The sequence below is a fragment of the Haemorhous mexicanus genome, chromosome Z, assembly GCF_027477595.1.
Source record: "Haemorhous mexicanus isolate bHaeMex1 chromosome Z, bHaeMex1.pri, whole genome shotgun sequence".
Lineage (NCBI taxonomy): Eukaryota > Metazoa > Chordata > Aves > Passeriformes > Fringillidae > Haemorhous > Haemorhous mexicanus.
In genome coordinates, this window is record NC_082381.1 from 78,010,002 (window position 1) to 78,152,104 (window position 142,103).

General features: G+C 37.6%; 1 protein-coding gene across 1 annotated transcript; it reads right to left on the reverse strand.

The window, feature by feature from the left end:
* Positions 1-658: 658 nt before the first annotated feature.
* On the reverse strand, positions 659-65,507 carry SLC1A3 (solute carrier family 1 member 3). The gene is made up of 10 exons (XM_059836457.1): positions 65,370-65,507; positions 63,359-63,633; positions 46,447-46,584; positions 20,600-20,804; positions 18,920-18,962; positions 10,217-10,512; positions 7,927-8,160; positions 5,947-6,141; positions 4,441-4,575; positions 659-3,229 (listed from the first exon to the last, which is right to left on the reverse strand). The coding sequence occupies exons 2-10, from the start codon at positions 63,537-63,539 to the stop codon at positions 3,025-3,027; spliced, it is 1,632 nt and encodes a 543-aa protein (XP_059692440.1). The 5' UTR covers positions 63,540-63,633; positions 65,370-65,507; the 3' UTR covers positions 659-3,024.
* Positions 65,508-142,103: the final 76,596 nt, after the last annotated feature.

The following is a 142,103-nucleotide window of genomic DNA, read 5'->3' on the forward strand; positions in this document are numbered from 1 at the left end:
CAAACATATTTGTAGAGGTCAGTTTGTTTTTCTGATGTATGTTCAGGAAGGCAGGACTTCTCCCTGCTGTCTCCATTTGCTCCAAACAACACAACTTCCCAGATACAAGTGATTTGGCTTGTAGCTTTTATACCTTTTCAGTGCCTCTGCTGAGACATTCATTTCCATTAGATGATAACTGCTAGCTGAAGGTTTTGCCAAATGAACCCAGCATTATAAGCTGCTTTCATGGGCATAGCAGTGGATTGTCTAAGAAGGTTGTAATGTTACAAAGCTAAATTTAGGGTTTGGATCATCTAATTACACTTTTTTTAGTTGTTGTTATTGTTTGCGCTTTTTTTTTTGTTTTGTTTTCTGGGTTTTTTTTTAGATTTTGCAGACGTTAATATGTATTTATAAACTTGAATTTGAATGAACTTTGGTGGGGTAGATGCTGGTTCCGTTAATTCTTAATGTTTCTGCCTCCCACCCTGTACTTCTTTATTTCTGATCATGAAACTAAGTAAGTATTTGTAGTGAAGAAGCCCTGTTCAAAGCCCTGCTGTACAGAACGGCCTGTAATTCCTGAAATCCCACACTACGAGTTCATCACCTCTGAGTTTGTGCAAAGCTTGTATTACAGAGCCTTTGAAAGAAATCTGAATAACAATAAGAGCAGTAATGTAAAACTATTTTTATTGAAAATACATCTACAAAGTAATGTTTGTCAATCCACTCTGGGTGCATACCAATGCAGAACCGGTGAGGGATGGGGAAGGGAATCTTTCTATAATACCTGATTTCCATAAGAAACAAAGTTAGTATAAAAAAGATCACATTCTTTGTGACACAATTCATTTTTCTCAGCTGATGTCATAGAAAGACAGCCTTTTACATTGTCTTTGCAATGTATTTCCAAACAAAATCTTAACAAAAATTTAAAATGTTATGCCATAAATTCTACAGTTAATGTTTATACACACATTCTGAATACAGTATCTATATAAAAATATCTCTAATTATATATCAGAAAATGCCTGTCTGTATCCTAGATTTGCATTCTGTTAGCAAAAAAAAAACCGAAAACAAAACTGAAAATGAAAAAAAAACAACCCATATTTTCTTTCGGTCATTCGTTTAGAGATTCATTTAGAGCTTTCTTGGTTTGATGCTCAGTAACCTATATTAAGCCCTGCTCACTTCGTTCACTTGAGAGTTCTTGCTCATATTTTCTCAATTACTCAACTGGAGAAGATTGATAGGAATTTTCAGTCCCAAAAAAACCAGTCTTGTCTGGGAAAAGGTTTGTCTTTGACCAGCATGCTAACATTTTCACTACAGTTACTTGTACACCTTACTGATGGACTTTAAATGACAAATGGAACATATTGAATGTTTTTTGAATGGCAGCTGGAATGATGCAAAGGGATCCTTCATTTTTGTCGTCAGGATTATTTTGGCAAGGGGACAAATAAAGAAGAAATCTGAGTATTTCCATAAAACAGATCATTGAAATTTTGTGCCTGTCCATTTATTGTTTTTCTTGCTCCCAACAGCATCTGCATTATAAAACTTTCTGGTTTAACCTCTCTAATAATGCAAGGCAAAATAGAAAAAGTACACAATTTGTATTTCTAGAAATGGACTTTTCAGGGAATAATCTTGAGCAAAAAAGCCACTGTATTACAAGTGCATTGTTTTCTTTTTTTCATTCTTTTCTTATCTATTCCCTGAAAATTACCTACAATATTTAATTTAAAAAATCCTTTCTAATTAAAATTTTAACATATATTATAATATTTATTATTTTTCAATTTGCATATCTTTTCCTAATAAAATACAAAAGCATCCATTAATTTTATTTTCTAGAGGCTTTAATCTTCTTTTTCAGGTGCTACTGGTAAACACTCTTGGAATTAAAAAATTCCCATTAAGACAGGGAGCCTTCTCCAAATGGTAAAATGTAAAACCAGTTCATACCTCTATAATTTATTAATGGATTAAGAATTTGGGAGGTTTCCAATCAGAGAACCTCTGCTGGTCTCAGGGATTCAGATTCAGAATGCAGCCCATTTAGGAGCTGAACATCTCACCCTCTGCACCTTCTGTAGAAGGCTGGCATTGCCTTCCTATAATTGCTTATTAAGTAGCTCATTAGTGCATCCAGAGCATGCAAATTTTTCCATCCAGAGATGAAGACACATTTTCTGTCCCAGACCAGGGCCTTGCTCCTACAAACACACACACAGATTGTTTAACTGGGTTGTGATGTTGAAATAAAGGGAGCAAATCCAGATTGGAAGTACATACATGAATATGTAAATGTTTGTGAGTCAGTGGGAGCCAACTAGGCTAAATTTTTATAAAGATCAGCTGAATCTAATTCAAAAAACTGTCTAGATAAAATAACTTTCTCAGAAATATTTCATCTCAGCTGGTAAAAGTGCTGATTTGGGGGTATCTTCTTTTCTTTATTTATATATCTTCCCCCTTTTTATCCCCTCAATTAATCTCCTGCTTTTTATTTTCCTGCTAGTATTTGAACAATAATATAACACTAGAGAAAAAAAAAAATCAGATAAAATAGCATAAGTCCTGTTAATTTACTTAGCTGGATGCTGTTATCAAGTTAGAAGTGTTGATTGTGTGTTTATAAATGTTAGGAATTTTGCAACAGGTATTTAAAAAAATAAAACCGTTTTCAGGCTCTGTTATCTGTTTTTACTTTCCAGTTCATAAAAAAAAAAAAAAAAAAAAAAAGATTCACAGGACTGAGTAACATATACACAATCTCTTTTTTTTATCCCCAGTTAGCATATGTCTAGCAGGACCAGTGTTGTTGCCTGTTAATTTTTTTTTTAAGTGGGAAGCCAACATATACCATGATCACTGCTAGTTTGGAATATATTTTCATTAATTCTTTCCAGTGCGAGCATAAAGGGAGAAATCAAGGAATGGATGAAGTTGGTGAATTCAAGATATAAATCGCCGGAAAAAGTGTGTGTTTTCCCACACTTGTAGTGTTGAACTCACGCTTTCTCTAGCTTACATCTTGGTTTCACTATCTATTGGTTTCTCATTCTCATTTTCTTGTGAGATCAGTTGGTAGGGTTTCTTCATCTCATTCTCCTCTATCACAGAATTACCCATCTCAGCATCCCTGTTCTTCAGCTCATGCCTTGATAAATGTTCAACAATTCCTGCTCCAATGGAGTCTCCCAAGACGTTGGTAGTGGTACGAAGACGATCCCTAGGGAAAAAGCAGTGAATGACTTCCGTTCCTTGCTCAGGGAAGCAAGCAGACTAGGTGCTAAAATGGGCCTCAAACAGCTGCCAGGTGAGTCACTCGTTTTGTATACATTCGCTTATCTGAACTCTTAATGCCATGGTTTCTTCCACAGACCTTAACAAATACAGCAAGATGTGGAGTCACAAAATGTGTTAATACTCTCAGCAGCTTCACAGCAATAAATGGCCATGCGATGAGGAGGGCAAAGGGAGCCTATGGCTCCTTGGAGGCATTTTGATATCAAGAGTTTGGGTTTATATCCTTTAAACCTGTAAGCCAGCAAGAATTTACCTAGTTGGGTTTGTTTGTCTCCTGACCGATGTGTAATTTAGGGTGGAATTGTGCAGGAATGACTCAAATTAAACTACAAAAATTCATCCCTCTCGGAGGGCTCTGCCCAGCAGTTGCAGAAGGCAGCTTGACAAGGGGTGACTGCCGGTGTCAGTAGGTAAGCACCCGCCTACATCAGGGGGTTGGATAATCATTTGAAGACATTTTGTTCTGATAACAACACAGGCAACTTTTTCAGGGATCACTTGAGAAGATTGAACGGTAAAAGCCCCCAGAAAGGTTAAATAATAGGTGTTAGATGAAATGGAGGTTGGGTTGGAAAAAGCCTTCCTTTCATTTATTTCCTGGACCTAGGTATATATATTTAAAGGTGCCTGTCATCTTCTACAGACAGATGAATGGAAAAACTGAGGGGCAATACTTTGTGCTGTCAGTTACACAATTATTTTTAATTTCTGCTTTCATCAGGTAGACAGATGAACCTTTCCTAGGTTAGATAGCCAGCAAGGCTGCAATAAATTGGCTGGATCTGATCCAGTTCTGAGTCTGATTGACTGAAAAGTTTTCATTCTTTTCCCACAAAAAATAAAATAATAGAACAATTATTTGCTTATTTAATTACAGTGTATCTGAAAGTTTTCTTAGTATCTGAGCAATAGAGGTTTCTACTTAAAATTTGCATGCAAAAGGAACCATAATTAAGCAACACCCCTCACCATCTGCTCTAAGAAAATACTTTACTAGCAAGATATTGTGATTCTTTTAAACACTTTTTTCCAACTGCCTTCTAGATTAAAACAGTGTAGTATAGCCACAATGTCCCTGGCTATTTCATTCCTAAATATGGTCTAAGCCTTTAACAACTCCATAAAAATACTTACAAGAACCAGTCCACTGCGATGATAAGAGTGATATCATCTGTAGGCAAACCTACTGATGTGAGAACAATGACCATGGTGACCAGTCCAGCTTGAGGAATGCCTGCAGCCCCAATACTGGCAGCTGTAGCAGTGATGCTGTGCAAAGAGATGGCAAGAACAATTAAATGATTTCTGCAATTAAACTGTAAAAAAATTCTCTCCTTATCATCTGTCAAACTTTAAAACCAGATATAAAGCAAGAAGGCATTTACTCAGTAGTAAATAAAAAGGTGAGCCTAGTCCCTTATCTGAACACCCTATAGCTGCAGTGGACTATGACCCTTGATCCAAAACCTAGCCCTCTATTCAGAAACCTTGAAGCAATTTTGTTAGTGATAAATTCCCAACTGGATGCCAAGGGACAGAAAAAACCACTATAGTTACATGTACCCACCCACTGAAAAAACTCTCTCCACAAGCTCAAACACGTTAAAAGAAAAGCTGAGGAGGTCGTTCTGTCCTGGCAGATCAAACACAAGAACTTTTGCTCTCTGTCCATCTCACTATAACTTCATACCAGGTCTCTGTCCTCCAGCAGTTGGTATTCTGGCATCAGTAAACAGAAAATTGCCAGAAACCCTGAGTCATAGAGTCCAGCAACTTCTTAGAAATATGCTTGTTCACACCTGGTATAAGGAGAATTTGGTTCCTCAGGTGGCTTGCCAGGGAGCAGCTCTACTATGAATGAACGTGAAACAATTTCCTTGGAGGGTGAAGGCAGAGTTTTGCCTTAGGTTAATGAATATTGAAACAAACTGGTGGGTTTTATGGAGCACTATATCTGAACTTCCAGTGTTCCTATGTGATAGATATGTGTCTTTGTCCCACAATGCCCACTTGACCCCTTGCTGACATTCTTTTCTTCTGCACAAATACCAATCGCCCTTTTTCCTTAAATTGTGATAAACGAAATGAAAGCAGATCAGTTATCATTGAATGCTATAAGAGTGGGTTGTTTGCTGTTATATTTCAAACAAGAAGGTTTGTGTTCTTGAAAACATACCTGTGTTCACCATTTCCATCAGCTGATGTAATAAAATTGTATTACTGTTCCTTATGCAGCTAGCCCTGATAGTCATCTGAAACCAGGAAAACACTTCCTCTTCTAGCAATAACACTGCTTTGTACATGCATTACAAACTGCCTAGTACTCGTTGTAAGTCTGCAGGTACCAACAGCTGCATGAATTCTTAGGAAAGAAAAATTTGAAACAAATTAAATTTTGTATTTGTCTTTATTAAAATAGCAACGGGTGCACCATGTTTCAGTTTTGTTAAAAGTTGATCTAAATGAGAATATGTCCTGGGGATCCTTCTGTGTGAAGAAGATGTAAATTACCGATAATACAATACTGTAGCTGTTCTTGGTTTTAGTTCTAGATGCTTTTGTTTAATCCTGCTTAAGCCAGGAAGAAGGGGTCATCACAAAGGTGCTTTTACTAAATGCAGGTAGTAATGGTTTCCATACCTGATTGTGATAATCTGTCCAAAGTTCAGATCAAAGTTGTTGACCTGTGCAATGAAAATCGCAGCCAAAGCCTCATATAAAGCAGTTCCATCCATATTAATTGTAGCACCAACTGGGAGTACAAATCTTGTAACTCGTTTGTCCACTCCATTTATTTCTTCTAGGCACTTAAATGTAACAGGTAGTGTTGCAGAACTGAAACAGAAAGAAAAAAGATAATATATGATATAAATTCTGCAAAGAGGGAAAGACAAGAATGGCACATTATAATCACAAGACAGTTCTGTCTTAGTTTTTATGTGCTCAACCAGAATAGGGGTTTTTTTAATGCAAATACTGAATTTAAGCATTTCTAATGGTGAAGTTCTTCTAATGCTCATGGAAATTTATTCCAAATGTTAATTACTGCCATTCTCCATGTAATCCCTAGTCTCAGAATGTTTAAGTTTAGTGTTTTGTCACAAAGTGCTTCTGTCGGGCACAGGAATCTATTTAAAATTCCTGCTTCTCAGTTTTAAGTCATGGAGCTGTGATTGAATCTTCCCTAAGCATTGTTTTCTTGAAGGTATACCAATTGGACTATTCAAACCTCCGGTAACAAGTTTTTTTTCTCTTCTTGTTTGTGGGCTTCCCTGCAAAGGGCATTTTGATTGATAGCTGCATTATTTTCCCATCTATGGGCTAACACCAGTAGGCAGCTAAGCACCACACAGCCACTCATTTGCCTCCACACCTTGATGGGACAGGCAAACAGAGAGGAACAGTAAGAACAAGAAAATGGAGGGGTTGAGAATAAAAATGTTTAATAAGTGTGGGAGAAGTTTGAAAGAAGAGCAGGAGAAAATAAAACAATACAAGTGATACTTAGGCACCATTCCCACAGATGGACCAGTGGCCAGCAAGTTCTGGAGTAATATGTGGCCAGCCTTCCTGAAATCCTTTTCCGCCTTTAATTGCTGAGCATGATGTATGTGCATGAAATATCTGTTTACTTACTTTGGTTCATCTGTCTGGCCATGTGCCCTCCCAACCCACTGTGACCCCCTCAACTCACTGTGGGAGCAGAATGAGAGTCAAAGATCTTGGTGCTGTGCAAATACTAAGCAACAGCTAAAATGTCAACATGTGATCATTGCTGTTTTGGCTAAAAATATAAAACATGGCACCATATGAGCAGCTATGAAGTAAGTTAACTCTGTCTGAGCCAGGCCTGCATGTCTTCATCTCATCATGCCAAAGTAAAAGAGGTGTTCCAAGACACAGCAATTCAGGTTACTTGATCCCAGTGAAACCTTCATTGCTAAACACTTAGCAGACTTTCTAGTCTTTGAAAACTCTAGCAATATGATAAAATACTTACCAAAAATAAGCAGGGGCTGTGGAAGACTATGTTAGAAAAAATACCTTTGCTGACAGTCATCTTACAGTTGAATTTAAAATGGTTTTTAAATCCACTTGCAGTATAGTATGCTGTCTTGCATCAGCCTAGGTGATTATTCAAAATTATCTCAAACACCAGGGACTTGAATTTAGCATCACAGAATATCTGAAACCCCCTGTCTTTAGGACACATTTTTAAAATCTACCAAAATTGCTATCTTTTATGAAAGGTCAAATGGTATCGAAATGTACATTTCACTGTAATGTTTCTTTCATCATAGATGCAAACAATTTTTAAAATACACATTTCATAACTCTGACCACTTGCAAGAGCAAAAGTGGCATTTCTTTTATAGGTTCTGTATCCTTAATTGGCTATCAGGGTTTTGGGCACAAAATGTCAGCTGCCAGTAGGAATCCCCTCAGGACTTTTCTGTTTGCTGCTCCATTTTGTCATGCATATTCTTTGCTAGCTCTATCCTTCATTATTAAGCCATTACAAGCTACTTAGTATATCAAACACAAAAAATGAAGCAAAATTGTTTCTTAAACCAGTAATACTAAAAAAAAAAGATATGGCTTTAAAGTATTTTGTTTTACCTGGAAGATGTTCCCAAAGCTGTGACTAGTGCCTGGATTAAGCCTCCAATAAATACCCACGGATTCTTACGAGTGATCACGAAGTAGAGAAGAGGTAGGACAATGACAGCGTGAATTAGCAAGCCAATGATAACTGTTACAGTGTACATGGCAAGCTGACCACCGATCACACCCATGTCTTCCATCTCAACAATTTTCCCAGCAATCAAGAAGAGAATTCCAAGTGGAGCATACCTGCAAGTAAGAAATCAAAACAGCATTACAAAACAAAGTAGAGATTAGGTCCCCTATTCAACTGTTTGTGTTTGAACGCATAAATGCAGAATTTCACTGTTAGGATGCTCCTATTCAGGAGCAGTAAAAAATTTTCAACTCTTAACAATTCAACCTGGATTGAACCACAGCAGTGAATGTTTTTCCTGGGATTCAGTGGGTTCAACATCTGGTGAGGATTTCAAGATGCCTTTTTGGACAGGTAGGGAGATGAATTCTCCTTGGATTTCAAAAGTAATATAAAACCTAGTTTAGCCAATGCCTGTGTGAATGAAGGCCAAACTGATATATATGTGTGCTATACCAAACACCCAGTTCTATTCCAGTGTTGTTTCCCACACAACACTGGAATAGAAGTTTCCTTGGGGAAAGGAAGTTTCCTTGGGGAAAGAACCCACACAAATTTCTGATAACTTCTGAAGATTTCAAGCTGCTTCTGATGCCTAAGATTTTTAGCTTTTTATATATTTTTTTTTTCACATGATTGCAGCTTTGTAGCTTTGGCTATAGCTTCTAATATTTTTCCTACCTTTCTTCCCTACATTTAGGAACAATAAGCTAACCTTATAAATGCATTCCTAAATATTGTTTAGTCTTATTCCAAGAAGACTACAAGGATCTTCTGTTTTCCAACCAGAATCTGGACCAGACATATCAAAGGTGGGGCAAAAGAAACCTCTAGACTGTTTCCAGTGGGGCAGGACCCCAGGAAAAATTACCTAACCAAATAATCTTTTAATTGGACTGTGTATGATAAGTATAATAATGGACTAACCATATAAAAATTGTAGAATTAATATACCACTCGTGACTTTGACATATTGTGTACCTGAAAGGTTTCAACTAAAGATTTGCATTTATATTCACTCTAATGTTTTTGGAAAGGTCTGCTCTATTTTCCAGGCATCAATTCTGGCTATGTTACATTTCATCCAGTGGGGCTCTGGATAATATGTTCATCACCATAAAGAAATCTGTATGTCAAAGGTTGGCTGCATAGGTGGGATGAACAGCTTTTGCCTATCAGGGAGCACAGCTAGAGGTGAAGAAAGAGCTGGTGCTGAGCATAAAACTCAAACATAATTCTGCTGCAGCAGTAATTTAGGTACAGCCATACTCCTATAAATGTCCACTTGTCTTCTCACAGTAAGATACCACAGAACTGATTCTATTCACTATGTCTCCACTGCCCTTTATGTCACCAAGTCCATGTGGAAATTTACCTGAAGCCACTGCTTTAACATTTTAAACATGCTTGTGAAGGAGAAAAGATTTTAGTTAATGGAGCACATATACTTATTTTCAGTTTCATATCTAGTATGGCAGTATATATGTGTGCTCTTGATAGACTCTTGGAGTTGATTTGGTTTTTACCTGCAGTAAAGAAGGCAGTAAGATATAATGTCTTTTCATAGTTAACCTTCTACCTGTAGAATAATGAATCTTAATTTTTGAGAAGATTTCATATCTTGAGTGAAAATGTATTTATTTTATTTACCTAATGAACACAATAAAGAAAGCAGGAAAATTATGTGCATGTGTGAGCAGTGCAGCTGTGATGCAAGGACGTACATGTAAATCCCTGAACTACAGGAACCAGCTGTGTTGGAAAATAATGATAACAAGGTCTTGCTGTGTAGAAATAAGATTATGGGAGAGGTTTGTCGGTTTCCTTTAATGGATTCAGATTAGGATGTAAGGAAACTTCAACAGCTTACTGCTGTGATTGCTATCTTTATGAAGACATAGAATAGGTCTGATAAGGGTAGCAACTTCTGCCACAGACCCTGATTTTTCTCATGTCAAAAGTGAAACCCACTGAAAGAGTTGGTATGTTTGGGCAGATTATGGTCACAGAGAGTTACAGCTCTTGGGTTCAGTCATGAAAAAAGTTCCTAGGTAGATACAATCTTATTGTCTGACTTTCTGCCAAATAGATTCTTGTTACTCAGTGCCTGACTGTGATGAAAAAATATTGTTAGCAGCTTAAAAAGGAATTTATCGAAGAGGCACTTACCACATGATTAGAGCTACCAATCTCATGATAGCCTCATTAAGGCTATCAAAGAAGTCTTTCAAGGCCTGACCTTGCTCCCTCATGCTCCCAATCACCAGGCCAAAGCTTATTGAGAACACCACCAAGCCAAGGGCATTCACTCCATTCACAGAACCTGGAACAGGAACTATTTCCTCTTTCATTCGGGTGAGAGCTTCCATTGCTTCTGACACGTTGCTTATTATGGAAGTCACTGTGGATGTGTCATTGGATGGAATAGCTACTTTAAACTTTCTCTTTTCATAGTTGGTTTTGAACTGTTAAAACAAAATTAAAAGAAAGATAGAAATTCAGTGAAAAATATCAAACAAATGTTAAAATCACAAATTAAATTATTACCTTTGGTTTTCCTGAAAAACCAAAAATCTTATTACCTTCAAAAACTAAATCTTCAGCTTTAGCTTCTGGAAATAATTTTTCTCATAAAGAGACTGAAGTCAAAGATGCAAATTTGTCATGCTCCTATATTCTGTAATAAAACTGTTGACCCTTAATTTGCATTTTATATAAATTGCTATTTTTCCTAACAACAAAATTCCAATGTTTATAGTCCTTTTTTGGCTAGTGAGAATATTTTCTTGTGCTCTGGAATTTCTTTATTTCTTCATCTTCTTGTATTTAAAAAAATAAGGCTGAAGCTAACTTAAATATAACATACCTCTTTTTTCTTTTGGTTTGGCAAAGCCATTAATTTATTTTGAAGTACAAGTCTCCACATTTCTTAATTAGAGAAAGGGTTAGACTTTAAACAGTTCCTTTATGGAACAGACAATTCAATTTCTAAATCTAAATATAGTCCTAAATGTCTGCTCTGAAAACCAGTCTTTCACCACATAATGTTTTTCCAAAGAGAAATTTACAGCCTGAATATTTCCATCTGGGCTCAAAAAGCCCTGCAGCTCTGTCCTGGTTAAATTCTGTTGAACACAAAGCATCCTAAATATCACTAGAATGTTCTTCATGTGTCTCAGGATGCTTAGTCCATTTAAGCAGCAGAATGCTGGTGTTGAGGTTATTCAACAACTTTGGATTTTTATTATTTTTTTCCTTTTTAAATTCTTTTTTTTTTTTTTTTTTTTTTTGAGCTACCAGGAAAGTTCCAATTAAATTATCCTTACTGATATCTGGAGACCTGTTGAACACTTCAGAAGTACTTGAGTGAAATGAAGCAATTATGACCAAGATGGGAAACCCGAGTATCATCATCTTTCAACTCTAGCCTGATTTAATGTTACTTTCTGCACCTGAATAGTTTTATGCACTCCTTCCACATATTTGAGCTATCCCTAAAGGCTCCAACTCTCTCAGAATGTCAAATAAAACCTGGTAACTGGGCATTTATGGAAGGTTTCTGAATGATGTAGCAGAACCAAGATTTGTGAAGGTCAGATGCTCTTGAGTTTTGAATAAAATTTGCTAAAATCTTTTAGGATTTGGGCTGTACAGATATCAGCTGAGAGCTGTAGGAGCAGTCAGTTGACATGGAAAAGCCCAGTTCCATGGCCTCACCCACTCATATCCAACCTGTGATAATTCTTGTTTGATCTCTTAGTGAGAAAATTCTACTTTTTAAAGTGGCAGAAATCTCACCAAGTAAAAAATGTCACAATTTTTGGGTAAAGCCTGGAGAAGTGAATCAGCTCAATGGCTGTTGAAATGCCAGAGAGGGAAGAATACAGAGACTGGAACTGCACAACCAGGGAAAAAGGGATGGGGTTGTCTCTTTAAGTAACATTGGGGTATAAAAGTGTAAATGGAAAAGTAATATAAGTGCTCATTAATATTCTGTCTGGTCAGGAATGTCAAAATACTGCCTAACATTTTACATCAAACACCATGGGTTTTATTGTTTTTGTTTTGGTTTTTTTGGGTGGGTTTTTGGGGTTTTTTTGGGTTTTTCTGTTTTCTTTTTCTTTTTTTCCCTTTCCATTTCCCTTTCCATTTCCTTTTCCCTGTCTTATTCTCTCTCCTTGTCTCCAGGTGTGCTAATTGTGTTACATTTCTATTTTTATTGCTCTTTTTCAGTAGGAAAAAACCTTAGGTGCAAATTCCTTAATGCAAATATCTGTAACTATGTTGCATTTGCAGGCACACAGATTAGAGGAAAGTAAAAAAGCAAGCTGTTTAATGAGTTCTGGACCAATAAGGTCTGGAATTAAAGCCTAATTTCTTATGAAATTTCCTATTCATTTCCCACTTTCCCTAGCACATCATAACTTGGTTCTGAATTTCCTCCATTACACCCAGGTTCTTATCTCATTCCTACCTGACTAGGTCAAAAGTGTGATACAGCTGTAGGACAGAGTTGGATGTGTGCTGCCTGCCTGTTGGAACAGGCCATGAGCTAAGTCATAGACCACTTTTCCATCAGAGGCACCATGACCTTTACCTGTCTGAGAACTGCCTGCCTCATGTCAGGTTAGTCAGAGCTGCCCATGTGGCTACAAAATTGTGGTGGGAAACTGAGAAGGTGTTGGGAGCTATTTGGGAAAAAGTATAATCACACAAAGATTTTACCTTCAAAACCTGTGCTAGAAAGAATTTTAGGAGGTAATAAGAATATGCCTTCATTTTATGCTCATTCTGCAATTCTGTCACAGCAGGAACATGCCTTTAATCCACTACTTAAGTCTCTTTCGGGGTGTAATATGGATTTCAGGTATTCACTCAGTCCTTTTCCATTTCAGCCACTAAAGTGGCCCACAGAGATGTAGGTCTTATCTATTTGCTCCCCTTATTCATCCCCTTATTCATTCCCCTTAAGTATTCAGGGATACTACTGCAGAGAATAATAGTCTTTCTGGCACCCCTTCCAGAGCAAGGGAGAAACATCTTATTTAGAGTGAGATTTAAAGTATTAATCTAAGCAACAGAAACCAGAGCAGCTTCATTTCCACTGGAATATTTACTTGAGCTGCTCTTTCTTCCATTATAGCTGTCTGAGCACCAGGAGATCCCTGTGGATATGCCTGCTGTGGATCTGTCTTGTGCACAAAGTTGTCTATCAAAAGCCACGAGAAATTTCATGGTGAAGCAAAAGAAATCAAAGCAAGCCAGATACTGGGAACACAAGGGATGTATCTACTGAGGAAAAAAGTGTGAGGTGTTGGTTGAGTTTTATCCTTACTACTGCTTTTTCAAATGACATGAAAGGTAAAACGTAAGATTGCTTAACCACCACAAAATATATTTTGTGTGTGTGAAATGGTGAAAAAGCCAACTGATTACAAGAAGTGACTGGATGAAGGCCTTCTTCAAGATGTTAGAAACTGCTTTGAAATAGATGAGTTAATAGCAGAGTTAACTATTACGGCTCTGCAGAGTGACTGGTGAAAAGAATTAATTTTCTGAACTTTTTTATGATATTCCTATTTTCAGCAGATCTCTATCTCAGTGGCAGTCAGTTATCAGCTTTTAATGTAGCTGAAACTGATAGTTTAATTTCACATTGTGATTCTGCTGATTCTTGTTCCTTTGCAACTTTCAGAAATAGAAGAAATTAGGCAAAATAAACCACTCATTGTAGGCTTAAGGGTCTCAGAAGAGAGAACAGAGGTCCACAAACTGATAATATGTGATGGGCTAGGCAATATTACTGAAGTCTTATAACTTTGGGAGGATATAATTTCGATAGTCCTCCAGGAAAAGGTATTTTTGCCTGGTAAGATTTTAGATGCAAAATACTCATAATTTTTCCTTAAATTAATGTACAGAGAAGAATTGAGGAGTGAGATAAATGCTATTTGAATGTATGAATTTGAACAGCCTTCTATGAACAATCATCTGCAAATAAAATGCAAAAGTAATGCATTTCTGGACTTTTTTACAAGACATGGTGATAATGAGAAACCAGAAAATTAATTTAATTAACTTGGCTTACTATGAAATAGACAATATAGATTATGTACTGATTAATGCAATGAATCGGTTGTTCACACTTTGATTATTATTTTGGTTTTATTGGTGATAAAAGATTCCCCATCATTTGACTTGGATATACTGAAGGACTTTTGAAGAAGCAATATTATGACCTGGCAGCAGTGTAACCCATTGGTTTAACTTGCAGAAAAGGTAATTGCAATGGTAGCTATTCTGAAAGTTCAAAATTCACTGCCATAATTTACTCTGTCGTTAGTACCATCTGTGCTAAGTCTGTAAGATGATGCAGCATTTGGCGAATAATGATTTTAAAAGTAACAAGTTTGCTTAAATGCAACCCTAAAAAATTAAAACAAGATTGAGATATTCCATCTTCTTTATTGTTTTTTTTTTTTTTGCTCTCCACATGGATATGTGTGAACGCATTCTAAATTTTCTGTGTAAGAGTTGATGATACAAGTCATAATATATCTTAATTACCCCAAATTATCATGAGAAATAGACACCATATATTAGTTAGTATTAATTTCTGGATGTATGATTAACACTTACAATTCCTTTGATAATGACAAGTTCAGGAAAGAATATGTAATTAAAAATATCTCAGAAGAAATGCAGTTATCAGATGCAATTTTTTAGGCTTCAGCTGGCATCAAATTCTACCTATTCACACCAGAATGGCCCTTGCCAAATTTTTGGATTGATTCTTTTTCTCTTGATTTTGCAAGCTTCCTTGTGTTTTTTCTGCCCTTTGGTAGACCTCCAGAGCACAGCACAAAGAAGAAGCAGCTAAGAAGCTGTATCTGCTTAACAAGCAGACTGCTCACTGCTGCTCAGCCCCAGGCTAGACACCATTTTTTAATTTAGCATAGAAAGGGAAATGAAGAGATAGATGGTGGCCAGGGCTGAAAAATAAACCCAAAGATTTCTTTAGCTCTCCCTAAACTGAGGTGAATGCAGGGGCATAGAGAAAAATTTGAACAAAATAATCTAATTTTAGGTATGGGTGGAATAGTCAACTCCAGTCAATCTATTCAGATTCTCTTGTTACTCATAAAAATCACAAAAGCCTCCTGAGAACTGTGCATGGTGAATGTTGTGACAGGTCATATGAAAACATCCATCATCAGAAGACATGTTATTTAGATTAATAATCTGCTCTTTAACAATCAGCCTGAGAAGGCTGAGGTACCCAATGAGTTATTTGTCTCAGTCTTCATTATCTGGCATATCTCCCTATATCTCTCAAGTCCCTGAATCTCCTGGTGGAATTTGGAGGAGCCAAGTCCCTCCCACTTTAAGCAAAAGTTTGGAATCACCTAATGAAACTGAATGGATGTATACAGGACATGAAAAAATGCATCCCAGGATCTTGAGGGAACAAAACAACTCTCCATCATGTTTGAAAATTCATGTCAGTCAAATGGAAAACAGAAATACCTGGGAAAGAAAAGGTGCAAAGAAGGAGGATGAGGAGAAGTAAAAGAAAGGGGAGGCAGCTTTGCCTCACAGTCTTGTTGGGAAGAAACAGGAAAGGGTATCCAACGGACCTAACAACTGAAAGAACAGTAGAAAATTTAGGAAGACATATCCTAGGCAAGTCCTAAGGTTCCAGTCTCCCTCCAGGACTTTGTCTCCCAGGAGCAACCATATGAAAGCATTGCCAACTCCACTTAAGATCTCTCCCACTTTGGTTATGCTCTCCATTTCATTTCGCACCTTCCAGTGGCCTCCCGTACAAACTAGGGAAGAAACCTGCCTAAGGATGCCGTAAGACATAATGTGCACATCAGATCTATCCAAAGATGGTATTTAAATGTGCAGTGCATATTCCAGTGATAATTTCCAGGTGTGTGAAGCTGTGGCATGGTATTACACCATTGAGTGTGGACAGCTATGAGAAGTACTGTGTTCTGACCATCAGACACGGTGTTGCACAAACAGATTTGTGCCAGGTGGCTCATTCCTCTTCATAAATCTTCTGAGAAACATATGAAATAATCGATGGAAACTTTTGGAAAAAAAATTATGGGGTCAGATGTACAAAATCATCTGGATACCTAAGAATATTACACATACTTGTGAGGGAAGATCTTTTTTTAACTAATCTGCTACAACAAAATAACTTCTATATAAAAATCTAGGGTTTGATACCAAGATCAAAAAGTAATGGTATGACAAATTTAAAATCCTGGTACTTCAGTAAATCCTGGTACTTTCAGTTGCTGCTGAAAGTCAGTAAAATCTTTCACTGAATACGTCCTGTTTTTCTAGTTTGTTTTTTAGAAACTCCCTTAAGCTTTAAAGCACATGAGAAATACAAGGTACTTAAATGTTAACATAATCTACAGGACCTCTTTAATTAAGAACATAGGTTTAGAACTGATAGTTACTGAACCAAGTTTTCTGCTATAGTAGAATACTATCAAAATAATTTTTTAAACTGTATTGGAAAATGCTGAAGTTTTCTAAATGAAAATGCTTTCAGGAATTCAACTTTAAGTTGTGTAGGGTTAAAAACATCACTAATTTCCAGTTTAAATTTGGTAATAGTGATTTCCCTTTCTTTTTGTATGTTTTATTCTTATTTAGCTCTTTTCCCACTTTTTTTTTGGTACTTGAATAGTTTCTCAATAATTTTTTTGCTCTATATGTTGTGTTCTTTTGATGGTTCTAACAACTCCCCTCTTCATTATGTTCATTTAGCATGAATCTATGAATGAAGAAAATGGAATATACTCACTATCCTAAATGGTCACATTCCTCTGGCCTTAGTTAATGTCTTGGTGTTCTGTCACTTGTTGTATATTCTAGAGCTGAATTAAACATTTTTTGGTGTTTTTGATGATAATTGTCAAATAAGAAATTACTGTTAACTTCTAAATGTTTACTTCACATATATTGAAGAGCTACTAGGAGGTAACCCAACATGCTGACATGTGCAAGAGCTGAGTTGTTTTGCTGCTGTGACTTTTTAGTATTGTGTTGTGCCAGGGTCTTATCACCTTCTTTGGCATTTTTTTTTGATATCTCAACACAAAATGCTTGGACTTTCTTGTCATCTATAAACTTTGTGCATCTTTTGGCAATGTCATTCATAAAAATATCACCTGAAGTACTCCCAGCCCTTCAGTAAGTTCCATTGCTATCTCCAGAAATTCAAAAATTCTTACAGTCCCCTGTGCAACTATTTCATTTTTGTCATCTTAAAAACACTACTGTTTCTCAGAAGTCAAAAAGCCCCCCAAAAAACCAAAATAAAAAATTTCAACCAAAACAATCAATAACAACAACAGCAATGAAATTTAAAAAAAAGAAAGAGGAAATGAGCAATATCATGGAAGAAAGATAGCAAAATTTATGTTTCAGAAACCTTTGTGGTTTTGGTAGTAGGTTTGTTTTATGGTTTTTTGTTTTGTTTTGTTTTGTTTATTACAAAGTCTCTACTTTTCCCTTTAAGGCATTTATATATCCTGCACTACAACCGGGATCAAAATAATGGCCTGTTATCTGCTTAAATAATTTCCCAAATCTTTTTGAAACTGCAATCTGGAAGACACTTTGATTGCTTTCAAGAGCTCTAGATAATAACTAACTTCCAAACTTGAGAGATTTATGAAAAATACTTGCTGCTACATCTGTAACTTTATGCCCTAATTATTCTATTGTTTTGAGATAAAGATAATATCATTCCTGTACTTTATTTCATAACATTCTTTGAATTTATTTCTAGTTTAGATATAGACTTTTGCATTTCTATATTGCTCTTCTGCTTCTCTGTACTGAGTTCATCAACATCCTTGCTGCAGACAGAGGCATGGCATTTGGACCTGGGTCTAGTTTGTTTTTTAATCTTTAATCTAGAAATCTTTAATGCAGAAAGTGACTCCTTTTTATTGTTTTCTGTTTATACAGCTAAAAATAATACTACAATTTCTTTCCAATTCTTCTCCAAGATGTAAGTCAGCTGGATTTTGGAAAGTTTATACTTTATGCTCTTCTTGACCTCCACATTTCAGCTTTTTTTATTGCTACAACAGCAACTGGTAAAAAATATCAGTTCAAGATTATCTGTGAGATCAATATGAAGCTATTAGATTATGAAAAGACACATTCTAGGTTTCACTGAATCACCAATGTCCTCATTAAAAAAAAAAAATGGGACCATTATTTTCTCCATAGTACAGCGAAGATTAAGACCAAGCTAATGATGGAAGATTTTGAAAAGCAATGTTAAAAAAGTGCTCCTAAAGACTTCTACTGTAGGTGACAGGAAGATTTTAATTTGGTGGGGTTTTTTTTTTTGGTTTTTTTTTTTTTTTTTTTTTTTTTTTTTTTTTTTATGTCCATACATTTTTTTTTTCTGTTTCCAACCTATGCATATTTGTCATGTGGAATCCTTGAAAACCTTCCAGTCTTCTCACAGATGGTGAATATCTCAGTATCTCCCAGTTTAACACAACACTATTTTAGAAAAGCAGATCCTGAATTCACTCTAATGAACCTTGATGTCAACTTATGAATCTGACATTTTGAAAAAAGTAATTTTTTGATTTGCCAAACTGTGTGGGTTTTCTTCACTTCTCATAGCAAACACTGTTGTCTCAATATGATTGAAAACAAAGCATAGATTCAGTTAGTTTAGTTCAGGGAATTTTTTCTTTTGACATCTGGCAGCAAATGTAAGTTATGTTTCTGCTGTAAGTAGATAGTCCTAAGGCAAGTGTGGTTACATTTAATTTCTTAGTTCTTCATGTTTAATTGGATTTTTTTTTTAAAAATTACCTGTTTAAAGCAAGCTTCCACCAGATTTGGAGGGAACATATTTCTGTGAAAGAGAAAGAAAATAACATGAGAATAATATGCTAATAATTCCTTTAGTAAGAACACAGCTAATAAAAGAATTGGAGAGCTAATTTTTGAGGAATCCTAAGAATAATATGTGATTACATATACAGCGAGTAGAGCTTTGCATGTAGCATTGGCCTGGTTAGCTTTACCAGGATGAAATGTAGGATTGGATAGCTCCTGGCAATTAGAATCTCTGTATTCAGTATTGTATAACAGGTCTGGTTATGGAGAAGCATATTAGCTAAATTACTAATTTACAAAGATCTATGGGCTCACTTGTAATTTTGTACTTATTAATGCATTATGAATCCAGATTAATAAATAATTTAATAATGTTTGACATATTTCAAGTTGCCAAACAATTTTTGCATTTATGTAGTCTAGTACTTAATGATGTTTATTACTTGATTTAGTCTTGTTGTGGTTATACCCCAAATCTTTCTGAAGTTTGAGTCTTCTATAATAATAATAATAATAATACATGAACGTGCGTGTACATTTGTTGCAGATAGGGGAATGTTTGTTTGTTTTCCTCTGTTTTGTGCATTTCTGAGGGATTTAGAAGAAGCCTAACTGAATAAATCTTGAGGAATCTGAGTGCAAACCTCTTCATGGAGGTTTCTGTAGTCCCCCTTTCTGGCAGTGTGATCCTTGGAGGCCTTTCTCCGAGTCTCCGCATTCTCCAAATGGGTTAGTGGAACACAAAATTTTGCTGTTTTTACCTGTGGAAAAGCTCCTGAGTTCAAAACCTCAGCTTCCCTACTCCCTGGAATATACCTGTGACATATTAACTCTGTAAAAGAAGTACTGCAGATTCTCTGAGCAAGGAAAAAAGAAGATTTTACGTCTGTGCCCTCTATCTCAAGCATTTTACTTGCCTGTTAATGAAAGTCATTTCCCATTCATATAAATTGAATAAATTGAGTAGATGCACCCAGATTGGTGCTACAACTCAAAATTAAAATAAACAAGTGAATCAGGGGTTCAAGTGAAGTGAGAAAACTGTTGCAAGTCGGAAGGAAAGGGGAGGAATTTAGTAATAAAGCCTGTGCTATGGAAGGAGGAAAAATACCCATGCAGATAGCCAAACAAAGGTCTTTCTTTTGGGAGAGAGAGATGAAAAGAAAGGAAGGAATTAAGGAAAGAAGGAAGGAAGGAAGGAAGGAAGGAAGGAAGGAAGGAAGGAAGGAAGGAAGGAAGGAAGGAAGGAAGAAAGAAAGAAAGAAAGAAAGAAAGAAAGAAAGAAAGAAAGAAAGAGAAAGAAAGAAAAAAAGAAAGAAAAAAGAAAGAAAGAAAGAAAGAAAGAAAGAAAGAAAGAAAGAAAGAAAGAAAGAAAGAAAGAAAGAAAGAAAAAGAAAGAAAGAAAGAAAAAGAAAAAGTGTCTTCCTCTTAGTATTAAAAGCAATTTCTTCCCCTGCAACAGCTAGATTTGGAAATAAATCCATGTATCCTTTTTTAGCATTGTATGGGTTAGAGAAATTGATATCACAGAGTTGAAAGGAATTTGGCAACTTTATGCAATCACTGTTTAAAATTCTCTGCTTTTGTTCTCTGTGAATCTAACATTACTGTCATAGCTATTGGTACAGAAAATGTGCAATGTCATAGCCATACCTGATTAAATCAAGAAAGGCATCTGCTGCTGTCACTTGCACAATTTTGCCTTCTCTGTGCATGTTTTCCTTTGTACCTTTCCCGGGGTGGATGATGACCACAATGATTATGCCAATCAGAACAGCAATGATTGTAGTGCTCATGTAGTAGACTACTGCTCGGACTCCCATCTTCCCTGAGGCTTTACTATCCAGGGCAGCAATTCCTAGTGAATTTAAGAACAACGACATTCACCTGATACAGTTGCGAGTAAAGAGTATGAGCTAAGCATGATGAAAATAGTTCTGTGGGAAGAGTTTTGATGATCACACTTAAAGCTACCCAAGGCAAGATGTCCCTCATTTGCAGCTTATACTGCCACTGTCATAATCTTAAAGTAATGATTATTGGTCTGAGGCCATGTGGCACTCCTTATGTTCCAGTGAGACAATTCATGGTTTCTGATTAATGTAGTTACCATAGTCTGAAAAATGTACTGCTCATAATTTATAAGTGTAAGATAGAAGAGTGGATACTCTTAAGTAATGTTGATAATGTTTGCAACAATAAACATGTATGAAGAGTTTTCTTTAACCCCCAATGGGCAACCTCAGATTACCTCTGTCCCAAGCCATGGGAGTTTAAAACAGATTAAATGCTGCTAGCCTGTTTCAGAAAATCCTTACCATTTCATGAATAAGCCTTCATAGTCGTTCATAAACTTTGCAGAACTTGCAACATTAATCCTAATTCTTGGCTCTGTTTGGATCTACTGTGAATATTAGGGTTCTCCTTAGGGCATCTTCTATAGTGTTTGTTCATCAGATTGCACTGATGAATGGCTGCAATGTGTTTTCTAATAGAAGGTGCAGCTCTGCCAGGGAAAGAGTTCTGAGTCTCTGAGAAGGAATGTTTCATGAGGGCTGTCATGAAATGCTCTTTCTCTTTCCAGCAGATGCAGCTAAGTCTGATAGTTCTTCTCCTTAAAATGTCCCACTCCTCTCCTTGATATTTGCCCTTACTCCGTGGGGAGGCCTGTGCCATCTGCCTCAAAGCAGTACTCATGCTTCTCATTGCAATCAAGCTTTCAAAGTGCAGAATGAAAAAAGGGGTTAAGAAAGGATCTTTTAGCTCTATTATCTCCTTCTATATGGAATTACCTAATCCATACTTCATAAGATTGCCTACACATTTACATGGATGCTACTTTTGAACATAAAATATAAAGAAGTTGACCAACTTTTGCTTTGGATGCCCGTCTCAGAGGAGAAAGCATTTAAAATAAGGCAAGAGGACCACAGGTCTATAAATAATATGGAAACTTGAATCATGGCCTGACAAAACTGAAAGTTTTAAAATTATTGTAGATATATAATACTTCTGTCTGTCTTCTCAAGGAGGAGAGACATTCTCTTGGAGCTACAGTGAAAGCACTTTAGTCCCCGATGTGGCTGAGATCAAGGATATGTCCCAGGCTCTGATCAAATCTTCAAAGTATAAAACCAATCACATGCTTTATAGTTACCCTTTCAGTTCAGCTTTTTTCATTTTCTGCCCTTTGGCAGAGACCATTGGAGTCAGTAAGATTTGTACCCACAAAAGGAGTTGCAAACAGACATAACTACACACTGAATTGTTTGGTTTATGTGTGTGCCATTGTAGTGGAAGAACAAAGTGTTCAGCAAGAAACTGAGAATGGAAATCCAACATTTGAGGCATTTGATCCTTCATTTCTCTACTCAGCTTTTCAATCTGCAAAACTGGATTATTTTGTTCATCGTATGTTTACATTTATGATTTGAAATGCTGTGAGGAAAGTGGTAAATACTAGCAAGTACAAATAGCTTTTTAAATTTTACAAACAGGAAGTCCTGTAACCCTCTTATTTGTGGATGGAAGATTGTTTTTCTTTAAAGTCCTCGAGTAATATAAATATGAAGTAATGCAAATACTGTAAGCCAATAAAAGAACTAAAGTTAATAATTTTTGGAGAATTTCAGATCTGCTATTGAACTGTGCAGGACATTTAACAGACAGCATTTGTTATAAATTTTATTTTTAAAATGTTAATATGACACTTAAAATAAAACATAACTGACAACGAGAACAATTAATGTTTAAGTACTAGTCCAGTCATTTTCATATTTTTATACTTTAATCAGTTTTTTTTTTCTGTACTTACTTTTTCTTTCTAAAGTAGCAACAGTGGTTTATCTATTTTTTCATTTTGGATAAGGCAATTTAAAACTTACTTTACAACCTGAGCACAAACAGTCAACCTGTAGAGTTTAGTAGGAATATTTGGAAATGCAGAGATTTTGAATCAGCCAGTTCCCAGTATTCTGCCCTTTACAGATAATAGACTCAGGACCAGAGGCTGAGCACGTCATTCCTAGAGGATTTGCAGGCACACCTGACTGTGCTTTAACCAAGCCTGATTTTTTTTTGTACTTTACCCCTTATGAAGTTTGAGCCTCCTACACTCCAAAAGTCACCAGGAGTCAGTGTAGGGCATACCTTACCAGAAAGGATTGCTGTTTTGAAGGATTAGATATTTTGATCCTATTTTTTTCTTGGGCTGATTCTGGGATTGAGCTGTGAACCCCGTGAAAGCAGTATGTCAGGGAGCAGGAGTCATGCTCTTATCTTTGTAAACTGCTTTCCAGCCTGGCTTCCCGGGGTGCCCTCTGTCTGGGACTACATTGCTCCTTATTTTAGGTCTCTTAGTCTCACTCCTGCTCTTGCTGTCATATAATTTATTTCTCAGCTTGGACATAGGGAATAGCAGTTCCTCTCTTCTTGAGCAGTAACTGCTTGTGGCATATATAGCAGAAGGCATTCAAAGCAGAGGGGTGACAGGCCTGAGTATGAACAAAAGCTGTATGAGGGGGAAACAAGCACTCACCTCTGAGAGCCCTTGCTGAGGACCTGCTGGGCAGTCTCCCCTCCCACTGCAATTAATGGGAACTCTGCAAACTGCAAAAGTTTCCAGCGTAACAACAACAGTTGTCTAAAATAATATTTAAAATCTGTTTTTAAAACACGGGAAAAAGAGAGGGGTTGTTTCCTTTGCATTTTAAGATGTTGACAAGCCTCCTCAGAACAGAATGGGGCTCTGGAAAGGTCCCCAAAGCTTTCATGTGTCACAAAGCATTGTATCCTCAGTGTGTCTTTTCACAGTCAGCCAGCAAAACCCCCATTGTCCCGCGGGAGATGTATGTGCCCCTTTCATCCTGCTCGCTGCTCTCTCCTCCACGCTACTGGCTCCAGCACCTCTGCCTCCTCTCTTCCTCTCCCCTCCCCTTCCCCAGGGGGCCTGGGAAACTTCGCCGTGCCACCAGTCCCCACGCACAGGGATGCCTTGGAGTTGTCAAGGCGATCTGGAGCAGAGCCCCTGTAATTTCTCCCAGCGTGTGCACTCACACAGCATGAATGGGAATGATTTTTTAAGTACTGATGGGGAGGGAGGGAGGCTGGGGAGAAGGAAGGGGAGTAAAGAAAGGAGGAGGTAGGCATAAGTCTGTAGAACTGCAAAACACCCCCAGCTTTTTACTCCTGTCTTCTTCCTTCACCTACCCCTTCCCTCTGTTGGGAAGTAACACTGTGTGTGAAATATGGATATGAGACGGAGTTCTCCAGAGCATCACAAAACAAAGCACTATTTTTTTGTTTAACAAAGATATTAGAGAAAAAATGAAAATATTTTAGAATATAGGAAAGGCAAGAAGAAATATATAATCAAAAGAGGAGAAAGAGAGAGGAAAGATGCAGGGAAAAGGAGAAAAAAAATCTAGTTAGGAGGACTAGCAATTCTGAATTGTTATTCTGGTAGTTCTGGTTGCTCACCTGACTTGATCACTGTTCTGTAAATTGCCATGAACTTTTGATTCTATGAATCATCATAAATAGCTACTATTTTATGAATAGTCACAATATTATGACTAGTTTTATGTCAATTATATTTGTTTATATTTTACTTATAATTTTCTATTATATAGAATTCTAGAATTTACCTAATCCAGAGTTACTGCTAGTATAAATTTTCTAGATATTAAAAGCGTGCTGCACATAATCTATGTGTAATCTTGGATTTTAGCAGGGCACACTAATACAGAAGGATGGTACTGTACTCCTGGAAATCAAGCATTATACTCTGAGCATGTTTTCTTTAGATAATGTTTAAGCCAAACAGCTTTGAATCTGCTTGTTCAAGAACAAATTCCAAGGAATTGTTTTAAAAGCTGAAATGTAGAACCTATGCTAAAAGTCCTACAGCTTCAGAATACTTTCTCCCTTTAATTAGCACCATAGAATCAAAGAAATAAACTGATTTGTGCAAAACAGTCCAATGTCATCAATGAGCTATTTCAGTCTGAGATTGGAGTTAATGCCTAATTTTCCCTGTTACACTACTTGAAAGTTTCTACCTGTAGTGTTTTTCTTTCTTTTTTTTTTTTTTTTTTTTTTAGGAAGAAATATACATATTACATAATTAGATGCAAAATGCTTTTTTCCCAGAAGAGTAACTGGTCAGCAGCTGGTATGCCTGAAGCCCTGTTTCTGTGTGTAAACTCCTAGTCAGCAAAGCATCCTTGGATTTATATTTGGCACTAAAATTAATCACTAACAAATGAGAGCCCATAAATAGTAGCTTTTAAATAGGATCACTTTTCTTACACTCCAAAGTAAATAGCAATCCTCTGAGGAAAAACAGTCATTACGTAGGATTGATTCTAGTACTTTGGGTGATTTTTTCTTTCCTCAGGCAAGCAAGACTGACACTGGGAATAGAGGGTGTGCATGTGAGCATATACATTTATGCATGCCTATAATTTCAGTTTGAAAATGGATAAAGTGCTCAGCCACTGCTTATCATATTAAAAGTCCATGTTTCTGAATGTCTTTGGTGACCTTTAAAAACTTCTGACAAAGCTAAGCAGTTTATGTGTTTGCTTTCCTACACTAAAATGATTGTGGTTTTAAGCATTTTCCCAGTGGTTTTAGAGTTTTGTTTCTTTAAAATCCTTTTTGATGCATAATGATAAGCATTTTAAATATAGAACATTTCAGCTGGGGCTGAAATGTCCATCTAGGCCAACTAGACTTCAGGACTGACCAAAAATTAAAGTTATTTGGCGTTGACTTCTTCAACACTGACAGGTAGGGGTTATTGGCCACCTCTCTGGGAAGTTTGCTCCAGTGTGCTGCCTCCCTCACTGAGAGGTCAGCCTCTCAGCCTCCTTTTCTCCAAACTGGACAAGCCCAAAGTCCTCAGTCACTCCTCACAAGATGTTGGTCACTCTTCTCAGTAGGGGAGCATTGGTGTGCTCAGAGCCCAGGTGAAGGCTCTTGGCTGAGCTGTCACTGCCATGAGGTTCCCACCTGTGGGCCCAGGACCCAACACCTCCAGGTCAGGATTCTGCCAAGAATAGCAACGTGTTGATGAAAATCCATAAAATAGTGGAGCAGTTCTAAATGAACATGTAGAAAAAGCTGTCCATCCTGGTCCTTATACATACTGACTACTTGAAACAGAAAAAAGAGGATTCCTATGACCGTGATGAATTCTTTCCCTATTCAGCACATTAGAATTGAATTTATGGCTCTTCCTTGCCAATGGAGATTTTTATATAAATACCCTTTAGATGTTTAGAACTAAGTTTTTATGCACAAAACATTATGAACAGAGCATCTTTTTATTCCTAATTATTTTCCTGTTTACTTTTTATGGTCTCTTCATTAGGAAACTGCAGTCGCTTGTTAAGGACTCCTATGGTGGAGCAGCAATAATGGCAACTGTTGACTCAGGAGTGTTGCCCTAATTTTGTTTCTTTAAGGTTGTCTTTCACTCTCCTAATGAAGCAGTCTCAAATGGGCTACTCCCACCCACTACATCCACTAAGCACTGTGTGATGAGTAAACTCTCAGTGTGAGACCATGAGAACAATCCCTTTTGTGTATGTTGATGAGGATTTCTGGAAATAAAGAACACTGTGCAAGGTCACGGTAAAATATGCTGACAGAAAATTTGTAAGGAAAATAATTAGTTAGGTAAAGGCAGTGGAGGTATTGCCCAAATTTAATTAACATGATTAAGCACTAGAGCTTTATTCTAATAGCAACTGTATATGTCCTCTGTGGTGCTGAGCATTTCCAGAAAACAATAGTTAAATTTAGGCTTTGAAGTTTGGGCCCTTCACAAGATCAGGTACAAATTTTACTCAAACTCTAGATTGCAGTTTTTAGTAATAGTAACAGTAAAATAATAGAATTGCAAAGAAAAAAGGCAATAATATTTTCAAATAACTATATGGATAGGTGAAGTTAAGTAATATTAAATCAATACGGTTAATGGCTTCCTGAAGTCACTTAAAATATATGTCTGAAATACAGTCTTTTTGCATAAACTGGTAAGACAAGTTGCTCCCAAATCTCAATTTAACTTATGTTTGTTTAGATATGAATTTTTAGATAATGAAATTGGATATTACATTATTTTTTCCCAGTTCTGTTAAGAACAGTGGGCAAATAGAGGAAAATTAGCAGTTGTATTTGATCCAAAATTATGTGACCATGATTAAGCCAAGCTGACTAATGAAACCCATGGCTGGGATATAGTAATGCAATTCAAAGAGCCAATTAAATGGCTATGAGTGGCTCCTAAATGACTAGCCTTGCCCCACAGCAGTAGTCTTGCCCCATCCCTGCCAGAAAAGGATCATCTTTGGGTTTTGCAGGGTTAGTTTTTTCTGACAGTTTGTCATTTTGTAGGGTTAGTTTTTTCTGACAGTTTGCCATTTTGAACTACCCCAGAACTGTGTCATGTGAATACCAGAACTTTTACAAGGGAAACAGGAAAGAGTGTTGGGGGCAGAAAACTAGCAAACACCTGGTTTTTTGGCCACAGTGAATACCTTAGAAGGAGAGTGCTTGTGAAACCATGGCACAATAATGTCTGAACATCATTGAATGATATAAATGGAAGAGGTCCAAGTAATCTCTCGTGGCTTTACAGTGAGTTTTACCTTTCAGTTAACCATGAATAATAAAAGACTCTCTTGTGGTTCATCACTGAGTAACACTCTTTCAGTAAAATAGCTTCACTTTATGAAACTTAATCTTTTGTGTGTGCTTGAAAGTATTTCTTGGGCCATCAAGTTTCGCCTTCTGATATGGCAGAGAAATACTTTCTACAGTATTGGTTAAAAACTTATTGAGCTTGAGGTTCAAACCAATAGCAATTTTTATCCCAACAATTTCCATGTTTGGATATTCCACAGCCTTAGTCTCTTTTTGGTTTGCTTATTTCAGCACAAAAATAATTTGATTGGTCAATGGCTCAGTGTCCAGATGGAGACCCATGATGGATGGTGTCCCTCATGAGTCTGTGCTGGTATCAGCACTGTTTGACATTTTCATCAGAATGACACAGACAGTGGGATTGAGTGCAACCTCAGTAGGTTTGCAGATGACACCAAGGAGAGAGGTGTTTGACAGGCCCAAGGAACATCCAGAGGGACCTGGACAAGCTCTAGGAGTGGGCCCAGATGAACATCATGAGGTTTAAACAAGACCATGTGCAAAGTGCTGCATCTGGGTCAGGGCAGCCCTGGGTATCAGCACAGGCTGGGCATGAACAGACCCAGAGCCCTGCCCAGAAAGACTTGGTGGGTGAGAGGCTGTGCATGAGCCAGCAAAAGAAGCATAACCAGCAGGTCAAGAGAGGTGATTTTCCACCTCTGCTCTGCCCTCATGAGATTCCAAATGCATGGGAGTGGAGCACTGCATCCACCTCTTGGGTCCCCAGCACAAGAGAGACATGGACCAGTTTGAGCTGGTCCAGGGGCCACAAGGCTATCAGAGGGACAGGGCACATCTTATTTGACCAGCTGAGAGAGTTGGGGCTGGTCAGTCTAGAGAGCAGAAGGCCCTAGGGAGACCTTTTAGCACCTTCTAGTACATAAAAGAGGCCTGTAAGAAAGATGGGGAGAGACTTTTTAGTAAAGTCTGTTATTACAGGAAAAGGGGCAGTGGTTTTAAAGAGGGCAGATTGAGGTTGGACATAAAAAGAACTTTTTTACAATGAGGGAGTTGAAACACTCTCAGTAAGAGAGATGGTGTCTCTCCCATCTGTGGAAACTGTCAAGGTCAGGCTGGAAAGGGCTCTGAGTACCCTGATCTAGCTGAAGCTGTCCCAGCTGATTGCACGGGGTTGGAATAGATGACCTTAAAGGCTCCCTCTAATGCAAACTGTTCTACATTTCTTCCTTTAAAATTCTTCTCTCTGTCAATATGAGTCACTGAGGGCAGGGAAGAATTTCATAAACCTCCCATTTACTCTGCTTGTTCTTGCTTAAGTATTTATAAACAATGAAGTATAACACCTGGTAAAATGAAATGTGTCAATATAAAACACTTGGTGCATCTATTGAGTATTAATTATGCTTTCATTACTAAATGAAAACTCCTAAAGGATTATGCTCTTCTGCTCTGAAAAGTGTAGTTGGCTTGCTTTTCAGGTTTGCAATATAACAGGATACATTTGAAGAACCAGTAGGAAAGCACATTTCCTGAAACACATCTGCCTGAGAAGGACCCTGCTGTGGGGCTCTTGAGATACTCATTTAACTCTTCACATTATTCCATCTTTTGCTCACAGTATTGGAATGTGACAAACAATATGCTTTTTGAAGGGAAACTAGGGAGTAATTTATCTTCTTTATGTGTGCTAAGCAGAGCAGGAGGGAGATGCAAGCAGGGATTCACAGCAAGCCATGGAGCAGTGATTAGTAACAGCTGACAGTCTCAAACCAAGACTCTCTTTCTTTGGTTACTTCATTGTAATAACAGAGTACAAAGAACTGACTGTCTTCAAGCCAAGAATCAGAGACCCAGGAACACAGAAAATAGCAGCTCAAAATTTTTTTTTGGTAACTAAACCCTATTGCTACCTGCACAGTGCAATTCTAAAAAGACATCCTTTTATGCCCAGACAATTGAACTAAGCTTTCCTGGAAACGAGATTCTTATGTTGAACATAAAGCTGATTATTTTCTGTGTAAGAAGTGAAAGAAATAAGTATATTTGTTTATGAAAAGGCGTAATGTAACTTGGTAAATTAGTTCAGTTTAATCAGGAAACAAGTTTATTTTGGTAGCTGATAAGCCAAAGCACGTTCAAATAGTTAAAATCCTAAAGTGCATGCTGTTGCAAGACTGAAATGAATATGGTAGCAGTTGTGCGACTTTTATCCTATTCCCTGAGGATGAAATATTAGTTTTCATTTATTTTGAATGTGTTGCCAAAAATACCTGCCTTAAGCATGAAATGCACAGCATCCTACAAGGCGATACAAGCGATAAAATTACCTTTGCTTTCTGGGTGGTGTTGAGCACATTGCTCAGCGCTCCGTAAAAATCCCTAACTTAATTTCTCAAAATACATGTGCAAACTTTTAATTTGTCAAAATGCTGGCCTGAGTTTTGGCAGACTGTGTCAGGAGCTCTTCACAGACATGTTTTTGTATGTGCAGCACTTATTAAACAACATTCCACAAATGTACAGTGCTTTTTTTATCTGACTGGCTCTATACAATGTGACGAAGCTGCAAACTATTTACTATACTAAATCACTCCTGGCGAATGTTAGTTGCTGCTGAAAAAATAGTGATAAATTAGAGGTATCCATAAGGGAACAATACCTGGTAGTGCAGTCTAGTGTAGAAAATCATTTGCTTTTGCATCTTGGGTATGTAACAAGTGCCGGAGGAGACACTTATATGGATTGCTAGAAAAATGGACATAATTCTAGTCAGGGTGGTGGAAGATTTAGAGAATGGGAAATCAAGCTTCTCCCCCCAAAAAAAGAGAGATAGATGCCTCTATTTGTGCGCAAAACTACATGGGTTTTGGGGCAAGGGATGCCCCATCATGGGATTGCTCTGATCATTAACTGGTCAGAGCTCTGTGCTGGAGACATCACCTTCTCACTTAAAATATGATTCAGTATTGTTGACAAACCTGTTCTTGGCTTCTTCACTGAAATTTCCAATAATAGACTCTATTGCAATGATAGTATCTTATTTGGATGTTTGTCCACTAGGATCAGACACCAGTTAATTTTATAGAGTTCATGCAGCAACCATCATTTGGAAGGAAGCTTGGAGGTGACTTGATAAAGAGTTGAATCAGTGATAGTGTGTGACTAATGCATCTGGCAACACCATAGCCTTTGGATTTCTGCTTGGATTTTAAATTTTAGCACAATTTTTAAAATATTGAGAGCATTATTTGTTAATTCTTCTACATTAAGATAATTTGGAAACAAACAGTGTGACATTGCTTTTAGGTGTGTATGAGACTTGGCTTCCTTGAGTAATCTGAAATTCCACTAGTAACTGTTCACTCCCTAAAGAACCATTCATAGTTTTTGTTATTGCAGTAGCTACTATCTATTTTTGCAACAGTTTATTAATAATAAAAATAGCCCTGCTTTGTTTTTTGTTCTTTTTAATAAATCTTGTCAGCAACACAACACTGATTTGTGCATCTGTGTGCGATCTAAAAGTTCTAAGTGATCATTTTACTTTCATCTAGCAGTTCATTCATCTGCTGCTGTTTTACCCATTGATCTTCCATGACCTGCTTATGGAGCTAGTGGGTTTTTTTTGGTGTATGTTGCACACACTCTGCTGGTGTTTAAATCTCCTCATGAACCTTTTAGTTAATTACATTCCTTCCCATGTGCCCTGCATTTTTTCAGTCTGTACTGTTTTACAGCACTCTGTATGCTTCTGGAGGGCGTTCTTTGCTGACTTTTCTCCTTTCACACTTCAAGTATAATTTTAACTCCCTCCAAGTTCAGTTGCTATCTGCACTGTAGCAACATAAATTGCTTTCAGTGAAACTCCATGGTACCACTGCTGTTCTGCTCCCCACAATGATAAGAGTTAGCTCAGTTATCTCTCTGTGACAGTGATTTTGGTATAAGAGCTTCTCAGTCTGGGGAGGTTTGTCCTGAAAGACATTATACACAAGCCTGTGCTGACATTGGTGCAGGACCTAATGCAGCGATGCCTTAGCTCCTCTGAGAGTTCAGGCACAAATAAGGTGCACCATTATACTGTATCTATTCACCTCAAAAGGAAATAGAGCTCTTTCATGTCTCTAAGTCATTATATGAACTAGAAACTACAGAGCAGTAGTTAATTAGACAATACAGACTACTGTAGGATTCCTTTTTTTTAAGAATCACAAGAACTTGCATTTGACAAAAGAAACAATGCACATGAAGTATTTTATATGGAAAAATGAATCCTGTGTTGATAAAGAATGTAGGAACAATTTGAGACTTCCTTTATCATATATAATTAAGTCTATTTAAAGAGAATGGGATCTGATACAGAAATTGTTTGAAAAAAAATGGTCTAGACATTAATAAATTTATGAACTTGTAGCATTTTAAAATACCACTTATAATCCATTAGTTAATATGTTAATAATAAATGAGAATATCCTGATGTATAACATGATAGCATTTTTCCTTTTTTTCATAGGAGTAAATCAGAACCTAATTACACTCTAAATTCACCCCAGAAATTTAATTAGGAACAATCAAATCAAGTTTAAGAAAAAAATAGTTTCTATTTGTGAATTTAAGGTCCTCTGGTAATATGCCATATGAATACTAAGGAGTCATTACTTTAGCAGCAATTAGTCTATTATGTTTTCAATTGTCATTATAATTTGGAGGGGTTTTTTCACAATTCAGTAATGATGTTAAGGCTCTTCTGAGAACTCATTAAGAAAGTGTGGAATTGGAGTTTCATGTGAACAGGCTTTTGTTTTCCTTCTTTTCTCTCTTTTATTTCAATGACCTCTTGAACTTTGGGTCACTGATTCAGTTACAGCCTTGCAAGATCAAAGACGTGCATTTTTTTCTTTGTATTTCTTCATCTTACAGACTTGTAGGAGGGAATGGAAAGAAGTTAATACTTACCCTGGAATGCCTGACAGTAGCAATCAGTACTTTTTAATAATATTATTACACTCTTTTCAGGATGTTACAGCGCTAACTACAGATGAAAAAGAGGGTTTGGCATCCACAGTACAAGTGCTATACAGGTGCCATCTGGACACTATCTGCTTGTTGGCAGGATTCAGAACATGAATCTCTATGACAGGTCAGAGGTATCAAGAAAAATATCAGCTGATTTCAAACTAAACAAGTGGAAGAGGAGACAGGGGTTTTTTAGGTTACTCTTGTTGCTGGACTGTGGTGTTCTGCAGAACAGAAAATGAGCCTGCTTTTTCTTTTTTTTGTAACAAACTAGTAATCATCCTATCTCAAATTTGAAAGGTTTATTTTCTAATGGATGATGGTCCTTTGCACAGGTTCATTGGCCATGAGACAGATGTTAACCAGGCTTAGTAAGAACGTGTTCTATAACTTGGTGTTCAGAGTTTGGGGAATTAAGACATACTGAAATTGTAAAATCTGGACAAAGCTGATTTTCAGTGCAAGAATGAATTAGTGCATTAATGAAATAGCCATTCTTTAGGTGAACTCTTGACCAAAACCTACTTTCTTTCTAACTCTGAAAAGAAACTATATTCACTGGAGAAGCTCTGATATTATCTAAGTATTCCGAAATAAGTTAGAAGTGGGTGGTGAAACATCAGAATTAAGTATTCAGCTTTGCATGTGAGTAAAGAGAAAATGAGAGAGCTGTTTATGGTGGGAAGAATCAGACTCATTATGTTAGCTGCAGTGCAAATAGTGCATTTCTAGTGTTATGCTGTACTTTTGTTTTTCTTATCTACCACCAGTAAGGAGCTACTTGTACTGCTGTCTAAGGATGAAAGAATGCATTTATCTGAAAAAGAATTGATCCTGATTAAGTATACAATTATCACAAACCAAGGTCTGACTCTGAAAATGTGATTAATTGAGGCATATTAATAAATATTTTTGTTAAAGTACTTAGTCTGAAAACTTCTTCACAACTTGTGATACACTTGAAACCCTTCAAGATCTTCAGTGAAGTAGAGAAGATGAATATTGCCAGAAGATTAATACCAGATCTGGTAAATCAGGAACTAGAAGTCTTGTTCTCCAAATACTGGAATACTGGTTTTGGGTAAATCCCAAAATTTTTTCAAACAAGTGCTGTCTGTATTGTGACCCTTGAGTTTTCAGAATACAGCTGGGATCTATTTGTGAGCTTCATTTTACAACCAGAGGCCCAGAATTTAGTGTGCTTTGATTTTCGACTTCCAGAGATGATGGTTCTTTAAGAATAAATAGCATTAAGATCTGAAAGCTTCTGTTGGCACAACTATTGAGTTTTCTTAATTTGCATATAAATTCCTCAGTCTTAGAATTTAATTGCTATTCAATTGTGTGAAGCTGTAAAGAATTTACCTTTTCCTTTCTACATGACAGTTCTGTCATCATGCTCTCTTTTTTTTTTCTCCACAAGTCTCCCTGTATTCCAGTAGTTTTTACTTGTCTGTGTATATCATCATTTGTATATTTTCCTTTGATAGACTCCTGCAGAGAAAAGGGTCTTTCCAAGATGCTATTGATAGAAGGAATGCACAGAACTTCTGTGTCTGATAACCCAATGAGCCAAAATTTCAGAGCTTGTCATCCCAGGTGCTTTTCTTGCTAGTTTGTTAGACATAAGTGTGCAAGGAACTGAAATTGTGGGGAGTGCTAAACTGCCTTTTTTTACAGAGCATGCAAACCTCTGAGGAATTAATGTTTGTATTGATTGGACGTGTCCCTCTTTCCTTTGGAAATACTATGCTTTGCAACAATGTGCAGCTGTCCAAAATCAAAACCACTAAAAATACAAACTCTGTTGACCTGAGGAACAGTCAGACAGAGAACTCAAGAGAGGATTACCTTGAGGACAGGTAGAGGTCTGTAAATTTCTTTTTACCCCTTTCTGGAATTCAAATGGCACTTGCTACTTTGCAGAGACTAAAAGATGTGATTTGGGGTAAACTGGTGTAGCTTTGCTGCAGTGTGTATCGTTCTGTCAAACCTGGGAAGACCAGGTCCGAGAGAGAATCAAAGGAAAAAGGCCATGTGGAATGGAGAAACGTGGCACCAGAGAGGTCCAAGTGAACTATCCGATGAAGTGCATGGAAGTTGCAGATTATGCCCAGACTTAGCCCAAACTGATGCTTTCTGGGGTAAGGCACCATCACAAAACCATCATTTCTGAGGTCACCAGAGCCTCTCACCAAATGTCAGCACTGTAAAAGCTGAACCCTAGACTCAGCTGTGTGAAGAAAAACAGATCTGACTCTGTGAGTCTGAAAATGTTTGCACCAAGAGACTTTCTACCCAATTAAAGAAGACTGGCAACTCTGTGAGGAGATTCTAGGCTGCAGCAAGTACTCTGCACTGTTCATGACTATCCCAGGAATTCATCTGGAAACAACATTGCAACACAGGAATAAGGAGAAGGTATTCTACCATTCTTCCATGTCTCTGCAAAAAGTTGAGAACTAGGGAAAGGAACTATCATACAACTAGAAAGCAATTCCTATCAGTGAGGCCAGCTCTTATATACTTGCAATGATTATCTTTTGAGACATCTTCCACATCATGTACAATAGCATCATTTTATATTTTGTTGCATTCATTTCTCAAGATCTGAACTTGATGATATAGAATGTATTCAGAAACACCTATAAGTAAAGAAAAAAATTATGCACTACCAGGAATGTCTGGATGAAAAGAATTCTAGCACATGCAGGAAATGTTTTTTTACTCCCTGACATATAACTCAAATCCCAGATACTGCTGGTCCTCAGTTGTATATACAGTCTCAAGAAATTATTAGAGATTTTTGTTCTCAGTGTTTCTGTTTTCTCCTTCTTATTCTCCACCAGTGAGAGCTGTGACATGTGGCTAGAATGCTACAGTGAACAATCTGGGAAGCCTTCCTCCTCATCCAGACAATCCAACATGTTACTGGAATCCAGACCCAAAGCTAGAGTCCTGTAAGTCTTGTAGCCCACAGCAGCTCTCCTCATTTTCCATTGCTCAGAATTCAGGTGGAATTTCCACCAATGCTTTCAGTACCTCTGCCTCCAGTGATGACAATAATGATGGATCTACCTTATAGAAGTTTATAATCCAGATACATGTTTGAAAGACAGTATGTAGTAGATCCAACAATTAGCTTTGAGAATTAAATGGAAATTATATGTTATAGGTCAACAACTGTCTTTTATCAAAAAGCAAAAAAAAAAGTGAAAACAAGGCTAGAGGAACTAATGTTAGTATCACAGAACCATGTTTTTGAAAGTGATAATGTTCTGCAAGTTCTACAATGATCTGTGTACTGATGCAATTCTTCAGAAAGTACTTTGTGTCTTATCACCTTTCACAGTGCTGATGAAAAAATTGTATGTGTTACTTCTCCTGGCGTGCAAGTATTTCCAATAACATTCCTGGTGTTCCCAAAATTCAGCCTTGGGAATTTTCTTCCTTGGATTCTTCCAGTTTTCACAAGCAGGTACAGCAAAGACAGACTGGCAAGGAAGAAAATATGATGGAATTGTGCTGTATTAGAATGTAGGAAATGAGGATGTGGGTCACAGTGTCCAAGGCAGAGTTAAGGAGACGAAAGGAGTAGGAAAGTGAAAGCTGATAAAGCCTGAAGGAAGCCTGCATGTAGGTAACTATGCCCACATTTTCTGGCCGTTTGTTGTTATATTTTGAAATTGTGATAATGGCTCTTACACTGTTGCTATTTGTAAATTTCCCAGAAGTGGAATAATTAAGAGCTACCAATTCCGTTGCGCATGGCAGCTTGCTTTGGCTGTTTTATTTTGAAGTCCAATTTCATGCCAATGGAGTGACTTAATGTCTGGTTAAGGTGAGATGATTCTTAAATCCTGGAATTGTGTTTCCTTTGTTTTGAACTGGTTCTTGAAGAGTTGCATGTGTCATAAAGCTGAAACTGTATGCAGTCATCAATGCCTCAGAGTAATCTTATCAAGTGAGACATACTTTCAATCTGTTAAGAAATTCTAAGGAGTGCAAAACCAACGTAAAACTATGGTCTATAAAATAGTCCAGTGGTTGTCCAACCCATTTGTCCTCACATTTATCTGACAACAGGCTCTTACTGAGAGACTAAGAGGAAAAGAAAAAGATAAATAACCCTTGTTTGCCCTCCCTGCGACAAGGGAGCAGTGGGATCTACGGCCTTCCTAAATTGCTAGTTGGCCAAATTTATTAGCCAGTGATGACTGTATCTGCAAACTCTCTTTTAATTTAATTTAATTTCAAACTATTTAATTAAATTAATTTAATTTTAATTTGAAACTATTAACATAATTGAACTGAATTGTGTCATGTGAAAAAGTACTTCCTTTTCTTTAGTATAAATGCATGCTCTTGTTATTTCTTAGGAGACCCTATTTTTCATTTATTGTGAAATATAGTTAGGAGATATAGTAACAAATAGCCACTGCATTATAGCTTCTGCAAGGAGTTAATGATTTCTGTGAACTTTTACAGCAACTTCTGTGTCTGTATTTTTTCAAACCAAAAAAGTGAAGTCTGTTCAATTCCTCCTTGTCTTTCACTGGAACTTCATTCCAGCCCAGTCACCCTCTCTGGACTGCTCACAGTGAGTCTGAGAACTCTTCCTGTACTAATGTCCATTTGAGAACTCGTGATTAGGTGTAGCACGTTTTCCTTTCCCAGGTGTATTACTTTGCACTTGCCACCATTCTAGCTCACCTGTCAGGTTATCACAAACTCATTCACTATTGAAGACATCATTCTTTACAGTTTCAGTATTCAATATCCTGAACAAAATACTTGCTCAGTGTCCTAATTCTCAAAATGCTGAGGGTTGGTTTTGCATTTTGGATGTTTTGCTGTACAACCTTTCCATTTGTGCAAACTAATGTAACTGACTTTACAGCTGATTTTTAATATTTTTGAGGTTTTTTTGTTTTGGTCTGCTGTTTTTCTGTAACCAACAGAAAACAATTTGTATTAAACTCAAAAAAATGTTTTGAGTTTTCCCTAATACATTTTCAGTCCTTCTGCCCTTGACTGAAATGTAAAGAAAGAGACACTGTGGTCTTACAATGGTCCACCAGGGCTCAGGCAAGATGCTTTAATTTTTATGTGTTCTTTCAAACTGTTTTTGCTTTGTCAGCAAGCAAAGTATTGATGTTATGCATTTGAACTACGATATAAAAGCAAAACTAAGTCTTTGTGGGTGGGAGGTTGTCCCTATTGTTAATTCAGCTGGAATCTCATGCAGAATGCAAACTAAATAAAAGTATAACAACCTGTTATTCAATACTTTGGGCAGCAACTAAAGTTATATTTTGCAATGAAGTTTAAATCAGCCTTCAATTGAGGACCACTAGTTAAATTGAATTATTTTAGAGGAGCTTTTAAGTTTTACTATCTTCACTTATTGTAGACTTTGTTCTTGATCACCCCTGCTGTTTCTGCTGCTCTCACAGACTAAGACTTCAAAAACCATGCTGCTCTGTACTTTCTGCTTTTGAATGCTCTATGTCCTGCTTAGGTTTTCTCTTTTATAGTATATTCATATTTTATCTTATACAGACTAATTTTATGCAGGAATTTAATCTCAGCTGTTATTGCATTTAAAATCTGACCAGTAATTCACTTAGAATTGTTCTCATAGGCTCTTGTGAAGATATTCCGTATTTGCATATTCCACATTGCCAAATTGTTTCAGAAATTGCTCAGAAATAATGACTTATAATTTAATATTATGAACCTTTCTGGAGTCCTTGCTTTTAGAATTTGCATAAATTAAGGTGTATCACAGTTTTTGAGGAAGATGTTCCACCCAAAGGTATATTTATTGTACAAATTCTTACAACATTTCATTATGATTTTCTAACTTCCATGCCTTGCAAAATGCTAGGTATAGTTTATTTCCTAACCAATTGCCAGCACGCTCAGAATCTGAGCATAATTTCTTTAGTGTTTTTACATGAAAGTTGATGTTTCTAGGTGCTGAGTACTTCCTAAGCTACCTTTTTTCCTTCTGATTTTTTTAATGTAGCTCTCTGCTATTTAAACTCAGGTTTTTAACTTCAAAAATATTTTTTCAAATATTTTAGATTATGTGACATAATTGTGAAAAGTATATTGCTCACATTGCCTTAACACTGTTGAGTGTAACACTTTAGGAAGGTTCAAATCCTGTCATCTAAGAGTATCTATATAAATAATGGTTATTAAAGACTATATGCCAGACTTGATACACACTTGTTTTATACAGAAACACAGCTACTGAAGAGAAAGTCTTTAAAATAGTTTTATTACAGATGAGCACTTGTATATTTTTAGCTGCTGTTGGCCTGAATCTACCATAAAGATTATATTCTGAGATGAAGCTGTTTCTGAACTTGGATCAATATTTGTAATGTTTCTTCAATTGATTTTTTAACCTGACAGGATATTCTGTTTACAAGATGACTGGATCTCTACTAACTTTGTAATTTTTATTCCCACACTTTAAGACAGTCTCTATTTTGGATACACACAAATCAAACCACGACTTTTCCTTTATTTATTTCTTTAAGTATGTGAATGTTCAAATTAAATAACTGTGTCATTCAGTTATGTAAATTTCATATGCAAATAATCATATGAATGCATGAACTCATTTGTGCATGAAATGTATAAGTGCCTAAAATTAAAGCTGCCATTTAATTAAGTTTTTACAATATTGATGTGCTTATAAAGCTTTAGGTGGCAGAGAAAGAGGAAAGAGTTGCCTAGAAAGAAGGTAAGTTAATTTTAAGTTATTATTTTATGCATTAAAAAAAAGCCATAAATGAAAAAATAATACACCCCTAGGATGTACATGGATTTGTTACTCACATAGGCTTCATGCTACAGGACATGTCTACAGAATTCCTCTGTAGAGAGATCCCAATACAAATACAGAGGCAGTCCAAATTCACTGACAATCCAAGAAGTGCTTTACTCAGAGAGAATTTGTTAATTCTTTTCTCAGTCAGCTGAGATGAATGTAAAACTTTTTATTGATTTGATGGGTATTAATTATTCTGGCTTCTTAAATTCTTTCTATAGACCACACAAAATTTAGAATTTTTGAAAAATCAGAAAATGTGCCAAATTTTGGAATTTGAAAAATGGATTCATTGCTGTGGTGGCTAGCTAAACTGACCAAACACTGCTTAACTGCTTCTTGATTTTTGTGTGTGAACTATACGAACTGAATCAGGAATTCTGTATTTCTTAAGATTTTTTTAAACACAGAAGAGTAAGACTGACTTTTATTAATGTTTTTACCTTCCAGCTTAACTGTGAGTACTAAGATGTTTCAGAGGTATTGGTTATGTGTCTGTTCTGCCAGAATGAATTAAAGGGAATTACTGCTAGGTCTCTCCTCCTTTTTTTCCCCTAACTGGCTCCACAGGTCTGTTCTGCCTGAATGAGAGACTTTCCATCTGTTGAAATTACCATAAATATTGTAGCTGATATGAGACAGCACCTGGGGCCTTGTAGTAGGTGACAGACTTTTTTCCACAGTACACTTGTCAGCCAGCAGACAGGAGAACACAGGAGTCACTTAGAGGCTTCAAGCAGTATGGGTCCTGCTTCAACAAACCTAGACACATGCTGCTTTCACAGACTCTTTTTTGAAGAGATGATGCATAGGTCCCTCCCTCTTGTGTGCTCTGATGTGAAAGGTTGAGATGAGCAAATTAAAAATTCTGGCCCTTTAAACTTACTGCTAATTACTTATTATGATAATAAAGGAGGTTGCTATTGTCAAAAAAATGTAATGATTAATAGATGGTAGGGGTTTGATATGATAGCATTTGCATCTCGTTACTCTTCAAGGATCATTTACTTTCTCATTCCTGCATTAAAAAGGCAAATATAAAATCTAATTTCTCAAGTTTAATAACATTAGACTATTTTCTAGAATTATGTCTTTACAGAAGGTAGTGTACATCTGCTGTCTGCATGTGGGAGGCTGAGTTGCTGTGTCACAATCCCCTGTCATACAACCTAATTTACGTCCATCATTGTGACTAAAATAGCTATATGGATCTGTTGAGCTATCCTACATGCCTTTACTAAAATTTCCATCACATACAGTCATCTTTTCTGCCTAATAGCTATAAAAAATCCTAAGAACATTTCACCTGCAGTCCATCTGAAGGGTAAAAGTAAGCAGAGACGCAGAAGGAAGACATGATTTGCCTAAGGTTATACAAAATGTCACAGCACTGACTTTCCATATTTTACATCCACAAGAAGCATTTGGAAAAAACTGGCTTTTCTGCAGTAGAATATGCTCATGTCCAGATGCTGCATTTTTCCTGACTTAGGTAAGGGAGTGACTTGGAGACTACATCAAGTTCAGTTGATCGAACAGTACCCTTGCTTGTTGTAGGCAATTTTAAGCAACTGCAGCTACAACTTGCCTATTAGCTGTGAACCCTGAAAGTGCTTTGTTTTATTACTTAAGTAATTTTGTGTGTCTTAGTTTAATCACATTGTGAGGATAGACCATATTCCTTACTAGACGTTTTTAACAGGCACCATCCATTCCATTTCTTTGATAGCTAAACAGAAAAGCATGGTGTGTCCTTCTGAGGCTGCTTAAGAAGATTCCAGCCATGGAAATCCCAGCTTTCTTCTCTTTGTCAACACTTTCTATAGCTTGTGTAGCAGTAACTACTATGAACATTTTCATAACGTTTCGGGAAAAATCATTGTGTCTCTGAGTCTGCCCCAAATAAAATCACTTGTGTCTTCTGCAGTACTCAGTGTTGACTGTTATTGAAACGCTACAGAGGCAGGAAGTTTCTGTTTCTTCCAGAATCCACTAATGATAGCTACCTTATTTGAGTTAGAAAGTAAAAAAAATTAAACTAAGATATTATACAAGCTGCATATTAAAATGCTCTTCTTCTTTGAAGTAATTTTTCCACGCTCATTCTTTTAAACTGTTTTTCCACATAGTCTTCTTTTTTCTGGCAGGGGATCCATGGTCTGTGTTTGTACAGAACCTTGCACACAAAATCCTGGTAAGTGGTTAAGACTTATTTGCACCATATTAGTGTTACCCCCAAAATCAGTTTGGGCAGTATTGTCTAGTGCATAGTGTGTTGTACTGGTGCTCACGAGTCGGGTCTTTGCTTGATTCTGTAATTGCTGTATAATCCTTGGTGAGCCAGCAGACCTCAGTTTTACTGTTTCTGTACTCCTCCTTCCCCATCTTGATGTAGGTTAGTAAACAAACTGTACACCTACTGCTTCTGCCATGTGCAGCAAAAATTAGTGTAAGGTCTAGAATGGGATTCTTATGCTTTGCTAGGATTTATCAGACAAAGATATTTGAAATAATTGCACAGAATTTAATACCAGTTTACTTGCATTTTACAGGTTGTCCCTGTAAAAGTAAATTCCAAGCTCTTAAAATTTTGTGGAAGGAGAAGCAGTCTATTAAACTGAACTATGACTAGAACTGTGCAAAATATTTGCAAATAACTCTTACCTTAAATTTCTCTAGCTTTAATATTTCTCCCTAATATTATGTTAAAACTATGCTCTTCATAAAGACTGGTTGTGAATCATTTTCATGGAAGGGATTTCAGGAAATAAATGTTTTTGTTAAGAAAAGATACCTCATTCTGACTTCATAATATTCAGTGAATAACTGAAACATGCAGAAAAAAATTGTTGGCCAGTTTTAAGGACTGGACTTTTAATTTCATTATCATCTTGCTATAACAGCTCAAAAAATGTTAATGCATAAAGATCTTATTGCTGGTGCAATTTTCTCTGGTTTTGGCTATTTCATGATGAGTTGAATTGCTATCATATTCATATATATTTGTTTTATATACCTTTTAGGGACAATGTATATTTTAAAATAGTTCTGTAAAGCAATTTTCATGTCATATGCTTCAAGCTGTAATGAAATGAGAAAATGTAAAATATTTTTTCTCTTATAACTGCCGCAAACTCAAAACAAAAACAGAGGAAAATTGTCAGCTTTCTGTTTGTATAGGAACTCATATTTAAATTTGTATGTAAGACTTGGCCATAATACAATCCAAACTGGACTTTATTTATTTGGTTATTTACATTTCCTCTCATATACCATGTTATAATTTTGCCTTTGACTTTATATGAGATCCCCATTGGGAATGCTGATGTAGGAGATTTTAAAGACTGTAGACAATAAAGCCCAACATAGAGTATGGAGCTGAATTTGCGTCTAGACCACAAAAATAAATAATATCGACATGCATATAATCATATTTTCCTATAAACATGAAAAGATGGTGAATGGTATGCAATTAACCTCCATTTTCTCCCAGGCAGATGTTACTACATGCCTGGTAAAACACACATCAGAAGATAGAATCTCATGGAGAAAGCTGCATGCCTGCTTGAACCACAGGCAATGCTGGTAAGTCATAAGGCAAATGTGACTAAAAGCCTCTGAATGTGATCCTGCACTGCTTCTTTCATGAAATACACAAACCAGGGTTAAAGAAATGTGACTGGATTGACTTTGTCTTGCATAGTTTATTTTCCTGAGGTCTGTGAATAACCATCAGAACTGTTTACCTGAATAGCAGAAGTCTTTAGTTTCTCAATTTAACCTTTATTTCTATAACAGTGCATTCACTATTAGTTGGATTTTATTGTTCTAACTTCTTTGACAATCACAAAGTTGGCAAGGGAATGTAACCACCCCCAGCCTATTCCTAATATCACAGAGACCATAGTTTTTGGTTTTGCCACGGTTACATCCATCACACTTGTGTAAATACAAAAGGAAACACAGGATATAATTTCTAGGAGACACTGTTGCTCCTGCAAACAGCAAATTATTTATTCAAATAATTGACAACTGGAAGAAACAAGTATGTTATCAGGATGAAGACCTGGAGGAGTCACTTTGAGATTAGTTAAGAGGCATTCACTTTGTTTACCAAACAAAATACAGGAAATAAGAGATTTGCCTTCAATATTCTGAGTGGTCTGAAGACTAACTTGAGAAGTATAAGACTTTAATCCGCTGAGTTATCCTCTAACATGTAAAAAAGTATTTAGGTATGCATAAAATTACACAGTAGTATACCTGCAAAAGTTATATTTAATTATTATTTTGATATTCACTAATGCCTGTATGTTCATTTCTGTATGAGAGTTCTGCAGCAAATATGTAAAAACATCCTTCTTACAAAAACAAATTGCATGCTAAATGAGGTATTGTTCTGTGTTGAAAAGAGCTTTTTTCCACAATTTTTAAAATTATTTGGAATAGTAATTTATTCCCATGAGAAAAGGCATAGTCCTGCTGTATTGAAGGATTCTTAAAAAGAAATTAAATCTACCACTTGTGAATTGCATCGAGTTTTCTCTGATTGCTCCCTACCCAGCTAAAGAAGTTTAAAATATTGTTATTCATCTTGAAAATTACTGTCTCTACTTCAAAGGGATCTCTAAGTATAATCCACTTAATATTAATATCCACTTAATATTACAAGACACATGGATGATAGTAGGGAAAATCTCACAGATAGAGAAGATTTCTCTTTGCCAAATGCTTTTCTATAATACTGAAAATGATTGTTATGAAAAAAAGGATAAAGGGCTTTAAAGGGAAAGAAAAGCACATAAAAAGAAGGGTATTGTTTGAATCCAGAGAATGAAGATTTGAAGATTCTTTTCAGAATAGGATTACTTGGAAACTCATTTTTCTGATATTTCACAAAATCTCTACTGAGAGCTGGTGGCACCGCAAATGAGATTGTTTCATTAAAAGTCCAGCTCCTTGTGATGCTTGTGACTCTCTAAGATTAATTTGGCGATCTGTACCTGAGTGAAGTTTTCTACTTAGATTATTGAATATCATTCAAATCCCTGCGTAGGATGGTCTACTGAGTTTCAGAATTACCTTGGGTTCTCTCAGAGAACCAGCATGAATGCAGAGTCATAAGGAATTGAGAACTGATCAGATACATTTTCCTGAAACAATTCATCCTGCAAAACTGAGCAGCGGTGCCAGCTGACACTGAAAATGGATAAATATCTCTCCTTTTCTACTTGTAATGGTTCTTCTATCAGTGTCCTGCTACCCACGGAATTTTGCAGGTGAAAGGGACAAGAAGATAGGACAAGGTATGACATGTAACAATACCATATGGTGGTTGGGAATAAAACCTACCCTTATTTCTCCTACAAAACTAATACTCCTTAGTTTCAGTGTTCATTTTACTTTCAGTATCCATATAATGTGTGTGCATAGAAACAAACTTCACTTTTTTTTTCTTGAAATATGAGAAGGCAAATGATTTTGTAATTGTGACTACCCTAGTCTTCTGCTGTTGGATTAACAGCTTATACTTGTACACACTTCCTTTGATTTCTGTGAACATGTTAGTCTCTGCTCGTTTGCATTTTTAAGAGATATTTATATTAACATATTTGACAATCAATTAAATAGAGAATAACTTACTATCATTATCTGGATTTTCTGTCAATCAAGGCAGTGTATTTGTGTTATAGATACTAGGACTGCACAGTGGGTGATCTTAATTAAGTTCTCCAAGCTGATTTGTTGATAGACTAAAATCCATACCTTCTTTCCTTCAGATAATTGAACGAATAAATACATCACACGTACATCCTAAACATTCATAACAAATCTGAGAGGTCTTCCACAAAACTTGAGTGGAATGCCAAGGCATACATACATCACCAATAAGAAATTAAATATTATATCACTAGTTAGAGGAACAACTTGGTAAAGAGCATTCAAAGCTTGTTAGAGCTTCTGACCAGAAGACAACAAAACAGAACCGATGGAATTAAATTTCTTCCAAACTTTCCATTCAATCCCATCTATCCCTCATGGACATGGACACATTGGAGCGTGTCCAGAGGAAGTCATGAAAACGATCAGAGGACTGAAATACCTCTCTTGTGAGGACAGGCTGAGAGCACTGGGGCTGTTCAGCCTGGAGAAGAAAAGATTCCAGGGACACCTTAGGACACCTTCCTGTACCTGAAGGGCCTATAAGAGGGCTTGGAGTGATAGGAGAGGAGATGGTTTAAACTGAAAGAAGTTAGGCTTAGATTAGGTATCAGAAATAAAATCTTTTCTATAAGTGTGATGGAGCACAGGCACAGGTTGCCCAGAGAACTTGTGGATGACTCATCCCTGGTAGTGTCAGAGGACAGGTTGGATGGGGCTCTGAGCAATCTGCTCCAGTGGGAGGTGTCCCTGCCCATGACAGGAGGATTGGAACCAGATTTTTAAGGTCCCTTCCAACCTAAACAATTCTATTATAGGATTCCATTTTTTCCAATCTATTGCTGGAAAACTGGGAGGCAGACAGCTGTTTTGCATATCTGTAGTCACAGGCATGTGTTAATGCCTACAATCAACAGTTTCAACTTTCTTGGGTTTTGACACTGTGTTTTTGAGATATGTTATCTTTGATAATAATAGGACACTGTGGAGGAAATATCTGTTCAGAAAGTAAAAGAAGAGAGTGGAGTGCAGAGTCAGCTTCACAGTAGCTGCATGTGGTAGCTTGTACTGTTAGTCTGTCTATGAATTTGGAAAACCATCTTTCATTTTCTCTGTATATTAATTCAAACCTCTTATTACATTGTCTCTAAATCAGCAATAGCAATGCTACATCTTTCTGCAGGTTATGACACTTCTAGGACATAGAATGTTCACTTTTTAGATTTTGGGGTGTGCACCTTTATAAAATTATTCAAAAGAGGGTGTGTGGGGGTGTGTTTTGTTTTGTTTTTTCTTTGTTTACCTGTGACTAAACTGGATACAATTAGTGGCAGGACCAGCATCTGCAGCATTCTCATGAGTAGCTCTCCTGGGAACGAAAAGTACTTCACTTCCCGATAGCTCATCTTATATGGTCGAAGAGAAAATCCCAGGATTACACCTGAAGGGAAGGAAAAGAGATATCATTACTCAGTGTTTTAAAGAAGCAGTAGCATCTGAACTTGAACATCTATAAAACATCTAAAAAATACATCTCTACTGGACATATTTTATTGTAACCTGTGGTTTTTACTACACTGATTTCCTTTCTCTGGTATCATCTTCTACTATGAGTAGCCCTCCTGAAAATGTTAAGTTATTGCCATTTAGGAATTGTGTTCCCAGTTTAGTGCTCCCAGTGAAACACTCCAAACCACACCCCTGCTTGCTCAGTCCCCTGCTCCCTCCCACTGTGGTGGGATAGAGAGAAGAACTGGAGGCACAGCATGTAGACACCATGTATCAAGGCAAAAGCAGTTTACTGAAGACAGCAATGAAATAAGAAAAAGAACAGTAATAATTTTAATAATGAAGTGTAGAGGAGGTGAATGATTCACAGACAAGTGCTCGCCATGCAGAAATTCCCAACATGCTCCAAGAACAAGAAGGGGCCCCATCCCGTGATCCCAGAAATGACATCTGGTTTTATAGAATAACTTCTGGGTCCTGGCCAAGCCCCCTCCTGGCTACTGCAAAACTTAACCCTCTCCTGGCCAGAATCAGCACAGTTATTTACAAGGATTTTTGTGCTGCTGTTTTTTAAAATCTAGATTACTCTCAAAGGTATATTTTGAGTTCTAATGAAAAGAAACAATCCTTGCTACTGCAGCCAAGTGTGTTGAATTCTGAGAATGTGAGTGTAATCCTACATGCAATGCATATACATACTAGCTTCCAGTCTTCAGAAGTCTTGTCCATGCCTGTTTACTCTGTGGGGCCTGATCCTACAGATGTGCTTCAGATTGAAGGAGATAACCAGGACAGGCGTATTTGAGAATCCCCTTGTGGTTTAGTCTTTTCACAGTCAAAAAGAAGCAGGAGGTAAGCATCTTTACACATGCCTACCTTCTGGAATACTGACACTTGCAAAGAAGCAGATAATCAGGATTGAAAGGCCTTACTGGATGATTAAGTGGTGGGTTTCAGTGCCTGAGGGACAGGAGCAAGGGAATGAATGGCTGGATCCATTTATCTTGCTGGTAACAGATAAATGATGCTTGAGATACCTTTACAAATGGAAGACATAGGTGGGCTCATCTGTGGAAACCTAAACTTCTTAGCTACACCTTTGAAGATTTTGTCCTGCATTTGCCACCAACTGCTTTCTTTGCATATTTATTTAGTTATTTGGTTAGCTGACATGACCAGTTGCAATTTGCAATTGTTAAATGGCTTGGTGCCTATCTGATGTAGGCTCTCTACCCAGCCAAATAACACATGGCTTTATCTGGAACACATTAACCATACACATGGTGAAACTCAACTATCTCTCCTTTCCATGTTCTTCACCACTGTCTACTACTGGCATTTGGGTAAACTGAGTGTAGAAAGCTGGATCAGACAATTGATCCTGCTGCAAACCACAGTGGGTTTGCAGCAAAAGAATTTATTTTACTGGGTTAATTTTCAGCCAGGTCAATTCCCTGATGCAATTATTTTGTAAGGCTCCACAGGGGTTGGTGCCTTCCCTGGTAGAAGAGTGGGATTGCTCCTTTTGAAAGATAGGCAGACTCAGGTTTCATAAAATGCTTTATGAAACTGCTTCTCTGTGATGTTATAGAGCAGAGCATTCCAGCTCCACTCCAGATCATGTTAGAACTTGAGTACATCCTGAAAATGCTGTAACATTGAAGAATTTGGACAACTGCTAGTTCCAATTCTTAATCTTTGTGGCTTTGTTTTTATTTAAAGACTGATTTTTGATTGGTGCTTCCATAGAGCAGATACTATCTTCATGCCAAATTTTGCTAGCTAAAATATGCTGTCATTACTCCTACACCAGATTATTGACATCTGCTGGAGAAAGGAAACATCTGTAACTCTCAATTTAGTGACCTCGGTTTGATTATGATTTAGGGACTTCAGCAGGTTGGTTAAGCTAGAGGAGTCCAGAAATGTCTTGTGTAGAGCAGAAAATAGAACTGGGTTCTAGAGAATAGTGTTACAGGATGGAGAGAAAAGTAACTAGAGTGCAAATGACACCAAGCATGGAATTCATGTTATGGAAAAGAGTGGCAGGTCTAGAAAGCATTTGTTTAGTCTCATTCATGTTCTGTGGTCTCAGGTAGCTAAAGCACATTTTGCATAAATTTTGATTTTTTGGGTAAAATGACATAATAAAATGCATAGAAGAAGGGCCTGTGAATAATTCTTGCTTAAAAGACCTGCCTGAGAGTTTCCCTTCTTTTCAAAAAAGTTTTAAATTCCACTGCTGAGTTACTAATTTTCTTTTTTTTATGAGAAACACATTTCTCAGATATAAAGAATCCATCTGGACTTTTGTTTCTGCACTTAATGAGCACTACATTTTGACAACTGGGTAACAAGCAAACAGAGCTAGACTGGTTTCTTACTTAGGCCACAGTTCTGCAATTAGTTCCACATGAATTAATCCCTGCACTAGTACAAAGCCTCACTGAGTTTGGTAAGGGTTTCTGAGGCTGCTATAAGAACTAGTCCTTATGCTGTGCTATAAGGGCTTGATTATCTGTTCCACTACCATCCAAGCAGTACAAAGTGGCCTAAGATGGCTGTTTGAATGAATTGTATTGACAGTGAGAGTGAGTTTCTAAAGTTCCACCTAAACCTGTTGAGCCAAAAATTATTGGCTGTTTTTTGTCCTAACGTGCTCTGTGCATAATTACAGGGTTTCCCAGCACTGCAGTTTAAAGAAAGAATTTCTGCTATGGGAAAAGAAATGTGCCCTGGTAGTGTATTATGCTGAAATGGGTCAACACAAACAGCTACTAATTCTTCAGCCTTAATCTTAGCACTGTTATTGATCTGTATGCAGTCCTCCCAAGACATGAGAACCTTTCTCTGACTCAGTTTCCCTGCCTGAAATATAGATACAGTAATAGTTGTTTCACAGATATTTCTGAAAATTAATTGTGTTTACACAGAACAAGAAGAAATTTAGACAAATTATTTCCTCATAGTAGGGTTTGATAATGAATGTAGGACAGCATGAGTTTACCAATCCCTCTTGATTTTAGACTAAATTAAGATTGAACTTTATTTTCTATTCCAAGTTTGATTAACTGACTAGTGGGTATAATATCCCATCTGAAAAAGTTTAATTAACAAAATTCTTGAAACAGAAAACTTAAATTTGGCAAAGTATTCTTCTTCTTTGAATTAGCTTCTTAGAGCCAACATTCACAGGCTTGAAATGGTGAGATAGCAGCATGCAATGATGATGCAAAAATAGGCACAATGGCAAAGCACCAAAATAAAGTCCTGAACCAAGACCTGGTAGGAGGTACTAAACCTTTGGAAGGGATGCAGTATTCCAACAACCATCCACTACTTTGTGGGTGGCAGAAGTTTTAGTGCTTAGTACCCTTCACGACCAAGGCTGGGAAGATTACATTCAGGAACTGGCCTTTCTCAGTAAAAGTTTCAAGTTTCAGGTTAATTCTAAAAATTGTAATGAGACAAAGCCTTGTGTGAAACAAGTTCCCACAACCTGTTGTGCAGGTTTCTGTGTACCCTTTGTAACAGAAAAGATCAACTAATCAACACTATCAGAGCCTGACTTCTCAAATGGTTAATTGTGTACCATTTCTGCACTGCAGCAAAGAGTAGATTTATCAACAGAATTTGGGCTTTTTCTGGGCAAAAATCAGTAGTGCCTGTTTAATTTAACAAGATGAATTCTATACATGTGTTTAGTGTATAACAGAACCATATTGGTAAATAATTTTAGTTTGCAGTTTATAATGAAAAAGCAAATTAGCTTAGAGTTATAAAAGGATTTTTGTGGTGTTCTTGTCAGTGATATAGTTACGTTTATGGAAAGAATTTATTTGTAGATAATCCTGATGATAATCAGAACAACCTAACAATTTAAACCATGTTATTGCATTGATTTTATACCAATGTTTTTGTGAATCAAAATTAAATTCAATATGTATGAATACAGTGAAATGAGGATTTAAAACTTGCAAGGAGCAAAAGGTGGAAATAATTCTGAAAGTTGGGATAATGGGATGGAAATGGCAAAATGGTAGTTATGATTTGGAATTCTTTATTCCAAAAATAGGAATATATTGATGAATGGCCTATGGTCTTCACTTCTAGATGCTGGGTACCTAAAAGAAAAAAGTAAAGTCTTCATCTTGGACTTTAAAAACTATGAATTTAGTTGTATTGCTAAAAAAACCTATGCAACCTTCTATAGAAAATGTATAGAAGTAAGTGATGAAGTGTTCAATGAAGTAAGCAATAAAGTCACGGTCTAAGTTATTGAAATTAATTCTTATGAGCTTCTGGTCTCAATCTTATTTCAGAGTCACACAGGAATTAAGGCCATAGTTATCCCAAACTTATATTTTTTTACAATGCCCATGCTGCATTTTCAAGCAAGAAATGCATATTTCTGACAGTATTCAATTTCTGTTTGAGAAGAAGTTGTACTTCTCAATTGACCAAACATCACTGAAACATATTTAAAGAGAAAACTACTATTTTTTATATCAATAATGGTGCAAGAGCTGCTTTGTCTTTATCAGAACTTGCCAGTTCAATCAGAACATACCACTGAGACTTATATACACTTCTGCTTTTTACTGCAATCTCAGAATACTGCTAAATGAGGTCCATATCAATATCCTTTCCCTTAATATATGTGGTGTAGAATTACTTCTTCTTTTCCAGTAGGAAATAGAAAGCTTAAAAAAATACTGGGAAAAAAACCCCTTATGCTGAGTAGAATGCTGTTCTAAACTAACAGCTGTTAATAGTTCAGTTCCAAAAAGCCTTGTAACCAGCAAGGAAATAACATTTTGTTCTATAACAGCAATTGGGCAAGAGCCATGAAGGGAATCAGGCTTCTACCAGTTTAATGGGACATTGTATATTTTTGTTAGCCCCACAGCCATTTCATTCCTACATTCCTGCAGAGCTCTGGAATGACTGCTTTTGTTCTTTGGGTCATTTGTTATTGCTTAATTTACCATTTGGTTCTGACACCTTTTCTTCTAACAGCCAGTTTTAGATAAGTCCACAACTCTATTTACTTGAGGCAAACAGGTAAATTACTTCTCTAGTGATAAGAAATGCTTCAAGTTGCCGGCAAAATCTTTCTTAATTTCTTTCCTTGCTTGCCACAAGAATCACCCAATTCGCTCAGCATGACTTCGATTTTCAAAATTCTTGTTTCAGAGTTTTATATTGAATCCTCACCCCCTAGCACACCTGGTGTACCACACCTGCCCTTTCCTTGCTTTCCTTATGTAGGAAGGAATTTGTGTTCCCTTTGAAACCCTTTTATTGAACATAAATGCCAGGTTATAACTGCGTGATGACACTGCAGCAGAGAGTTTAAGGGCCTGTGCTCCAAGTTGCCATATTTGAATCAATATTAAAGTGAAATATGTGTTGATTTGGATACAAGCAGCTACCTCTCCTCTGCCTGTGACATACTGCGTGAGTAGTCATGGGAGAAATAATGTGGAAGAGTTAGATATCCTAGACATGACTGGGATCCGAAAAAGATCTGGGATCTGCAAAAAGCGACGTGTCAGAGAGAGCAGGTTTATAGAAAAGTAAGAGTCATGGTGATGTCAGAGAGCTATCCACTGTATCAGAAGAGAAGTCAGTGTGTTACCTTTGCTCAGGGGCCACAGAAGCACCATGGAGCTCACAGCTGTGCTGGGGAGGCGCAGTCACAGTCTACAGTCACGGCGCCTCAGGAACACCTACGCCTGAACCTGACCCTGAAGGTTTGCTTTACCTTGTAAGAGAGATTATTTTCCCCAAAAACCCACACCAGGTTGCTAACAGCACTATTCAGTTACAATTTGCAAAGATGCAGAGGCGTTTTATCACAAAAGTGTGTTGCTGGCATTTAGAGCTATATTAACAGAGATACATGGGCACTCAATTCCCAGCTCAGAGACGGTCAAACACTCTGCCTGACATCTTCTGCCCAGCTCTGGAGGAGCCTGAATTTCTGAAAAATCTTTATATCTATAGCTATAAAGCACTTGTGTGTTGCCTTTACTTGCAGACACATGTCTTCCTTGGATTTTGTGGACAGAAAGCATACAAGTGAAAGGGGAGTCTGAAGCTGTAAGAACTGATGTAACTAAGCAATGAGCAAAAGCACCATTTGACCAGATGCTGCCTAAACTGGACACCAAATCTGAGAATAGAACAGCTTCTGAGTGCTGTTAAAAAGGCTTTTTAGAAACTATTGAAATTTGTCCTTTGCTATTTCTTTTCTCTAGTGTTAGACTCATACACTTTTCCCCTTTTGTCTCTAGTTGTTTGGCTCATTTGCCTGTCTTCCCCAATTAGGAGGTAATTTTGTTCCTTTGAGAACATGTCCAAAATTTTTTTTCTCATTTTATCCAGCTTCAACTCCTCTGTTTGCCTTTAACTGTTTTTAAATCTTTTTCATTTGTTTTCCTTGAACTGTTTCTGTGTTTACCTCTTGTTTGTAATTGATTTCTCACCATTTTTTTTTTTAATTCTCTTTTTAAATTTTTATTTCCAGAGAAGAAATTGCAGGGCATTAGTAGCAGATTTGGAATAGAAGAGTTTTCACTGCTGGCACTGAAGCAGACTGTTCTTAATGGAATAGGGACATTATTCATGATTTCATCCTCAGACAAGAGACTTCATTGAAAGACAAACTATGCCTAGTTTATGTACTCTTGTTAGTCTCTGAGCTATATTAAAAAAATACTTTTGATGCAAAAAAATAACAGATAATTCCATGAATAGGAATAATATCTTACTATGCATATATAAAAGCTCAGACATTCACAGTATATATCAGATTATGTTTTATGTAGTATTATTTAGAATTAAGGCACTACTCAATGCTTTACAAAGTTACTATAATAGCTGTTCCTTTCATGCCTGGCTTTACTTTGCTGCTTCATGTTCACGACTAAAGTTAATGTATTTACTCTAATAAAATATAAATCAAAACAGATAAGAAAGCTGTTCTCTCAAAGTTTATAGGGTACCTTTCCTACTTTACATTTCTTTCATTCTTCTTTTTCCTTGGCTGGAAGTTGACATATTCCTTACCAGCACTGACTTCTACTTTTCCCTACTGTAGTTTAGCTGCCCATCCATATTATTTTGTCTTTTTGACAGTATGGCTGCACAAAGGAATTGCAGACAGTGAGACTGAGACCACCCAGCTCCAAGAACTTTGTGAAACATTCACAGAAAACAGAGCTCTACTCTGAGGAACGTTTAGTGTAGTTCGACAGAGATCTTGAAGTTGGATATGGACAGTTGCCTTTGTTTTTAATTCCAGCTTAGACACACACTACAAAGAGTTGATTTTAGGCTGGACTGTCTTGATTTGCAGTTTAGCACCATCATTAGCAGCACACTCAAATTATGCATACATATCTCTGTGGAGCTAGTCCACCTTTTAATTCCTACAAAAAACACCTGTTAATTTAGCTTGGTGCTGATAGCCTACATCTGTAAATGACTTGTTTGACACTGAGGTTTAAGTATTTTGTTGAATCAAGATATGTCCATGCCAGAACTATCTGGATCATGGAACATATGGCAGACTTAGTTAAAAGATTTCTCTTTTGCCCAGTATTTTGCTGAGACTTGCAAACAACCAGGACAGACTGAGGGAGCATTTCCCCTTGTAGAATACAAGATTTTTGCCAAAGCAAGTGTAAGCTTTACCATAAAATGCTTTTTAATGTTTGATTTGTTCAGTGAATTCTTTCTATAAGAAAATCAGGCTCATGGCTGAATCATGGAATCATGTTACCATTTTCTTAAAAAGAGCTAAGATGCTTTCAATCCCTCGCTGTTTGATCATGAGCCACTTCATCCCTGAAATCCTCAGTATGACTGTGAAACTATTCGCAAATAGAACCTTCCATCTATTTCTCTTACTTGCCAACAGCCCCTTCCAACACAGGAATTTTCAGAAATGTTAAATTTCAGTTGATTAAAATGAGGTATCATGCCTTAGTTCTTGAGAGTAAACTCATCTTAAAGATGCAATGTAGCGTATTTTATTAATTTAGACGTGGCCTCCATACAGGTAATGACACCTCTCTTCCAACTGTTCGGTGTTATTCTGAAAGGCAGAATTTTCCTGTCTTAAAGGTCACAAAAATGGCACAGGGAAACTTGCACCTGGAATAATGTTTAATTACACAGTAAGTACCTGAGTCCAGACTGTGACCTTTTAAGTTCCTCCAGATAAAAAAAAAGCTTAGCTCTGGAAATCTATAAAGTTAATGGGCACTGCTCCATTTGCTTTGGAAGACTCCTCAGTTCTCACCCTTCTGCTTGTGTTTTTCTCAGATGTGCCATGACCTAAACATCTATTTGCCTAATTCCAGGCTAATCCTGAGAGACTAGGAACTCAACACAACTGTCACACAGAATGCAAATAATCAGCTGGACTTGGGATACCCTGTGTCCCCTTTCTTGCCTCAAGGACCGCTTCACAGCCTGGGGCTTCCTGTGTTTTAGTCATTAGGGTAAACACAATGCTGCCTTTGGCTCTCTTGGTGTATGCATTTGTTCTTAGAAGTCTTACATTTCCCTCTTCCTAATAACACAGATTTGAAAGGAATGGTGGAATTGCCTCCTCCTGTGGCCTTCCTTTTGAGAGGAAAAGAGTAACCTAGCTCCTCAAGTGCTGCTGGACGGCATTCCCAAGGATGCCCAGGCTTCTGCATCTTCACTGGGTGAAAATGTCAGGCATAGTCCTGACTCAGAAGGGAGTGGGAGTAGGAATGCAAACCTGTTTGTTTGTTTGTTTGTTTGTGTGTTTGACTGCCTGTGTTCCTCCTGGAAGTTTTGGGCAGTTACATGCTTAGGTCGTGGACTTGTGCCGTGACCCTGTTGAGTCTCCTTGCTCTAGCTCATGCACTAAAAAGACACAGAGCTCTGAGATTTAGATTCCATGGCCAGCTTCCTTTGCTTGCATTTTAAAGAACTTGATTGTACATCCATATCTGTTTAATGCATGGATTCCCAAGTCAAAATATTTTTCAAAAGACATCAAAATATATGTAGTAGACTTATTTATCAATTACCTTTGGTTACTACATCCAGGAATTCCCTGATTATTTGTCCTGTAATACAAAGGCAATTCTACTCTTTTTCTTTCATTTAGCCCTTGTGCATGGTAAAACCAAAGCATTTACTGGAGCCAGTGTGAAGGGCCAGATTATGTTGCAGTGTAAATGATGATTAAAACTTAAGCCCTATCTTTTGTAGATTTTGTTTTGAATAAATCAATTTACAGTTATACCAAGTTACAGTAAAAGGTGAAAAGCAAGCACGCACTTTGTAACTCTCAAGCTCATTTCTATTTATGGTCTTCTATCCATGCCAATAAAATATAAATACACATGCTAAATTTCAAGCAAGATATTGCATTTTTTTTAATGCAGAGAATAGAAAGACAATTCAAAAGGCAAACATAACTCATGTTAAAATAAAGGATGTGGGAGAATAACAAGGAAATATGAGTAGCAGTAACATTTTGTTACTGTCCTGAATTTCCAGTGATCCTTCTGGCTTTCTTTGCCTCTTTTTTAGCATTTAATTATTTTCCTTTTCACTGTTGTCAGTGAAAAGGAAAATAATCACACCTTTTATCTTACTGTTTTATTTTAAAAAGTCCCATGAAACCTAGAACCAGAATAAGATTCTCTTGAATGGATTTTAAAGGGTTACACACCCTGTGGTTTCATTGTGTTGATTGAAAGTGCAGTCACTGGCTATACAGCTCCAAGTCTGATGGGTTGACATAATAAATGCAATAATCCAGCTTTTACTAAAATTCCTCTGAAATAATTTCTATTTATTCTTTTACTATTTTCCATAGTTTATTCCCTACTCCATACCATATATATATATTTTGTATCCATTAATAATTTAAGACTTCTTGGTGAGGAGCTTAGGTGTTCTCTACTAGCATACGCTGTAGACATCATAGACTATTCTGTGAACAGAGATGGAGAAATTTATATGGGACACAGAAATTTCTTATTGCTCCTTACTAAGTACTTTTTTAACACCAGTTGCATTGCCTTATTGCTCCAGTGAATTGTAATATGCTGTGAAAAAAAAATATGATCTACGCTAAATCCCATTGAATCATAGAACCAGAGGCTGGAAAAGACCTCTAAGATCACCAAGTTCAGGTCGACCCAGCGCTGCCAAGCCCACCACTAAACCATGACCCAAAGTGCCACATCTACACAGCTTTTAAGTGTCACCAGGGATGGTGGCTTCACTGCTTCCCAGGGCAGACTCTTTCAGTGTTTGACAACCTTTTCAATGAAGGAATTTTTCCCGATATCCAAACTAGACAACTTCTGACACATCTCCAGACCTTTTCCTCTTGTCCTGTCCCTTGTTATCTGTGAGAAGAGGCCAAGCCCCACCTGCCTACAGCCTCCTTTCAGAGAATTGTAGAGAGTGAGAAGGTCCCCTGAGACTCCTTTTCTCCAGAAGAAAAGCTGCTAGAGCCTCACAGCTCCCTCAGCTGCTCCTCACAGCACTTGTTCTCCAGACTCCTCACCAGCTTTATTGTCTGTCTCTGGACTTGCTGCAGCACCTCAGTGTCTGCCTTGTTGTAAGTTTACTTATCATAAGATCACTGGGTTGTAATTAAAAATGAAATTAAATATAAAATCTTAAGGAAATGTACAGCAAACAGAAGGACTTTGGAGCATTGTCAGAGGATATACACAACTAATGTGACTACAAGGATTATTTTATGAAGCTGGTGTTGCAAAACACCTCATTTTCCTTTAACAAGGCATGAAAAATTTAAAAAAAATTAGTATGTCTCAGCTACAGATCTAGAAGTCTATGCTACAGTGCAATACAAATTAACCCAATGGCTGCATTTATAAGTATGTATTTTTTAGCAGCCTTTTCAACATCAGGAATATCTAGCCCCTTTGTTTATTTCTCTTTAATATTGGATTTATTAGTACAGTTTTTCAAATGCACTTATAGATAAGAATTTTATAAAAACATTTTTTCTATGATATCATATGATATCATAGAAACTTTCAGAATGCCTGGCTATTTCAAGTAATTTTGTCAGAATTTTAAGTTAAATGAATGTTATTTTCAGGAATTCATGAACAACTGAACATACCATCTTCAGCCACACCTTCATTGTGGCCAACTCAAAAGCATTTCATCTCCAATGACATCTTGTTCTAGCTTTACAAGTGCCAGTAAGCATCTAACAATGTTAAATATTTCCTTGGCATACACAAATCACTGGCATCTTGCTTATGATTTTGTGCTTCCTTGCGGTCACCACAGCAATTATAGTCCCTGTCTACTGGAAAAATGGAAAGTGTTGGCAAGCCCTAGTACTAGTTTATTTCATGTTTATATGCCTTTTCTGACCCTTTCAGGATCAACACAAAAGTTTTCTTGAGAATCCTTGGGATATCTACTGTTTCAGTTGACCATACCCTAATGGCATTCAGAGAATTTTCTTGTAAAATCTCTGAGAAACCACATCCCAAATGTCCCACACAGTCACTGCCATGCCTTTCACCTAGGATAGCTTTGAATTTGGATTCATAAGAAGCATTACTATTATACACATTTATTTTTAACTTCTGGAGAGAATTTTGAGAATCTCAACAGCCTTTTTTTCAATCTGTATGAAGAGTGGAATGAAGGTATATTTCTCTGGACTGCTTTATGACCATTGAGACATATTGCTTTTCAGCACTACTTGGCAAGTCCACTGATTTGACAATTGAGAGTGTTAGGATAGAAATAAGCTGATATTTGGCTTTTAAAGATTTTGCATCTTTACTGTGCATTTATGCACAGCTGCTCTCTCCAGAGTGCTTATTTGTTATTCACAAGGTAGCCAAGTTTATTGCTGTTACTCTGTGCCATGTATGGCAGTTCAACAATCATTGCTGTTTCATTTCAGTAACACCAAAATGAATTGTGGTAAGAAATTTGGATTGTGATACTATATTAACATGATTTTATTTTGCTGTTAAACTAGAATACTGTTTGTATTTCACAGTCTGACTTTTACTGCTGTCTTCTTAATGGCAGAATTACGTTTCTTTGCATTTCTATACTTTTTCTTCCTTTTGAATAGAATAATCTTTTTGTCACTCTGAGTTTTATGGTATGTGTTTATGCTTATTTTCCTTCCAAAATTATAATTATTTTATATTTAAAAAAGAGGGTTTTGATTAGCAAATTTTTCAGAATATTACTTTGGAAGGTTTTGTCACTCAGTGAGAAATCAATTGCGTTGGGTAGGTTCTTTAGGAGAGTCCTGAGACAGAGTCAGCCTTTAAGTTCAGCATAAAAATAAATAATTTCACTTTAACTGTAGCCAACTGTGTTGATTTTCTTGCATATATATTATCTTTTTTTTTTTTTTTAGTAATTTCTCTCTTTGTGCTTTAACATATTCCTCTACCCAAAACTCAGGTAACACAGCTGGTTCTCCTTCAGTGATGGATCTTCATTTTGTTCTCATGCAAATTTTACTAATGCTGCATTAGGATTTGTCACAATGTTCAATGTCAATATATAGTGAAGGCAAATACTCTTCCCTGAGTAAGTCAGCCTCACCCTTAAGTGGATACAGAAATCTGTCAATAGCAGAAAAGATGGTGCTTCAACACACAAGGCTGTTGGTTTTGGGGGCATTATCCTGAGTTTTGTCTACCTGCATACTTGCACTTCATAGGTCTTTAAACTGTTGTTCAGACAGTGAGTCTTCCTGAGACAGGAGAATCTCCTATCCTGTGCTCCTTGGCACCACTTTTCACTGTTCAGATATTGTAAGGGCACTGTGGATGTTTTGCCTCCAGTGTCACGAAGGATCCTTTCAAGGCTTTATTTATCTCTTTGCTTTTTTCTTCAGGGAAAAGGGGCAAGGCCTTCATCTCATCTATCTTCTTCCTGGACTTTTGACTAGTTTTTTTTGGTAAACACAATGGAATCTCCCACATGGAGCATGCTGTTGCAGAACAGAGGTTGTATGGGTTTATCTATATTTCATACCTTTTGTGAGATTGCTGGCAATTACAGAAACCTGGCTTCAGTGACACAGCCAGACCTGCACTCCTTCTTCCCTTTGGGGAAGCAGGGAGTCAGAAAACAGGAATGGATCCATCCGCCTACCCCTTGAATGTCCCAGCAGACAACTGCCACATATACCTCTGGCAAAAGGATTTTAGCTAGCGAATTGGAGCTTAATAACTATGCAGAAACTTCTTTTCATAGCACTTGTTTCACAGCTTGACTCTGTTTCAATTAAAACAGCATTTCTCTGCAGACACCTTCTGAGGATCTCTGCTCAGCAGTGCTCTGTATCTCAGTCTTTCCTTCAGAACAAGCCCAGAACCTACAGGAGATTCTTTGGCGTTTAGAATCCTGTCAAAGTCTGGGTTCCTGTGCCATTTCTGAGAAAATAGGATGTAGAATGAAGGCAGGCTGATAAAGGAAGTGTATCTGAAAGGAAGGAGTTTTTGGGGACAGGATGATGGTTCTGAGTAGCGTGGGAGAGCCTTAGATTTTGCCAGTAATTTGGCCAGCACTTCAAAGTTTGTGAGACTTCCTGCACATTGTCCATGAGCCACCACGTTCCGTACACTACCTTAAAGTGCTCCTGGTCATCATGACAGTCTCAATTTACCAGTGGTCAGCCTCAAAAATTTATCTCAGAGGATTGCACTCATCTATTGAGTCTGGGCAAGATTGACTACAGGAAACTCATTCATAATATCTTTATGTGACCCACAAAAATGTGAAAAATTGCATCATAATTCGCTTATTGACTATGCTTTTCTCTAAGTTTCTCGAAGGGCTTGGGAAAAGTTTAAATTTCACTAAAAATATTAACAATTATTATGACAATGTGCTAGACAGACCCTACCTATGCAGAGGGTGTAGTCTGAAGGACGTTCCATGCTTTTTTATGGAATAGGGAATAGTTCTAAGTATTTTTCAACATGAATTATAGCTTCTTGCATCTTCAACACTACATTTTTAATGAATAATTGGCTGAGTATGGTAGCAGCTAGTGAATTTAGTTTAGAATTCAGTTTAGAATCAGAGTAAAAACAGAATGACTATATAAATGTCTATATTTCTCCTTGTCATGTAAATACCAGAAAAACCTCACTCTATTTGCAAAATATCTGTATACAACAGAGAGAATTGCATGTTGTAGTTACCCACCTCATAACAAAGGTCAAGTTCCCACTTCAACACAAGCTCAAGCCCCCACTATAAATGACAGTACTGGAACTAAGATAAGATCCTATGCAGTTAACTCTACTAAAATCAATCCTGCTAAGCAAAGAAATAGGAAAAGCACTATTAAAAAAGGCTTTTTCATGTTTATCCCTTGACTAAAGGGGTGTGAAAAAAAAGTCTCTGAAGAAATGTTGCTCTCTCTAAATAAAATGCTTTCCTGAGTATGGTGTCTATGAAAATTTCTGGACTGACAGCTCTAAGAACTGTCTTCTGTCTGTTAGATTACAGAGCATTAAGCGTTATTTCTTGTAAATGACTCAACCCTGGCTTGAGTATAGTTTGCTTTCCATCTCGACTCACATCCAAGCATCTCAAATGGGAGTGAGAGTAGTGCTAATTGGTGGGCTAATTCTCCAGCATTGATCCTAAGGACAGGATCAAGCCCACCATCTAATTTTCCACAGACCACCAAACAACTGAGAAATGATAACAACTTAGTCCTTGCCAAACTAGACAGATGGAGTTCCACCACAGTGTTTCCCAACCACTTAAGCCATCTGTTCCCTACTTCTGAGTATTTCCACAAGAGCAAAATACTCTCAAAAGCCCCGAATATTACCTTTTTGTAATTGATTAACCCTGAAATTACAGTTCTAATCATAGGTACTGCAAAATTACACCACAAATAACAGACGTCAGAAGAATTTGGAGTATTTTGTGGTCATAAAAAAGACTTTTTCTTCTACACGTTATACTAGATATATCTACAGGTTCATGAGCAGAATTGGAGCAGCCAGCTCATCCTAGGCTGCACATTTTCACCAGTTCTCCAACTTGTGTCCCAGTGCCTGTTGATCCTCTGCTGTAGGTGGTAGTGGAGTAGTGGGCAGAGTGTCAGTAGTTACCTAAAATTAATTGTAACCAGCAATAACAGCAAAACCACTTGTCCAGTCTACATTTCATTTCCACATTGACAAATTTGTGGGAGCCCTACTGGATGTAGATGACAGAAAAAATTGCAAAAAGAAATTTATTTTCACATGCTGTCTAGAAAAGTAACAATCAAAGACTTGTGTTCTTTGTGATTGGACAGTGTTTCAAAGCTTGCTTGACTTGCTCTGCCTTTTCTGACCATTGTAGATAAAACACGCAATTTTTTTACCCCTGATATTAATGGGCTTTTACACCTATAAAATTCTTAGTTAGGAATTAAAAACATTTACTATCAAATGCTATTTATAAATATCAGAAACTGAAATTACTGCTTTAGCAAAGAAGTACTTTATTTTACCAATGGGCAAATTAATATAAATGTCTCCCAGGAAAAGACCATCAAACCTGAAATTAATTTGAAATAACAGTGCAGATGTGGTATCAAGCAACAATAATGGTAGAGCCCTAAAATTTCAATTCCTGTAAGAGTTGCAGAAACACAGCAAGCAGACATATATAGAATAGCACTGTGGAAGGACATTAGGGCCTACATAGGCAAAGGGTATAGACCATTATCTTTAGGTGCTTACATATGGTTTTTCATCATCATCACAATCAGATTTACAATTTTATATTTCTAACTAATGGGAAAAGTGAAAGCCATACAGTAAAGCCATTAATTCTTGCTCACCCTGTAAAGGGTGGTTATTTCATGAAATATGGTGTTACTTTGACAATCTCTACTTAAAGAAAAATTATCTTAAATGATCATGTAATAAAGAAAAAAAGTTTTAAAAATTGCATGTTTTTCTCAGCAGATTCTCTTTCTAATGCTAATTCAAAGTATGTAGCAATATTTTGGTGCATTCCAAAACTAAAGGCTGTTTGATGTACTGGATTCCTCTCAGTAAACTCTTAAAAGGTATTTAACCAGGTGCTATCTCTCAGTCCTTTGAATAAGTAACACTGCCATTGTTGCCCAAATTGCATCTGAAAGATGCATGTGTAAGATTGTGAGTGGCTGAGGGAGAATAAACTTAGATTTGCCTTTATCAGGGGAAAACTGAAAAGATTAAGGCTGTATTTATTTCAGCCTTTGCTTAGAAAGGTCTCCTCATTTTGTTCTTTGAGACTTTCTGCTCATCTCGGCAAAGTGTTAATTTTTTGATAGTTTAGGTGAATAAAAGTTACTTCCTGAGCATTTTGCTGCAACTGGCTTTGGTAGGAAAAGATACAATTAAAAACATTTAATTTAGTTATTGTATCTGATTCTTTAAGGGAAGAATTAAATAATTTGGTTGGTTTTCTCACCAAAATTCTTCTTAGGAATTAGTAGAATAATTTAATGGCTCTTTCTTAAACTTCATGCAGCTGTCAAAGCCAAAACTCTCCAAGCCAAAACATTCTTATCAGTGCAGAAGAATTTGGAAACTCATTTGTAATGCAAATCACGCAGTCACATTGTCATTGTCAAATGCACTGGAGAACAGAATATTCCTATTGAACAAATTACTCACCAAGAATCACAGCAACAACGGTGAAGAGCACAAAGGCATTCCTCATTAAATAACTTTTAACATCGTCCTTTGTTATGCTCTGCACTTTTTTTTTTGCCAAAAGTGTACGTTTCCGGACTCCTTGTTGAATTCGTTCCATCCTACTTCCAGGTTTTGGGTCTTCTCCGTTACCTTTAGTCATTTATCTTGCTGAGGGCTTTCTTTTATAATTAATTTCTGTCAGTATCCCTTCAGAAAAGTGGAGCAGTCTTTTCAGTGGGAGTTACTGGAGAAACCTGCAAGACAAGAAATATCAAGCACTGCAGTAAGATTTTAGGGGAATGATTAGCTATATATTTACACAGAAGCAGATATTCTTCATGTTTCAGTAAAACTTGTATTGTTCTTAATATCTAAGCAGTTTTTGATGCAGAACCTCAATGACTTTGAAAGAAGGATTACATGGACTGATCAGATAAGTGTCCATGTCTTCAGACATGAACTGCTGTCATGCTGTAAAACCCAGGAGTAACTTTAAAAAAATATTTGCTATTGATACATAAATGAAAAATCAGTACAAATCATAGCAACTTAAGGTATAATGTTTAAAATTCTCTGTCAGGCTTGCTCTTGTACTTTTTATCAGGCCATTATTATTTGAAAAAAAAATCTAGCTTACCTTTAACCATTGAAGATAAACATTTTGCTCTAACTGGTACATTTAAATTGTTCTACATTTAAAATGTTTTTAAATTATTAAATGCATTGTCTCAGTTCCTTCTTTTCACATGAAAAAAGGCAGCAGCAATAGTTTATTTATCCCTCAACCACTATTTAGGAGATATGCCTTTGACAGCTTTATGCTGATAACATTCATCTTTTAGCTGTATAAACTACTCCCAGCACATCTGTAAAACATCAGAAGTAATATTCCACTTAACTTGTTGCTTCAGACTGTAATAGCTGCATACATTGCAGAGTAATGCTTCGCTTGTCCTGATAGCAATTATGAGCATATATCACAGAATTAGACTATCCTAAATTGGAAGGGACACATCAGGATCATGGAGTCCAAATCCTGGACCTGTGCAGGACAACCCAAGAATGACATCATCTCTGATTTAAAGAAATCACACTCTGAATCAACCTTAAAATGTTTCAATATTAAAAGTTTTTCATTAAGGTATTACTTTTTATTTTAGATGGTGTGGGTTTGTTTTGATGGCTGCTGGGTATGAGTTCGTTTAGCAATGGAGGCTCCTCAAAGGTATTTTCCAGACTGAGAATACAATTTTCTGAAGTCTTAGTCCATATACACTGGCATGCTTTTTAAAAAGTAATTATTAATGAATAAATGGATAAACCTAGGTGCTTCTGCTGAAATCTATCTCTGTTTATAGACAGCTCAACTCTAACACCTCCTTTTAAATAAATTTAGTGCCAAAACACTTTTTTTTTTTTTTAGGAAGCATTTAAAATATAAATACACTGCGGTTTCAGCCAGCACGTTTTATGCAAAATCGCATGTTGTAACAAGTTTATTTTGGTGGATTTTGATCGCTGCTTTTACCATATGTTTCAAGACAGTTCACTTTAGCACTTCAGTGCAATATCCTCCCTGAATTTTAACAGAACGCTATAAACTTTGCTGCTTTAAGGAGTGGAAACAGAAATTCTGAGACCTAGCTAAATGTTTAAATTAGTAAGGGTTCTGCCGGGGACACGACTGCTGTATGGAAGCAGGATTTTTTTTTCCCCCGACCGATTAATGTACGCAATAAAAAAAAAAAAAAAGATCGTTCACAGTGCCTTTTCTTTCCAGGATGTTTAGCAGCTAATCTGTCCTACACAATTTACATCAAGATCAAGAAAGAATATGGGTGCAGCCAAAAGATTAATCAATCAAAAGACTAATGGATTAATGAAGACACAAAGGCACAGAGTGAAGGATGACTCCCCCCCGCACGACGGACCCTGGCTGCAGGACAGGGGACAGGACAGGACAGGACAGGACAGGACAGGACGGGCTCACCTTGTCGGAGCTGCCGTGCCCTTAGGAGCGCGCTGGGCGAGGCAGGGGCTGCCCGGCGGGGAGCGCGGAGCTGCGGAGCCGGGCGGGCGGCAGGGGGAAAACTGACATCTGCATGTGCTCCGGGGTACGGCAACTTACTATCCCTGTAACTTAAGGAAAGGGGAGGAGACTGCCGGCCCAGCAGCGCCGGAAAAAAAAAAAAAAAAAAAAAAAAAAAAAAAAAAAAAAAAAAAAAAAAAAGACAAAACCAACCCACCACGAACCACGCATCAGCAGAGAGGGGAAAGCGGGGCTTCTGGAATATTGATTAGTCTTGGCACACTGAAAGCAGGGTCACTTTCTTTGTTTTTCCTTTTAGACCACTTTCACGCTTTGTCAGTTCAGCTTCGTTAGAAATGCAAAATCAGGATCCGGGAAGAATTGAAGGATCGCACACACACACAGAGCAGGGGAGGCTGGAGCGCTTCTTCACTAGACACTCCAGGCTGGACATCTGAAAACCCTAAACATAATTATATAACACTAGCCCTGTGCTTTTTAAAACAAATGATAAAATATCTGAGCATGCCACTTTGTTCTAAAAACAGGCATGGTGTGAAAGCTATCACGTATTTTCTAATTCTTAAAGACAGCTATTCAAGATCTACTCTTCCCAGGGTGGGGAACCAGACATATCTTTCAGAAGCAACTGGAGCATTATCAAGGAAAGAAAAAAACATGATCAGTTATAATCCTTTGTATGTTTCTTATAGATATTCAAAACACATAGTAAAACTTGCCTCTTGTTTGGCACTTTAAACTTACTGATAGCAAACCCTATTCAGCCTGTTTCAATAACAGGGAATGAATGAATGAAAACCATAAAATATCCACTTTTGAGAAATAAGTGGCATTCAGTTTTTCTAGCATTTCAAAGTATGCATTATTGAAAAGGTATTTGTTGATAAGAGTCAGGGGAATTCCCAAAGAACTTTCCTTTTTAGAAAAACACTTTCATTTTAAGCATTGGTGAAGTCAGGTTAAAATATTCCATAATTATATTTCAGTGCATCTTTAAAAGGATTTAAAGTATTTTTTTATAAGACAAATACTTTAAATCAAAATGTATATAATTTTATATTAAAGATATAATTCATCTATATATTAGTCTTTGAAGGTTTGTTTATAAATTATGTTGATATTTAAATGATTTTCCTGAGAAGTCTTTTTAAGTATACAGGAAAAAGAGTTATGTACAATACACAAAAAGTATAGATAGGTGCAAAATAAAATTAAGAGCAGATTTACTTCCACATAGTTAGAGTAATGGTTTTGCTATAGTGTTTTCCAATTTGAATGTGATTCAAATAATGATGTATAATGTAGAGAAAAAAAATCTAAAATCTAATAATTGCAAATTTGCTTATGATTAATGTAGGTTTGAGATTGATTTGTATACCATAGAATCTTGCTCTTTGGTGTCAAACTTAAGAAAGAAAGCATCTAAATTACCTTATTAATTGACTTTAAAAATGAAGAAAAAACATTGACAGCTTGTGTTGCAAAGACAGAAACACATGCTGCCTTTTCTTGCACCTGGCATCTTAAATGTCTATCTCATTTTTATTTTTCATGGTGCACTTTTTAAATAGTTTCACTATTTTTTTCTGTAGATGTGGACTGACCTTTTAATGAACCTTTGCCCTCTAGCAATCTGCTTGTTTGATCTTTCTTTTTGGAGCATGGCTTGCTTTCTGCAAAACCTCCCATACAGTCCTGCCCTCTGCTCAAATGAATAGTAACAATACACTTGACTTAATGGGACTGGGTCAGGCCCCACGTGAGGTGGTCCAAAAGTATGTAATGATTTAATGCTTTCATTAATACTGGAGTCTATGAGAAATGAGGATAATCCTGTGAGAGAATTAACTATTCAGTGAGATAAAATTAAAATAAACAATAATCAGTTGGACAGCTCAGCTTGACTCCAACAGTGATACTTCCATTATCTCTCTGATAACAACAGCTATTATTACACACTTCTTAGATAAACAGAATATTAAGAGCTTTTATAGCAATATGTTCAAAATGTTCTGTCCTTTCTCCTTCATCTTCTGACATTCATTTATTTTATTGATTTTAACCTTCAAGAGTATTATCCTTTATATTATAAAACCCCATGTACTTTAGATATCTCTCTGGATAGCAAAAAAAAATAGTCAAGTAAGTTCATAGCATGGTGTCACTCTGCAACACATGTAATTAAAATGCATTGGAATTTCCCTTCATAGAAACAATAGATTTAACAGATTTAGTATGCAGTATTTAATACTAGGACTAGGACAAATTTAAAATGTTATTGATAATGTTCTTCTACCTGTAGCATTTCCAGCAGTGTTAGTTTCTAGGAAGACCAATTTAGAAGTTAGACACTTCATAGATTTTAGTTCTTGCCTGGATCAGCCAAGGCAAAAAATATGCAAAAACTTTGTTATATTTTGTAGAGTGACACAGAAGGGTAGCCATCAGTGCAAACACCAATTTTACATAGATGAAATAATCTCTACATGCTTCAGGTGGTAGCTTTTCCTCATAAAAACTGACAAGGGATGACCTAAGGCCTGGATGAGCCTGTCTGTGCTGACATACTAGCTCAGCACTCCAAGTTGTGCTTTGGGTTCCAGTTTCAGCCCTTCTTTGATAATGCCCCAGGTATCCTGCAAAGCAGTGAAGTGCAAGTACGGGGCAAGGACTGTCTCTGACTTGGGCCTTGTCCTCCCAAGCAGTGTGGATTCAGCCAGCTGAAATCATGTGCTGTGGCAAACCCAAGCACTGTGTGGTTGTGGCTGACAAAGTCTGTCAGTAAATGCACTTCACACAGTATCTCAGTGCCTTTGTAAAATAAGTAAAGGTATTAGAGTGGAAGCTGCTGTTCCAACACAAAGTATTGTTATTTTCAGCTGACAAGAGCTATCAAACAAAAACCCAGGGAAGCCAGTTGTAGCAAATTCAAAAGGTGGAAATGAAGCAACCAATTGTACAATCCTTTAATTTCCCAGATAGCAATAAATGTGGCAGGAGACTGCATGGATCCCAGCTGAAATAAACTCCAAGATTCAAAGTAACCCAGGTTTCACGTTAATAAGTCAGCATGATAAATTAATACTGGCTGAATATCTGAAGTGTTGGAGTTTGACTTAGAAGCTCAGTGAAATACTGTTGATAGCACAATGGTAAAATGGGAGTAAAATTCTTGTGAAAGAATATGTTTATTCATGGTAAATGCCATGCCAGCATGTCTCAGACTTCAATTAAACTGGACAAAATAAAAAAATATATTACTTCCTTTCAAGCTGCAATGCAGCTTAGAACTGTTTATTACCATTATACACTGTTGTATCAGTGAAGAAGCTGAGTCTCTAAGAGGTCGAATTTAATCCATACAAGTGAGCAAATATTTGGCAGAGCTAAGCCTTAGGCTCCTTAATAGTTCCACAAGATGATGGCTTGGTTTCTTTCTGAGATACTTGGTTGGCTCTTGCTCTTTTGAGCATGCTAAGATGAGTAGGATAAATAGAGGTTTAGTGTTTGTTTCTTTTCAAATATCAAAGAGGGATTTGATGAATACCTCCATTTTCGCCAGCCAAATGTGAGGCAGCCAAATTTGGCCAGCATGTGCACTACAATCATCAAAAAAAACATGGGCAATATTCTGTTAGCAAGTGTGAAGTGCTGCAGGAAATTATTTGCAGATCCATAGCTGGTTCTGAGTATGAAGTTTGAAGAATATGCACATTGGAAGTGTTACACTGAATTGCTTCTAACCTCATTTTGTGCCCCAAACACCTTTTAGCGCTTAGACTGTATGATCTGGTTTTATTTCTCCTACAGGAATCCAGTTCACACCTTCTAAGATCACTCCATGAAATTAATCAAGCATGTCTTGGTCACTTCTAGAGGAAACTCCTTCTACTGATTACCCTGAATTTCAGTTTATCTTTGAGAAGTTGTAAACCATTGGTCAAGTTCACTTTTCAAAAAAAAAACCCAAGTCAGTGTTAAAATGTTCTGTTGATGGTAAGGATTGAATAATTTTAGAAAATGCTACTATTTCTTCAAAAAACATTTCAAAAGTAAAGCTTTTTGCCTAACATAGGATGAATGACTTGCAGTACAGGCCAATCCAACCAGCACGACATCGATTTTTCAGTGATCTGTTCCTGTGTTTTTATTAGTGTCCCATTACAGTCTTAACATTTCTCACTCAAGCCAGCCGACAAATCCTCCTGCATTTCGAGGTCTTGTGCCGTGAGAATAAATGTGATTTTATGCTTTTGAGCTCTGTCAGTAGTCAGTCGGAAGTTACACACAAAAAAGGCAGCATTCCTTTTCTGCTCTGTGAAAATTCCCAGCAGAGAAACACGAACCTTTAGTATCTCCACTCAGCATCATGGGCTGTCTGAGCCTTAACACACACTGTATGTCTGACTGCAGCTGAATAGACAACCCTGTTTCCTTTCAACGCAGGGCGTCAGATCAGGGAGAAGGGGGGAGGGAAATGAAGTTATACCAGCAGAGGATGTGGCTCGTGAACTTTTCCCCTAACTGTCTTATCAAGGATGTGAATGTCTGTACGTACAATGGGGCGATTCTCACCGAAGAATAAGCAAGGTTGTCTAGGAAGGATTGGGGATGGGATGGGACTGTGTCATTGTAAGAAATCGAATGGGATCTCGTCGGTAGCCGATAGCATTTCAGATGCAAACTGCTGTACACTATGGCTTCACTGCCTTTCCCACAGCCAGTGGCAACCACTTAAATGGGTGCTGGGGGAGAGGCAGGTTCATTTGAAAAGTTAATGCAGCATTGTGGCTAGTTACAAAAGAGCATGGCACTGGAGCCAGAAATTTGGTACCCCCTGTCGCTAAGGGCCCTCTTGGTTTCCTCTTCCCGATTTCCTTTTTTTTTAAAGCCTTTTCTCTGATCAGCTGCTGAACTTCAGTAGCTTGCGAACCGGCAGAGCTTCTGAGAGTGACCTGGGGATGCTCCAGCAGAGAGTACTCACTGCCACGGGCGCTTTAAATCCTGATCCCCAACTTCTGCCTGTCACAGTCGTAACAGAGCAATGGTCCCACAGGGGTCCTGACTTGGGATAATAGCGTCATTTTGGGGTGTCCCACTGGCTGAACTGTTTTCTGTCTTAATTCCCAGACCTGCTGTTGAAGAAGCCCGTTTCTTGGATCTTGTGTTGTTTATATTGGATATTCTTTAAACAAGATAAAGGCTTATCATTAGCACATGTGCTAGCTTGTACAACAGATTGGTCTCAGATTAGTTTTTCCTTTTCCTCAGCCTTTTTTTTCCTTGACATGTCCTTCTTACAAAGCAAAGACAGATAGGTGAGAAACAAGGCTAAAGGGACATGGGCATTCCTGATTTAGAATATGGTATTATCTGCATGAAGCACTTTTCATAAAAAACATTGCTTTTCATTTGACGTCTTTGTCCATAGTAATTTTTGTAATGAGAAAATAATTTATCAGCTGTTTAATTCATCCTAGTTTGTTATTTGTATAGTAAGTAAGATAAATACAGAAAAACCCACACATTTGTATGAAGTTCATTTAAGGAAACTAATTTATCTGGAGCAGTAAGCTAACGTGACTTTTTAAATAGACATTTACTACTATGGAATCATAATTACTGTAATCAAGAAACACAAAAATCTTTTGTAAAAATAATTATAATTTAAAAGCACACAGCTCAAAGTTGCTGCTATAATAATGACTATAATAGCAACTGTTTAGCATTTGGACATTTTTTTGGCAGGAGGGCTTTGCATTGTTTATTGTGAGAAAGAAACAGGCTCTAAGAAAACATGCAAATTTTCAGCAAAGGAAAAAGCAGTATCAGGTTTGCAAAAACAGAGTGGCAGAAAGTCTGTTTTGCTTCTATATCTTTACTTCACATGGGCTAGGATGATTTAAAGTAATAGGGTTCTTGGGTTCTTTTAGAGGATGTCTGTTTAATACACTATGGAAGATCTCAAAATATCTGTTTCATAGGATCCCTGGCATCCAGACATTCAGGCTGTGTGGTGATCAGCATTTATTTTCTCGCTGTGTTTTTCATTCTGAAATTCCATTCTCTGTTGGGATCCAGAGTTCACAGAACTCATTGGTAATCAGCAATTAGCTTAAAACAGGAACTGTCCTTTAATATTTATTACTCATTGTTCTTCTTGAAATATGATCGAATGTCTGTCATCATATATATAGAAAAATTAGGTATTACAGTGTGAAAGAATATGTTTCAAAGGAAAGATGGTCTGTCACTGGTATGATATATTACTTCAATTTTTTCTGTCAACACTCATTTCTTTACTCAGCTTCTGGGAGGATACAAATATTATTGTTGTACAAAGAAGTTCAGATCATTGTAATTAAATATAAATTACAATCACAAAAAAGATACATTGAATCCACATTTTAAGGCCGTCTTTCTGTAACAAGACAAAGGATTGATACACTGCACATTGTTTTTATTTAGATTTCTGTGACATACAATGAAAGCTTTTATGACATATATTATAAATGCATCTATAGAAAGAAAACAAACAGTAGCCTTTTCATTCAGACCAGAAATTGTTAAAAGAAAGATGTAAATCAAATGTCTCTCCCATAATATAGCATCCTATCTCTCATTTACAGATTCAGTAATTGCTACATATCAGATTTGTTTTCTTGCTGTCAGTTGCTCCACCCATTCTGCTCCATTCTGACCTTCTACCCCAAGATAAGTTAACTTAATGTCCTTGTCCCCCCTTGCCCTCTTTTCCTTGGTAAAACAAGTACTCCCCACGTTTTTGCAGGTTCACTGCTTTCCTTCTCCCTTTACTTCCATTTATTCTATCTCCATTTTTAGCCCTTATCCCACCACTAGTTTCCTTTGAGGCAGGGAAAAATGATCCAGAACAGGTCTTCTTTTAATTTTAATCAATGAATCCAACTTTTGAGGGAAAGTTAGACCATGGCCCTATCTGATTCTTAAATGCCTATTCCAAACCATTCCTTATTTTATGAGCTTTATTTGGGTAGTCCTTTTTCCTCTGTTCACTCATGTTATTTTCTCCTTCTTTTTGTCCTGCCATTTTGTTCTTTTTCTTTAGTTCATTGTATCTTGTTTTTCACCTTTAAATTCACCTTTAGCTTTTACTTGTGTTTCATTTACACCAGCTCTCAGTGATTTGGGAGGCAGCTTGAAGGTGTCACTCATCCTGATGTGGATCCATGGAGGAGTTTGTACCATACACATGTAGACTGGGGTATCTGTATAGACCATGGATATGCACTTGCATAGCTGCATGCTGAAAACTGGCCAGTTAGAAATCTCTCCCTCCCCCAACTGAACAATGATAGAGGGTATGGACAGTGGAACAGATTAGATTTCCCTTCTAAACTGCAAGGATGTCAACTCTTCCCTTCCAAACAGAGGTGCCTCTTCCGCCTACAGACTGCATGCAGAAAGGAAATTATTTTAATTAATTTGTTAAACCAAAGGGAATGTTAGAGTAAACTGCCAGATGCCTTTCAAAACAAAAACATTTAGGCCAAAATAAGGGGAAATAAGAGACAATGCATTTGAAAATGCTGCTTTATACAAGCCTTTCACATGGCTCCAAAAATGTCTGTATTTCTTCCAGTTATGTCTACCACCTAGTGTTAACTTCAGAATGGTGATGTATTGGGTGCTTTGCTTAGCCACGCTGTGAATGGTTCCCATTCACCACAAGTCTCAGCTCACTCCATATGCAGGCAAAACTCCCAGTGAAGACAATGGAGTCCAGGTCCCCTGACTCACATTTTGCTCAGGCAAAACCCCCATTGTCCAGTGATTGCTTTGCTCAATGAGCAGTGATTCAGAAGTGCTGAATGGGAACCCAGTCAACTGTGCTTTGATATTATTTTCCTGATGATTCATTAATTCTGTAAAATCATTATAAATGTCTTTGTAGAGTTACCCAGTAATTTTTGTTTAGACTAAATGTTAAAAACACATCACCTGTTAGAAGTGGGCATTTTGGGAGAAGTATTATTAAAACAGTATTTTTTCTGAGATCTGCATACTTATAAAGTATTTGTTACTCCTGACTTCCTCAAGGCCAAGGAATATGAGAGCATTTAATTATTTGATCAGGTTCCTGATAAATTATTAAAGAGTGAATTCCAGTGATTCAATAACACAAAACAAGAGAATAAAATGAGAGATGAGTGAAATGAGATGATCACATTCAGTTGCTTTTGTCGTGCTGTATTCAAACAGTTTAAAACAAGTTATGAGAACTTTTTAAAATCACAAGCTACTGAAGTCTACAGTGGTTCAGTGACAAATGAGACTCAGAGCTCTTGTTTGCACAAAAAGCATAAACAGCTGAAATCCTATTTGACAGTAGGAATAACATTTTGCTTTGATTTTGTGAATACCATGAAAATCAAATATGCTTTGTCTCAGGTTAAAATTTTTAATTTTCTATTTCCCCTGTTTTATCAGGAATGTGAGAGGAGCTTCATTCCTTTCTTTCCTGATACCTAAGGGCTTTCTTAATGTGGTGTTAAGTAACTGTAAAATGCTTCTAATTTCCCTTTCCACTATTTTCACTCAGTGAATTGTACAACAATGTACTATAGAGTTATGTTTTATATAGATGCGTGGCATAACCCTTAATAGATTTCATTTTCATTACTAGAAACTCCAGGAACTCTATCTAAGAGTGAGTCCCATCTTCCTCAGAGAAGTTCCTGCTCTGTAAGGTGTGGGACCAGTGATCCAGAAAAGGCAGCTCTCTGCCTATCACAGAACTTTTTTTTTTTTGTTCACATTAAAAATATTTAGCAGATATTTAGTAAAAGCCCCTCAAAGCCTCAAAACTTACAACATAGTGCAGGGTCATGAATCACTTTTTTTGTGTTTCAAATGGATGTATTAATAGAGAATGTATCAAACAGAAATATTTAGATGATCCTGGAAATCCATTTTGTCCAGTAATCAAGGATGGGTGTCATCTAGGTACCTGATTTCCATCACCAATAGTTTATTTTTCATTTGGATTCTTGTGTAAGAACGCTTTAGACATAGGATGTAGAATATTTCAACACTCTTCATCCTGCTTCATTAGCTCTCTGCTGATGACTGTATTAATTGAAGGGTTTTTACTTTTAACAGCATTTTGAGATTTTTTTTTTTTTTTTACACCAGATGAAATCTTTCCCAACTGGACTCTTGTAGTTGATGCAGATTAATGATCTTCCCATCCCAAATATTGATTTCCTCAAATTTATTCAAGAAAACACAAACTAAGATCACAAATTTCCATACAAGTTTCAAAAGTAAAAATAAATTCAGTTTTTTTTTCTACTGTGTCAGACTGTTTTCTGAACTTTTTCCTCTGAAGTCACATTGGTACAGTACATGTAAAAGAACTTATTCTCATAAGTTATCTGTGTGTTGTAGCCCTTAAATTACTCTCTTTTGCTACTGTGATTATGTAGATTACAGTAAAAAACTGTCTGAAGAAATCTTCTAGGTCCATCTTGAATTTTAAATTTTTAAAAAGTTTACTACTGAACTGACTTTCATAAGAAGGTTTAAGCTCTGCATTCCTAAGCGCTGTTAGAGGAATTTACATTTCTATTAATTTTCTGAGAGCTTCATGTAACTGTCCTGAGGAAGGAACATATTCAGTTCCCGCTGAAGGGCATCAGGTCATGGTAATACCTGCTCCCAGACTCACCACTTAAGAACTATTCTGTTCATTCTGTTCATTCAGTATGATATAATAGGGTACTCATACATCACTTCTAGATGAGGTCTTAGCACCCAGAATAAATAGCAATCTTCATGCAGCAAGATAATTTCTGCCTCTCTTTTTTCTTTGGCTTTTCTATCTCTCTTTTTTTAAATAGCAAAATAAACATAGTATTTCAGTAATTTTCAAGTATTTAATTATGAATTTCACCAGCTGCCAAATTAATTCTAAGTTAGAAGACTCTGAGGTAATATTTAATCATCATAAAAAGATAACAGGAGTAGTCCATTCTTCTAGTAGAGATGAATAAACATATTTCTACACTCTAGTGTAAAGATCACTTGTAGATAAAAGTTTATGATTTTGCTTGGTATAAGTCAGCATCTGTGACATGTTGAAAGCTAGATGATTTGAGAAGCTACCACTGTGGAGGTTCCTGTGAAAATGTTGCCAAGCAGATGATTTCAGTCTTCTTCAGAAGATAATATTTAATCTGACAAAAAAGTATTAATGTATCCCCTGATTGCTTTGGGCATTTCTTAAGAAAAGGTCATTCAAACATACTTTTACTCTCATGACTATTCTGTTGGAGGCCATTTCATTACATTACTTGCCCGAAAAAGTCCACAGAAGAGAGAACTTTCCTGACATCTGTATCTGCCTTTTACAAGCCTGCAAAATTTGCAATTTTATTTCAAGAGCTATATGTGGCTTTTGAATGAATCTTTGACCAACTAGTGAGATTACTGGAATATAACCTGGGCTGCAAGGTCATCCACAAATTGTTAGGAATGTTCCTATTTCAAAACTCTTTGTTGCTTTGTAACTTGGACCAAATCACAAAAGCATCAGAGGTGACAATCAAAGACAGGAAGGTGCAGCTGGTGGTAGGAATGTGGTGGTCAGCTCTGAAGGATGACCCTTTAGAAGATCTGTGGTCTCTGCCTGCCTCAACCAGCACCTCAACTTAATTGGCACAGGACATAGAAATATTTCCAGAGAAGCAAAGTATGGCTCTGCCTGTTTACTTGCCTCTTCCTCCTGCTATCAACAGATCAAAAAGATCCTGAATGAAACATCAGTGAAATCTGGATGCTGCCATAGAATGAGCACAATGCTGTGATTCTAAACCCTGTCTTCAATATTCAAAGAACCTCATATGTGCTAATCTTAAAACTATTCTTCTCATGCTAACGTCTTTGAAGCCTTTCACTCTCTGGACAGGAATGTTAGTTCTACCACAGGGCAGAGAAAGCAGACACAGTTTTACTTGGAATTAATGAGAGCAGCCAGACCTGAGGAGGTTATGTCCTGCCAGCATTGCAATACCAATAATATCCTTCTATTCCTGAATTTGTTCCAAAACAATCAAAAAAGAGCCTTGCCCCTACTAACACTACTTTTTCCTTTTTTAACAATATATGTTAGATCATTCCCCGACTTTTTTTCTATACTCAAGTGCGTGGAAGTCAGTACTTACCCTCATTTCTGAATCACAGGAGCACTGTGTAAACCACAAAACTGGTCAGTGATTACACAAATAGAAAAGTTCTGAACTGACGGATTTGTAGCAGAAAAAATCTTAAAAGGGATCATCAAATAATAAATGTACTAGTACCACATTTATATTCTATTCCTCTGGTTTTAGTGACACTGGTTTATTTACTTAAATTGACTCGATCATGACATTTGGAAAATGTTTTTTACAGTATTTTGAGGCTCTCAGTATAGCATTCTGTAGTATATTTGAACAAGAGTCTTGCAGACAGGAAAACATTAACTTCTCCCTGTAGGCACTCCTGCATTTTAACACTGTAAATTCTAAGAAGAGTGAAACAAATTTGTCATTAAGAAAGTTTAATATTGCAATATTTTTGCCATAGATACTCCAATAACATTTTTGGAAAGACTGTTCGGAATAGCTACAACACCGCTTTTAAACCAGACATTCTCCAGAGTTCAGAAAATCTTCCAAACCTCTCACTTACAGCATGTTAATCCATCACTGATTATATTACATACATGTGAAACTTGAGGGAGAAATCTCTCAGCTGCATTTTTGCAACCTCATTAATATCATTCTGCCTTTCCTTTTTATGCTTGCCTCTCCCTTTTGTTCAGAAATGTGGTAATGAGTGAAATCTTCTTGGTATGAATCTACAGTGACTTTGCATAGTTAAAGTGGTTTTGTTTTCCTATTCTTCATTGTTTTCTTGATAAATCTGCAATTTGATCTTGAAGCTGCCTTACCCCTGGCACAGCTCTCATTCCGGTGGTGGTGCCTGTGGATTCTTTGTGAATGAAGAGTAAAAAGCTGAGTTTCTAAGCACATGAAAATGTGAGAGATGCAATTCAGATGAAGTAAAGAAAGTTGTTATTTGGTTTTCAGAAAAATGTGTATCCTCTGAGCAAACTCAGAGAAAAATATCATTACATTTCACACAGCGCACAGTAAGAGCTCTGAAATTCTGCCCAGGTCCGTTGTGAAGAAATTTAGTATAAAACTTAGGTGCAAGTTAGATGAAAGAATGAAACTGGATTGAAATAGCTAATCTGGTATTTCTCATCATTATGATATCTTCTACCAAAATTTAAAACCAGGGCAATCAAAATGACTTTAGAAAAATATCTGTTTTCCTCAGATCAGTTTCAAATTGAATTTCTAATTACATTATAACAGTGAAAACAGAAAATTCAAATTATTTGCATTTCATTTGCCTCACAGGTTTTATGTGAAGTATTATTCCTACAGAATACAGCCTGCTTAGTGGCAGGGAGCTGATGGCTGAGAGGTCAGGGAGAGTTGTTTTCCTTGAACACTGCATTACAAGGGTACACTTTAGATATACTTTGATAACTGGCATACACCATAATGTATGAAAATAAAAACTGAAAAGGCAGTAAGAAAACAAAATAGACATTTTAAAACTAGATTTCTCCTTCTGGGATCTTTTATCAAGTTGAGAAACAAATAATCCCATCAGCTGTTTGTGGGTCTAGAAATGCTTTATTTTTGAGGGAAAAGGCAATGAAACCCCCACAAAGACCTTTTTATTCAGAACATTTGCACTAGAATAATAAATACAGCACTTACCTATGGCATGATATGGTTGTGCTGCTCCTTATTTTTCATTCCATATTTGTGTTTACAAAGGTTGATATGTTGGCACAGCAGGAATCTTATGTTTGCCCTCCAGCCATATACACTCCTGGGTCATACAGGCAACCACACTGGGAGCTCCCTGGTAGCCTGCCAAAAACCTCAATCCTGCAATCAAAGGCAATATTTTCTTCATGGACAAGAGGTAATTCAGTCTCTGCATGTGTTTGGTTTGGTGCTGGTGTGATGAGCAGTTTAGAAAACACTCTGTATTTGCATGGTGATTTCATAACTCCATATGGGCAGTGGAGCCAGAACTCTCACAGGGATTTGTGTTCCAGCTACTTATCACCATGACCATGGCATCTGCAGATTCTGCGTGTTCAAAAATCCACATTTGACAAATCACACTTGTATATCAGGAGGTTTGGTTTCTGACTATGAGGCCAGCTTATATTGGGCTGCAAACAACTACAGCATCCTGTGTGTGCTAAATTGCGCCCAGATTCGGGGATGGCTTCCTTGTGCTGAGACTGATGTACTGGGAGATTAAGGACAAGGAGGTCTTTTAGAAGAAATAGAAGGAATGTACTTCATTTCTCTATGGATTTAACATCTGATGACAAATGTTGAAGAGCCTCAGCAGACTAAGCCCAGCCTGATGATATCTTGTTGGGACCTCCTGATAATGAAGGGAGATAAAGCATCTCAGAGAATCCAGATAGCAGCCAGGTCCCCAGGGTGGGTTGGGTCTTTTGTGTCATTTAACCACAGAAAAGAGACAGACTGTGCCCTGAAGGGCTTTCTGTCTGAGGACATGGAATAGAGTAGATTGTACCAAACAAATCAATTTGTTTGGGGGATTGGCTCTGTTGTAACATTTGCATGGCATGCACTCTCTGTCTCTTCTCCTGAGTCTGGAGACTGGGGAGGAAGTACCTTTAAAATTAATAAAGGGATGGGAAACAGCAACAAAATCTTTTTAGCTGGAAACTTGCCAGGAAGCTGAGGCCTTACGGGGGGGGGCGGTGAATTTGGTGGAAGATAAAAATATGTCAGGTTATTTATTGAAATTTTATGAGGCAGGCTTTTCAAACCACAACTATCATGGTAGAGGAAGTTTTAATCGTGTTTAGGATTTTGGTAATACAAGAAAAAAAGAGGAGATACAAGGTTCTCAGACCAACAGGTATTATTTATGGTGTCATTACTTTATCAACTTCAATTGCTGTAAATTAGCTTGGACCTCTGCTTTGAATTGCTGGGATTTATTATTTGAACTAGACATGTGTGCAACTTTCCCACTGAATCCTGTGAATTTGACTCAATTTGCCTGAAATGTTTTAAAAGGTGCTTGCAGGAAACCTCTCCTGGCAAGAGAGAAAGTGTGGCAAACACTGTGAGGGGTACACCAGTGAGTAGCCAAGGACAAATAGGAGTTGTAGCAGTGTGAGCTGGCACAGCTGCAGCTAGAAAGAACACACAGCTCCTGTGTGCCCTAAAATATATTGGAGTACAAGCAGGTATCTCTTGTGGAGCATGCCAGCTCAGCATGGAACATGTGGAAAAAGCAACAGCAGAGGAGCAGAACAATCTCACTGCCTGCCCAGTGGTACAGATGACACAGTTTGGCTCCGATGTAAACTGTGAGTTTTACAGACAGGGCTCAACATCTTCGTATACTCACACTGAGTAAAAAGCTGAGGAGACCTGGCTGGCATTTGTACTGTGCAGGAATTTAATATCGTCTGTACTGCTAGGGTTCAAAATTTTTCTGTTTTCTGCTGTGTTAAACAAATAGGACACTTCCCTACTGTTTGGAGAGACATATTTCAAGTGCAGTTTACTAATATTTCTATGAGAGACTCAGGGTGGGAAATGGAGTGCTAATTTTTTTTTTTTGCTGTTTTTGGAATTTTGATGTCTTTGTTGTACCATGGAAAAACGTACTTTTCTTCAGTACTTGTGATATTGTCTTTCCTTTTTAGTAGTAAAGATAATTTAATTTCCTTTTGGTTGGTTTCTGCTATGCAAACACAGTAACTTTTACATAACTCTTTATGAGGGTGACTCTAGCAAATGAATGCAACATGTCCTCATCTTTGTTAAGCTGTTATAGGTGACTGTCATAATTCTTTTTTTTCACACTGCTGTGACTTTGGGACTGAGCATTTTTTTGTTCCATTGATAGGTTTGCACACCATCTCCACCTGCGTTAGCCTCTAGGGCTCACTGTAAAATGCTTACAAAAGGCAATTAAGCAGACTGGGCATGTGAAAGCTTCAATAATAAACTCTGCTGACCTTTTTGGACGGTGCATCTTTGATCATTTTATCTTGATTTTCTCAACAGCTCTTTTTCTCAGAGTTGTTTTTTCTTGGCTCTTCTCTTGGCAGAACAGCTGCTTCTCTCTGGCCACTGGGTATGGCCTTATTTTATTTATTCTTGCCTTTAACTTTTGTAGGGCAGCCAGATACATGGGGATGGGTGTTATATAACAAATACAATAAATAAATAAAGCCCAATTTGCAACGTTTTTGCTGTCCACAGTGAAAGCTGTGGTCATGGAGAAAGGAGTTCATTACACAAAAATGCCCTGTTTGATCCTGTTGGGGCAAATGGCTAAAAACCGGGGGGATAGTTTGAATATAAAGCTCAAAAGCTGAAAAGCAAAATTAGCAGAAACTCTACTGGTTTAGGAACAGCTACTAGACTTGTTGAGTGATTTTGTTAAAAACTAAATTTGAAGCATAGAATATCTCTTTAGACTAAACAAGTCACTGAATTTAGATTTAAATTCTTAATCCTTCCAAATTTAAAATGGTCGAAACTCAGGTTGCTGCTGGCACTGGCCACTGAGAAGCAATGCCAGAGTCTCAGTGTACTGTGGAAAGTTGATTATGCAGAGCCAAAAGACTGATCAAGGATTCACGCACTGCAAGCAGTCACTGAGTTTATTTGAAACACTAGGATAGATTTTATAGTGTTTAGAACTTTAAAAGGGTTTGAAAGAGGAGGTCAGCAGGGTCTGTTTTTGCAGTAGGCTCTGGGGCTTGAGAAGAGGCCTTTGCTAGTGTTGCCAGACTTTCCAGATGCTTTTAAAGACTAAAGACTATTTCTTCCCAGCTTTCACCTCTACAATAATTCTCTTGCCCTTTCCCCTACCATTTCCCATTTTGCCCTTTCATTAGTCCCTCTTTCTTTCTTCTCATGTCATTACTTCTCCCTGCTCCTTCTCATTACATCTCTTCCCTTCCCATTCCTATTACACTCTTTAGTCTTTGGGATCAAATACTATTTGTATTATTTTTCCCTTAGGCAGTAAGAGCTAAGTTGCCATCTTGAGTAGAGAATGTCTCCTAAGGTGGATGGTAAAGTATAAGAGATCCATAATTGTTTTGCTTAAAATCAGCGTAAGAGAGGTCTGATGATAAAATTTAAGTGTACTGTCTGAACAGAAGCTTTGCTGTTGCTGGCCTTATACTCAGTGTCATAGGTAGCTTTATCTCTGTTAGGAGCAGTATATTTTCACAAGATATGTTAGTGTGCCCTTGCAGAAGGTCAACCACATTAACAAGACGACTTTTAGAGTGCAACCAGTAGGTCAAAGGAGCCCATAATTCCCCTTTATTTGGCACTAGCTATACCTCAGTTGGACTACAGTGTCAAGCCTTGCACTCCCAAGTGCGAGAAAGACATCAACATGCTGGAGAAGTCCAGCAGAGAGCTGTGAAGCTGATCATGGGGGTGGAACACATGTGACATAAGAGGAGAGAACTGGGGCGGTTCTACATTCAAAAGAGGGAAAAAAGAGGCAGATCGTACTGCTATCTTGAAATATTTCACCTCCATGGGGATGTAGAAAGGACTTGCATTCTCTTCCTAGAGAAGCCCAGTGGAAGGACAGAGGGCAATGGATATGAGTTGGAGCAAAGGACTGAATGAGATTTTTTTTAATGAGGTGGTGAGAGACTTTGAAATAGGGACCAGAGAAGTTGTGGATTCCCTGTCAGTGGAGATACTCAAAATTTCACTGGACAAGGTCTTGTGCAGCAAGGCCTTAAATCACGCTGATTTGTCATTGCGTCAACATATGCTTGACTTGTGTTGAAGGCATTACCTCAAAAGTCATAACAGGATGTAATTTGGGCCACAGCATTCTACAGATAAAAACTACAAGTCAGTTAAGAGTAAGGGGGTTTAAAACTATCTTCAGCTACCAAACTTACTTATATTTTGCTGAAGTGAATGTAATGTTCTGTAAAGATGGCCTGAGATATTCATGATCGCAGAGTAGACTCAAGTCTACTTCCAATCCCTGTCTTGAAATCCACCAGGGCTGACATAGGCATTAGGGTGTAGACCACAGGGCATGTGTTCATGCTGGAAGCAAATTTCTCACACAAACACACAGTGGCTTTTCTTTTGAAAAGTGTAAAATGTGACATATAAAGAATACCGAGGCAAAGATGTTGCTGATGCAGGGAGAAAAAATTACTCAGATCTTGCAGGGCAGTGGTGCATTACTTCTTGCACTCCAGATATCAATGTTACCATAATTCAATCACAATTAAAAGCATCTCTTCACCCCGTTAGTAAACTTAAAGCAACAAAAGTATTTGATGAAGGAAAACAATGAGTACATTTGGATCTGAAGTTACAAAAGAACAAACTTGGAGTAGTATATGCAATTCCTAAACATCAGAATTTGGCTTGCATAATAAAAAATTTTTAAAGAGACAGATCTTTAGTACATACAAAATTGATGCTCTGAACACAACCAGTTTCAACAAGATTTAATTTAAAGACCTTTGCCACTTTATTTCCTTATGGTTCTTGTAGAGAATTTAGCTTTACGAGATAGAATTAGAGAGTGGTCTACTCTGTTTTTGTAACTGTGTAAACTTATACTTCATAAGGGAACAACTTAGGGAAAATCTGATCTTGTGAATAAAAATGACTAGGAAACTAGTCATGCCAGCTACAGGAATAATTTAGTATTAAGATATCCTAATTCAGTGGTCTAGAAGGAATTCAAATTACTGGGCAAATTTGGAGAAGATAAGAATGAGATCATTTACACCCACTTCTGTGCTGCATAAACCCTCAGGACAAATTCTTTTCTTCACTCAGAATTTCCATCTCTGAATAAATATTAACTTCACTTTCTCTACTGCAGAGCACACCTTTTTTTTTTTTTTCCTTTTCTCCCCTTTTTTATTTCTTTCTTTTCTTCTAAGGACTCAGGCACAGGGATAACTTGCTGTGAGTTCCAAGTGACCTCAGGTGAGAGCTGCATAGCAGAAAGTGCATCTGGAATGCAGAGCACGTCAAGTTTGGACAGGTAAATAATTTTGGTTTAAAACATTTGATACTGCAGATGTTGCTTAAAACAAATACAAACATTCAAGTTCTGCAAAAATTACACTTTGAGTGCCTAAATTCTTCTTTTGATTTTCCCAAAAATGGGGACTAAAAACAAAAGTTTTAATAAGTGGTTTTTTAGGCTTCCCAAATATTGGAAATTATGCTTGTCCTGCGACCGCACTTAGAGACATGAGAGATGCAAAAAAGAAAACAGGGCTTATTTAATTAAGGCTTGAAATTTATTTCTATTCTGCTTCATCTTCTTCTGAAGGGGTAAAATAAGAAATTGTAGTATCTTCATAATATGGTTAAAGCATTAGTGATGACTACACACAGTCATTTTGTTTACACACAAATTGTTTCAGCTGAGGGTTGTGTGTGAAAATGCAGGAAACGCTGTTACTAGAACTCAATTACTAGAAATCACATCCACAGTGACATTTAGAGAATCTTGGACAAATATTTCTTTTCAGGCTTTTCCTTTGGTCTGAAGTTTTCCTTTGGCAACATGAAAAACTGGTTCTTTTATTTTGCATTTGTTAGCACTTGGATGTGTATAAAGTCTCCTAACAATAAATAGGCAACAGACTGAATGCATTAAAACCTGGAGAAACTTTTTAGGACTAACTAATGTTGCATATTAAGTTCTGAAACTGAGGAAAAGCAAAGAAAAAGATGCTATTTAGTACTCACTACTCAGAGATTTGTGTGTCCAGACTAAAGAAAGAGTCCAAAGAAGAAGATAAGGTCAGAGCTATACTCCACAGAGTGAAGAGAGTTAAAAAAATCTGTTTGAATGTATCTGCTCTTGTTTTGGGACAGATTGTATTTCTAGACAGCATAAAACATTACAGACTGCAATACAAAGTTAAATATTTTCTAGAAAGAGTGTTTATATTTAGATAATTAATTGCATATATGTTTTAAAAAAAATCTCATTTCTCTTTCCTACATGATTTTTTAATTATCTCATTTACCCTGTGATGAAAAGCAGGATGCTTTCTATAGACATCTTTATTGACTCTATGAAAACCAAAGTACTCCAAACAGGTTTCACAATTGTCTTTCTTGTGTGATGTAACACCAAAATAGTCCCCTCCCCAAAAATAGAGCACAACAACCAGCATTTTCCAATGACAAGGAAAATGTTTAAATCACTAGATTGCTGTGCTCAAGATAAAGCTAACAGTCTTTACTTAAATCATTTTAAACTTTTGGGGGAAAACAATGATCTGTGTGTCAGTCTTGAAATTCTCAACTTTAGTTTCTGTTATTAACAGCTGGTGTGATTTAAGCTATACCTCAAACAGTTCTGACATTCCAGCAGCAAGTCCAGCCTGTCTCCTCTTTGCTCTCTGTATTGTCCTGCCCTTGTCTCACTTCTCTGACTCCCTTGCCCTCCTCAGTGGTTTGCACATTATGTGGGTGGATTCAGAGACAGTGGAATAATCTGATGGGAATGCAGTTTTTTCTCTGCCCATAATGTTGGTTTAAGGCAGTTCAGCTTCCTGATAGGGATGACTGCAGTGCCAAGGAAGAACCATTGCTAATGCAAGGAAAGGAGCAAACACCCACAGGCCAAGAGGAGAGCCGTTCTGCCTATTAGCATCACCCAGCTTTAGCTGCCCCTAGCTGTACCATTATATATCCTTAATCTTCAGCGCCTTGATTTCCGTAAGCCTTTGCTCAGCCTGCTGTCCAAAGTCTTTTTTTGCCAGAATGAATTCTAGCCAAACTAAACAGTTGGCCAGTTTGAGGGACTGATCTGGCTGAGAATAAACTTGTGGCATCAATAAAAACCAGCAAATTTTCAGCTCACCTCCATGACTAGGAAGTGTCTCCCCAGGAGAATGTGTCAGCACCTCCTGTCCTAGGGCTCTGAGTTCTGAAGTTTCGTAACTGCAGGTTTCAGGCAGGCAAGGCACAGAATTCTGGGATTTCTTTTTCCTTTGCATTTCCTGTCCCCTGGATGTATTGCCTTATTCTTGGACTGGCTGCTACTTAGAATTGTCCAATTCCCTCTCTAGGAATTAGACAGCTTGCTAGTGTGAGTCACTGTATAGGGAATTTATCAGCACCTTGGATTCTTACTTTTAAGCACTGAAGCATTGAGCATTGCAATACCAAACTTTTTTTTTTGATGAATTCTGGTGAATGAGATTAGCAAACAGCTCAGAAAAGATTGTAGAAAGTATTTCAATGCTTCAATAGCCTATTTTATTGCAGTGACAGGGGTGTTTTAGACTCCAAGTTTAGACTCGTATTTACAAACTTACTAATGTAAAAATTACCTGTGATACTCCTGGGCTGCTTATTCTGCAGGTCACATAGAGACATCTTGAAAATGAAGAAAAAAGTTATGAGAAGAAAAAGAGTTGCCATTTTTTGGTTTTTGTTCCGGCAGATCTTGGTTGCTAGTTTGGCAGATTAAAAACCCCACTCTATTTGTATCCAAGAGAGATCTTATACTCCTAACTCTCTAGGGGAGGGTTTCAGAGTTTATATACTTTCCCTTCTGGGAACCTCTACTCTGCTCACCTAAAGATCTGCTTTCATGTCTTACAGCCTGTTTTTTAAGCATTACAAAAGACTTGCCCATGCTGGCAGCTGAAGTATCCCATTACTTCATGGACAGCCTTAAGATGTTCACAGAGATAGTGAAAGCTCTCAGAAGGGTCACACCTTCCAGTTTTCTGTAGTGCTCTGTCCTCAAACTGTCTTCTTACTCAGGCTCAATCTGTACTCTTCCTTCTAAAGTTAGGATTTCTGTTAATATAACCTAGTAAGGATGGTGTCACTTTTGGGGAAGATTCATCACTTCTACATAATTTATAAAAAACATAAAGACAGAAATGCCTAGGTTGAAAAGTCTTCAGTCCAAGAAACAGATGCAACCTGCTAAGAGCTATCAATTTTTTAAATGAGTAGAATATGGTTTTCCACCCTGTGACTTGGAATTTAATTTGAAACTTTCAGCTTAAATTGAAACTTAGAATATTTATAAATATGACCATGATGGTAGGTGTTTATTATATGAACAAAACCAACATATTTGGGTTATTTTGAGCCCTCTGAGACTGAACACTTTAATGCTGAAATATTCCTGTAATATATTTGGATTGCATATCTTTTAACTGAAGATTTAAGATAACTTGATGTCTCTCATAAAACATTTCTGACCTATAAGGCAACGATTTTTTTTCACATTTTCCATGGCTAGGACCAAGAATAAAGCGGTACCATGCCTATGCAATCAACTGCAATCCATGACACTGTGTACTGTGTCTGCATCTCTAAGTGAAGCTTCTGTATCTCAGTCTTCTCTCTGCCAAATGTTTACTCAACTTATTTGACTGTCTGTACAGAAGCTGTTTGAAACCAAGTGCACTAAGAATTACCTAGTACTTATAACTTGCATGGTCCATGTAACTTGTAAAAATAGTGATGGTACCAGATTTTAAATTTAGGTCTATTTAAATGAAGGGGTTTTATGTCAGCAGTATAGTGAGACTTAAAAAAGAGTTATGCATAAGTGGGAAACTTAACCTCATAAGGTAAATTAGGATAGTCTGATTAATTTTGTTAGATTTTTTCTCCTTAATCAGGCCTGAGCCTTAACTCACCGAGTGAGAAAGGGGAATGGAATCTGGTCCTGCAACAAGTGAGCTGGAGTAAAAATGTTTTATCTTCCTGCAATTTAGCGCAAGATGTGTTTCCTTTTATTCTTTTTCTCTTTTCTTTTAACGTTTCTTTCTAGTGTCAGTTTACTAAGTGTTGCCATAGCAGTCAGTGCTGCCATAGTAACTGTAAACACGTGAATTATATGACCAAAAGTTGGAAGAAGTAGAGCACATAAACAGCAGCCCTGTGGGCAGTTCCTGTCACTACTAGAGAGTGAAGAGAGCATTTAAAAAAACCAAAAACCATGAGTACTCACCATCCATAAGTGGTGCATAAAAATAAACAGAGGTTTACATTGACCAGGATTCAGTTACAGGCGATGGGTCTCACTTTGTTGCAGTCAAAGCTGCAGTCATTTCCCAAATCCCCCACACTTTCTGCTGCTGCCTTTCTCTGGAATTACATTCAGGTCTTTTTGTAATGCACCCGCACTCAGAGGAAAATAGTAGTTATTAGAACCTGCTTCATGACCTTTTCTTAATTTCTGCTGTGCGACAAGGTAACATAAATTTGTATGCTTCCATGAGTGATTTTTCCTTTTTTTTCCCTTTCCCTGAGAATTCTGAAGATCACATTCAGAAGCTGCAATTTTTATCCAGACAAAAAGCAGCTAATAAGGTCTAGCTTTTTCTTGGTAATTTAGCTGGACTTCATGCCCAGGGTTCTATAACATCAGGGATGTAACAAGGTATAATAACACTCAGCATGAAACAAAAAGTGTTCAGCTGAAAGAAAAAGAAAAAGAAAAAGAAAAAGAAAAAGAAAAAGAAAAAGAAAAAGAAAAAGAAAAAGAAAAAGAAAAAGAAAAAGAAAAAGAAAAAGAAAAAGAAAAAGAAAAAGAAAAAGAAAAAGAAAAAGAAAAAGAAAAAGAATCAGACACAATGCAACCTCCCTCAGCTTTCTGACTTCCTGGGGCTGGAAGGGAACTGTGGAACTGCTTGGATGGCCTCTGTGGAATGGAAGAGATGCGTGAACCAGGCACCTTAATTCCTCTTTGTGGATTCCTGTGCTTGCTTTACCAGCAAAAATGCAAAGTATGTCTGCATGGAAGTGTGTTCTAAAAGAAACCACAAATCATTGTAGTATGCCAGGAACAAGAGCCACTACTCTCAGAAGTAAATACCACTGATAAAAGGAAAAGTGATCCTATCTTTTCCACTGATCTGAATATTATTTCAGATATATATACACAACATATGGAGATTCCTCCAGTGTCAGTTTTTACTCCTGCTATTGAAATTAAAATGATAAATATGAAATTATTAAAGAAATCACCCATACAGTTGATGTTGCATGGAAATTTGAAGAATACTGCAATGAAGTTACAGTCAAAAAAGTCAGGTAATAAATGGGAGGCATGCTCTGACTTGCCAGTACTAATACTTTTATAAAAAGAAATTTGGAGAATTTGAACACAGGCAAAACTTTCCACAGCTAGTTCTATCTGAGAGATTTTTGCCACTTCAATGAATCTAATTTTGAAACTAAGATCTCACAAAAAGCCCAGATGTTTAAAATGAAAACTACAAGGAGAAAATAATCAAATTTAGTGGGCTGAAACAGATATAAAAGTTCTACAAAAAAGATTTCAAAATAAGTTAGTGCAAGGATAATACTTGCCAGTTTTTTCCAACTTTATTAGTTAGTCTAATACTAATAACCAGTCTAATAACCAGTTTCCCCTTTCTGTAGACCTTACTTGTCCATTACTTCATCCATTTATATCCAAGGTATCAAGGCCTTCTACAGTAATATAAAATTCTCCATCAGGTAGGTGTCAAAAACTGACATGTGCGGCTTACACTTAATATTACACCTTTAATATAATCATTGACTACTTAGGTGGCTAACAGGCAGTAGGTGTAAATTATTGATTTTGTACTGGAGGACACAAATTCTGCTAACACTTGTCACTGTGTTCATTTACTAAAATGTCAGTGCAGCAAAATTTACTGGAGGACATTCCCACCCTTCTGTTGGTGTTTGTTGTCCTTCAGAGCATAAAAGGAAGATGCATACCTTTCTCATTTTCCTCTTTAATTCTGCCTGCCTTTTTATGGTTTTTCAGTCCTGTTTAGAAGCTCCAGGCAATCCAGCTCCATTGGCTGAAATCCTGCAGTAATTTTATATAATGGGTCTCGGTCTGCCATAGGGCAGCTTTGGACAGCCTGTTGCTGTTCTCTGTTTAGGTTTGTTCCCAAACTTTACTAGCACAATACACTAGCAAAATAGATAGCAGGGAAATGCTGTATTTCTAACTGTGCTGGCATGAAACAAATACCACCAAATATGCAGCAGATAATACATGTAAAGTAGTTTTTATGTTTGTTATGAAGTACTGTTTGCTTGGACAGGAACATGAAATATATTTTTCCTTTGTTCATCAGAAAAATTTGAAAAAACCCCAGTAATAGGAAGATTCATCTCAGTCTAATTTTTCCCCAGTACATGAGTTCCAGAACATTCACAAGGCTTCCTAAAATAATTTTTGTAGGAAAGATATCCATCCAGAAATGAGTCAGTATTTTATCTACCAACAAGTCATAAAAATTATTCTAGTGAAGAAATATTAGAAAGATGTAGAATAACCGTGAAATTTGTAATTTTATGAACAACTTAGCGGTCAATATCAGAAACTATAAAGAAGTCTGTAACTATCTTCTCATTCACAGGTAATTCTTGCAGGAAATGCTTGAGCTTCATTGTGGTTTTTGCTGTTGGTTCTTCACCTATATAGTCAGAAATGCTCTCTTCTCAAATGGAAAAAAGTCTTGATTTTTCAGAAAGAACAGAGCAGGAATCATGTTAATCAAAAGTATTTAATGAAATATATCTAAATTAATGTAATCTGAATCTGCAATTGAATCTGAATCTCAGATGAGCTTCAATGTTATATATAATTTCTAATTTGATTTAGAGAAAATAATTTATGCACATTCAGTCAAAAGTATGTTCAGTAAATTTACAGAATGGCAAAAAAAAAGTGCAAGAGCAAGGGTACTGGTTTTGCCATCTTTAATCTTTTGAATGAATTTAAATATTTTGATTTATATTTTGGTTTCAGATGGGATCCTGAGGGAGCATACCAGCATAGCAGACAACTACTTGAAACCTGCAACAAACCCACAGCTGAGTCTTCATGGCATTTATAGCTTCCAGTCCCAGTAAAGGGTATGGATTTTTCCAGTTTATTCACTGATTTTGTAGGCCACACTTTCTTGCAGCACTATCCATGGATTAGTGTCAATCTGGAGGAAAGAATTGGGCAAAAGAATGGACCATGAATTACCTACAACCCAAGTGATGTTTATTTCTTTTCTCCAAATAGGTGAAATCAAGATACCTAAGAAAAATACCTACCCCAATCAAAGAAAATTTGTTATTCATGATGTTCACAACATGAAGAATTATGATATGTTAAAATTAATAAATATTCATAAACTAGCATTCATACAAAGAGATGCTACAGCCCTGTTTTATACTCTTCTGTAGGGGTTAATATTACTCATCTCATTACCAAAACAAAGCATTATTTTATTCTGTAGGTCAGACATGAAAACAGAGATTACTTCTAATAAAAGATAGGCTGAGCTAAATAAAGAGTTTTGATATCAGAACAAAAGAAAAGACATAATGTTTTGGGTTGATGCTGGCCAGATGCCAGGCCCTCACCCAAGCTGCTGTGACTCCTCTCTGCAGCTGGACAGGGTAGAGAAAATGTAAGGAAGGGTCCATGGATTGAGATAAGGACCAGGACAGATCACTCACCAAATACCAGCAGAGCCAAAACAGGATCAACTTAGAGATATGAAGTGAATTTTTACTAACAAAAACAAAGCAGGATATGAGAAGTAAAACCCTTAGAAACACCTTTCCCATCCCATTCCCTCCCTCCCAGCTGTACGTCCTCCCCCAGCAGTGCAAGGAGACAGGAGTGGGGGTTGTGCTCAGTTCGTCACCCGAGGCTTCTCTCGCTGCTGACGGAGAGGAGTCATTCCCCTGCTGCACCGTGGGGTCCCTCCTGTGGGAGGCACTTCTCCATGAACTTCTCCAGCATGGCTCCATCTCATGGACAGCAGCTCCCTGCCCTGCAACTTTCTGCAGTGTGAGTCCATCCCAGGGGCAGCAGCAGCCCTCAAACACTGCAGCACTGGGTCACTCTTCTGTGGGGTGCAGTCCTTCAGGGACAGCTGCTCCAGCCTGGGAGCAGGGCCCTCTTCCCACAGGTCTCCCACAGGCTCACAGGCTCCTCTCAGGCACCCACCTGCTCTGGTGTGGCTCCTCCAGGGGCTGCAGGTGATCTCTGCTCCCCCCTGGACCTCCCTGTGCTGCAGGGGCACAGCTGCCTCACCAAGGGCTGCACCAGGGGCTGCAGGGGAATCTCTGCTCTGGCGCCTGGAGCAGCTCCTGCCCCTCCTCCTTCACTGGCCCTGTGTCTGCAGAGCTGTTCTCCTCACATGCTCTTACTCCACTCTTCTCTGCTCAGTATTACAACTGCACCACAATTGTGGTTTGATTTCTTCTTAAATATGTTACCAGAGAGGCATTACCACCGTTTCAAATTGGCCCAGCCCTGGCCAGCAGCACCTCCATCTTTGGAGCCACCAGGGACTGGCTCTGCTGGACATGGAAGAAGCTTCTGGCAGCTTCTCACAGGAGCCACCCCTGCAGGTCCCTCCTGCTACCAAAATCAGGCCATGCAAAACCAATACACATAAAAAGAATTTTCCTGGAATGTTTTAGGTACAGTTAAACCCATGTCTATTGGAAGGCAACATTATCTATAGAAATGTGGAAACTTTTATTAGGCCCTCGTTTTCAGTTCTGAAGGCCAAGAGTGATGTCAGAGGACATGTGTAGAGTGAAAAAGTATACACTGGTTGCATGCATTATCCAGATTATCATGAACATTTTCCTAAGGTTTCCAATTTTCAGGCATGCCTTTTCAGACGGACTAGTGCTGATGATCACACATCTAGAGTCCTGTCTCCTTTTAGAGTCTAAAAGGAAAGTACTGTAACATGGGGCTCTCAAATGCTGTACAGCTGTACAGCTGCTTGGACAGACTATGAAGAGAAATACAAATGTATATTTACATTTAATCTGCATCTCTATAAGGGTGTCTAAATTAGCAAATGTTCTGTGTATAAACTGGTTTCTCAAAACATAGATTTTACTCAATATTGCTAACTTTAGTTATAATAAAAAATACCTGGTTCCCATGCAGAGATTCCCATCTGCAGATTTGAAAATATTTCAGAGTAACTCATTATCTTTTCTTTATTTTACAAATAAAGAAACCATAGTGAGAAGAAAAAACAGGACTTTGTGTTGATTGTTTCTTAATATTTCTGTATGTTCTTTAACATAGAAGGCTTCAGCTATTTTATGTCACAAGTATTGCTTTTGCTGTGTAGGTGGAAGAGCAAGTTTCAAGTTACCAAATAACATATCAAAAATATTATTTACACAGAGGGAAGAATTAGGGAAAAAACATGTTAGTCTTCTAATACTGACTTCAGTAAACAGAGAATAAGAGGGTGTGCATGCTTATAGTGATGGGTTTTTTTAAGGTGAATTTTTAAAAAAAAAAATGAACTATTCACAGCTATTTGGGAATGTTTCAACAACACAGCCTTTCTGTGCCTTGTTATTTAACAAAATAGAAGTGAAATTTCTTCTTCACCTTTGCTCACAATTCTTTGAACAGGTCTTAGTTCTCCTTCAATGAGAAGTGACAGATAAATGTGTATCGTTTTAGAATAAAAAGACATAAATCTTTTTCACATGACTTAGATGCTTGAACTGTTAGCAAGTAATCCAAACACACCATCTGAGTTACCTCAAAGGTTTTCATACTGAAGCTAAGGAACACTGAACAGGAAAATTGACACCATCAAAATATAAATACTTATATGTAAATCTGCCAGAGTCAGACTCCAACCTTTTTTTTCTCAAATCTGCCAAACAGGCTGACAATGGGCAAAATTCCTGATGATGTTCAGACATGATACATAAAAATGACCTTTACAATTAAGCACTCACAATCTTTCATTCTTTAGGCTCACTGTATTTCAATCACATTGAATAACTCTATCCACATTCCAGGTATTTTCCCTCATTTTTAGTTACTCACAATTTACATTAAACATAAGGGAAAGAATCATAGGTCATTATTTATTACTTAGTTCAACTCTAGATCTGTGCACAAAGCCATATCTATCTTGGCTCTGCCAAGCCTCTGTCACATGCCAGTATCACATTTCTAACAACAAATAATCAAGAATCTTGAAAATTTAAAAGTTCAGTAAAGTTTCAGTACTCTTTTTACATTGGTCAGAATTTATAAATAATGAAGGTTTAATTGTTTGTGCTTTGAAAGCAGAGTAGCAGAAAGTAGAATTAATAACTTTTTTCAAGACCAGCACTGATTTTCCAGTAACACAGTTTAAAGTGTTAGACAGAGAAAATGCTGTAGGTGTTGATAGAGTAACCACATCCTGTGTTGATCTGCAATCTAAACAGGTCCCTCAAATTATTCTGATAGGTTCAGCAGTTGTATGTCATAGCTTGGAAAGTGTTTGCTGCTGCCATGTTAGCATTTCAGCTCATGGTAATTTCTCTGAGCTAATCTCACACACGATCTCAGTGATGCTACTTGAATGAAATATGACATCAATCCCCTGCCCTCATCTGAATAGTGATAATATTTACAGCACTATTCTTAAAGTGGGGTTATTACCTCTGTGTCGTTGCCAAGGTTAAAAGGGAAAAGCATGAAAAGACCATCCAGCCTAGTTACCATCTTTGCACCCTCCACCAAGTTATTGCACATCATAAAATGACTGTGTCCTCTTCACAGGCTATGGGGCTGAGGGCCAGGTCTACACTTCTGCAGTGGCAACAATCATTCAAGAAAATGACAAAAATTTCACTCATCTTCCATGAAATTTTAAATGTATTGCTTGCCTTATACTAAAACCCATCAAATGTTTGCAGATTTTAAGCCAGGCTTAATGTTTTTAAGAATTTTATTAAAATGTCCTTCTAAAATATTTTGTAATTATTTTTTTAATTTAAAAGTGGCACCAGGATTTTACTTTTATGATCTGAATTTGATAAAAAAATCTGGTTTCAGTTTGGGGGTTTCGTTGGTTTTTTGTTTTGTTTCCTTTTTTTTTTTTCTGAGCATTATACTTTATGTCTTTGTTTTTATTTTGTTCATTCATTCATTCCAAGCACTTTAAACTGCTTCACTGCTGTTGGAAGCATCACAGGGTATTCCACAGCCGACAACGTGAGGACTGTATTCCATGGGATGGAAACAAAACTGTTTCATGTTCTGAGAGCAGAAGGGCTTAAGCTTGCTTGGCAATATTGAACACAGAGCACACCAAATAAATTCTCACACATAACCTCGTGTTTACTGTATAGCTGCCATAGTTATCACCATATTTTTCTGACCTTGCGGTCCCATAGCGTTAGAAACTTTAATTTTATCATGGGCAACAGCACATCTGGTAAACATTGAAACAGAAGTATTCCATCAACTTTGCCTAGACAGTATTTTGAAGTGGAAAAATGAAGCCAGGTTCTGGAAGAGCAGGCATGCAGTACTGTGGTCTGTAGAGTGGATCTTGTTTCTGAGCTATGTGACAATTCCTGTATTTTGTGTAGATCAAGATGACCCTCAATTTTTACTGAAAAAATTATTATTTTGTTATTGGACCATGGAGTGGAAGTGACAGCTACAGTGTCTGCTACCAGTTTTGCAAGGGGAGCTTAGTGTGGCCTAAATCCTTTCAACATAAGAGAGATCTTTTCTAGATCTGAAAAATACTCTGAGAACCAGGAACAGAAGCTAGCTATTATTATTTCACAGTGAATTTCAGCAAGACAGATCCCAAAATAATTAGCAGGCCATGCAGTTTAAATTCGTTCTCTCCAAGAGGAAATTACTTAGAAGATAAGGACTAAGCTGTACCAGAGGAATATCCATGTCTACAGTCAGGCAAGGTGAACTCCATATTCCTGGTCAGCCCTTAGCTCTGTTCCACAGACACCATAACAACACGTACTTGAAAATACAAACTGAAGCCATGTGGTGACTTTTGCTAAATAAGATAGATTTTCCAAAATTAAATTTTTCAGAATACCAAGTCATTTTTTTGCAATAAATGCTGAAAGGGGAGATTCTCAAATGCTCAGGGCAATGACAGATATATACCTGTGATTAGATTCTGACAACTTAAGATGCTTTCTTACACCATCATCCCATTTACAGTACATACTATAAAGCTTTCAAAAAAAAAAAAAAAAAAACCCAAACCAGTTTAAGTCGTTAACATAACTAAAATACCAAAAGGCAATTTTCTGTGAGAAAGCCTTACTTCTCTGAGCATAAATCTAATTCTTTGATAAAATAAATGGTTTTTAAAAATAACCGTACTTCATGAAAGTGCATGTTTAGAGTCCCAAGTACTGTTTGATTTTGTACAAGCAATTTAAAGTACAATTAGCAGTAAAATAGCCAGTTGTTAAGGCCACCAATAAATTAAAGCCAGAATACAATGGTGACTTGTGCTTAGTATGCAGATCATACAAACCCCAACTGCAGAGGCCAGCATTAGGATTCTGGGCACCTGGTCTGCTCTGGCGGTGAATAAAGAGCAGGGCTGAATGTTGGGCTTCAGTGGTACACTTCTAGTGGTTAATCCTCTTTGTAACGGTCGATTTACATGTTAGAAGATCTAAAAGAGAGGAAGTACAGTGTCTGGCTTTGAGTCTTGGTTCAAGAGATTTCTGTTCATCTTCCTATGGCAGGAATTGCAATTTATTGCCTGCTACTTCGTAGCTTGCTTTGAAAGATTTCTGTATGTTATAGTGATTTAGCAATCCAGAACCATGAATACAGTTCAGATTGTTTGTATGCTGTGTTTTTTACAGCTGAAAGTAAGGCTGTTCATACTATATTCAGAAACTGAATATTGTCTACGTAGTGTAACAGCAATATTGACTATGACCCAAATATGAAAAAAAAATGTTCAGGCGAGTCTGAAGCAACTACATTCATAATTCATTATATATTCAAGCCTGAATGAAGTAATTCTGCTTATCAATTAAAAAAAATATTACTAAGCCAGTTATAAACCTGCTTGAAGTTAGTTCAGCAGTCAGTCACTTCAGGTCACATAGTAGGCAAAAATATGTTAGGGTAACCCAAAAACATGAAGGTGCCATCCACATCTTAGAGGGTCCACACTCTAAATTAAGTCTGTGAGCAGAAGTACAAATCTCAGTGCCCCCATGATCACCAAACTGCCCCTCCTGGGACCTCCGTGCTCGCCTGACTGTCCTTTATAGCACAGGGTTGGAAATACATAATCCTTAAGGCCCCTTTCAACAAAAACCATTCTATGATCTCTGAGTCTGTGACTTTTCTTCTGAATCAAACAGTGTCCTTATGAAGGACAGGGAAGTCACACGAGAAACCATCACGCTGTCCAGCCCAACTTCTCTCCAGGGCTTTGCCATGGCTCCTGCACAAGGTGCACTTGTTAACATTCAACAAGATGTGTATGGCTGAATGTGCTGTGGTTTCATTTAGTCTCCATCAAGTCACTTCAGTCTCAAATGTCACTTTGGTCTCAGACTGACTCAGACTGGTGCTTCTTTTTCGATGGTCACTCCTTTTCTCCCTGGGTGTTTTGTGTTCCTCTGGGTCTCTCTCTCTCAAAACAAGTTCTTTTGGCCAGCACTTTAATTACTGACATCAGCTTGAGTCTGCACTTCTGTCAGGTATTTCCTGTGCCTCTTACCTTTTCCAGTACAGCCAAGTACACAGATGACATTTTGTTTGTAGCTCATTAGTGGCAAAATATGGCATGTTATGCTAGATGCTGAATGACTGCTAGTGAATGCATTTTTGATCTAAGAAGTCTTCAGACTGCACTCAAGCTGATAGGTATGTCAGCTGCAGCCCACTCAGTCAAAATGTGGAAACAAGTGCACTTATTGTTTGACTGATTGCTGAAACAGTGACACATCATCCAGACACAAAACCTGGAGAATTATTTGGATTCATCTGTAAACAAGGCCACTCTGGTTTCCCCAATTAGGAAAGAAATGTTTGCCAGAAATTTTTGAAGCACAAATGCTGCTAACATATGATACTGACTCCAGCTACCCTTGCTGTTTCTGAGTGATCTCAAGCTTTGCAATGTGAGCAGATGAAGGATGATGACAGACTACCTTGTCAGTATCTAAAGACTCTTCTGTTTGTAGATCAGTGTCTGAGATTTTGGGTTCTTGCTGTGTCTTGTAGAATATCTATAAAAGGGAAGATGAGAACATGGGTGTGTGTATGCATTAAAAATATCTAAAGAGCAGAGAGATGGTGAAAACATTCATATACTGTGACACAAGCAATCAGAGAGGGTAAGAGACTTATTTTCTGTGTGCTGTCTGTAAAGATAACTTAGGGCTTGTGAGCAAGGAATTCCTTGAACTAGTCTGATCCTAATACAGTCAATGAAAAGGGAGTTCCTATTAAGTCTGTTTTAAAAAAAAAAACTTTAAAAGCAAATAAACTAGCAAACTAGCAACATTCCATCTTCTTTTTTTTTTTTTTTTTAATAGGAATTCAAGAGAATCTGGGCTGTGTTTGTATTCTGCTGACCACAATGGATAATAGTATTTTTCTCTGTTAATGAAGTATAGTGCCCTAGTGTCCGTGAATACTTCCGTAATTTTCAGAGGAGAAGGGTGAGACTAGCTTATGAATGTTTGTTTTCTGATTAAATTCTTGACCAACACTATTACAAAAAAATACGGCTTTTGGGTTTATCACAAAAAAATATAGTTCAGCCATATAGTGCTGGCTACTTTTCAGAATGAATACCTATTGCTATTGATCTTTGATAGCTTTCTTCATTCATAATTTTTTTAAGAGAGATATGCAGAACTCTGGTGATCAATATAATAAAAGTTTTATGGTAATTTGGAATCTTTGGGAAATTTCTTGTTTTCTTTTGCTGTTTTGGACTGCATCTCCTACTTTTATCAGAGGTGCACAGAATTCATAAAACTACAAAAGAAGTTACTGTTTAGCATTTTCCCAAATATAGTTAATTTAAATAATTTAAATAATTACAATCAATCATTTAATCAAACTGAAAAAGATGTTAACAAATCAATAGAGGTGGGAAAAATTAGAAAATGAAATGTCAAGTGAAAAATTAATCTCAGTGGAAACTTGTCCAACTCAATAAATAATTTCAGAGGTTTTGAAAACAAAATAGAGATTTTTGTAAGTGCATTTCATATTTTGTTATCATTTTGAAATCAATTTTCCACTTTTAATGGAAAAGAAGCAAAGCCCATGAAAGCAAAGGATAGCATCTTGTTTTAGGCAAAATATTATCTAGCCCTTTATTAGGTGGACTGAAGGATGAGGTGTTCACTCAGTCCCATAGACTGACTTCATGCCATGCTGATGTACAGGTCTGCCACAGTGGCAGGAAAAAACCCATCAGGAATCAAAACAATTCAGCAAAGATTTCCAAAGTTAGTTAATATTGGCCTTACCTTATTTTGCTTTCAATTGTGTCATCCAAATCTTTAGAGATCTATCAGTGGGATCCTCCTTTCAGTTATGTCTATCCAATTATTGGTGTTTAGTTTCCATTAACGCAATCTTTAAGGTTAAACAAACATATTAATAAGAGGTTCAAAAATGAGGCAACACTTCTATTAAAAAATAATTAAAAATTAAAAATTGGAGGAAGACCTACTTTTAAGGATGTCTGAACATATGCTATGCATTTAGCTCTAATGTATGTTACAATGTAAACTATAAACTGCTTTAAGCTAGATTAATTTAGCAGAAAATGAGACTTGAGTAAATACACTATAGCACCTTACAGTTTCCAGAGCAATTAATCAAATATTTCTACTATCTGACTGCATTGCTTACCTTGTGGAATAACATCATAAACTAACTTCTTTCCCTGATCTACAGTTCTTATTCTGGCATTTTAAGGCTTTGATAATTTCATAATCTCAAAAACTTTCTGTTTGTCCACACACTTACATCATATTGTCCCATTAAAAGTACTGATAATTTGACTTCCATTGTGAATTTGAAATTTTTAAAAAACATCATGGCTGTTGGGGTTTTTTAGTTGTTTTTGTTTGTTTGTTTATTGGTTTTGTTGTTGCTTGCTTTTTTCTAATTTGTCTGAATATACAGCCTAAACTAACTCCTGTGAAATTATTTTCTCCTATCAGATAATTCCACAAGACCCACTTCCTTGAACTTGCAAGAAATAAGCTGTAACTTGTATAAACTAGGAGTAGAACACATACATCTGTAGCTGTAATGTACACAACAGTAATTATAGGTTGGGCTGGTAGCAATCTTTTATGAAGGCTAACTGACCTTTTTTTGTTAAGAATCTGTCATTGGCTGCCTATAACATTTTTGGGCTTTTACTCACATTTAAGACTGAATGTGTGCCTTAACTGCGCATTTGGAGGCATGTTTTTGTATGTAATTTTTCCATTCAGATAGAAGAAAACTTTTCTCTTTCAAATTAAGAAAGATATCCATCAACTTCTGCTTTGAATAGCCCTGCCATCTCTTTACTATGGTATCTGCAGCTTGGCAGAGTGCTTATAGCTATTCCCATGGAGTTCCACCCACACATAACCAAGTTACACTTTGAATTACTTCACTTGGAATATGCTGCAAGACTTCAGAAGAGTTCAGCACCTTAATCTCGAGTCTGATGGAGATGGCCTCTCCTGCTGGCCAGCCTGTACACGTCACTCTGAAAACACAGCTGTGCATGCTGTGCAGTAGCCAAGGCACAAAACCTCTCTCAGCACAGTCAGTCCCAGCTGCTCCTGGGCCAGCTCTGCTCCGGGCAGGCAGCTGCTGGGAGCAGCTGGTCTGTCCTGCACCCCAGCTGTGCAGACAGTGCTGGGGCAGGAGGAACCTGGTAGGAATGCAGTGGAGACAAGGACTGACCCAGGGACTGGAGCGTTAACTTGGGGCAGATGGGCAGGGGGAATGGAGCACTGAATTGGGAGTGGGGCTTGGGATACATACACGCATAGTACAACATCATGGACAGGGAACTGGTGGGAAAGGGACCTGGAAAATGCTTAGCAAGACAGATAAAGGGAAGCTTTAGGCTGCAGTTCCTTTTGAAAGCTAGGAAACCAGAATATGCTGTGTCCTTTAATCCCCATGTCCTTCCTGCTTGCCCCCTTCCCCTTCTTGCATTCAGTACGTTGTCCTATTCCTTGCTGTGACACTGATACATGATACTAAGCTGCCTCAACACACCATGCCCAGCAGAAATTATCCAGTCTTTTCCACTCCGTTTGTCTTAAGCAACATTAGGAGACTATAGTGACCATTTCAGAGCTCCAGGTGCCAATTCTAACACAAAGTGCTTTGGAGGGGGATGTAGCCCACAGCACAGAAGGGAGAAGGATAAAGCACCACCACTGAGAAAGTATCTCTTTTCAAGGCATTTTCTTTAATCAGATTTGTGGAACCAAGTTCTGAGAAGGAATTGATGGATGGATAAAATGGCAGGTAATAGTGGGGCTATGGGCTGAAAGTCAAGGAAGAGAAATCTGACAAGATTCACTATGGAAGAAAGATGGATTTTAATGGAACAAAAGAGTAGTGATAAGGTCTGAAAATGGGTTTACTCTTGTACAAAGGAATGTTGCTGGTAATAGTGAAGTGAATGGTAAGCCAGGAGTGTGAATTTATTTCCTTTTAGTTTTTATCTCTCTATGCTTAGGGACTACAAGTCTAAACATGGATAAAATGGAAAGGGGAGAACAAAAGACAACCCCATTTATTCTGTAGTAGACTGGGTAGGTAAGGGGAATGGGGCTGAAATTAAGGTAACATAGGTCTTTAGATCCGTAGCCCGCCACGAAGGGTGGATGCAATATAGATTGATGTTTGGAAGACCTGTGAGTGTTGATACATGGCACATGCTGCACAGCACTGTTAGCACCCTTTAGCATAACAAAGTGTGGACAAAGGAGGAGGAGATGTGAAAAAGAGCACATAAAAGAACACTTCTGTCCCAGTTCTCTGCATTCCACTGCTCATCTGTGAGCTAGTATCTCTGCATCTGGCCAAATAACAATTTATGCTGGGGCTTCTCAGGGCCTTAATAAGGACAGTGACTGTCACTAATAGCTTACTCCTTTAGCACAGTTGCTATGCAGTTAGCTTTAAATTCTTCTTCTCTTGGTTTAAAAAACCATAAAAGAACAAATCTTAAAAGACATAACTTAATTTTTTAAAAAGGAAGAATGGAGAGAATAAAAAGGGCAAACCACAAGATGAAACCTGGGGGGCTTTGTTTTGGTTGGGTGGTTGCTGTTTTTCATTTGCTTTTCAGGGAAAGCCTAGAAAATAATGTAAATTTCAGAGAAACTGCCTAGAATATATAAGCTAGCACTCAACAACTCTGTTATATCTGTAAGGTGGAATGTCCCCTTCATTCCATATGAGTGTCATAAAACTTAAATTAACAAGAATGAACAACACAGATATTGTCCTAATAAATGTTAGAGAAAAGGAAGGAAAGCAAAAATTGTTGTCAGACAGGACTTTACATACATAATAGTATATAGTAAATTTCTATTATTTATTCTAAGGGAGCAACAATGCCACTATAATTTGAATGAGTATAAAAATATCTTTGATATGTAAACAATGCAATATCATGCTTGTATGTGACACATGTTCATTGCAAATAAAATTGTTACCATTGATATCGTTAAGAGGAAGGAGAAATGCCAAGGCTGTCATATCAGTGATGGTGTTAAGGACTCATTGGTTAAGCATTATTCCCACACACAAAGCATTGTTTTGCAGTTTAGGCATACACTGAGACCCTGGTGATCGGGGATCATGTCTTGGCTGAGTTACAGGCATTGTATGGGACTATAGTTAACTCACACAGACTCACGGGCCTTGGTTATTACCTAATTTCTCATCTCATTTTTTTTCTTTTTTACACAATAATTTTATACCATAAACTCAAGACAAGAACTCCTATGATGCCTTTATGCACTGCCATAGGATTGGGAGGCACCTGTGGCCGTAGAAAAAGGTTTGAATGGTCTGAATGGTCTTGAGACTGGAGTAACGGAATGGTAGTGTGAAGTGTAAGGTAATGGATGTCTAGATAATTGAAAACATTCCTAGGAGCTTAGCACTTTGAAAAGCTGTTCCCAGCAGATAAAAAAGAATTTAATGTGCTACTCTTACAGATGTAGTGAGTCCAGAATTACAGGCATGGTTGCAATTGAATTGTATGAAATATAGACAGGCTTTTTTGCTTAATGTCAACTTAGTTGAGTATATGTATTGCAAAATATATTGTGCTTTAGCCATAGCTCTTTGCACACTTACAAGATATTTCTTATGTGTTGCTGGCTGTGATGCCAAAATGCTATTGGCACATTTGTCAATGTTTCCACTCTTTAAGTTTATACTGCATTTGTGTGTATAGGACCATGTTTGCATGTATTTCTGTGTGTTTCTATAGAAGGTATATAGGAATGTATATGTGTGAGATGCTGATTCACTTCCATAGTGGATTAGATTTCACTTTCCACAAATAGATCCTGTTTTGCTATTTCAGGTTTATAGTTATGTTTTCTCAGTGTCCCCATCCTTTGTTTCCTTGACAACTTTCATATTTTAGTTTCTTACAAAATACAGTATTCCAGCTGGTTCACTTTCTCTGTAGGAAGCACTGAAGCTTGCTAAAGGGCACTTTGCTACCCTCTTTAAAGACTGGATGGGGAATTTGAAGGTCAAAATATTAATTTTATAAGCACAAGGATTGCTTTCTACTCTAGATTTGGACTCAAATAACACATTATCATTGTTCATTAGAAACACTAATAAGGATGTGCATTAGAAAGTAATGGAACAATTATATTGCAGAGGAAAATGCAGAAATAATGAGATACTACTCAGTCATTGACCCTTTTTTAACAAATGTACACATTTGTGTAATCAATGCACAAATCAAATAGGCAGAACTGTCTAGGTAAAGGGGTTATTTTGATTATATTAGTTCTGCTTCATATCAATCTTACACAGAAAGAAGGTAAAGTTACTGGTATGTCTGTTACCTATTTAGCCAAACCTTCCTCAGTAATTAACTTCAAACTCTGCTGTTTAATCTTCATGTTTTATATCCCGGTTTTTCACTTTGCAATGTTGTCAAAGACAAGCACTTTCATTACCATAGCAGCGACAGAAACTTGATACTGTAATTATGACACATCTTTCAGAGTACACAGAGCCATGGGAACTGAGCTATGGAGTCTTTGGGGGCAGCAAATATTTGCAGTAGAAGCAATTCAAATACATCATTCAAACAAAGAGATGCACTACAAAGACTGAGGGTCTGTGCTGCTGTAGCATCCTTCAGATATTTCCTCTTGCTGCTTGTGGCCTGGAAATTTTAGGGATGTTAGTCAGGAGATGGAACACTATGATCCTCTTGCAATGGAAAATGTTTTTCTGAACCTACCAGGTGTTGTGAATGTATTATTTTTTACAATACTTACCTTTCTAAAACTTCCCATAATCTTCTGTTTCCAACCACTATGTTCTTTAATATACTTTTATTAAACACCTCTGATTTGGACACTATGTAGTATGCTATCATCTCAACGTTATTACAATGATGAAAAAAGAAAATATTTTAGAAGTTCCTGCAAAAAACGTCAGAATGTAAGCCATGTGTTTGGGGACTGTTAAGACCTTTTTACTCAGGATTAACTTAAAATTCTTCCTCTTTAATTATAGCTGTTTTTCTATCTTATGCTCAGTTTGCAAAGGTTAGAAGTTAGGGATGGTAGGTAGGTGTCCAAGTATCGAGCACCAATAGCCACATAGCTGAGGAGCCAGCTAAGGTTTGCTGGTAATTCCAAGCAAGGATTGTTGGTAAGGACTTGCTGTGAGAAAGAATAGGATATGGCTGCAGAAGGGGATATACACAGTAAGGGCAGCACTCTTTGGGACAAATGTCTTTCCTGGGAATAAGCACAACACAGCACAGCAGAGCAGGAATGAGGCCAAGAAGTGGGCATGGGCTGTAGGGGGGATCAAGACCACCCAGGACCCTCAAAGCCTCCAACTCACTTCCAGAAAGGTCTGAAAGAATGAACAGCACCTGAGAACTGATTTGCATAGAAAGAGAGAAATTTATCTCCAAAGTGGGGAAAACTTACCTGTATAAATGTACCCCCACCAGTCCAGGTGCACATGGACGCTGGACACCCCATCAGGTGGATTGAAGCTGGAACCAGGGCTGTGATCTCTTTTTCTCTCTTCCTTTTTCTCTCTCTTACTGACTAATTAATCCCTCTCTTTCTCTCTTTCCTTTTGTCAGTCGACGCCACACAAAAAGTTTCTGTCAAACTCTTCCTGTAGCAGTAGCCATAAATGAAAGCCAGGAGAATGGAAAGAGCAGGCAAAGGTTACCTGTGATGCCACTCAGTTCTTTTCACCTCACACTTCATGTGTTTTGTTGATAAATGAAGTGGGTTTTTTCCTCAGAAATGTGTCCAGTGTGTAAAGTAAGACCTGTGGTCTAAAGGGATGTTATGTGTGTTCATTCACAAAAACAGTGAAAAAATTCTAAATAATAAAACATGAACTTCAATTGTACTTATTTAGTCAGTAAATGCACACTAGAGCTACCTTTACAAACAACTAAAGTTACCTTACCAGAGTGAATAGCTGGTTTCACTGGATCAATTGATTTCACAGGAACTGTGATTCATTCTCAAAAAGCTATTTCCTTCTTTTATAGATAAATTGCATAAACTGCCTCCTTTCATTGCTAGCCTTATCATCTGCTGTTTTGCAAGACCTTTTGAACCATGTAGCATAGAAATGTAACACTGCAGCATCCCAGTTACTTGTAAATAAATCTTACATCTATTATTTAATCTTTCTAACCAGCTGAAGGTGGATTAGGGAGTGTCCATCCTCCGGGAATTGCCTGCATTGATGCTGTGAAGGGGAACAGGAGCCCTGCAGGGTCACTCTGAGGACAGAAACATGACTAGCCCACTGGAACTAGTGCTGCTACTGTGATCCTCCTGAATTAAACGTCAAATGAGCCCTGCTATTCTCTTTAGTTAATGTTTACTAGAAATAGCTACTGCTAGTTCTCACATCTGAAGAAGAACATGATCTTTTTTATCAGGACCTGCTTGATAGCAGATATGTGATTTTACCCTTTTTTAGGCAGTCACTAAATGTGTACTTTAAAAAAATCAGTTGAGCATACAGTAACTGCTTTCACATTTAAACCAAATGCAAATTAGAGACCACCCAAATTAGAGACCACCAAAATAAAGGAGAAAGCATAAGCCCTAGTTATTTGCAAGATGCAGCATTGCTAGAGTACTTCCGAGTGACTCACCATGAAAGAGAGAAAACTACCCTGAGAAAGGAAGCACTTTGAAATGAAGAAGAAAAGACAGTACAACCCCTCACAAAAAAATGTGAGCACTGCATTGTGCAGATTGATGCATGATAAAAGTCTCACTGGTCTAAATTGAAAATAAAAGCATTATACCCTATCCAAAAGAATTTAAGTGTCACCACTAAAATCAAGTTGCCTGGATGTTACCTACAGTTTTTGTTATGGATGCTTCTCAAATGTTTTTTTTAAATTGCACATTATACTTTTGCATATTTTCATAGTATTGTAACTGCTAGAGTGGCACAAACTTCCTATACTTTTTTTTGCCAGTCTTGACCAGTTGGATATATACATCTGTGCCTTGCAGCTGTGTGTATGTTACATATTTGTTATTAATAGATTTACCTCCCATTTCTATTAAAACTTTATGAAATCTTATTTTTCAGTGGTTAGACTTTTTCCACCACTCTAATTGTCTTGGGCTGGAATTTTTTTGTAGGAGTGTCAGCTTGGCTGTTGCTAAAATGACACTAGCTTTTCCTCACATTGCATTACAAAAACTCAAAAATCTTTTGGGTCAGGAACATGCCTGTTGGAGCAGGATATTCAGTGTGAAAAATACTGTGAACTTGTGGCAGCCAAGGCTGCAGAGGGGATTTCCTAATTTTTCAATGCTGAATTTTGCAATATCAGTAAAGTTTTTATAGCTGTTTTCTAAATACAAACTATCTAACCAATTGGTTTGTGATTTAGGTATTGTTTTTAAGTACTTAAAGCCTCTTGTCCTCAAGAATACAGAATATGCTCCCAAGTAATAAACAGGGCTTTATCTTGGTCTTGTGCCTGCGGAATTGCACTCATGTGCCTGCCCTTACATGTGTTTTTGCACTTTCATTACGTGAGGGTAAATTTTTACTATCTGCTGGTGACAGCAGAAAAAGTAGCAGTGCATGTAACATTTAACATCTCAAATTCTTCCATAGCACCAGGCTGGATGTCTGTTAACCAACTTTCAAAACGTGGTAGCAGTGGAGATCAGAGATCCTTGGTTTCTTATCAGGACAATAAATGAGTAACAGTTTTAAAAAAAATGAAAATTTCATCAAAACAGTTCGCAAATCTATATCAGTTTCTAAGATTGACAAAACCCAGTATAAATTCTGCACTAATTTCCTTGCTGACTTTTTGAAATATGAACCAGTTCTGACAATAGTATTTCAAAGCAGTAATTAATCTGTTTCTTTTCACTAATTCTTTCCATGCATCCTATGGATAACATCTCAAGCAATGCCTGTGTCACTGTCAGTCCAGCAGTTTAATAAATTAAAATAATTCAGCTCTCATGATAAAGATTTCTCTCTCACTCTCTTCTGGAAAAAACAGCAGCTAACACTAATAATTATTCCTCCAAAGAAATGCAGTGTATTCTCCACTCTGAGATACAGTAGGGCTTTCAACCTTAAGCTGTGTTCTGCTTTGCAGAGTGATCTACTTGACTAGCTGTTTTGTTGAGGTTATTTTAATACTATGAATTTTCCCCATTTTTCACTACTGTTTTAGTTGCTCAGACTTAATTATGAAATAAGGTCTTGGACAGTCATCAGGAAAGCAGCACTCTTATTTTTTCAGGGATATTTCAGGAGTTCTTTCTGTGTGGGGAAGGTTATTTAAGCTAGCTAGCTGGAATTTTTGGTCATTGTTGCATAGGAAAGAGGAATATAAAAAAAAAGGAAGCTAGAAAGAAGAACATTTTTTGTTTTGGATGATGTGCTTCCTTAAAAGGAAACTGAAGAAGAATTAATTAAAGACAATTTTGGAACACTGTTTGTATATGTATACTGCATTTTTTTGTGCTGAAGAATGTGGTAGTTCTTACCTGGGATTGCGAAGGTATGAGTGGTATATAGCATGATATATTCATTATAGTAATGAAAGTTTGAACACAATTTGCCTTGGACAATGTTTTTCCAAAATAACTGACTGGAACCACAGGAATGTGCCTAAAATTTGGGAATTTTAGTGAATAGGCACATAGAAAAAACGTTCTATCAGCAGACAGCTGTCACAGGCAGGTGTAGAAAAAAACAATCTCTTTTTCAGTTTTTGTCTATTAACACGTTTATTTTCAGGTGTGTTTTTTTTTTTTGTTCATAGTCTATCTAGATTACGCTTTCAAGATGCCTGAAAATCCTGTGGTTCCATTAGACTTTCCATTAGAGTGGATCCAAGTCTTCCTTGAAGGGCAGTGCCTCACACTGGTTGCCTTATCCTGCACACCCTGCGGTTTTATCAGCGCTGATCCGACTAGACAGATTACGTCACTTGTTCTGCGGTATACATTCTGTTTATATAACCTAGTCTGAGTCTTTGCTTCCTTTGTAAGAGCAAGCCTGTCTTGGCTCACATTCAGCGTGTGATTTACCCCTAGTTCCTCCTTAGCCAGCTCTGCTGTCTATGGTGTTTGTATAGTTGGTAGATTACCCCTGCTTTCTATAGTACTTTCATGCATGCCTGCTGGGCTTCATTCAGGTCATGGCATCACTCAGTACTGCCCTCCTTTTTGACAGCTAAATATAAATAAAGCCACTATGGGTATGGATTTCCAACAAATTATACACCCTTTCTAAGTTAAGAGACTCCAAAAAAGCTTCTGTGAGCTGTTGATGAGGATGTTTTATGGGACAGTTTTCAAAAGCCTATATAGTGTCTGAAAACATTGAATTACCTGCTGCATCCTCAGCTGCAAGTCCTGTTACTTTACAGAAAAAACTTGACATGATTTCACTGAATCATAGAATGCCTGGAGTTGGAGGGGATCCATACAGGTCATTGTTGGTGGGATTTTCTCATTCATTGAACACTTTCTCCTTCTTTCCATCTCTCCAAATAAAGTTATACATTGTATTTTCCCTCTGTAGAAGCTTCTTATCTCTGTTTTTTTCGCAAGTACTCAGAGGACTGCTTATGCCCTGAGGTTGTATCAGGCATTATGCTAAGAAAATGTTGATGTGGGGTCAAACCTATATGAAAGTTATTTTGAGTTGTTTTCACATATAACATATTTAAAAATTGCCTAGCTTGTTCTTCCTTTATAAATTCAAACTGTATATTTTAGCACTCAAAGAAATGTGTTAGCTTTGTGATCTCTTTAGTGGTTTCTGAAGCTCTGTAGCTTTGCCTCTCTCCTATTATTCTTGTTGTACTGTTCTTGGTGCATTATTCTTGCTTTGCTTATCATTGCTAATGTAATTATTACTTATATATTTCTTTCTTGTTCCTATTTGTCTTCCTTGCTAATTACAGCCCTTTGTGCCTTGGCCTGAGTTTTGTGTCTTCTGAAAAATACTTGTCCCCAGCAGTCTAACCTAATTTCCACTTTCTCTGTGCTCTCTTCCTGTGTTTGGGGCTAATAACAAGCTCATGACTTAGCCAGGCCGGTCTCTTTCTACGCTTTCCATCCTTCCTCTGCATTGGGCCAGTTTGTACTTGTGCCTCAATACCATTTCTTTGAGGAATTGCCAGGTCTCTTTAAATCCTTTCCCCCATGAACTTGCCTGCCATAAATTCTTAACTAATGTCTCCCTGAGTTTACTGGAATCTACCTTCCTGAAGTTTATTGTTTTTATTTTGCCTTCCTCTCCTTGGTTTCACCACTCTTCACCGCTGTTCTCGTAACAGATTTCTCTGTGGTGCATAGTCCTGATACTCCAGGGAAGCAGTGGAAAGCTTCTGAAGCTTTAGAAGTACACAAAAATCACATTCAGAATCTCAAGGTTTACCCAAGAACCCTCCCCATGCTCTTACAGCTTTGCATAGTCCTTCAGTTTTATCTGCTGAGACCGAGTGGGAAAGTTTTTAATACATCTTTGTAGTGTCTTTTATTTCTGTTTACAAGGTTACAGCCAGCACCGTGTGACAAGCCAGCTCTCTGTGGATGACTGCAAACAATAGTTTGAAAACTACTGATTTAGAGTGCAGGAGTTGCTCTATTGGAGCAGGTCCTTGGTCCATGCGAAACAACAGGAAAAAAACCCTTAATGATTTAGAATGCAAAGCATGCATGTGAAGATTACTCAGTATAAAGTTCAAGAAAGAATTACAGGGAGACCATAATTGCAGAGAGTATTCAAAGATTGACTCAGTCCTTAAAATTCAAGCACTTCATTTTCCAGTCTAATCCAAGTTTTATAACCAAAAGAAAATTGACATTCCCACTGAGCACTTAATGTTATTAGAATAGGCAGGGGTTTTTTTTCTCAGCTTTCAAACTTTCTTTGAATTAGCTTTGTTTCATTTTCTCCTCAACCATGTGAATTCTCTGAAAATGCTTTCCTCCTCAAAGAAGTCTCCTGCATCAAGCCATCTGCTTTTTAAAAGTTAATGGATTTTATCTGAGCTCAAGTTATAATTTCAGAAAAACTTTTTTTATGGTGTCTATCCTGGTTAACCAGTCCTTCCTCTCTTTTAACTCCATGTTCACCTTTCTTTCCTGTGAAGAAAACACCACCTATAGTAGGTGACAGAATTAACCTATTTCGTCAATATCCAGTGCTTTTAAATACTGAGTATTTTGTACAAGAGGATTCACATACAACAGCGATCTTTTAAAAGAAACCATTGAATATACATGACATATGTCACCAGGATTGCATAAGTATTAGCCTTTTTCTTGGTGATTAATTTCCTAAATCCTGTAGTCCATTTACAATGACAACCTCTTCTCCACAACTCTTTTATTCGTTTGCATGCAGAAAAAAAGCCTGATCAAATTTCTTTTCAGTGTACTGTAAATTTCCACTGCAGCAGAATCAAGCATTTGACATGCCTGTTGGGGAAGTTGGTGCTGATTTCTTTAAGACATGAACTTAGCATGCATTTTAGCAGCAAATCTTCAGCTTGTTCTATAACAATAATAAGTAGTGAAGTGATTAATCAAGAGAGCTATGTTAATGTATGCAGAATGTGTAAAGACGAAAGGGAAATTTAATAGTACTGGGCAAAAATAACATTACTAGATATGAGAGGTCTCTATCTACATATCTATATATATATATCTATATATATATACATATATATATATATACATATATCTATATACATATATCTATATATATATATAAATACAAAACACCATGCAACATACAAAATGGGTGTTTGACAACCTGGGATTGTCCAACGTAGGATAGTCCTGTAAATGTCATGCTACCACTGCATGGATGTATAGCACTATAAAACCTTTAAACCTCTCATAACTACTGGTGAAATAATCCTGAAAAACGCCTTACAGGTAAAAAAGAAAAAGTGTTTTAATCTAAATTTTCTAATGAGGGTACATTAGGATGGAAAAGTCTTTACTTTGTAAAATGCTGCATTTCTGTTTAGGGGGAGGGTTGTGATTTTGGTTTTGGTGAGCAGCCTGTGCGTACTCTTGTGAAAATCAAGATCTGTGGTTCAGACCTTTCTTTAGAAAAGACCCCAGTTTGCCTCATATGAGGCAGCAAGCCACAGCTCTGTGTGGGCTGAATAACTCCACATCCAGTGTAGACATGCCTGTGCTCTTCTTGTGTGGAACAGTTCTGCAGAAACTCTCCTGCAGTGTCTTACATCAACATTCAGGACAGAGGTTTTGGCTCTGCTGGCTGAGGTGTGCTCTTGGAAGAAGTTCCTCTTGGAAACTTGGAATAAGATCTGTATTTCTGCCAGCTCAAGGTTTTAAAGAGGAGCAAATACATCAATCCTATTGTTGATAGATCAAGCGGCAATGAGGGCAGTGGCCATGCAGGCCACACTTCAGGGGAAAGTGGGAAAGAAATACCTACAGTCTGGTTATTAAAGGATTTTCAGGTACCAGGGGGAAGGATGGGAGGAGAGGCAGAGTTACATCCCTGCCAGAGATACTGGACTGACTCCTTGGAATAGGAAGTGGTTCATTGAGTGCTGGGCTAAGTGAAGCCTGGTTTCCTCTATGCACTGTTTGAGTAAAACTGTTTAACCAAAACATGCTGAGGTGATGATTTCAGCCCAGCACTTACCAGAGCTCTGAAAAACAAGAGAAAAATACCAGGAATGTCTGTTCTGTTGCTCAAGATTCCACTGAAATTCATAGAGTGCGAGGTTCTAGAGAACCAAAGCAGAAGAGAGCCCTTGGATTACAAAGACTTGTAAAAAGAGACCTCATCAGAGCCTTGTTTCCTCATGAAATTGAGCAAAAAGGTTTGGAGCAGCTGTTGACTGGGTCCTTCTATAAGGAGCCTCACCTCTTTCTGAGGAGGGCAGAACACTATGCAGTTTCAACTGTGCAAGATGCCATGTTTCTGAGCTCCACAGGGAAGAGGTGAAAGAGAGGGAAAAGAACCTTCTAAAAGGAAGGAGTAAAGTCCATATAGATGTAATTCAGTCATTTAAGATCTACCAAAAGAGATAGTTACAGGAAACAAACAAAAGTGAGGACAGCTCTGGTAAATGCAATTCCTCAGCACCATATTCCTTGTGTCCTTCAACCTCCAGTTAAGCCAGGTCTGAAAATAATTCCTTTAATTGCTCAGAAGTGTACAACAAGTAGGGATCAATGTCTTAGCTGGTCACCAAGCAGTGGGGGTAAGAAGCAGAACAGTGCTGGTTGTTGTTTTCTGCTTTCCTGCCACAGATTATGAGAGGACACTTGAGGTGTTTGAGGACATTTTCCTTTTCTTATTTTTTCTGGTAAAGGACCAAATGGAGGTGACATCTGCTTTTCCTTGGCCTAGGGTTTAGTGTTTCTGTCTGTCTCTCACCTTCAGCAGCAAGTCAAAGTAGCCTCCAGTGGTAACACTTCCAAAAAGTCACAGAATGTACTTTAGTGGGAGGCAAAATAATTGAATATGTGAATCTGAGAAGAGGGCTAGAGGTTTCTGAAGACAATACTTGGCAGGGTATTGGATGGGGCAGTTTTTAAGTGAAGACTCTACCTGGTTAAAGTATCTTCCAAAAAACAGAAACTCAGTCTGGTTTTTTTTGGAAGTAAGTCTGGAGATGTCTGCCTCAGATTCCCCATTCCTGATTCTAATGGAGATAACCCATCAGGGCCCTAAACTTTGGCTAACTTTTTAACTCACTAGTGTGAAAACATAGTGGTATGAAGTTGGCAGGTTCTGTCAAGAAAGAAGATAGCATAATGAACATCCAAATTTGCATACTGAAATTAATCAGCTATTTCCCTTTGATTGCAATTCTGATCTGGTTTTGGTTTTGGTTTTGGTTTGGTTTTTGTGGTTTTGGGTGTTTTGTTTTGTTTCTATTTTTAACCATTAGATTAATTCAGGTTCACAGAAGAATTGACATACCATGGAGCTAAAAACACAGGCAGAAACAACCCTACCAAGATTCTCCAGTAAGGTATCTGCCTGATTCAATACAGCTATCAACCAACCTATAAACTCATCTAAATGCCTTGATCCAGTAGGGAACCTGGGCAAGACACAGGCCTGCAATGAAGGCTACATGTTTATCAGCAAGAACCAGGTCATACAACCAGGAAAAACTGTGATGACTGTAGCACTTCAGCATGTTAGATACCAGAATAGTTTGTGTTTCTGGGGAGGTGCTGTGCTCTGGGTTAGCACTGAATCTATGGAGACACAAACATAACACCTGGAGAGAGCAACTCCTGGTCTCCTGTGCCTCCAGTTCTTATTAGAAATCAGTGAATGAGGCCATCTGTGTAGTCTAAGCTGAGTTTCAGACTGGAACAGACAAGTTTTTAAGCACTTACAAACAGCTGATAACAAAAGTAGAGGACACAATCCTTACTTCCCCAAATTAGCCTTTTAAATAGAGCATATGAAATTCTAGATATTATATACCAAAGGCTCTAAAATAATTTCTGTGTTCCTGCTGCATGAAAAATACAGCATAAATGAAAATATTGGTTTTTTAAAAATAAATTAGGGGGTTTATGGATTCTTTTGACATCCAGATACTTCACATTTTAATTCCAAAGAAACCCTTTTGAGCTTATTTTTGCAAACATATTTTTATCTTCACTTTCTGGCTTTAAAAAATATTTTCTTTATTTGAAGTAGTAAAAATCAATCAGTAAAACTGCAGCAATATAGTAAAAATTTTCAAAAATTTTGAAATTACAACTGCAGCATCTTGTCTGGTATATGTTAGTACAAAATTAAATAATCCATACTTAAAACAACTTACATGTTTTAACCATTAGATTAATTCATGTTCACAGAATTGTCATACCATGGAGCTAAAAACACAGGCAGAATTTTTTGTCGTGTAAAAAAAAATTATAAATTATTTCTCATTGTTTTGGGCATGGAATAATACTCACCACCAGCAAAAACTTATGCTACTGTCAGTGCACATAAAGCGAAATGAGAGCTCATCTTAGAAAACTTGGAAAAGTAATTTCTGTGGAAGAAAGATACCAGTTTGTTATCCTGACAATTCAGTCAGTCTTTTCAAAAAGAAGCACTGAGGTCAGGAACAACTGCTTATTTTAGGTTCTGTTGTGTGAGAAACTTGCCCGAAATTGGAGGACTGCGTCGTGGTTTTCTTTTAGTGGCACATAAGCACCACCTTCTGGGAATAGCCAGTATTTCCCAATAGTTTATAGGACTAGAGCAGATCCCATTTGTTAATTACTGAAAGGATGTATTTGAACTTTTATTGGTCGATGATATTGTCAGTTTTTGTACTATAGCAAGATAAAAAGTTTAAATAAATTTAAATAAATTTATTGATATTATTAATAATAATCTTCATAATTACTATGCTTACCCAATAATTATTGTTACTGTTGTTACTGCTGTTACTTACATAGCCTTAAAGAATATTAATAGCATTACTTTTATGCCAATAAATCTGATTCACAAAAAAGAAATTCACAGAATTTTTTTTTTGGTCAATAATCTAATAGTAGAAAACAAGTGACATTAGATATCATGTGCTGAGCCCAAGAGGATGTTAAGATACCATTGGTCTGTGTGATAAGCAAACCACAAACTCAATTAGCATCCTCTTATTGGCAGTCTACTGAAGAGACATTTAAAGTGCTGTTTATAAGCAATCAGGATATTTCAGAAGAAGGTATTTGACAGAAACCAGAGTTTGGTATCTCAGTAAAAATCGGAAATAGTACATGGGGATGTGGGCCCAAAAGTCTTTGAAATGGGGAAGAGGACAATTGTATTTTCTAGAGAATAAGAATGTAACGTCAGTGAAAAACTGCCTGGAAGATTGAACAAGGAACAAAATAACAAGTTGAAAAATGTTTTCCTCTTCATACATGAGAACAGAAGAATATACCATCTGTCAAAGGCAGAAAAGGCCTAATAGAAATGTGAAAATAAAGCTTTTAGAGTTTTCCTGTGCAATTTATCTTGGCATCTCAGGAAAAAAAATATTAGTGGCAGTCAAGCAGAGTCTTTGTGCAACTTTAAACAAGTGGGACTTCAGGGCAATGCCCAGGTTACACAATAATTCTGGTGCTCTGAACTTGCCACCAGATGGGGGTTAGAGAGGAAGGAATGAATGGGCTTTTCAACCCCTTATGCTATTCCATCCCAAGAAAGGAGAAAAATGACTGTTTATTGTATTGCTCCCTCTGTAGCTCTGTGTGCAGATGGAAATTCCTTATGGCAGAAAGCTGCACTGATCCTGAGTTTTCTAGATGCTAAGGGAAGTGTTTTAATGCTCTTTCTGTGCTGCCAAATACCCAACAAAGCAAAAAGGAAATGGCTCATATTAGACATGAGGACTATCAGTGTAGTAAAGGCAGGCCCATGTGTTTCTGGGATACACTTCCTGAGAAATATCTGGCTCACTCAGGGCAAGATAAAATAATAAATAATATTAATCACTAATGTCATAAAAATGCTGTGCTTTGCATGGTGTGTCTTTGAACTATGAGCAAGGAGAGAAACACTGGCAAGACAAAACAGACTTCAGGAACTTCAGCAAAGAACTGCACAACAGGGAGTAGTTTTTAAAGGCACCAGCCACGAAAGAATTGGGCAACTTGTCAGACTGCTTCAAGATTATATTGTTAGACAGCATTTTTATTACAAAGCCTTTAGTTTGTTTTTTTAAAGAACTTGCTCACAAAAAGCAGATGTTTTAAATTATTTGGTGTTGTTTATTCTGTTAATATTTTGCAGGTGGTAATAATTCTTCAGCCTTTGAAAACCAGCATATCAGAAAAAGTAGAAAACCCTCTTTTTCCAAGGGGTCCACTATGAAAACATGGGAGAAAGCCTCTAGGTCAATTCAGAATACGATTGAATCAGTCACTGGAATTCTTTGTAGTTGTCATGTTATGCTTCATTCATATACAAGATAGGAGGATGCCAGTTTATAGGAATTTATGGGGTGAATTAAATGGTAGAATTGTGGAAGAATGGGGGTTGGAAGGCACCTCCAGAGAATGCCCAGTCCAACCTGCCTGCTCAGAGCAGGGTCAGCAACAGCAGGTAGCCCAGGGCTGGGTCTTTCCATGTTCTGAATATTGCCAGGAATGGAGACCCTGTAACTTCGCCTGGCCAACATGGTTTTGTATTCAATCACTTATGCATTTAGAAAAAGTTTCTGCTGTTTAGACAGTGTTTCCTGTATTTTGGTTTCTTCCCATTGCCTCTTGTCTTGTCACTGGGCACCACTGAGCAGAGCCTGTCTCTATCTTCCTTAGTCTGCCAGCCCCATGCCCCTGATATTTGCACACATTGATAACAACCCCCTGAGTTTTCTCCACTCCAGGCTGGACAGTCCCAGCTCTCTCAGCTCCTCCTTGTACTCAGGCAGTCCAACCCAATTGTCTTCATGGCCTCTCAGTGGACTCACTCCAGTATTGATGCCAATACCCAGCCCAGAGGTCAAGTGACTGGCTTCCAGCTGGGTTTGTGCCACTTGAGACATTATTTTGAGGCTGAGGTCCAGCCAGCTTTCCATCCACCTCTCTGTCCACTTACCTGGTATGTACTTCATCAGTTTGTCTATAAGGATTCTCAAGAGACTGCGTCAAAAGCAGTACTCAAACTGATATGAACACCATCCACTACTTTCTTGCTGTCACCAAGCCTTCCAGTTGTTTAGTGAACAGGGAAATGTGCAAAGTATTCAAACATAAGAGGGACAGGTGTAGTCACAGCACACATTGATTTGACTAAAAGACTATACTTTTTGGCTGCCATTCTTTTCTAGAAAGATGTAAAACGTGATTTGAGGATGTGTGATCATATCAGAAATTGAGAACATCAGTGCTACTGAAACAAACCTTGAATAATCACCATAGTGAAGACACAATCAGATTCTAAGGGATTTAAGCACCTTTTATAATTGTTTTTGGTAAATCAGATAGGTACTTGCATCCTTTTAAAAACTGAGTCTGAGGTGTAAGCTTTAAAGCTTTAAATCAATCAAAAATGATTGATTTAAAGCTTTAAAGCTTTAATCAATCATTTTTGCAATGATTGATTTTAATTTTCTAAAAGAAGTAAAAGTCTAATCCAAAGTACTTGTATTTGCTATCTTCAAACAGATCCACTAGATATTAGTCTTTCTCATCAACAAAAGCAGTGTAGTGCTTCTAATATGCCCTAGCTTCAGCTACTCTGCTGCTTCTGGCCTTTTGATAAACAGGTCAGCATGAACTAGAATCTTTAACTGCACATCTGTTAAGAGTTGCATTAAAAAAAAAATTAAAATTTTGTTTCTGAGAAGCACTTATCTTTTTCTGATTGTTAACTGCATCTTTTCTTCCAAGTATTTTCCATGGTCTTAGTTGTATTTGTTATAGTAGGAGATAGTTTTAAACAAAACTCAGTTCAGAAGAAGATACTGTAAAGGATTTAATGCCTCACAATCAAGGTGAAAAGAGCAATGTGTCTCAGTTTCCAGACACCAGCAAGTCATAACAAATTCTTTGTTCTTGTCTCAATTCCCAGAACACTGTAATGTCATTTATAGTTAAATGTAACTGATATCAGCAATGTTGCTTTTCAAAATAATTTCATGTCTTTTCTTCTGACGTCAGAAATATGTGAAATCTAATGTTGTCTTCTGACCTGTCTTCAGTTCACGAAAGTTTCTATTATTTACTAGTAGCATTCACCATTAAAACATATTTCTTACTTTTTGCTACATCTCTGCCATAATTTTCTTAATCTAACAAACACTTAAGTGACAAGAAGAGAAGTTTAAATCTCCGTAGAAGCTGAAGGCTTAAAATGTAACTTTACAAAAGGTTTACTAAACCCTAGGTGAGCTGCAGGTACAGAGTTTTCTTAAGAAATCTGACAGCAGCATTGCTGTGTCTGAGCAGAAACCAGTTCAGATGGCAAAAGCAGTGTAGTGTGGCACCATAGGGCACAGCACTTCCAAGAGGAGCCACTTGCATGAGTCCTGGAATAGCAGCACTTGGGAGCTTCCCTTTACCTCCTGCTGTATTTCTTCACTGTGACAATTTAGTCCTTAGTTAGCCATATGGCTAACTAAGATTGCTACCAATTCTGTAGGAGAAATATGTTCCCCTCTTTTTCCCATTAAAAGAAATCAGGCCAAGCAGATTGATGTCCTTTCCAATTTAGAGATTCTGGCTAATTTCCTGGAAATTTGCTTGCAGCAGAGAGATCATTTGGTCTGTTTTTATCCATATGTCTGACTGTGTGCCTTGGGTGTGATTGTTACATATTTTCAGTTTCTCACAGGCCAAATTATAGGCATCCTGTGTCTTAAATTCTCTTCTTCACATATGGATGGGAGGAATCAGGAAAGACAAATCCCATCAAGGACACATGATACCACATAAGAAACACGACTGCATCACTTGCGACCATTTGGATTTCAACTCCAGAAGTGTGATCCTTTGTTCATGGCAGTTTCATGATTCCATATTGTGTTGGAATTTTGTTTTAAACCCCACTTCAATTACGGTAAGTTTTCTATTTTTTAATAGAAAAAATTCCTTCCTTTAAACTCTGAGGTGGCAAACCAGATTTCCTTAGTGTTGTCCCTGATTTAACAATACTAAGAATAGATAAGGGTCAGACTTTTCATCCTCAGTGAGTTTGTTTATAATTCTAATATTGCTTTCAGTAGCCATCAGTGGCTCCAATACATCCTCTTCAAGGAAACTGAAAGTCATTTGGATTGAACTTAGTAAAAGTTGTTTAAATTCATACCCATGGACCTTTTGTTAGATACCTGGTATAAGGTATCTCCAAAAGTGTCTGTCTTCTTTTGCTGCTATTGGCTTAAAATCTATGCATAATCCTTTGAAAGGTCTTTCCATCCACTCTAGGCTTGCCTTGATCCAAGCAGCCAGGTCTTTTAGCACTAGATTGTATTTCAATTTAGCTTGGCTTGTAATTCTAGTGTATCAATCAAAATTTTCTAAATTGCTGCTACTGACACAAATCTGGTTTAAAACATTTTTCACCATTCCACTAGTTTGGTACCAAATGAAATTTATATTTTTATCCTTTTAACATATTAAACACCTTTGTGCAGCACAGGGAATCATTGCTGCCTACAAGTACATTCCACAGAGGAATGACATCACCCCCTCAAACACATACTTGGAGTGTTACCCACTGAGTATTACTTGACACCCTGAATTATTGCTTTAGTTATCACAGCTCACGCCATCTACTGTGACCAAACTGGATTTTTGTCAAGAGGATATTATGTAGCTATAGGCTTGGCTTCTCTGCATTTTTGCAGAATAATGGATCCTCTCTAGTTTGCAACAGTATTGATGGTTGGGCCTGTGTTCCCCAACTCACTTCAGCCCAGGTGGAAGGATTGTGCTGGAAGATGAAAGCTCTGTGGCAAAGTAGGCTTGAAACCTGAGAATCCTCTCTCAATTCAATATTCTAAGTCTACCAGCTATTGTAAAGCGTAGTTTTTTCCATTAAAAAGGTCCCTGGAAGATCTGGTATTCTTGGCCTGACTTCTTGCAATTGGAAGAATTAATCTGACAAGTCTGACAGATCATTTCATCTGTGTGTAAGGATACAGGGTGAATTTTGATTTTGAAAATCTCTATTGGGAATATTTTTGCCTAATTAATATTTTTAAAGGTAGATGTAAAATTAGTTACAATACATTTGGACCAGGTTCAAATGTTCCTGTGAAACACAGTTTCTGAGCTCTGTGTGACTTCAGAAGGATGACCAATACATTCCATAAAGACGAAAATGTCACAAAACAGCAAAACAAATCAAAGTAGAAAGTGGCTGAAACAATAACGAAACTTTACATTTTTTCTTTGTATTGTCACCTAAAAATGCTTGATCAGCATAAAAAGGAATGAATAATTCACACAGTGTGTAGTAAAGTATACAGAAATAATTACCTTGAAATGATCCTAGGTCAGTCCAAAAGTCCATCTAGCCCAAAATCCTGTCCTTGCCAATGGCCAAAAGAAGGTGCTCAGGGAAAGAGTTTGCAAGCAATACAGAAACTAATGGGTGTTTTTCTTGATCTGCCCCTTCTAGCCTGAGGCAATATGTGACTTGTGAATGGAATTTATGAATGTGGGGTTTTTGTTTAGAAGCTTTTATTTGCAGGTATTCTGTTCCATTATTTTGCTATATTGATTTTTAGTTTACATTTCTAGTGTTTATATTCAGAGAACCCTGTGACAATTTCATCATTTAATTTGAAGTGTGGAATACAGTCCTGTCCAAACCACCCCTGGCTCAGCTCTGAATCATTCCCATGCATTCTCTCACTGGGCAACAAGGAGAAGAGCTCAGCATGTCCCTGTCCCCTCCCTCAGGAAGCTGCAGAGAGCAAGGAGGTCACCCCTCAGCCTCCTTTTCTTCAAGCTGACAACCCCAAGTCCTCACCCGCTCCTCAGAGGACATTCCTTTCAGGCCTTCCCTCCAGCTTTGCTGCCCTCCTCAGGATGCATCCAAGGACTTTCACATCAACACTTGGCACAGGTCCCAGGTGAGGCCACCCCGAGGCTGAGCCCAGCAGGACCATCCCCTCCCTGGGCCAGCTGTGCCGTGCTCGGTGCTCTGGGATGGGCTTTGTCCTTGGGGCTGCCCGGGCTCTGCTGACCCTCCCTGAGCTGCCTGGGCTCTGCTGGCCCTCCCTGAGCCCAGCACCAGCCAGCCCCACCTCCCTCTGCAGGGTGAGCAGCCAACAGCCAGATGTAGCCCCATTCACGGCAGCACTTCGAGCCCAGTGAAGTCCATTCACTTTCGTTACAAATGTCTTGGTTTCACAGATTTTGCATATTAGTGTCAGGTTGTTGTTAGGTGTGGCGTTGTGTGTTTAATGGCAGAAACACATGTGTGTCATGCTATGACATCCCTAGGTTTTGTCTCATCTCAGAGTTTTCCTTCTAGTATGGTTCTACTGCAGGTACTCGTGGAAGACTCAATGACAGAAAGCTAACACTCTGCTTGGGCATCCTTTGCCTAAGAATTTCCTGAGTGAGCAGCTGCAGAGCTTCCACGTGGGATTAACTGCATCTTGTCTTTCTTCTCTTGAATCCCTTAAAATACTGACTACCACAACACTTTATTGCAAGAAATGCTGTGTTTCGTTTAAGAACTCTTTTACCTAAAGATTATCAGTTCTTCTGATGGGTAATTTCATTGAAGCTATCTAGTGTTCAAAGTTAGATAAATAATAAACATTTTCTTAAAGCAGGTACTACAGAGAGCCCTGATAGAGAGGGTGTCAAACTGGACCTGTCAGTCACCAACCCATGTGAGTTAATTAATCAGTGACATGGTTGGAGGCAGTGTGGGCTGCACTGGTGAAGTTCACAGCCCTGAAGGACACGAGTCAGAAGATTGAAGTGAGGACACTACCTTTTAAGAAAGCAAACTTCAAGCTGTTCAAGCACTTTGCCAGTGGTGCCCCCTGGGAAATTGTCTTTAGAGACGAGGGGGTGGAACAGAGCTGGCAGATCTTTGAGGGGGTGTTCCATGGAGCACCAGAACTCTTGTTCCCCATGAGTAAGAAATCAAGAAAGGGCTGGCAGGCCATTTAAACTAAAGGGCAAGAAGGAAATGCACAGGCAGTGGAAAAGGGTGAGTATCTTGGGAAGAGTATGGGGACACTACCCAGTTGTGTAGGAATGGGCTCAGGATGGACAAGGGTTGACTGTATCTGAACTTCACACTTTGAACAAAGAATCAAAGGAAAGGAAAAAGAAAATGTACCCACCTGATGAAAACAACTGGAAAATTGGTAAGGGTGGATAAGGAGAAGGCTGAGATGTTCAACAACATTTTTCCTAGGTCTTCACTGGCAACTTCTCTTCCCAGACCTCTTGGCTGGATGGAGCTCCATCCAGGGACTGGGAGAGCAAAGTCCATCCCATTGTAAGAGAACATCAGGTTCAAGGCTCCTCAAGAACCTGAACACCTGTGAGTCTACAGGACTGACATGCATCCCAGAGCCCTGAGTGTACTGACTGATGTAGTTCCCAGGGTGCTCTCCACCATTTTTCAAAAGTCATGGCAGTTAGGTAAAGTCCCAGGTGACTGGGAAAGAGGAAACATTGTACCCATCTTTAAAAAGGGAAGAAAGGAGGGCCCCTGGAAATTACCTTTCAGCCTCACCTCTGTGCCTGAGATCACGGAACAGAATCTCCGGGGACTGTGCTGAGGCACTTGGAGGACAAGGAGATGATTTGGGTCATCCAACACAGCTTCACCAAGGGTGAGTCCTGCCTGACCAGCCCAGTGACCTTCTGTGATGGAATGACCACATCAGCAGACAAGGGAAGGACTACAGACGTCATTTATCTGGATTTTTGTAAAGTCTTTGACATGATCCCCCACAACATCCTTCTCTTTAAATTGGAGAGACATGGGTTTGATGGGTGGACTGTTCAGCGGACAAAGAATTAGTTGGACGGCCATATCCAGAGGTTAGTGGTGAATGGCTCAGAGTCCTGAGGGATATCTATGCCAAGTGGTGTCCCTCAGGGGTCTGTATTGGTACCAGAGTTGTTTAACATTTACCTTAATGACAGAGACGAAGTATTGAGTGCATCCCCTGCAAGTTTGCAGATGACACCAAGCTGAGGTGGTTTGACACACCTGAAGGACAGGATGCAACCCAGAGGACCTGGACAAGCTGGAGGAGTGGGCCTATGTTAAAATTCTCATGAGGTTTAACAAGACCAAGTGCTGATGCTGCATCTGCAACCCCTGGAATCAACCCAGTTTGGGAATGAGCAGCCCCAGAGCAGCCCTGCCCAGAAGGACTTGGGGTGCTGTGGGTGAGAGGCTGCACATGCCCTGCCATGGCACTCCCAGCCCAGAGAGCCAAACGTGTCCTGGGCTGCATCCAGAGCCCCGTGGGCAGCAGGGCAGGGAGGGGATTCTGCCCCTCTGCTCTGCTCTGCTGAGACCCACCTGGAGCACTGCATCCAGCTCTGGGCTCCCAGCACAGGAGGGACAGGGACTGCTGGAGTCAGCCCAGAGCAGAGAGACAAGATTATCAGAGCACCTCTCCAATGAGGAAAGGCTAAAAGAGTTGGAGTTGATCAGCCTTAAAAAGAGAAGGCTACAGGCACACCCTCTTGTGACCTTTCAGTTTTTTGAAGGGGCCTGCAAGAAAGATGGGGACAGATCTCAGCAGTGTTTGTTGCAATAGGACAAAGGCAATGCTTTAGACTAAAATAAGGTAGATTGAGACTAGATCTAGGGAAGAACTTTTTTACAGTGAGGGTGGTGAGACACTGGAATAAGTTTCCTGAAAATGTGGTGGATGCCTCATCCCTGGAAACATTCAAAGCCAAGTTGGACAGGGCTCTGATCTAATTGAAGACGTCTGTGCTCATTAGGTCAAATATTAGCTAGGTATGGCCTACAGAAAACCCCTCCCCATTGTCCACCAAGTGATTAGCTGGGCATAAACACACCTAGCCTCTTCAAAGTTTTCAGATCAAACTCGAAGAAATCTATATTTCTGATCACCTGTCATTTGCTACAGACAAAATGTTTTAATTATTTTTTTGGGGGTTGTTTGTTTGGGTTTTTTTAAGGCATATGTTTAAATATTTATTTCAAGTGATGGGGGTGATTTGAAGGCTCCTCATGAGATGTAAATTTTCATCTAGTCACAAGATCACAGAATCATAGAATCATTTAGGCTGGAAGGGATCTTTGAAGATCATCTAGATCCAACTACCCTGACATGGGCAGGGACATATTTCTCCAGATTAGATTGCTCAAATCTCCATCCAGTCTGGCCTTGAACTCTTCCAGGGTGTCCACTAAGGGCCCTTCCAACACAAACCATTCTATGATTCTGTGATATTGTTTTCTATTTACTCTCAGTCAAATAATGATTTTGAGTCACCTCTGATACATTATTTCTTTTTTTCAGATGAAAAGTCCTTCTTTGCTCAGGTTCTTTTCATGTGAAAACCATATCTCTTTGTCATTAATTTCTTTATACCTTTTCAGTTTCTAGCATATTCCATTTGGCACTGAGAAAGGAACTGTGATCAGAAGTAAAGATTCATCAGCAAGATGGATTTATAAGGAAACTTAACCATCTATTTTTCTTTTTTCCTTTCATCATAATTCACAGGGTTGTGTTACATTTTGATTCCCGCTTGAGGTAATTATTCACCCTGACTGAAGTTTTATTACTTATGCCAAAAACTTAATTAAGCCCATATTTGTATGTCTACATAGTGACTTTTTTATTCTGCTAACCCTTTCCTATCTTGTGTTTGTCCTTTCACAAACACTGAGTATTTTTGCAGTTCCTTTGCAGCCAGCTTTAATCTTGACTGTTAAAAATAACAATGCCACACACTCTGCTGCTTCACTACTCAAGGCCTTTTCCAAATCATTGGCCAATAAATTGAACACCTTGGGTTCCAATACTGAGCTTCTCTTGACTTTCTAGGTAACTTTTCAAGTATTCCTAACTTCCCTCTTGTATCCTATAACCAACTACTAGTTTCGAAGCACAGGAACTACTCTTTTACAGACAGAAGAACAGTTTTGTTATTACACTTTCCCCCATACCCATAATTATGTCTTTACTTTACAGAATTTAAAAAAACCACAGTGTTACATTAAAAAATAAAAACGGTGACTGAGTGAATGGCTGACAAATATTGGAGGATACTACAGAGAGTGCAATGTGTCAGTATGAGAAAACAGCAGAGGAGGCTGATATGACCCTGCAGTTTTCCCTCAGGAAAATTTCCCACAGATTTTAGTGGATTTTGGTCCTCCTGAGTGTTTTGGGGTTACGATGCATACTGGTGCATTGTGACCCCAAAACACTCAGGAGGACCAAAACCAAAAACTGGTCAGAAAACTGGAAGGAAAAATATCGTGGCACAGCATTCCAAAGTGTTTATGAAGAGACCACACTCCCAGCCCCCCTTACCATGGGTAAGGCTCATACCTCTGCCAATAAAGCACGCAGTGGAAATTTCCACTGCAAGTTACAGCACATTTCCACCCTTTAACCCTACTCACACTGAAGTTTTGCAATTCTTTATGGTAGTTGAAATGTATAACCTTTACTTCACTAAAGATAACCAATCTGCCTTTTTTCTAACCTAACCTAATCTAATCTTTCTTGTTTAATTAAAAAAAATGCATTTATACAGTTCTAGTGAGAAATATGTGGATGTAATAGTTTGAATGATGAGCAGACATGTTACCAAAATCATAGAAATTTGTTTTAAATTGAAAGAATTTCATATAGGTCAGCCTATTTGTAGATGAATTTGGTAGTTATAGGTTTCTTAAATATCAGCATTTTTGCTTTAATAGTACATAGTTGTTAATATCTAACAAATTCTTTGTTTCATTCACAGCAAATTATTTTTATCCTGAGCATGCCAATTAGCAGGATGCTTTGTGATCAGAAGACATTTCCTTTGCTGTTAGATGGGCCAAGGTTTTTAACCTGTACAATTCAGTATTGCCACCCAAAATGCAGGCCCATAAACCTCAATTTGCATTTGTGAACCACTCAATAAGGTGTTCTTACCCTAAAAGGATTAGTATTTAAAGCAGATAGAATTAAAAGAATGCAGGAGATGGGCAGAGAAGTGGCAAGGAGAAATAACCAGTTAAAGGGTAGGAAGTGTTTCCAGGGAAATGTTTTCTAAGGCAAAATTTTGAGAAATAAGAAAACAAAATATCTAGAAATGAGAATGGTAAGAAAACAAATGTCTTGGAGCTAAGCATGAAGAAAAAAATGATATATGGCTTGGGCATATGAGACAAGGGAAAAGGAAAGACTGCTTGTCTTCAAGACACAGTAGAGACACGATAAAATTTCCCAAGACTCCTTCACCTCTGTTTGTGTATTTTCCCCATTCTTCTATGACAATTCCTGGACAAGCTACACATGCCATCCTTTCATGTTGTGGTTTTGACTGTTGCTTCTGATTGTGATTCTTTTGCTGCCGTCCTCCCCTGTGTTGCCCAAACACAAAACAGTAAGGGAGGAAGGAGAAAATGGCAAGGATGGTCATGCAGGGCCTCAGTGTTCCCAAACATGAGCCTTTTTTCCTGGCAGTCTTAGATAGCAGGATTAATTTTGTTCAGATCTGAAGCTCAAAAACTTAAAAAAGACTTGCAAGCTGTCCACTCCTCTGACATCACCAGTTGTCTTCATTTTATCTGAAACTCGTGATTGTATTATGTCTCTTCCTAGTGCTATGAATCCAGTGTTCTTTTAGTTGAAAAGATCTGCTTATTCTTGAAGTGTGTTCACAGTTTTAGTTGGCCTTTGTAAGCCTTCTTCACTTCAGCTTTTTCATCTTTGTGCAAACTGGGAGATTTATATTTCTCCTGCCTCGTCTCATGTATTTAAGCGGTTTATTGCTACATCTACTTGTTTAACACCCCTTTTTCTTAACATTCTCAGTTGTATATCTTGACATCAAGCCTCATTGCCTACTGCAACATCATTTGCTTGAAGATCCCTTAAAGATTCTGACATGGAAAGCCATATTCCTGTCCCTCTATTTGACCATGGTCTTCCCACATGGGCAAGCTTTCCACCTGCCATCTAATCAGATTAACATTTCTTGCCCACAGTTTCTTACAATTCTTCTTTCCTATTTTTTTCCCCCAACATGAAAGGATTTTCCTATTTTCCCATGTCAGGAACAACTTTAAGGCACAAGGAATCGACTGACAATTTAAATCTCAAATCTTGCTCCCATTCTGTACTAGTGACCCATCTGTACTGCTGCTCACCAGTCCTCCAAACTGTGTCACCCACAGGCTTTAGCAATGATAATTTTACCTTTCTCCCGGGTGGCTGGCTGAGATAACTCTGAGTACAGAGTCAGTGTCATACACAAGGGTGAGAAAGGGTACTCCGATCTTGGCATCACAGGAAAAAAAGTCACTTGTGTTGTCAGGCTTTATTTTCATTATGTTTATATTGACAAACACTTTAAGTACCATCTAAAAGTTCTGTTTTAATTAATTCATATCATGATAAATTTTATAAGAATCAGTTTCAAGTGGATAAATTAGCAATTATCTGGACTGCCCACCTTTTAAATGCATGTGAAGCATTAGTTTTCTTTCCAGCATTCTGGAACTTCTCCAATGTTCCAACAGTTACTGAAAATCAACAGTTATGGCTCAGATAACCCTGAACTTTCTAGCTTATTAAAACTTTAAATGTAACTTGCATTGATCTGCTGACTTCTACCCTGCTTCATTTGTATGATATCTTTTCTTAGTTTTTTCATGGAAATTGTGCAGTTATCTCTCTGTAATAAACTAATAATCTGTGGTTTTTTCTTCTGCAGATACAGTGCAGAAATAATAACAAATATTGCCTTTTAATAACATTTTACTATATCTGTGTAGCTGTGGCCTATATATAATATTAGGAATCTGTTCATTGCTCCTAATGTATGAAAAATCTCGTTATTTTCCCTGTCCCTACAGACCATAGATTTTTCTGTTGGAATGTTGAGTTCTTCATCAATTACCAAAAGTTTCCAGATTTTAGTTTATTTTTCTTGCTCACAGTTTCCTGGTCCTTCCATTTAAGTATATATTTTTGTATATAAATACAGATATACAGATCATTGCAGCTGCCACATTTGTCAGAAAATAGGGGTTTTTTTCCAAATTTTTCATGCTATCCTTAAAATGCTTTCTATTACCATTCACACTTTTCTCCCGGGCAGCTGACTCACTGATTTTTGGCAACATAAAATTAGATTTTCCAAAAGCCAATAGAGATGCGTATTTGTAACTTCAGTTTTCTTCTGTTTGGCTTCATAATCTGCTCAAATTAGAGTTCCTTGCCACTTAAGTGGTGCAGCTGTCTTTGAAGTTACAAATCTTTAATTGATAATTACTGTTGCTATTTCATTGGTGGTACTTAGAGATCAAAAAGTTGGAAGAATAAGCATAGATACCTTCTGTTCACACTGTGAGTGGGTGTAGTCCATTACCTGCATTTGTATTTTGTGCCATTATTTGCTTGTTTCTCAGACTGAGTGACTTGTGATAGCACAGCTTTCTAGCCTACACACGATGACCTGGTTCTTACAGTGCCATCTCCTGCTCTCCAGGGTGACAGGCACCCAGCCCCACAGTGTGCTGCTTTTTAATCTTTTAGGACACTGCTTTGTGAGCATTCAAGAGCTCTATTTCTAACTTCCCAGTGACTTGTGAAAAAGGCAATGTCATTTTTGATGTAGACTGAGACTCTCACAACTTCCCAAGTGGTTGAGACTGAGTGTGAAGTGGAAAGTTACAGGTATGCCTGAGAGTAAACCTTCCAAATTACTGGCTGAGGTCAGGCAAACTGTGAGCAGTATCTTAACAGTTCTTTCAAATGACAGCAAACAAAGCTTCAGACCTTGTAAAATATTTAAAGCTGTGTGAAACTCAGCAGTTTTTGCTGACAAAGGTTCTGACTTTGGTCTGGCTGCAGTTTGAATAAGGTTTGCATACACTGAGAATTCAAAGAAAATGTAAAGGGAAACTCACCTAATGTAAGAGGAAACTCCCCTAATAGTATCATGGTTTTGATAAAAACCTAAAAGCAAATAATTCTGATGGTTTTCACTAAAAATCTGATCATGGTATAAAAGTTATTCATACTTAGGTCCAGATTTATTGGAAAGCTTAGAGTTACATTTTCCCTGTCATAGATATAAGGCCAAAATTCAAGTTGTATGGAAAACAGATGAATTCTATTGAACTATATTAATATAGTAAAATTCACAGCTCTGAAAATATTGTTATTTCCTCTGAAAACTGGGACTCCCTGATCACCCTTGTAGTACCATTGTGGAAATTCTTCCATCTTATATCAGCTCTTAGCTTGATCTGTAGGAAACAAAATCAAAGCATTAAATCATTCTAGAAGTACATTAATCTGACTTTGAAAAGAATAAACAAAGCTTCCTCTAACTCAGTACAACAGCTTTAAACTGGTGAAAAGGTAAAACTGAACCCATTCATGTGATTTCAGTCCAGAGTTTCATTCATTGCAGTGACTGTGAAACATTGTAAGATCACTAAATTCAGCAATCTCACAAATAAAATTAATTTAAGCTCTTTGACAGTTCTTATAACAGTACAGGGCTCTTTATCATGTGCTTTCTTATATTCTCAAACACAAATTCACATCTGATAGAAATGAAATAAAGTGGAAATGTGGAGGCACATACTGTATACAGCTTCTTTCTACACATACTAAAACACATTTGATTGAGCCAGGCTGCTTAGGGCTCAGCAAACCAGATACTTAAGAGATGTGTGGGTCAGAATGCTAGAACATAATCATTATCACCTTCATGATAGATGTAGAAGCAATCCAGAATACCTACTCTGCCAGCTCCAGCTGGTGTTACAGACAGAATTTGTTTCAGTGAGAGCATAATCATAGAATCACAGGATGGCCTGTTTTGGAAGGTGCTTTAAAGATTATCCTCTTCCAACCCCCTGCCACGGGCAGGGACAACTTCCAGCACACCAGGTTGCTCAAAGCCCCATCCAAGCTGGCCTTGAACACTCCCAGGGATGAGGCATCCCCAACTTCCCTGAGCATCCTGTTCAGTGCCTCGCCATCCTCACACTCAAGAACTCCTTCCTAATATCAAAGAATTTCTTGTCCCATTCCAGTTTAAGGCCATTCCCCCTTGTCCTATCACTACATGCCCCTGTAAAGAGTCCCTCTCCATCTTTCCTGTAGGCCCCCTCTGAGTACAGAGAAGCAGCTCTAAGATCTCCTCAGAGCCTTCTCTTCTCCAGCTGAAGCGCCCCAGCTCTCTCAGCCTGTCCTTACAGCCAAGCCTTACAGTCCTTACAGCCTGGCCTTACAGCCTGGCCTTACAGCCTGGCCTTACAGCCTGTCCTTACAACCTGTCCTTACAGTCTGTCCTTACAGCCTGTCCTCATAGCCTGTCCTTACAGCCTGTCCTTACAACCTATCCTTACAGCCTGTCCTTACAGCCTGTCCTTACAGCCTGTCCTTACAGCCTCCTGATCACTGTGGGCTTCTCTGGACTCGCTCCAAGAGGTCCATTTCCCCCATGTGTTGGAGGTCTCAGATCTGGACACAGAGGTGGGGTCTCGCCAGAATGGAGAAGAGGAAGATAATATGTATCTTTAAACTAAAAAATAAACGGTGGCATCCTTCAGCAGAACCTTCCAGTTCTCAGATGTTCTATAACATATTCCTCTCTGTGCAGCTGGAACAGTTAATCACCAGACACAAAACCATGCTTGCATGTCTGAGTGCTATCTTCTCTCCTCTATACCAGCAGAAGGCAAATTTGTAAGGAATTTCAGCAGTAGTTATGGAGTGGTTGTGGTGTCTTTTCTTTCAGGGTGAAGGTCTCTGGCTGAAGTGGAATAGCTACCAATATCCTTAGGGTTTTGCAAATAAGTTATTGCTAAAGCTGACTAGGAAAGCTCCCACATGGCAATATCAAAGCAAAATGTCTCTTTCTGTACAGCAGATAAATTCTCCTTTATTGAAAAAGTTTTCACATACAATAGGAAAATGTCCATAACTTTAAGATTACAACATTGTTCCATTTATAAGTCACTCCTCACTTTCCTGAAGGAAAACCGAATGGGAAATCCAGGATGGTTTTAATATAAGACTGTAATCATTAATGTTCAGTAAGACACACTTGGCATGATGTTTGTCTCTTCTGGAACCTATTAATATTGTAACAAACCACTTTCTATCATTAAATAGTTAAAAATACCATCAGTTCCTCCCTTCACTCACGATTTTTCTACCCAGTTTGAATTCTAGAACTAATTTGGACTTTGTCTGTAAATTATAAAACATATATGTGGACGTTAGAATAATACCTGATTAATAGAACACTGTAAAAAAAATGATCTTTGTTTAAAGAGAGGCATTTACAGTTTTTTAGCAGCTCGTAGGCTGTAGATTCTAAAGGACACTATTATTGTCAGATGAAAAAGGGAAACCAGACCTATTAAAGTATTATAATTAGAAAAGTTCTTAAGAATCTTATAATAATTGCGTAAGAGTGTAATTTGTAATTTTGTAAGACTTGAAATAGGGTAGAAAATAAATATTTTGTATATGTTCTCAAACTTATTCATTTTTAAGTGGTTTTGGTTGTTTTGGTTTTTGGTTTTTTTTTTTTTTTAATTGTAAAAAATGATGTTGCAGAAGCCTGGAAGATAAGGGGATATTGTGTATATCCCCTAACACTATTAGGTGGATAGCTGTGGAGCCAACCAAGGATTGGTTGGTAAGAACATATCTGTAAGAAAGAACAGGATGTGGCTGCAGAAGGGGCCATACACACCAAGGACAGCATTTTTTGGGACAAATGTCCTTGTTCTGGCTCCTGGAGCTATGCAGCCCAACCCAGCACAGCAAGAAGTGGATATGGACTGTAGTGGGTATCAAGACCACCCAAGACCTCCAAAGCCTCTGAGCCATTTCCAGAAGGGTCTGACAGAATGAGCAGCCCATGAGAACCAATTTGCACAGAAAGAGAGAAATTTGTCTCCAAGGTGGGAAAAACTTCTCTGTAAAAAGGTACCCCCACCAATCCTGGTCACAGGACACCTCATCAGCTGGATCAGCCCTGGAGACAGGATTGGCAATCTCTCTCCTTCTCCCATTATGCCTTTTCTTCACTCTTTAACCCATCTGTCTCTCTTCCCCTCTTTAATCCATCTGTCTCTCTTCCCCTCTTTAATCCATCTCTCTCTCTCTCTCTCTCTCCCCTTTCACCTTTACCTTTTGTTCAAAACCCACCCTGTGTGCTTGGACAGGGAGATCAGGGACTGATTTATACCAATGCCCATGCCCAGTGTGTAATTTACTGATGAAACTTTGCAAGCTTTTGCAGAGCCTCCGACTTCTCTTCCTTTCTACCATCAGCACTGATGCTCACCTTCCCCTTAGGGGTGAGACACCACAGATGGATGTCACTGTATTTAAATGGATATATTAAAATTGAATAGAATTCACAGCATCATATTGGTGTGTTTATATGGAGAGAATGAAAGTCTTAGACAAAAAACTGCAAAAGTGGCAGAAACATAAATATAATTTATAAATAGATATGATGACGTTCAATAAATTAAAACTTCCTTTTTGCACAGGAATTTTAAAAGGCCCTTCTCAACATGTCCATTAAAACTAGACAAATGCAAAATTTGTCTTGTGAATATTGGCCACATGTTACCTGCTTTTCTAATTTCTGAGCTCTAAAGGAAAAAGGCACCAAAGAATTGGTTCTTATACAGGCCTGTTTTGAGGGTTCTCTGTTTATCACTCTGGAAGGATTTCCTTTCCTGTCTCAATAAATGTGCAACAGATCTTAGCCACGTTCTCCTTGCTTCAGGGATAATTTCCCCATGGGTGTGTGCTCAGTTGTACCTTCTCACTCCTTCCATTCATAGTTCAGGAGTTCTAGGACCCACAATTGAGTATTGAAATTTTTTGTTGCTCCTACCGTAGCTCTCTTGCCTGCTCGTTAGTGACTGAGGTCTCCTGTACATTTTTTTACTCCTTTCCTTTCCTTTTTTTTACTCCTTTTTACAGTTTCGGTCTAATAAAACTTCTCTTCCCCTCATTTAGAGTGTTAAGTCCCTTTTATTCACTTTTCCTGGTGTTGGTGTATGGTTTGTTTTCCACCCCACTATAGCTGAAATAAGCTGTGTTTTAGACTCAAAGCTGACCTTCTGCTCATTTGTGTATGTAGACAAGTAAAGCTGTTATCTCTTCAAGCAGCTAAGCTGTGTATTCCTCACATGGGTCTGGGAAAGAAGAAGCTGACTTTAATCTAAGCAGAGAACAAACTGATTAAATGTTCCTTCAGTCAGAGTGGGACCTTCAGTCAAATCTTCAATAACAACTGGCTATGGAGCTGTTGTTTTAAATTGAGTAGACAAAATTACTCCACAGCTATTGTTGGAGCCATTAGGGTGTTTTGAAATTTGGGGAAAGAACAAACTGTACAAAAAGAAAACCTAATGTGCATATGTCTGACAGCAGGCAGAGCTGAAGTTGAAAGTTCTGACAGTGTATTGGAAGTGGACAAACCTATTTTCAGTTCAACCTTTCAATTGCAAGATTGAAGATAATAAGCTCATAAAGGAAGCAATTCACTAACAAGCAAAGTCTGGGCAGTTAGGTTTTTTCATATGGACTAAAACTTATTACTACAAAAGTGCTTTTGATAATAGATTTTCCTTTGTGTTCTGACTTGTACCTTTTGGCCTTGAACAATTAGACATAACCTTACTTTAACCAGAGTCAAGAATACTAAACCAGGAGGCTAAAAATTTGCATGAAACACAGCAAACAGCTAAAACTAATCTCTCAAAACTGTTGTAGACTCTGCAGTTAATGTATTTGAAGCCTTGTGGAAGCATTACATGTGCACAATTGGCTACATTATGCATATAAGGGACAAGCACCAGGAGTCATGCTGACTCAGAAACATCTTCTAGTCTGGAAGAAAGCCCCTATGACTGGAATCCACTAGGGCCCCAGATTCTCAGGCAGGTTTTGATCCATTAGTTGTGATCTTAAGGAATGGTACAGCCAAACAGGACAGAACCACAGACAGCATGCTCCTGCACAGCAAACACTGTCTTCAAGAGTGAGTTCTTCACAGTGGCAGCCAGAATTTTCATGTGAATTTAAAAAAAAATTCGTTTAAAATAGGTCTAATTAAAGACTAGGAAGTAAATATCCAAGCTAATAAATACTGCTTCTGAATTTTTAAATGTCAAATACAACAGGGTGTAGAAGATCAAAATAATCAAGTTGACCACATTGTAGCATTAGATTGCAAGTTGAATTTTTAAAAATTTTTTAATTAAATTCTCTGTGTTAATGAAATTATGTAAATTTTCCTCAATTTTAAATTCTTCCCTGTTTGAGGGTATGTAATACTGTGTTCTTGCTTCTTTGTATCTTTTACTTTCATATCCTCCCCTGAAAGAACTTAGATGAATTGAAGCAATGGAATAAAAAGCATTTTAAAAGTTCTGAAGTAAAATCACAATTCTGAAGAAACAAAGTGGAAAAAAGAATGCACTTTACTGTTACACATAAAGAAGATATAGAAAATAAGTATGCAGGTGTATTGTGACTTTTGAACTTTCTATATCTGGGAATTTCACTGGCTATTACAATAAACGAGAAGCTCAGTTTTTAGACGGTTGAATGGATGTGACCTCAATAATTTGTGTAAGAATTCTCCGAGCAATATGTAGAATGTGTGGGGTATGAAAACTTAAAAAAGCATGCAAACTATTACTGTCTATCTTGGTCATTGTAGCAGAATGTAAGAAGTACTCCAAAGAAACTTTGATTGAAAATTCTCAGCTAATATTGGGGATTTGACAGAAAGAAATTAGATTTCTACCCAGTCACTCAGGAGGAGTGATCTCATGGCTTGTCATTTGATGCTTCTTAATTATTTAGAATTACTAACCTCCTCTCCACAAATCATTATGCTTTGAATTGCTGTTAACAACAACCCTGTTACACCTTAGTCACAAGTGTCAGTAGAAAATAAAGTGACTCCTCAAACCTTTTAGGGATGAACTTTGGAAGTTAAATTAATGAGGAATACTGAAATCATAAGGTCAGTTACTGTATATAATACTATATTTTGGCATTACACATCAGCTATATTGGAGCTGTAATACAGCAAAGAACTTGAGCTTAGGTCCTGTTGAAATAAATGGGATTTAAGTCTGAGCTTATGTTATGTATATAGATATATATCCATTGAAAAGCTTTGTTACATAGGGGTAATTTGTTAAACTAGAACTAAATCAGCATTCTTTTCTTACATTTTCCAAGTCTTCATTTATATTACACTTGTTTCTGACTTGAATTTCACAAACTATTTTTAGGATGGGCAGTCTGCTGGCAATTACAATTTGATATATTTTCTTGCACCGAATAATATCCTACCAGTGTTATTTATTTTATGTATTTAGGATGAAAAAATAAAGTCAGGCTAGACTAGAAATACTTTTGTATGATTTAAGATTGCTGTATATTTATCCAAATTATTTGTATAACTGACTTTAAAAACATCCTGTAGAACCTATGCAAAATGGTATGCAGTATAAATTTGTTGCATGCAGAGTAAGAATATACATTGTCCATTAGAAAAAAGAATAAGATTGCTCATGAAAGTGTAAATATATGGCAGATCATCTTCAGTAATTTAGTAAGGCAGACTGTTTCCATCTTTCATTTTGTGATCTGCATTCAGAAGGCTTTTCATGTAAACTTATGTATTTGACTGTGAGAGGGGGATTAAGTCTCAAATATATAAACCTATAGGATGCCCTATGTTTAGTATTATATGTGTGAGAAATGTTTCTGATGCTGAAAGCTCTAAACTTGAATTTTAAAAAGAGAATATAGTCTCAGTAAACGAGAAAAATCTTTTAATTCCCTAATGAGATTATAGCTCTAATTAGTAGTATTAGAATTGACATTTGTAACACATCAAATTACATTTTTGCATTAGCTTCTATAAATAAAATATTTTCGTCTGCTTTATGTTTGCCTGCATGGCAGATGTGCTGATTATTCTGCACTTGTCTGGAAAACACTTAGAAACTTGATATGGAGCCAAAATATACATGGAGACAAGTAAATTGCCAATTGTAGCATTTTTTTGCCAGCAGCTTCCTTAGTCAAGCAAATCAAGTGCCATTCTATCAGCACTAAAATCAGACAGCTTGAGACTCTGCTACCATTTTAAAACTTTCCCTTAGCAAAGACACTGTAGTGGAAAATCCCCAGCTCAGAGGTGGGGATAGAGAAAATGTAATCATTTACTTGTCGCTATGTGTGCCTGTAACCAGGACCAGCTTTCCAGGTATTCCAACCCCCAATTACAGGGCTCAAGTGTGGAGAAGGATCAGAAATACATTAAATAGATTAGAAATGAGATGTTTTTCTCATTAAAAACACATAGCTACAGCACAACTACACTGTAACCCTCAACAAATGAGGTTTGTTAAGTTTTGTGCAAGCAGGGGAATGATGATGTTATTGCACATTCGCCTTTCATTCCCCTCTCTGATGGAGCATTTGGGCCTTCTGAAATAGCTGAGACAGAAAGAAAAGATTTTTGGACAAACATCACAGGGTAAGGTCGGGGCATGGCTGATCTCTGAGCTGCATTACTGTGACAATGTGGCCTAAATACTTGGATGACCAATGTGCCATATAGCTCCCTGTCCCCTGTTCCCAAGTATGTACTTTCCCCTTGCTGGTGATCTGCTAGTTTCTATGTTCTAGTAAAATAATGGTAACCCCAAACAAAAGGGGATCCTGGAGAGAAATCTTTTCGTATTATGGTCTCTGTTCCTTCCAGAATTGAATCCCAGTGTGTTTTCTCTTGAGTGACATTTTGTCTCTCAGTTTTTTTTACAGCGGAGTTCATTTGTCTCATAATGTGTTTTTCCTGCTTTAAATTTAGCCACTCAGAAGCCCCAGCTCTTCCTTCAGCTCAGGCTGGCTGTTTGCTCTGGAGTGAACTGGTCCATGGCTGAAACCAGCACAACCCACCAGCAGCTAACACGGGTTTTCTAAAGAAGAGCTACTCCTTGGATTGAACACTGCCAGGCCTTCACCAGTAAAGACACCAGACATCCTCCATGGCCCTCTAGGCAGAATTGTGGTGGGTGATTTTTTAGCCATGGTGACAAAAACTGGGGGGGAGTTTTAGGAGGATAACCCCTACACAGCGTGGTAGTACCAGCACAGACAGAGTAACTCAAGGGTTCTGACAACGGTCACGGCCAAACTCAGATCTGGCAGCTCAGGTGATTGGAATTACAAGTCTACTGCTCTGCTGGACCACTAGTAAGTCACCTTCTCAGTAGCAGGAATTTTGTTTGTTGCTGAATGAAACTGTTTTATTTGTTTCTAGCTGCCCCAGCATTAAACTGGGGTCACTGCATTAAAGCCAACTATCCCTGACTCAGCTCTGCATCAATATGAGATCTCTAGGCTGCAGTTGCCATGTTCAAATACCAGTGGGGGGGCTTCCTGCACAAGAACTGGGTTGCTAGAAGTGGGTGTTAAGCACAGCTGGCAAATCCCTCTGCTGCTGTCTGCATCACACCTGAAGTAAACCCATCACTGATTTTAATTTGCTGTAGAGCACTGTTCTGATGCCAAGCCAGGCTGCTCCTTAAACAGCTGGTCTGTGAACAGCTCAGCCAGCACTGTATGAGGAATGAAGATGGAGATAAACTTTGTTAGCTGTCTTTTTTCATTGATTTGGGACCAAAGGTAGATGAGTTAAAATGAGAAGATGATCTCATTTTTTAAATCCCCCTCAAAAAGACAGACACAGTGATTGTGTCTGTGATTGACCTTTCCAAGATATGGCCCCTTTTAGCAGCACAAATTTGTGGACCTGATTGCAATGCTGGAGATGATGTAAGAGCTAAAGAACTGTTGGATTTCCCCTGGTGGCATTTCAAGTTTTGCATACACATGAGTACAGCTAGGATAAAGCCATTGGACAATCCAAGTCATTAAGTTGGTACTGAGCTTTCCAGCTGAATCTGTCCCCATTACACATTACACAGGTGCATTACAGAGAAAAAAGAAGTAAGAAAAGAGAACTATCATTATGCCTGATTTGTTGCTGATAAGGTTTACAACAACCCTTTGTAAATGGTTTATCATACAATATTTCCTTCCCAGCTTCCCAGCCTCCCAGTCAACACAGCCTTGTGGATGCACAGGACATTTAATTAGTCAATGACACAGTGTAATCAGGTGAACACAAGAGAAGTTCACACCTTTTGCTTTCTTTTCTTCTTCTACATGTTATGCAGTAGGTCCTATAATCTCTCAGGTAAGTCTGCAATTTTCTAGCAAGCAAAAGTTTCCCAAATTTATCAGGCACAACCTACAAAGTGGTCTGACAGTTAAAAAAAAAAGAAAAAAAAAAGGCAAGTCATACAGAAAAAAGAGAAGCTTTAGAAATGTTTTCTCAGTTTAGCAGTACACAGTAGAATGGCATGCATTTGAACTATGTATGTCCCCTGGAAGCCCTGTTATTCACTAATAAAGGCTGTTGGTATGGAAAGCATGTTTAAGGCACGTTGAACAATAAAAGAACCATTGCACATGAGAAGCATGAATACTTAATAAAACTGTTACAGAAGTAATCACAGATGTAAAATATTTCTTTTAACTTTTAGTCCAAACTGGGCACATTCCTATGCCCCTTGTGTAGTTTAAGCAAATGTTTAAATTTTGGTGCAGAAATTGGCAGGTGACAGAATAATTTTTATGAAAAATATACAGCATGGCTGGCTATATTATTCTAATAATACTGTAAGCATTTTGATTCCAGGAAGCTAACAAAGACTTTCTACCCTTTCTTAAAATGGCAGTTTGACTGTGAAATTATGTAAAGGAAATACATCAGCAAAGATGGTACTTTAAGTCACATACTGCTATTTCACAAATGTATGTTGTGAGTTATTTTGCATTTGCGTCATACTTTCCCTCTGAGTTTACTTCTCCTTTGCAGTAAATTCCATGGCAACATTGTTTGTAACTGTAAATAGCATTATAAAACTCTGTTTTCACTCAGTGCTGTCTCTTAGTCTGGAGACAGATGAAGACTTCAGTGAAAGATGTGCTGAAGAACATGTAATTTTTTTAAAGAAACCAAATGACAAGAAGTCCACAGAGAGCATGACGTTGAACATTTCAAGATGCTAAAATTTCCCATGGGACTGCCAAACCCACACGATCTACCATGATGTCTCCAGCATGGCATGCAGGTGACACAACCACAATTATATTACAGAGGCAGGAAATAGGTCAGGTCAGATAAAATAGGTGGAGTTAGTGAAACTTTAATAATTGATTTAGGAGTAATATTGCCTAGATCAAATTCCTGATTTGCAACTGCAAATCCATTAAGTTGCTGTAGTCACATGTGCCAGCAACTAGATATATATATATAGATATATATGTATATATGCTGACTTCACCAACAAGCTTGAATAAGGTAACACTTGGCTCCTTCTGACCTCCATAGTCAGGAAAACAGGCAATCCACTCATCCACTCATGTAAATTGCATATTGCTTCTTTGATCTGCTTAGCTATTCTCAGTCAGGTTTTCCTGCACACTTCTAAGTAGAGACTGTCAGTAAGACAATTACATGATCTATTACAAACCAATATTTATTTGTGAAGTGTTTGTTAACAGATTAGATTTGTTTATGTTTTTGAACAAGAACAACTGTCAAAGGAATTTTTACTTTGAATGAGTCAGCATTAAATGCAATTTATGTGTGCCTTATCTTTAAACACAGAAATCTAGATTTTTCAGTATCTGAGGCAGCACAAGTAATCCATTTTTCCTCGTAATGTATATTGTGTCACAATATAGGTGTATCAAGAGAGTCTTATTTCTTTGCTTCTTTGAGAACATGATTTATTAAAGGAAAACCTGGTGTTACAAATACCCAGGACTTTGGGCAGTGGAAGGACACAAATCAACACATTAAACCAGTAGAAGCTAAAAGGAGATCTGAGGCTGCCAAGTCCCAACTATTTGCAATAGAACAGTATATTACCAAAATAGATGCTTTTTGACTTAAATACATGGGGAGATCATGTACCTAAAGTTATGCAATAATCTTATTGTGAAACAGTGGATCATCCTGAATTCAAACAAGACTTGCAAGAAGCAGAAGAAAGTAAATCTGGCATCAGTTTCTCTCTGTCACTCAAGCATTCATTTTTGAAAAATGAGCAGTACCCCAGAATAAAACAGGAAAACATTGGACAACTTGGCCTTGTTTAAGACTGGCATTCTCTGGAGATACAAAGACACTGGAATCACCAATAAAATTAAGATATATATATATTTATTAATCTCAGTAATTAAGTACTCCAGAACTGAAATCTAATCCAAAAGTGCAGTATTCTTGATGAATTTATGATTGAGAATGATAATTTATATTCAGCCTTTTAGTTAAACTTGAGCAATACTGACAGGTACCATTGACTCCCCTTAGAAAGGAAGCATGAGAGAGAAAGAGAATGAATCCAAAGGTGATTAGGTATGACTGTGATGGGTGTTACTGAAGAATCCAAATGGACAGGTAACATTTATAACCTGAGTGTGTCAGCTAGCACAGGCAAGACTCAAGAGTGTCCGCATTTAACACCAGGGAACTCCTGAGAAGAATAAAACTTACTAAGCTTAGGGGTTTAATTACCAATAAATACCTTTTCATCTTGGGTCTCCATTGGCTTTGGGGTATCAGCTCACTGTAAATCCAAGGCTGGGCACTAGACAGTTAATTATTTCTGCAAAGAGCAGTTCCAGTCAGCCTTTCAGAATGTAAGGCTAGGATTTCAAAGGAGCCTAACCAAGTGAAGTACTCATCACCTAATGGATGTCAAAGGGGTTTAAATCCCTTAAAGGTTCCTACAGGGAGAGGAGAAACAGTAGGTCTTTTTGATACAATAGAAATAAGAAAAGTCTTGTTCCAGGAAGATTTACAAACATGAAATATTTATTAGTTACCAGTGGTAAGTTTTTTTGCTAAAACTGCAAGAGTACTGAATTCTGATTCTTTTAGTATTTTACTGAGGAACTAAGAAATTCTTTGTAGACAAAAAGGAGCTCTCCTGGATACCATTAAAAATGTCCATGTGAATACAGTTTGAAATTTTTAATTCAATAAAAAAAAAGCACAGTACTGCACAAAATGAAAATAGATCTTTCCTGACCTTTTAGAAACAAGGACAGAAGCCTTCTGGAAGGCTACAACACACTCCCATCACACCATAAATCAAGATCACCTTTCCAGACTCACTCTTCCCCTTTTGATTTACACAGGCTTGCAAATTTATTTAAAACTGAAACCAGAAAAAAACTAAAAGAGGAAGGATCCTGAATGCACTTTAAAAAAACTGAGTATTTGAAAAGTCCCTTTAGTTTTTGGCAGTGAGATTTGACAATACTGACAATTTGAATTCCCTGCCTCACATGACTCAGAAGAAAGAAACAGGCTATGCTACTTAATTGTCTGTCTGGGAAGTTGCCATTTCTTTTCATATTTTCTTGTGTTCTTGACTGTTCAGTTATTTGTGTTAGGACAAAAGTGGTATAATTTCTATTTAGAGGCAATTAATTTTTAATGGAAAGAAGGCAGTGGTTGTGAGATTACAGCAGGAAAGAAAAAGGCAATTTTGAATGAAAGTGTGTTTGAAATTAAATGCTTCTCTAGCTATGGAAAGGTTTTTTATATCAACAGTAATAAGAAAGAAACATAGCTGTAGATAGAGCTTCCATAGATACACCACAGCAAACTCTAAGCCAGCACATTTGTGTAAAAAAACCACTTCAGCTACATCATAGATCTTTGCTGTTGCTGCCATCTCACTGAAATGTGCTGGCAATGTACTCCAACATTCCATGCAGAGACTCTCACAAAAGCTTCACCAAGCCAAGACGTTGAATTTTGCACTGACTGTCAGAAGGTAATGAAGATTCCTGAAACAGTAACAGTTGTTACCTTTTTTTTTCCTATTCCAGAAATCCTAAACACAAATTCTGATGTAAAAAAGATAGCTGATAATGTAAAGAATAGTGACAAAGACACTTCTGCAACACAAGTGACTTACAGCCAACTGGGATGTAAATATAATTAGTGCTCTTAATATCCTAAAGAAAGTGGCTGGAAGGATTCCATGCCTGTAAGTACTGTAAACCTCTGTACTTTCCATCACAGAGCCGGCTCTGCCTCAATACCTGTGACTTTGCACAAGTTGTCTTTGGTC

Bases quoted from the DNA above. Each gene is read 5' to 3' on its own strand.
- SLC1A3 (XM_059836457.1), bottom strand. From the start codon at position 63,539: ATGACTAAAGGTAACGGAGAAGACCCAAAACCTGGAAGTAGGATGGAA. The intron at 18,963-20,599 runs GTATGGCTATGA...TCTCTTTCACAG, and splicing joins GCCTTTCTTGATTTAATCAG to AAATATGTTCCCTCCAAATC. The intron at 10,513-18,919 runs GTAATTTTTAAA...TTGTTTTAACAG, and splicing joins TGGAAGCTTGCTTTAAACAG to TTCAAAACCAACTATGAAAA.